Below are 144179 nucleotides of genomic sequence, written 5' to 3'. Positions count from 1 at the left end.
TTTTGACATTTTTCTGTTTTGAAAATAAGCCCCTTTGTCATTGGTAAATGAAAATGAGCAGAAAAACATGAAATTTTGTGTTTCTTCCATTTGCTATCAATAGTGCACATTCTTCCTAAAGAATGCACATTTTTGCAAAGAGCATGCACTCTTAGGCCCTCTTTTACTAAGGTGCGCTAACCGATTGTTTTGTCAATTGTATAACTTAGATAAATTATATGTATTACCACAATCTGCTGGTTTTTAAATTGTACATCGCTTAGATATTTTTTATAAGCGATACATCAAATGTAAATAAAACTTGAAACTTGAAACTTGAAACTTGATTAGCGCACGCTAATTGATTTAGCGTGCATTAAATGCTAACATGTGCATGTTAGTCTATGGATGCGTTAGCATTTAGCGCGCACTAATTCGACTAGCACGTGCTAATCGGTTAGCGCACCTTAGTAAAAGAGGGGTTTAGTGACATATCTCCTCTAATGAAAAAATGCCCAGAAAACTCTGAACAAAACAAGCATTCTGGTAAATGACACAAAATAAACATTTTCTGGCTGCACATCCTGGTACTTGTATGCATCTCTATAATCATGCAATTATAAAGTAGCCATTTTCCTTGATTTGCATGCAAAAATGCTGCTTAAAAGTACGCTCAAAAGAGCTGTTAGAATCTCTGTCTCAGACAGAATAATAAATATGGATGGATTTTTTTTTATGTTTATCAAACAGGCTCAAACAGATGGCGAAAAAACATTGGGCTACACATTTCATAAATGCTTAAAATTATTTTCCTAAGGGCAAAGGGGGGAGGGGAGTCCCCAAAAAGAGTAAGCAGTCGTGACCAAAAATATGAAACTATCTCACAGGAAGGGAGAGAAGAAATATTTTTGTTAAATAATTTGTTTTCAGAAAGATAGCCTGAAGTGTGAAAACCTACAGGGGCTGGCAGAGGTCAGGAATAAAATTTATTTCTTTACAAATAATTTGTAAATATCTAGCAGCTTTGTTGTTTAGATATGAGCTATGAAGAATGCTACAGTTGGCAGAGCAGATTACTTTAGCATTCCCTGCTCTGTGTGAGATTCACTTAGAATAAATGTACAAAACTGGGTTTTGCTTCTATGGCCTCATTTCTGGAACACACTCCTTTCAGTATTGTTACCTGAAGAATCATAAGCTGGTCGAGGCTTTTCTATCTGACCATGCCTGATCTGGCTTCTGTGTGCAATAAATGGTCAGAGAGGGAAATGGATCTGATTAATTATAGTGCATTTAGGAGGTAGAAATAAAACTACCAAATTCTATATAAATTGCCCAAATTTGGGGATAGATCCTAGATCTGCCCGCAAACTGATTAATTAATGAGTCATTAACACTAATTGGTGTTAACTGGTGGTCATTTGGGCTTACATGCAGATCTGTCCTGCACCCTATTAAATAATTGCCTAAAATGTATAATGCTGAACTCAAAAGGGGGCGTGGCCATGAGAGGGATTTGGGTGGGTCAGGGCTATTCCCAGAAATTAGGCACAGTGCAGTGTTATAGAACAGCCTCATTTACTGCCATTAGCTGAATACCAGCATTTACACCAGGTTTCAGCAGGTATAAGTGTCAGGCCTATAGTTAGGCTTCAGTTCTAGACTAAGATAGTATTCTGTAAAAAGTGTTCCGCGCAGAGCGCCCTTTCTGGAATACTAATTTAGAACCCTCAGCTACATTTCCAGTGACTACGTTTTAGCATAAGCGCTGCTAGGTGAGATTTTGTAAATGGTGCCTAAGTTTGATTGACACGTGGACGGCTCCATTTTTCTAGGAGCCGTCCAATTTAGGTGCTGTTTACAGAATCCGGGCATTAGGGCCATTTTCTATTAACGATGCCTAACTTAGGTGCCTAACTTTTTTATCAAGCCACTGCAGTAAAATCTCTGATGCTCATAGAATTCCTATGAGCGTTGGAGCTTTTACCGCAGCGGCCGGCGTTAAAAACCTCTAACGTGGTTTGATAAAAGGTAGCCTTAATTGGCAAAATACCCTTAATAGCCTCAATAATTGGGAAAAAATTATTTGGGCGATAGGCACCTATGCAATTCTATAAAAGATAGGCACCTATCACATGACGCTTAGCAGCATCTAATACCTAAGTGGGAGGAGCGTGACTTAGGCGTTGTTAAACGCGATTCTCCAAAAAACATAGGTGCCTGAAATATAGGCCTTTAAAACCCTCCCGTACATTTCCTTTGTCTAAGTTTTTACAGAGGCGCCGCTAGGCACGATTCTATAAATGGAGCCTAAGCGTGATTGACACGTGGCCGGTGCCATTTTTCTAGGTGCTATCCAATTTAGGCACCATTTACAGAATCTGAGCATTAGAGCAGATCTTTCCAGTGCCTAGCTTTGGGCACCATTTATAGAATTCCCTGCCCGCCCCCTTTGTGTCCATCTCAGACAGTGCTAATGGCTGCTAGATATTTACAAATAGTTGCCCCAGGCATCCACACCCCTGCTCCACCTCTGTCATGCTCACAACCTGCACCTATCCACATTAATCAGCTAGCACAAGTTTTCTTTTTACCGCATTGGTTGGTTTTAACACATTAACATTAACATAGGTCTGCAGTAATGGTATGGTAAAACCTGCTCTATGTTTATGTATTTTTTTTGCAAGGAAACCATGTTAAAGTATAATATTATAGAAAAGGAGCTAACTAGATTACAGCCAAATAAATAGTCTGAGCAGGGCTGTGTCACTGAAACTGGTCATGAGTTTTGAGCTCATGAATCTTCAGATCTATAAGACCTGAAATGAGCATACAAAGCTGGCAAATTCTATATAGTACGCCTAAATTTAGGTACCTAAATCAATATGCTTAGCCTATGTAGGTGCCTAACTTACTTGGTTTATAGGATTAATCAGCACCTGTAATTGGCACTTAATTGCCTTTAATTGGACTTAATTGAAAGTTAGACACCTAACTCGAAAACATTATTCTAATTAAAAGTAGATGCCTAGTCCAAAGTGCCTACCTAAAAGTAGATGTGTTTAGAGGTGGATTGTGGGCATGTTTTCAAGTTGGACGCCTCTTTTTGAATTAGGTGTTGTTAGGTGTCTAACTTAGGTGCAGGTATTTAGGCAAAGAAAACCCTGGAATAAATATGGTGCGTATAAATGTAGACCCAAAAAAGAGTGGATAAGGAACACCATCAAACAACTTCAGGGACAATCAATTTATTTAAACATTGTAAATCAATGATACACATATAGCATATATATAAAACAAAGCAGGCATAAAGGCAAATCTTTCAATCCTTTTTCATACTGGACTCCAACACGGTCCGTGTTTTGGCTAAGATAGCCTTCTTCAGGGGTGTATAAATTAAGCCCAGTAGATGGCACCAGAATGCAACTAATCAAACCAAAAGGATTACTCTCGATGTCTAGTAAGAAGCCTGCTCCTTGACACGGTATCTGAAAAATGTATCTTGCAGTTCACAGCATTTTTCTAAATTGTGTTTTTCAGATACCGTGTCAGGCAGCAGGCTTCTTACTACCGTATTTCTCAGCATAGAGGCCGCCCATCTGCATAGGCCGCACCCATGTATAGGCTACAGAAAAAGGCGGCTTATGTTTAAAAACCAAAAAATAAGCTGATCCATGGTATTAGCTGTGGCTTAACTTCCAGTACCTCCCCTGCCTTTTTAAATCATCACCCCGGTACTTTTTTTTATATCCCCTCACTGGGGTGCGGCTCGGGTTTCCAACTGCGATCTCTTCAGCATCCGGCCTGCCCCCGCACTGCCCGCTGAATGGCCGATGTCAGCTCTCACGGGACTCGCGAGACTCACAAGAACTGACAGCCACTCAGCAAGTGGTGCGGGGGCAGGCCAGGTGCCGAAGAGATTGCGGCTGCCCTAGACCGCTAAAGACCTGAGCCACGCGCCAGCGATTGAGTCCGCTAAAGGTACCGGGGGTGGGGATGATTTAAAAGTTGTGTATAGGCCACCTCATTTAACTAGGCCACCCATGTATAGGCCGTGGCCTATATATAGGGAAATATGGTAGACATCAAGAGTATTCCTTTTGGTTTGATTAGTTGCATTCTGGCAACATCTACTGGGCTTCTTTCATACACCCCTGAAGAAGGCTATCTTAGCCGAAACATGGACCGTGTTGGGGTCCAATATTAAAAAGCATTAAAAGATTTGCCTTTATGCCTGCTTTGTTTTATCAAGTATCAAGTTTATTAGGATTTTATATACCGCCTATCAAGGTTATCTAAGCGGTTTTTACAATCAGGTACTCAAGCATTTTTCCCTCTCACAATCTATCTAACATACCTGGGGCTATGGAGGATTAAGTGACTTGCCCAGGGTCACAAGGAGCAGTGCGGGGTTTGAACCCACAACCCCAGGGTGCTGAGGCTGTACATCCAACCACTGCACCACACACTCCTCCTTTTATATATATGCTATATGTGTATCATTGATTTACAATGTTTAAATAAATCGATTGTCCCTGAAGTTGTTTGATTGTGCCCCTTCCCCACTCTTTTTTGGGTATGTATTTATACACACCATATTTATGCCAGGGTTTTTCTTGCCTAAATACCTGCGCCTAAGTTGCTATGTTATTTTGTGGTACAACCTAACTTGCTATCACATTTATCTCAACTGAACATGTTGTTGCTGGGCTGAATTCTACGTTTTTAGCTAGGCCACAGGTTAAAACAAACAAAAAAAAAGTAACTCCTCAGAGTTCTTTTTATCATTTTCTCAGCAATCATTTTGAATGCCAACAACAAATATTCTATACTTATTTAGTCATCATACTTCATATTACTATTAAACATTTAGGCCCTCTTTTACAAAGGTGTGCTAAGCGTTTTAGCAAAAGCTAAATCAAGATGTATGCTAACCGCTAACGCATACATAGGATAACATGCACGTGTTAGCATTTAACGCGTGTTTAGTGCACGCTAAAAAGCATAGCGCACCTTTGTAAAAGAGGGTGTTAATTATCTTAAGCTATGTTTATGTTACGGACATTTTAGCATTACTACCTAGCAATATTTGCAAGTTAGAAATGTTTGAGCGAAAACACTGTTAAACAACCTCATTCAAACAATATCTCTCTTTATCTTATCCCCTCCTTCCCCTTATTTTCACCTTTCTCTGTTCTTTTTTTCTTCATAAAATTGTAGTTCTCCCTTCTTTCCTCCTGTTTGTTATCCTACCACATGTTGAGTTGAATGGTCTTTGTTGGTCTTGTCTGTTACTTGGTGTCAATTCCCCCTTTTTTATTCATGTGTTATTTTAATGTACAATGCTTTGAATTTTATGATTAGCATTTAATCAAATTTTAATAAACTATATGAAACTATCAGAATTTTGCAATCACTGTGAATGCTCAAAAAAAAATCAAGTTTCAAGTTCATTAAAATTTTATATACTGCTTATAATAGCTGTCTAAGCGGTGTACAAAATTGCAATATAAAAAGTTTTAAAATATTTTGAGGGATAATACTAGGACATAAGACATGACACGACAAACTGGAACAGATGGAGAGAATAATAATAATAATAATAATAACAGTTTATATACCGCAATACCGTTAAGTTCTATGCGGTTTACAATAGATTAAGCGAGGTACAAATTGATTGAATTTAAGAGGGGGGAAGAGGAGAGTTAATAGGACTGGAAATGCGTTGTTGAGGAGAAAGAAATTAATAGGACAGAGGAATCACTATGGAGGAGAAAGAAGATGAGTGGGTCAGTTGTCTAGATACTTTAGGAACAGTTGAGTTTTTAGATGTTTTCTGAATTCCTCATAAGTAGTGGGCGAAAGCAGTTGATCTAGGTCTTTACCCCACAATGCTGCTTGATGTGAAAGAAGGTGTTCATGGTGTTTTTTCAGTTTACAACCTCTAACTGGGGGTGGGGGGGGGAACGAAGTAGGAATGAGAGCTTCTCTTGTGTCTGTTGGCAGAGAAGGAGAAAAGGGCTGAGCTACAATTAAAATAAGAGAGAGGAACAAAAAAAAGAATGGTACATTGGGAGGGGGTGGCTATGCTCTTCCTTTATTGGGATCAGGAGGAATAGGGAAGTCAACGATCGTAAGCATCCTTAAATAAGAATGTTTTAAAGTTTGTTTTAAATTTGTCCAGATTTGTCTCTTCCCATAAATGTAGTGGTAGCGAGTTCCAAAGGGTAGGGGTGGAAAGACTATTCATTTCCAAGTGGTATCGTAGAAGATATGTCTTACAGAAGGGACGTGTAGGAGAAATTGGCTGCTACAGCAAAGTGTTCTTGAAGAATAATAGGGGATAAGAAATCTGTCAATGAATCCTAGGGTATGTGAGATTTTTGTTTTGAATGTGAGGAATAGGATTTTATGGGTGATTCTGTGGGAAATTGGTAGCCAGTATGATTTTTTTTTTAAGTGGTGTGACATGATCAAACTTTTTAGCCTTATGTCTATCTCCATTATTAATTGAAAGAGGGAGGATCTCAGTAGGATTGAAGAAAGGAGGCAAGGGAGGAAGAGAGAGATGTGTGTGAGGTCGATCGCTCCCTGTCGCAGGCTGTTCCAGATCAATTGCAGAGTTTCCTTGAGTTTGGTGATTGTTTGCAGCTTTGGGTGGAGTTTATGATAGGCCTCCAACATTGCTCCCCCAGATAAATGTCTCTGTCATTGATATGCAAAAAATAAAAAAATAATGGTAGCTTTTACAATGCAAACATTTCTAACTGCATGAAAACTACTGGGTGGTCATGCTAAAATGTCTGTAACTTCACCATGTTTAAAGATAGTTTCAATTCACTCAGCACATAAACGTAGATAGTAACATCAAATAAAGCTGTAAAATTTCACATTGAAATTCCAAGCAGTTGATGAGAAAACCACAAAAAAACTCTAAGGCTTTACTTTTTATTTATTTTTGTCTCGTCCTGTATATTTCAGCCATGAATTTCAGCAAGGTGAACAGTTGCCCTGTGTTTGCCCATTTGAAGTTGACGGGAATGTGTTCTTTATTGTACTGCATGCTTGTGAGTAAGAGAATAATTAACGCAGAGATGCAAAAGCCTCTCTACTTAGTTAACTAAACTAACAATGAGGTATTCAGACCACCTCTGAGAAAATACAATGAGACATAAGAGGCTGAAAGAATGCTAAACTTCTAATTTGGTAGGCATTTCCACTAACAGAACAATCATTCATGACCCTGAGAACCTGTGTGTTTATCTGTGCAGTCTATAGTTTATAACATGTGCCCTGCATGGATGCCCAGTACGAGCTGATTTTTACAAAGGTGCTTTAGGGCCTTAACGTGCGTAATAGCGCGTGCTAAAATGCCATGTGCGCTAGCCGCTACCGCTTCCTTTTAAGCAGGTGGTCATTTTTCAGCTAGCGCGCGCTAATCTCGTGCGTGCGCTAAAAATGCTAGCGCACCTTAGTAAAAGGAGCCCTTATTCTTTGCCATAAAAAAGCATTACAAATCAACTAATCTTTTGACAGAGAAATGAATGTGCTAAAATGTCTTAATTTATTAGAATGAATAATAGCGTGAACATGTTGTCACTAGAGGGCAATCATCTTCTACAGGAGAAGTAGGGTGTTTGCTGGGAAATTAAGGTCTGAGAGTATGAAGAGATAGGATATAATTCTGGATCAATGGGTTGTGTCTCAGTTGTGCTGATTTTCAATAGAAGCTGCTATATCAACATCTCTATTTTCAGCCTAGACATCAACAATGCACTTTCTGGCTCTTTACTGACAGTGGACTAAAAATTTCTTACTGCAAACGGTGTGTTGACTTTAGTGGAATTACTAGTCCACTTTTGCAACTCTTTCTCTCTCTCTCTCTCTAGAGGGCTTAAGATGCGGGTTTTTTTGTTAGCTTTTCTAAAAGTCAGCATTTTTGCATTTCCTCATTGGTAATAAACAAAGAACAGAGATATTGAAATGTAATTTAACCTTGCATATTTGTCCTTAAGTTCAAAAATATCTCTCGCTTCAAAATTGTTATTGCTAAAATATATAGCTATTTTTCTTTTCCAGTGCAAAATAAGCCCCCTCCCCCCTCCCCAGAAGCTGTATGTAGGCAGAGTTTGGGTATATACATGTGTGTATGGGTGTGTGTGTGTGTGTGAGTGTGTACATGTGTATGTGTGCATTTGTATGTGTGGGGGTATGTGAGCCAAACATCAGAACTGAATTATATACTGTATATGGGGAAGATAGAGGGCCTATCGTACTATCGGCTGCGCTGCGGTAATGGCCCCAAAGCCCATAGAGATTTAAAGGGCTTTGGGGCCGTTGCCGCGCGGCTTCGTAAAACAGGGGGAGAGTCTTGAATAAAAATTAATTTTTCGGAAACAAATCTACAAGCTCTCCGCTTAGCTTTCTGAAATATCAAAAACAGAAAGCCTCGGTGTTAATCAGATATTTTTTTTTTCTATAGATGGATAGAAGCTGCTACAGATGTTTCAGGCTGTTTAATGATCACGTCCTTATGGAAGCTGACTTTTCCATGCTGCAAAAATATACAGAAGAATGTGGCTCATACACAATAGATGGAGGAATCATGGTTAAAGTGTCATGTTACCATGAGTAAAAGCAGGAAATCATGGATTCAGTTGTAGACAAAGGTCTGTCAATATGGTGAATCACACTGGTCATTAATATCTGTGAAAGTGTGAGAGGTGATTATAAGAACAGTCCGCAAGATGTTAGAAGCCATCTATAGTGGTAGAATGAAGGAAGGAATTGCAAAATCTAACTACACAATTTTTAATTATGTTAGATATTAAACATCCCTTTTTATTTGCTTGGATTTAGTTCATGCCTTTTGTGTAGTAGTTCAAGGTAAGTTACATTCACTGCATTTCCCTATCCCCAAAGGGTTTACAGTCCTATAGATTTCCAAAATGCCCCAACAGGAGCTCCTGTTTTGCAAGCAAGCTTCCTCAGGGGAATTTTCATCACTTTCTTCACTGAGGTGTTCCATGATACATTTCAAATATGTGCGTGCTACCCATGTACTATAAAAAAAATGCTTATTTTTGCCTGATGGGGCAGAGAGAGGGCATTGGCACAAATTCCCAAAATTCTGCATATGGCGCCTTAAGGGCTCATTTTACAAAGGTGCACTAGCGTTTTTAGTGCACGCACCAGATTAGCACATGCTAGCTGAAAAACTACTGCCTGCTCAAGAAGAGGTGATAGCGGCTAGCACGTGTGGCATTTTAGCACACATTATTTCGCATATTAAGGCTCTAACGCACCTTCATAAAAGGAGCCCTAAGTGGTGCACGCAAATTGGTACACACAGCCGATTTGCGCACAGAACTTAATTGTTTAACCAGCCTAATTTGCCCTAATAATTTGCAACTAAGACCTCATGTTAAGTGTTCTGTGATTTTTGTTTTGCGATTGTATTGTCTTTTTAAATTAATATGAATATATTTTTTATAAACTGCTTAGCTGTTAAGCACATGTTAATTTTTTTTAAATAAATAACTTTGGTACACACATCAACCACTGTTCTTTGCATACTCATTCATCCCATTTCATCATAAATAATCCTTCATTTAGACCTTTATCAAATGACAAAATATTTGGCCGCAACTGTATTAATTATACTTGAATTCTTAAATATTACTCTTTAAATTATATTAAACAGCTCTTTAATTGCAAAACATCAACTGTTTTAACCCAACTGCTTAACTCCCTGAAGCAATTCAATGGCAAAACTCGATCCCCTCATTTGCATTATATTCTTCCCATTATTCCTCGTGGCTTAACTAGTGGCAGTGCAACCCATGGGCAACTATTTCAATTAATCAGGTATCTCCCAATTCATGAAATACCAGTCACCTCTAGTGGTATATTTTTCCCTACAAGGCTATACTACCCACAAACTAAACTGCCTACCCACTACCCACAAACTAAACTGCCTGCCCCCCCTTCATTATCCACTACCCATAAACTAAACTGCCTACCCCCCATTATCCCCCAGTGCAGAAATCCCCAACCAAAAACAACATGTCCCTGTTGCCCCACAGAAACTGCCAAATAAAAGCACACCAATGAAAAAACACATAGTGCATGGACTGAAGGCAGGGCTGGGGCAGAATGGGGCTGGGTTATGTGTCCAGGTTTCTTTGTTTTTAAATATAGTAACCTTAGGAAAAATGAAAAAATGGGGCCATTTTACCACCACATTAAAAGTGTCCTCGGGAGAAGTGTTTTCTTTTAGTGTATTTGACTGGGGACTCTCTGAACCTGCGATTCCAGTTTACCTGATTGCCTTTGCTGATTCCATCAGGCAAAGGAGAAGTCATTCATATTTTCCAGCACAGGAGGCCTTTCTGCTCCCTATATGAAAACTACGCTTCTGTGGCGCATGGCCAAAGGCATGTGGCTGCAGGGTATGGCCAGAGGGGTGTGCCCTAGGGGTACACCCTGCCCCTTGGGAGCCCCTTGGAGCTCTGTGGAGTGATGAGGAAAGGAAGACTAAGGTATTTTAAAAATTTTTATTTGAAATGGGGAAACACAAGGCAAAAATTAAAGTTTCAGCTCCAGTTTCAGTTGGCTCTATGGATCGCCATATTACAACAGCTGGTAGTCAAGATCAGGGTTCTTTACCATCAGAGGTTTCATTATCTCCCCCAGGAAATATCCTTAATCCTCCTCCAGGACCTTGTGCTAAAGAGATTTTGATGCAAAGTCCCACTTCGGAAGGGAAACTACAGTCCCACTTCAAAAATTCAAAAGGTTACTGAAACTGAAGAAAAGCAAGATGTTACTCTTAAAGATTTATGGGATATTAATTGATGGATGGAAGGAATGTTAAGATCTGTTATATCTCAGAATAAGGTCTTTTCACAGGAAGTAGTAGAAACATTTGTAAATGTGGATTCCAACATTTCTTTATTAGACAATCGTTGTAGCCTGGTGCAATCTCAGGTCCAAGCTCTACAAGCTGTTTCAGTATCAGCAATAAAATATTCCTGTAATATACACTTTAAAATGGAAATACTTGAGAATGCTGATAGAGCTAGGAACCTGAGATTTGTTAATTTTCCTATTATATATTTGCTTTCACCTGAGATCCTCTTGAGGAAGTACCTCAGAGAGATTCTAGTTATGGAAAATGATGCTACTTTCTCTTTTTCAAAATGTTATTATATTTCTTTTAAAAAGAAGATCCCAGGAGAACAAGGGGTAGATCGTTCAGAAATAGTTTTGACAGCCTTTTTAGAGGATTCTCAAGATGTCATACAGACCTGATCAACCCTATTGGTAGCTTGTCTTAATGAACGAGATAAGTCTTTGATCATGAAATTATACTTTAAAAAGAAAGACAAGAGTTTCTGTGGAGCTAAAGTGACGATAACTCCTGATATAGCCAAGGCAACTCAATTGAGGCGGAGAGCTTTTTTAGCCTTGAAGCCCAGAGTATTGGCCCTGAACGCTACATTTTTTCTTAAATTTCCTTGTAAATGCATATTAAGCTTTCAAAATAATGATTATATTTTTGGGGATCCACTTCTGTTAGAACAGTTTCTGAAAGATAATGAGAATATACAGTCTTGAATGGAATACAACACTGTTTAATGTTAGGATTTATTTATATTCTTATATTTCCTATAGTTTCTCTTTAATGGTGTTTGTGGACTGTATATGACAATTTGAAAAGCCAATAATTAAAAAAAAAAAGTGGCCTTGGCTTGCGAGAAAGACCTGCTCTGGGGAAAGCACTTTTTTTGTACTGGTCAGTAAAAGGGCCCGTGTATTGTTTAACCATTGTGAATAATACCCAGTGAAAGCATAAAATTAATGCATTTTTGCAACTATTTTAAAATTTTTAATCACGTGTGTTACCATGCAAATGTCTTCCTGTTAAAAAAAAAATAAATATATATATATGTTTTCCTACTTAATACACGCTGGGTTTTACTAAACGGTGCTAGAGGGTTTTAGCGCGGGCCAATGAGGTAAATACCCCGATGCTCATAGAATTCCTATGAACGTCGGAGCATTTACTTCACCGACCCACACTATTAACCTCTAGCATTGTTTAGTAAAAAAAAGCCCACTGTAAATTGTCTTAGAACCCAGTAATGATTTAGGGCTCCTTTTATCAAGGTGTGGTAGGCGGTTAAAGCACGGAATACCGCGCGTTCAACCGCCTGCCGTGCTAGTCACTAACGCCTCCATTGACGAGGCGTTAGTTTTTAGGCTTGCCACGGGGGTTAGCGCGTGATGAAATGTCCGACGCGCTAACCCCCGTAGCACGCCCTGATAAAAGGAGCCCTTAATTTTTTAAGGGGGGGGGGGGAGAAAGACAAAATGTATTCTTGGTTTTAAAATGTGTTAGATATCCAAGCGGTCCTTTTACTTTTAAATCGGTAAGCAAAAGGACCCCCAAGTGTTTTCCAAAACCATCTGTATCTGAAAGGACAGACTACTCTGTCTACATATATAGAGATCTCTAAGATGCACTTTTTTATCTCAGCGCCCCTGCATCATGTAAGAAATACTCTCTGCAACTCAAAAATCACTGAAGATCTAAAGTATACACTTCAGAACATGATGGCTGCTCCCTGCCCTTTAATTTAATGCCATTCGTAGTTTAATTTTCCTAGGAAATAATTATTCATTTCAACCATGCAGAAGGATCTGCTTCTTATTTCACTACTCCAAAGACTAAATAGGAGGTATTGAAGAGCTGTGTAATAGGGAGCGTTTAAAGGTACTGTGAAATGAAGCAAACCCTTGCATTGCAGCTTGTCTTAGTGGCAGTGTTTATCTGTATATTGCTATTTATACATATGTTTTAAGATAGCACATCTCCATATGACAAACTCTACAATTTTTGGGTCAGATCAATGGTCCATCTAGTCCAGTATGCCAACCCTGGTATATCCCATCATATGTTGGGGTGTCTATAGGTATCAGGTTGTATCCCTGGAGCATCAGAATGAAACAAGAACTGGTGGCAGCCATTCAGCGAGTGGCTGAGTGCCAGGCAGGAGCGCAACAAGCCTACTCCTGCCCAGGACACCGCTGAACCGCAAGTAATCACAGCAGCCATTCAGAAGGGCTCAGCATAGGGCAAGAGTGTAGAAAGCTCGCTCCTGCCCGATACACTGCTGGACTACCAGGGATTCAAAAAGGTAGGCGGGGAGGCAAGAAGGAGATAAAAAAATTGTCAGTCAGCCGAGACAGGAGGGATCCCTCCTGTCCTGGACCACCAGGTCATATGGCAGGCTGGAAAAGGCCTGCAACAAATGTGGGAGGGGCAGGTGGGTGCTGACCCAAATATAAGACAAGAACCCCATTTTGGGGCCATTTTTTATTATATATGGCACATGTCTGCCACATAATGCAGTAGCTCAGGTTATACAATATCTTCAATCACCAATTCTCCACCCCTCTCCCCCCACCCAGAATCCAGAATCAGACCAAGGTAAGTACGGTACTCCCCTGAAATTTGTGGGGGTTCCATTCCAGGAACCCCCACGAATTTCGGAAAAACTGTGAATTTATTCAAAAAATAAAAGAACAAATGCTAGGAAGTTCTTCTTTACCCAACGTGTGGTGGACACCTGGAAAGCGCTTCCAGAGGAAGTAATAGGGCAGAGTACGGTACTGGGGTTTAAGAAAGGATTGGACAATTTCCTGCTGGAAAAGGGGATAGAGGGGTATAGATAGAGGATTACTGCACAGGTCCCTGGACTTGTTGGGCCGCCGCTTGAGCGGGCTGCTGGGCACGATGGACCTCAGGTCTGACCCAGCGGAGGCATTGTTTATGTTCTTATGTTCTTAATACAGTTAAAAGGCAGGAGAGGCAGGAGAGGGCAGCTGGGGCACCAGCAGGTACAAAAATCGCTCGAGGCAGGAGAAGGCAGCTGGGACACCGTGGCAGGAGAGGGCAGCTGGGGCGCCGGCGGGTGCAAAATCACTCGCGATATGCTCCTACCGTCTCTTCCTGTTACTAAAGTCAGGCGACACCAATCAGGAGCTGCTTTGGCACACAGCTCCTGATTGGTGTAGCCTGAATTTACTACAGGAAGAGGCGGTCAGAGAATACCGCAAATCAGTGAGTCCGTGATTCGCGAACCGTGAATTCGCGGGGGAACACTATAACACATCCAACAAAATCTACAAAATAGTTCCCCAGCAAGCTCTAAATTCCCTCCTCACCCACCATCTCAGTCCATTAATTAACCACTGATTTTCTTTACAACTAGTGACCAGCCCTATTGACGTTTTTCATAGTTTCCTTTCCTCTTATCAGTCACACATTCCAGATTAATTAAATGCCATAAACGAGAAATCCAGTTGGCTTTAGATGGGACCAGTGTGTTTTTCCAGTGGGAGGCTATAAGATATTTAGCTGCTGACAGACCTAGATGAAGCAGGCAGCTCTGCCATCTCATAGGCCTTTCGTTCGATAGGCCCCATAAAGAACTTGGGGGTTTAAAATTACTAGATGTTTCTGTGTGATTGTGATGAAGAAACTGGTGAATCCTAATATAAAGGGCTCCTAAAATATAGAAAGCAAAGTTTTAAAAAGTACCATGGAGATAAGATTGCATTTACTTTTGAAATTGTATATGAATATGCGTCTTCCTAAACAAATGCTTAGCATTCGAACTACTCTTATAAATAACTTTTATACTAAGTACCAAGGTATATATTTTATGTTCTTCCCTATCTTTTGAATCCTATGACGTGGATTGGTACAAAAGCTTTTGAACAATCCCCCCCCCCCCCATCTTTTACGATCGCATAGCGCGGATTTTAGCGCCGGCAGCGGCGGTAACTGCTCCAAAGCTCATAGGAATTCTTTGAGCGCCAGAGCAGTTACCGCTGCTGCCGGTGATAAAACCCACGCTATGCGTTCGTAAAAGAAGGTGAATGTTAACTGAGATAATTTGGCAACTAATGTGTGGGTAATAGGCCTAATTCTCTAAAAGGCGCTTAAAACGTGTGCATGAAAATTTGGGTATGCAGCCAGCTTCTGCATGTCATTTAATTAAATAACAAGCCAATTGGGGCTGATAATTGGGTACTAATAATCAAATATCAGCACTAAAAGTAACAAATAGACTTCCAAGGTCTATGGCCCAGAAATAAAAAGGAAAAAGACACTTTAATTATGAAATTATAATGCATGTAATTATAGGGCAGACTGGATGGACGGTTAAGGTCTTTATCTGCTCTAATTTACGATGTTGCTATATAATTGGCATTAATTAACATTTGCATATATTTTTAGGTGCTGGGATCTGCATATACATTTTACACATTATTCCAAAAAGGAGGCATGGCCATAGGAGGGCCATGGGAGGATCAGGGGTGCTCTTTAAATTTATGTGTGCTGATATAGAAGAAGGGAGGTCTGAGCCTAATTTAGGCATGATGAATTACACCAGGGTTTAGTTAGTGAAAATCCCTGTGTCTAAAGTTAGGTGTGAATCCTGGCACTAAGCGAGAAATTCTATAAACGACACCTTAACTTAGGTGGGCGCCCTACCGGTGCCTAAGTTAAAAAAGGAAATTACTCTAGTGGCTATACTTGTAACCGGAACTAATCCATAGACTTTATATCACAAACATCCGGTTAAACTATAATATTCACCCATTCATAAATGAATATTCATAAGGAAATATTTTGATACTCGATCCTCAGAGGGTTGATCTCCCGTTGGTTCAGGTGAACAGAGCTCACCGAACCCAATCTTCATAGGATCTCATAGGATCAAAATATAACGTTTTCTTATATATATTTTTTCTTTAATTCTTTTTATATAAATAGTGAGTATAAAACTTTCACTTAACTTGTAAGGTTTATTTTTAAGAGAGGAGCGCCTCCACCAACATGTCCATGTTTCACACACTTTCCTCAGGGTCGAGGCTCCCTTACTTATATCTGTAAGACATTAAACGTACTTAAATACCAAGCATTCACCCAATCTATGATTTCAAATAATCTTAATTAATCTCGTATGGCTAACCAAGCCCCACCACTTATGTTATAATAATAATAAGTTTCAGCTTACTGTTTTGTTCAATAGAACTCGCTCCGTTCGATGTACTATCATTCTGATTTTAGAGCGTCTGTCGTCATATCCGGTTACTGATAGGGCGAGTTTCTTAAACTACAATAGTTTTCATCCTCTTTCCCTGAGGTCGAATCTTCCCACCAGCCAGTTTTTGCGAATTCGGTGGTTGTGCTCCTCTCTTGAGGATTATAAAACACAAGCAAAACATCTATGGCTACGTTTTTCTCAAAGGGATTATCCTACCTCCATTATAAAGAAAGCCTACACAAGGGCAAAATATGCTAATCATGATTTATTATTATCAGCTAGGAGACAAACCATCAATAATGATTTAATTTATGTGCAGAAATATACTACTTTATCTATAAAAATAAAGCACATTTTACTGAAGCATTGGCATGTCATTAGGCTATTAAAGGACATGCCGGAAGCCCCTGTGTTTGCTTTCCAGCGACATCGGAACATTGAGGAAATAATTCGGACCCCTTTTATTCCTTACCAACTGGGTTACCATGGGGGGTGTGGTAACTGTCAGTGGTGTTCTCTAACCATTGTAGGAAATAAATGGACACATCCCATTACGGGAATGGTTATACCATCTAAAGAAGTAACTAACTGCAACACCACCAATGTTATCTATATCATTCAGTGCCCCTGTGACAAGATTTACGTAGGCAGGATGCAGCGTTCAATTAAGACACGTATGAATGAACACAAATCTAGAGTTCATACGGTAACAGATTCGGCACCCATAGTAAATCATTGGGTCCAAAAGAAACACTCTTGGCTTGATATAAAGTGGCGTATTATAGATTCTGTAAAAATAGGGAAGGAGGGCGGGAATTATAAAAAAGCTCTTAATACAAAAGAGCAAAAATGGATTTACTTGCTAGATGCTTTATCTCCCAATGGATTAAACGAGGAGATCGATTGGATGTTCTTAGTGTGACTTTATTTACAATCCCTCGTGGTTTTTTCTGATGCAGTGCTTGGGGGGTGGTCCTCCCAAAGGGTTTTAAAAAACCGGATATGACGACAGACGCTCTAAAATCAGAATGATAGTACATCGAACGGAGCGAGTTCTATTGAACAAAACAGTAAGCTGAAACTTATTATTATTATAACATAAGTGGTGGGGCTTGGTTAGCCATACGAGATTAATTAAGATTATTTGAAATCATAGATTGGGTGAATGCTTGGTATTTAAGTACGTTTAATGTCTTACAGATATAAGTAAGGGAGCCTCGACCCTGAGGAAAGTGTGTGAAACATGGACATGTTGGTGGAGGCGCTCCTCTCTTAAAAATAAACCTTACAAGTTAAGTGAAAGTTTTATACTCACTATTTATATAAAAAGAATTAAAGAAAAAATATATATAAGAAAACGTTATATTTTGATCCTATGAGATCCTATGAAGATTGGGTTCGGTGAGCTCTGTTCACCTGAACCAACGGGAGATCAACCCTCTGAGGATCGAGTATCAAAGTATTTCCTTATGAATATTCATTTATGAATGGGTGAATATTATAGTTTAACCGGATGTTTGTGCTATAAGTTAAAAAAGGAACATCATATTATACGCAACTTAAATAAAAATTCAGAGTGCTTACTGGCACCTAAACCAATAGCGCTAGAATCATGCTCCAGAGACCTACCAGCGCCTAATGCCACTATGGGTGTGGCTAATGCCAGAAGTGACATTAGGTACCATAAAGCACCTCCATAGGCGTGATTCACGTCAAAGGTAGGGGCCAGAAACGTAGGCCTTGAAAACCCTCGCCTATATCTCCAGCGACAATCTTTGCCGGAGGTGTGATTTTCTAAACGATGCTGTCACATGATTGACATGCGATCGGCGGCCACTTTTAAAGGGGATGGGGGGCACCAACAACGGTGCCATTTAGAGAATAGCACTTAGAATGTTTTGTGGTCAGCGCTGATTTTTCAGTGCTATTTTCAGAATTGTCCAATATTTTATTAACTTGCCTTTATTTCTTGGTGACAATAGCGTAACTGGTAGATGAAAAAGCTCATACCATCCCTTGCAATATCATGTCGTGCACATCACAACCCCAGTGATAGTCTGGCAGCTGACACACACATCTGTCAGGACCTTGTGACAGCCCTCCTGACTCCTCGCTCCCCTCTACTCTCTCCACTCCATCAGACACAGAGGGTTCATAGACAAAATCGCGCGAGACAACGGCGCGCAGACAACTGAGCGCAGACAACTGAGCGCAAGGTTGACGGCGCGCCGAAGAAAAGCACTATTTTAAAGGGTTCCGACGGGGGGTGTTGGTGGGGAACACCCCTATTTTACTTAACAGACATCGCGCTGGCGTTGTGGGGGGTTTGGGGGGTTGTAACCTCCCTCATTATACTTGAAACCAAACTTTTTGCCTGTTTTTTAGGGAAAAAGTTCAGTTTTAAGTATAATGTGGGGGGTTACAACCCCCTAAACCCCCCACAACGCCAGCGCAATGTCTGTTAAGTAAAGTGGGGGGGTTCCCCCCCACACCCCCGTCGGAGCCCTTTAAAATAGTGCTTTTCTTCGGCGCGCCGTCAACCTTGCGCTCAGTTGTCTCGCGCGATTTAGTCCCATCACCGACACAGAGCATCAAGACATGGGATACCCATTTAAACAAACAACACTCTTTTATCATTAAAAAAAAAAAATCTGTAAACTTAAAACAATGTAAATGATCTTTTGTACAACAAAGGGGGGGGATGGGTGTCAAAAAGGGCTATTTACATTGGAAAGGAGGGAATGGGATGGATCAGTGTAGTCAAAGGGGGAAAGAAAGAACAAGCTCCGATCCCGTATAGGGAGGAGCGAGGCCAAATCGGCCTGAAGCCGGAGCGAATAGCTAGGAGGGGGGGGGGGGAGGGAGGAGGATAGGAAACGCCAATCAGCGAGGGAGGGGGGAGGGGAGGGTTAGGAGATGAGGGGGAAGCGGAAGGGAGGTCGCCCCTTTTCCCGACGGCGGTCCAGGGAGATCGACGCGACTTCGGTTTGTCTCCCCATGTGCTTCGCCGGCTCGCTCTGCGCGCGCTCGCTCCTGCTGGGTCGCGCGCGGCGCGGGTCGCGTCTCACCCACCCCGACTCTCCCTTGTTGAGCCGCGGTCTGCCAGAGCCCGCCGAGACGCTCCCTTGGTTCCTGCGAGGTAGGAGCGTCTCGGGAGGGCCGCCGCGCAGGCTGGCGTCCTTCCCCTCCCTGGGCGGCCCGGCGGTGTGGGAGGGGGGATTGGGGTTTTCCGACCTCTGGCGGCCGCGTCGCTGTCTCCCAGCCGCCCTTCTCCTGCCCTGGGCCGGGCGCGATGCACTGGACCACACGGCATGCGCGCCCCGGCCTCCACCCGGGGCCCCATCTCGCCTCCCGCCTGCCCTGCTCCTGCCTCGGCCGGCCGCGCGGGCGCCGAGCCAGGTGGCGGTCGACCGCCCAGGGCGCCAGGGGGGCTGCGGCTGCTGGCTCTTTTGTGGGGACGGCCCCGGCTGCCGCGTGGGGGGGGGGGGGGGAAGTGTGTTTGGCCTCCGGGCGGGAGACCACCAGGCCATCGTCGATTGCGGCGGTGGGGTGGCCCGGTGTGCGTTTTTCCCACGTCGGGGTTAGCTGGTCGGGAAGTGGGCGGCGTACCGCTAAACAAAAAAAAAAAAAAAATTTTTAGGGCTCTAGTGGTTTACAATTCTTAAAACAGATCATTATGGCATGTCACAAACTTTAAAATATCTCATTGTGCAACAACTATTGATATAATTCTACCATCATATAATAATCACCTTATTGCAACTCTCATTATCAAATCTACTCATTAACTATATAAAATAACTCATTAACTCATTAAATAGCTGTTGTTCCTAGCATTCTGCCTCTCCATACTATCCATGTTATAATGTTCATTCTACATTACAATATAAAAGTTTTCTGTATAAATATGGTGATAAGCATTCTATCATATAAACATAGAGACATAGAAAGATGACGGCAGAGGGGGTCTATGTAGCCCATCAGGTCTGCCCACTTTACTGTCCCACCCCATTAAGCCAGAGTGCTGCTCGACCCACGATCTCCCACGTGGCCAGGAGGGCTCTGTTTGTGGTTTGCCTGATGCAGTGCTGTTGAATTTTCAGAGTCACAACTATTATAACAAATTATTTTGACATCTTAATGATAAAGAGCAGACTTTGGGTTGTAATTTTAATTTTATATGATATAAAAAAAAAAAAAAATTTCTAGCCAATGGTACATCTATATCTCAGTTTCAATTGCAAAGGACAAGCAGGTTCTGTTAAACCACTATGAGGGGCTGCTGAAAAGTTATCAGGCCAAACAAAAAAGTTGGGGCAGTCTCCTTTGTGGGTTCACCTTGGGGATTAGCACCCATGAGAAGGATCTGGGTATCATTGTAGACTATACGATGAAACCTTCCACCCAATGTGCGGTGGGGACCAAAAAGCAAACAAGATGCTAGGAATTATTATAATAGGGATGGTTAAGAAGACTAGGAATATTATAATGCCCCTGTATCGTTCCACGGTGCAGCCTCATCTGGAGTATTGCGTTCAGTTCTGTTCTCCTATCTCTAGTGGCATTAAAAGATTCAAAGAAGAGCGACCAAGATGGTAAAGGGTATGGAAATGTACTTATCCCAAGCTTGCTGGAATTTGGATACATTTTCACCTCTACCGAAGTCAATTCCAAGCATTCACTAAGCTTTTCTGTGAAGGAGTATTTTCTGAGGTTACGTCTGAGTCTGTTCCCTTTCAACTTCATCCTAAGCCTCCTCATTCCAGAGATTCCTATCATATGAAAGATACTTTTCTCGAGCGCATTTATGCCATGTAGGTATCTTGGTGGGTTTTCCTTCTTCCTTTTCTTCTATTGCACTCTTTCCATGTTTCCAGTGTTGGGCCCCGTTGTTGGTCAGCAGGATCTGCCCTCGGGGTGGAGCTTTCTTCCTTGTCGGTGATTCCTTTCTCGCCAGATCGGAGATGGCACCAGGAGGGAGCGGGAGGCTCCTCTCCTGTGGGAAAAGACTGGAGAGAGTGGGGCTCTTCAGCTTTAGGATAGACAGCTTGGGGGAGATGTGATTGAAGTCTACAAAACCCTGAGTGGAGTAGAAGCGGATCAAATTTTCAAAATTACAGACTGAGGGATGAAATTACAGGTAAATACTTTAAAACTTATAGGAAGAAATATTTTCAAATCAGAATAAGAGTTGGGCTCTGGAGCGCAGTGCCAAGGTTGTGGCGGGAGCGCATACTGTTGCTGGTTTGGAAAATGTTTGGACGGGTTTCCACGGATAGGTCCATAGTCTGATATTGAGAAAGACATGGGGAAAGCCACAGCCTGTTAAAAGTACATAGTCTTTAAATTCACTGCTTTTCGGGGTTATCTCTAGCCTAGCCATCCGTCCAATCATCATGTTAGAATGATACTATAATTCTTATCCTGGGGATTTGACTGCGGAGGACCTTTAAATCTATTAACATAGCAATTTGGACAGTTGGTATTATGGGATAGTCTCTTATTAAGTGTCCAAAACAATCAAAAAAAAAAAAAAAATTTTCTGGACTCATGTTACCCTTGTTTCCTCACACAACTGCCTTGATTATTCTCTCACATAGGTATCTTTCTTTTATTAATTTAGCACTGAAGTTAAGAACATAGGATTGGTGGCTGCGGGGTCGGACCGGCGGTCCAGCGGGCCCAGCAGTCCACTTGTGTGGCGGCCTCAGCGGAACTTGTCTGGATTTTCCTGAATACATGGAGGGTGTTTTCCCTTATGATCGATCCCGGAGTATGTTTCGATCATGTCCCCTCTCATTCTCCTCTGTTTGCGAAAGAAGAGGATGATTTTCGTTAATCTTTCACAGTACGGCACCTCCTCCTACCACGTAACCATCTTTGTCGCATTTCTGGACACACCATGCCTGTAGTACTGATTCCTTCGAGATCTAGCATTCTGTTGCCCCGGACAGCTTCATTTGCTTCCCTTCGGCCTTCCAGCCCCAAGTCCCTCGGCGAGTCTGCTCCCCTGTAAGAAGCCTCATCAAGTCCACCAAGTTTATAGTGAAGTAATAAAAGATGTCATACGGCACTCCATGATGTGTCCCCTGTATCTCAATAAACGAATGGCGAGGGAGACCCGTCAGGACCATCTAGGCTGCCCATCTGCCGTAACCATTATCTATTTATCCGGAGACCGAGAGATTCAACTCATGCTGGTTGAGTCACAAAGATAGACCCCTTTCCTTAGCCACCAACTTCTTCTATGTGAGGTTATGGGAGACACACAATGATATCTGCTTTCATAAATGTTAGCGCATAATTGCTCCATCATTAATATGTTACCCAACGAATTACTATGTCCTCTTCCAGTGGCCTTAGGATGGGCCTAACAGCGGATCTTTTCCGAGCAGCTCCTCATCTTAAGTACACCAGGATTACGCATCTAGGTACCATCCTTAACTGGGCCTAACAGCGGATCGTTTCTGAGTAGGGGCGCCCATGAGTGGGGCGCCAGGAGCAGCTCCTCATCTTAAGTGCACCATGAGTACGCATCTAAGGAGCAGCTCCTCATCTTACGTGCACCATGAGTACGCATCTAAGTACCATCCTTAACATGGTCAGTTCACCACTTAAAACTTTCATCCTCAATCGAGGGGACCATATCCAGGTAGTATCAATCCCTCTTCAATAAGACTCTTGGTCTCCATGGTATCATTTTCTTCCTCCATTCATCTACGAATTTCTACTTAGCCAGAGGGGAACTACGACATAGACCTTACAGCTTTGAGCCCTCATATTTGGCTTCCTGGATTTGCTCCATGACCATGGCGGCCCCTTATACGGGGTGCTACAGGCAAGGGTTGTGTTGCCCTCACTTCATGCGTACCTCATGCATGTATTAACTGTTTGGTGCCTCACTCAATACCACTGTGCTTACGACCTTATTACCTGCAGAACGGGAAGTAAGACGTTGGCCTTGAGCCCTCATTTGCCTTCCTTGAGGTCTCCTTTACCATACCGCGCCCTTATACGGGGTGATGCTACTGACAACAGTGTGTGTACCTCCTCTAACGTAAGGAGTCCCCTACTCAGAAGGAAATAACGTAAGGAGTCCCCTACTCAGAGGAGAGTCAACATCTGCGAGGTAAGAACGAACGCTCAGTTTTATGAAGGTTATGAAGGGTGTTAGGGGGCGTATGATCGGGCGGTACATAGGGCTCACATAGAGTTTATTGCTGTTTGTAAATCAGGGTCTACATTCGGGTTATGGATGTTACAATGCGCGGTTTACATCGTGGATGGTTTATATTAGGTTACATAACCTCAAGAGTGGCACTACCTTACATTTATTGTGGGGCTTACATCTTTTACCTTATAGTTTAGCCGAAGAACCTTCCCTATTAGGTGACATTACCTCAACAGTGCTTTCCCTAGATTGGTAGCAAAATTTACAATTCGAAAATCAGGGATACATTCGGTTTATGGAGGTTACTATTCGTTTTACATCAGGTTGAGGGATGGATGTTGGATATACATTCGGTTTAGGGATGTTACTATTCGGTTTACATCAGGTTGAGGGATGGCTGTTGCCTCACATGTTGGCGCACATTACCTCAAGGACCTTCATACTTATGTTTTACATTACAAGGTTTAACGTACGGCTTACAGCACCTCAAGAGATAATTAGGGTTTACATGAAGGCTTCCCTGATTGTTTGCGAAAGCATTACTGGTCTCACATTCTGAGATTAGGGTGGTGACGGGATACTTAGGGTCACAGTTACAGGGTATAGGTACCTTGGGTACGGTTTTAACAGCTGAAGTTCCTCAGTACATTGATTCTGTGGGCGCTAGAGACCACGAACAGTGTACAGTTAGTCCAGAAAACGCGAACCGATGGTATCCTCAGCCAGCAATGCGGACCGATGGTTTATTCTCAGCCAGCAGGATATAGAACTCGGAATATACTCAACAAGTTAAATGTAGACGAATGTTATCCTCAGCCTGCAGCTTATTGTGGTCCCATAAGTATGAAAGGTGTGAGATCTCGCACAGCCGTGGAGATAACTATTATACCCCGGTAAGTATGAAAGGTGTGAGATCTCGCACAGCCGTGGAGATAACTATTATACCCCGGTAAGTATGAAAGGTGTGAGATCTCGCACAGCCGTGGAGATAACTATTATACCCCGGTAAGTAGAAAAGGTGTGAGATCTCGCACAGCCGTGGAGATAACTATTATACCCCGGTAAGTAGGAAAGGTGTGAGATCTCGCACAGCCGTGGAGATAACTAACTCGCAAGAAACTCAATAGGTGGATGTATATATAATAATAAAACACAAGTCTATTTGCTAGAGGACAGCGGTCTACATCGGTCTGGATATATGGCATATGTTAACGTGTGCGGGGCCGCAGCCATGACACTTGGGGGGAACCCGCGATAAGCGAGGTTTCGCTATCACGGGTAGTGGCAGGTAAGCACAGCATATGGGTAGAAGGCTGACATCTTTACAGTGGTTAAGACATGGGGCACGTCGCCTTGCTTGGACGGCAGGGGGCCAGGCCATGATCTTCACAACAACGTACAGCTGACGAGGGGACACCTCCTTGAACGGGAAGGGTCCGGTGAGCTGGGGAAGCTTGTACGGCGCCCCACATTGTGCGGGATAGAGAGCCAGATGCTGTGCGCCTGACCATCAGTTCCTTATATGTTGCCTGGTGATGTACATTGTGTGTTATGCCATTTTCTGAAGTGCGGTTACTGTGTACAGTTCATCACCTTTCATGCTTGATTATGATGTTCAGTTGATAACAGTTTGATGTAATTGTGCTGTTATGGCTGCGGCCGAATAAATTCCACTTGAGTTGACAAGCGCCTGAGTGTCATCATTGTACCACGCTAGACCATGAAGGGTATGAGCAACAGTGCTGAGTGCACGATTTGAGAGAGACAGGATGGGCAGGTGAGGGTACAACTAAAAAGGGCCATTTACATGAGGCCCAGGAAGAGGGACTGGGGAAGAATAAGTGTAGTCAGGAGAGAAGGGAAAGAGGGTGGGGATGGGGGGGGGGACCCCAAGAGCTCCTAGAGCTGCCTCAGGAGGAGAGGCAAACAAAGGGCGTTGGGAGGGGGTCTGGTTCTAGACTAAGAGGAAGGCTATGGGCAGCTAACAGATGCCCAACATCATCCTGTAGTCTTTCCAGATGCCATTCTACTGCCTCAAGTCTGCAGTCAATGGCTTCCAGCAAAGCCCCCATCCTGTCCAATGTGCCCTGATTTTCAGGGGCAGGAGCAGGATGTAATAGTGAATATGTTGTTACTAGGGAACAATTTTATGACAAGGAAACTATTCAAATTTCAAAAAAGTACCTATTTTCATCGGCATGTATGTTGATTTATGAAACAGGGTGCCAAAACTAGTAGCAGTAGGACATAATTGATCTCACAGAAATGTTGTACCTACTCTGAAGCAGATGGAACTGTGTGCGTGTAATGTGTATTAATGCTACCTCCAGGGAATACCTTCATGCAAAGTCAAATTATTTTATTACAAGTCAGGTTATTTTAACCAAGGATCTCATTGCATAAAATGGGACTCTGTGCTAAAATAACCTTATTTGTGGTAAAGTAACTCTACTTAACAGTAACCCACATTCATACTACTAATACTTATCATTTATATAGTGCTGAAAGGCGTATGCAATGCTGCAGATTTTGACATTTATAGATGGTCCCTGCTTAGAAGAGCTTACAATCTAACTTGGATAGACAGACATGACTTAGAGGGTAGGGGGATGCAGAACCTAAGATGAGCGGAGTTAGGAGTCAAAAGCACTCTCAAAGAGGTGGCCTTTTATCTGGTCCCTGAACACTGTCAGTGACGAAACCCGCCGTAGGGATTCAGGCAGATTGTTTCAAGCATACGGCGCAGGAAGGCAGAAGGGACGGAGTCTGGAGTTGGCAGTTGAAGAGAAGGGCACAAACAGGAAGGACTTATCAGCTGAGCAGAGCTCATATGGGGGTGGGGGGGTCATAAGGGGAGATAAGTGAAGAGAGATAGTGAGGGGCAGCTGAGCGAGTGCATTTGTAGGTCAGTAAGATGAGTCTGAATTGTATTAATAACTTCCCCTCTTCATGCATTTGTCAGTACAATACTGTTATGTACATATATATCAATACAATTTTATTACAGCTAGTTTCCAAATGCAAAAGATAATTTAGATATGGAAAATGGTATTATAAAATTACCCCCATTAAGCACAATGATTATTAGATGTATTGATATTTAAAAGCAGCACAGCAATTTTCACAATGCTTATTAGGGATGTGGAGAAAGCCTGGATTTGCCATCATTCTGAGCAACAACAAAACAAGGTTTATACTGTATAATTTCTCTATGAGGCTAGACTATATTCTTTTCTCATTATATCTTTTTTTTCCCATTATTTTTCCTTTCAAAGAAAACAGTTTCTCTGCTGTAAAAATATTCAGTGTCTGAAACAAAATTAAACTGAATTTTCCCAAGCATGTGATTATCAAACCTCTGGTACCCCAGATATGTGCATTAACTAACTAGATTCTCTTTATCTACACGCAAACAAAAGCTTCTTTCCCCCTCCCCCCAAAATTGATTCTCCATCTTGTCTTCTCATTTTCTCCACAGTACACAGCAGGAAGCTACGTCTACATTCAGAAAACAGGATCTTGCTGTAGGCATGGGTATAAAACAGAAAGACACTGATTAAAGAAAACAAAACAGACTGCTGTTACTATTTGATCTGAAAATTATTGATCTTGTCGGTTACAGAAATGAAGTGCTCATGTATATCCTTAATCATTGTTAATGCTACCACTATAAGACTTTTGTTGCTCATTTATACCAGTTTTCAATTTAATGCAGTGTATGGCTAATCTGACTGCATAGATACTTATGATAGTAGGAAGTCAAACAATGTGAAAAATGATGCTTCTCCCACTCATATAAACTCTTCCTCCAAGTCCACCACCCTTCTTTTAAATTTCTTTCCTAATCTGATATTCAGCATTACTTAACCAGCCAAAAGTGGTGCTAACCAGTTAAATCACATTGGCTAAATGAGAATATTCAGCATGAGCCACTAGGAATATTTCGGGGCTCAAGGGTCTCTCGTATGAGGAGAGACTGAACAAACTGCAGCTCTACATTCTGGAGGAACGCAGGGAGAGGGGAGACATGATTGAAACGTTTAAATACATCACGGGTCGTGTCGAGGTAGAAGATAACAACTTTCTACTCAGGGGACCCTCGGCCACAAGAGGGCATCCGCTCAAACTCAGAGGAGGGAAATTTAGGGGTGACATTAGGAAGTATTTCTTCACGGAAAGAGTGGTAGGGCACTGGAATAAGCTTCCGGAGCAGGTGGTCAAGGCCAACAGCGTGCTTGACTTTAAGAATAAATGGGACATCTACGTGGGATCCCTACAGAGGCCTAGTAAGACACTCAGACTTGATAGGGCGGGTCAGTAGAGTGGGCAGACTTGGTGGGCTATAGCCCTTTTCTGCCGTCACCTTTCTATGTTTCTATGTTTCTATGAGCTAATAAGTTATCTCTGCTGAATATTCCCAGTTAGTGGCTAAAGATTAACTGTCTATAATGTGTGAAACTGGTCATTTTCAGCACTGACTGACCAAGTTTAAAAGCCAAATCAGGTCACACAAATAGCAGTCCTGTCTTTGAAAGCTATAAATTTAACTGGCCAACACTGAATATTCAAATTCAAATTTATTTATAACTCGCAATACCTTGATAGTTCAGAATGGTTTTCAACAAGAGATTCTGCCAGACGCAGATGAATTCATGGGAGCCAGTCAAGAAGCCGCTCAGCGCCGAGCAGGAGCGCAAAAACATGCTCCTGCTTGTTACCGCTCAGCGGCAGAAGAAACCCGATCCCGCGGGTAAAGAGCCTGACAGGGGTTGGGAGGGAAGGGATCTGGGTGCAGAGCCTGATAGGGGGGAGGGAAGCTAGGTGCAGTGCCTGACAGAGGGGAGAGGGAAGGGGACTGGGTGCAGAGCCTGACAGAAGGGGGAGGGAAGGGAGCTGGGTGCAGAGCCTGACAGGGAGAGGCTGGGTGCAGGGGATAGGGAGTTAGGAGTTGGAAAGGCAGGGAGGATAGAGGCTCAGGGGGTTGGGAAGACAGCTGCTTCACATACTGGGAGAGGGTTGGGAAGGACAAATTCAGGGGTTGGGGGGGGTTAGGAAAGGAGGAAAAGAGAGATGCTGCACAGGTGGAGTAGTGGGAAAGGAGTGAAAGAAATGCTGCCAGTGGGGGAAAAGGAATGGAGAATTGTTGGACATAGGTGTGAGACGTGAGAAGGAAAGAGAGATGATGTATATGGGGAAAAGAAGAAAGAGGGAGAATTGTTGGACATTATAGTAGTGGAAAGGAGGGAGGGAGAAATGTTACATTGGGAGGAAGGAGAGATGACCCAAAGAAGGGAGAGATGTCAGACTATTGGAATGGGAAGGAGAGAGAGGGGTTAGACTTCGGGAAGAGGGAGAGAAGGAAAGGTGAAAGATGCCAGACCATAGGAGGGGAGAAGGGGGAAGACAGAGATGTCTGACCATGGGAGAGGGATGAGATGGTGCATAGGGAGGGAGGGGAAGGGAGACAGAGGGAGGAGATGGTGCACAGCAATGAGTGCAGCAGGGAAGAGATAAGAAGAAATGCTTCTTATGGATAGATGGAAGTAAGGGAGAAGAAAGAGGGAGGAGATGGTACACATGGATAGATGGGAAGGGGAGGCATGGAAAGTAGATTTTGAGAAGAAAGCAGAAAAATGGAATAAAGTTGAATGTTAAAAGTTAATGCTAAAGATGGATGTATGGCAGAAAATGAAGGAGAGGAAAACAGCAAATGGATAAGGTGGCCCTGGATACACAGTTAAGAGCACAGACAGAAGGAAGTGCAGCCAGAGACTGGGAAAGATAGTTTGAAAACCAAAATCACCAGACAACAAAGGTAGGGGAAATGATTCTATTTTTATGTTTCTATGTCTCTCACCCCAATAGACATTATGGCTGCAGGAAGCACTTATATGGCAGTATAGTAGGATTTTGGTGGGGTTTTGGAGGACTCACCCCCCCAAAAAAAATATGATAAAACAATACCTACCTAGTAGAACTCCATACAGGTATCCTAAGTAGCCTGTTGGGTGGGGCTAGTGAACCACAGAGAGGAGGAGCCAAACCCATAAGCCACTCTAAACACAGCATTTATGGTGGAAAGTATGAACCTACCAAAACCCATCAAAACCCTACTATAAGAACATAGGAATTGCTGTATTGGGACAGACCAAAGGCCCATCAAGCCCAAAATCCTGTTCCCAACAGTGACCAACCCAGATCCCAAGTTCCTAGCTAGATCCCAAGTGTAAAACAGATTTTATACTGCTTATCCTAGGAACAAGTAGTGGATTTCCCCAGGCCGTCACAATAGGAAATTATCCAAACCTTTCTTAAACTCTGCTAAGCCAACTGATTTCACCAGATTCGACAGCAACAAATTCTAGAGTTTAATTTTACATTGTGTGAAGAAATATTTTAGCAGGTCTGTTTTAAATCAACTACTTAGTAGCTTCATTGCATACTCCCTAGTCCTAGTATTTTTGGAAAGAGTATTCAAGCAATTCACATCTACTCTTTTCACTCCATGCCATATTTTATAGACCTCTGTCATATCATCTCTGCAAAAAACAAAAGGAATTGACCCCAAAATATCCACAAAGAAGAAAATCCAGAGAAAACAAAAAAAAACTCTGTGGAGTGACGATGTTCCTAAATGGACTTTATTTGAAAGTATCAAAGTTCCAAAGGTACACTGAATTCATCCATATAAAATAATTCCATCCACATAAAAGTAAATCATCCACATAAGAGCCTTAAAGGACCTAGTCCGCTAGGGATACAGTACCCAATATGATCCACGTTTTGACAAAAAGTCTTCTTCAGGGGTCCCTGGGGGTCCTATAAAGGTGAGTACGTGGGAAACAATTGTGTGGTGAGCCGGAAGTAAGACACTGCTTGCACCACACAATTGTATAAGGAGAGTTTTGGTGAGATAAATGTCTGGCACCCTTTATATGAATTTCACAGCAGTGCATTCTAAGTTTCTATTGGGATGTCTAAGTGGATGGCCCCTCCCACATTCAGATGGCCTAGATTTAGAAGTTTTCATCTTGAATGTTTCTGTGGTCTCACACTTTCTACCATAAATGTAGTGATTAGAGTGTCTTATGGGCCTGGTTACCACAGCAACCCACACTATCAGGCTTTCTAAAAGAGGGGGGAGTATCTGACAGCAAAAAATTAACAATTATAGTACAAATATACTAAATATTTTATAATTTTTAACTTTACTTTTGAAGACAGCTGGTTTTGCATCAACGTCCTTAATTGCATTACAAATAGAAAGACTGTTTAAATGTTCTCTCTTAATAATCTAATAAAAGCAGTAATAACAACAAAGGCATAGAAAATAATGACTTTTAGAACTCCTATTCCCTTGTTGTAAATATAAAGAGAGATTTCCTTACAGATCTGACCAGTCTTCCATTTTCCTTGTATTATTTTATGAGTTCATGCAATTATGTCTTATTATGTTACCAACCTACCTTAATTATTAGCACATGCTCCAAAGTATCATATGCTAAATATATAGAGAAACTTGTCAGGAAAAAAAACCTCATAGTCATTTTACTTTATTATTATTTTTTAAATATCTCTGCTCTCAAATGATAACAAATGAAGCAAATTACAAATTCCATCTTTAACAAATGCAATTCCAAAGTAAGAGGTCATCCAAATATCTAAACACATTAAGACCCATTTTAGATGGAATGTAGAAACTGTAACTGATGCATCCAGATTGCGGCAAGTATAATTTTGGTTGTGATTTTAGAAAGTGATTTACCTGATGTAGAGTATTTTCTAAAATACATGCAAGAATGCACATATATGTTGTAGCTATGTATGGTGGGAGCATCCGTTTTACAATTGGCAACATGGAAAACTGACTTTCATTATTAGGTAAAAATATATAAATATTTACTCATATAGGCATCAGAAAAAAAAAAAATATATATATATATATATGTCCATCAGTTATCACAGATCCTATAATACGTTATAGAATATAAATGATGTCAGAACCTTCTTCCTCTTAACAGGAGAGTGGATCCCATCCGCATTTAAAGTGGCTATAGTCAACTTAGTCATGTAGGAAAGAGACTTCCAGACTTCACAGTAAGGAACCAAACTATAGAGTGGATAGAAAGCCCCCCAGCTAGGCCTCCCACCCAGATGAACTGGGACACCAGCACCCCAAAAAATCCCCAGGGGCTCAGGAACAAAACAAAATCCTCCCAAGGATGAAGCACCACCACACATCCATTCCTCCCCCCCCCCCCCCCACCCACACGCACTCCCATGGTTGTATGTTCCTTTGCAATTGTTAATAAAGATAATTGAAAAAGAAAAAAGAATATAAATGATGTTTGATCAAACACAGGATAAAACTAAAATATTTAAAAAATAATCAATAAAAATGGGGGGTAGAGAAATGAGAAAGAAAAACTACAATTCAGCACAACCATAACCATGTGATGTGCATCAAATTTTGAGAGCATTTGTGACCACTATGGCACCATTTAATCATAGATTGTATGTTTCAGTTGTAGCAAATATTGTTTCCTTATATTGATGAAATGTTAAAGAAATTCTATGGTACTTTGCCACTGCTCTTCAGTCGGAATAGTAGTTAATTTTTAATGCATAGGAATACATGTTAGTTGACATGTGGGGACGGTATGAATGCCTAAGTTAACTGCTGCATTAACACATAAAGAACAGCAACTACCTCTGCTGTAGCTGGAAGGTTGAGATTCCACCATTCTTTACCCATTCCCTGTCCTGTTCCAAACTGACTATTAAACTTAATTCAGATATTACCACATTTTAACTGCTAAGGCCATTATATAATATGATTCTTACAATGACCACGATAACAGTTAGCAGATCCTATTAAACAGAACCCTTAAATTTTTGCCTTAGGGGCATTAAATTTGTTTTACAAATGTTCCAAATGAGGAAATGCATTTTGAATGCCACAGTATAAATCCTTAGAATTAAAAAGGAAAATATGGTCTCTGCTACAATTTTGACCTTTTATGCTGAAGCCTAAGATGACCAAAAATTACTGGTAAGATGATTCTGTTTAGCGTTGCAGCAATGTTGGGGATATAATACTTTTCGAGTTAATAAAGGACTGAGTGCGCAAAATCCTTTTACACTTCTCGCTCTGTATTCGCGGTTTCAGTAATCGCGGTCTCAATTATTCACGTTTTTTAGCTTGCTGGCTCCTCCCCCAAATTACATCAACTTGCATAGAGAAATCACTGATTCCCAGCACTTTCTTCACTGTGTTTTGCCTCTCCTTCAGGAACGGGCCAGGTCTTCCACCATGTCATTCGCGGTTTCACCATATTCACGATGGTTTTTAATAGAAAACAGTGAATAACATATGAAAAAGTTATTTGCAGTTTTTCTGTATCCACGGGTCTATTAATCCCCTATCACCACGAATACGGAGGGAGAAGTGTATATTTTTGTCTTTGTCTTTGATGCCATACTCCCAAGTTCTGTCATAGCTCTTGAAACTGAAGGTTCCAGCATCTTCATCTTATTTAATCTGATGAACCCATAATGAATAGCTTAGTTGTGAAAACAAAAGGTCAAAAATTAAGGATCTTAAAGTACTTACAAAACATCCAAAATACAGCCATCAAACATCGTAAATGTTTCTAAAGAGAACTTTATGTGATCAGTTGGAAAGATATGAGGTAAACCATTCAAGTGTTTGGTTGTATATGCCTAGTTGATATAGTCTGTCTAAGAGAGCTTGGTGGTCTACAACAGTATATCAAAAGTGGATGACAAGTTGAGGGATAGTAAAAGAAATGATTTATTTTTATTTAAGTGATGGTGTAAGAGAGCTGTTATGCCTAATAGAGCAGTCTCTGTACTATGAGGTTTATGAAATCCTGTTCGATTAGGGTGTAGGGCATTAGTCTTGGAGAAGAAATCTTGTAGCTATACATGGATGACTGATTCTGCTACTTTTGAGATATAAGAAAGATTTGCAATTGGGCAGTAATTACTACAAGTTGCTAATAGTTTAGAGACGTCTAATTTTTGGTCTTAGAATCGTATGTTTCTAGGTGTTGGGGACTAAACCTGAGGAAAGACTTTTGGGAATCATTGACTAGATAAATGTGATAAACATTTAAGGAAACTAGTGGGGATCGGATTGTAAGGTGCTGTAGTAGTTTTCATGTTCTTGAGGGTGGTGAGGTGAGTTGTACTGGGTGTCAAGTTTCAAGTTTATTAAAATTTTGATGTATCGCAGTATCATAAATTCAAAGCGATTTACAATTAAAAACAGGGTCTTAATTATTAAATACAACAAACACATGGACATTACAGACTTATGCATAAGGTAAGTGGGGGGAACTACAATAAGCATTGTAAAGAAGACATAAAAGATAGCTAACTGGTACTAGGGTCTGACTCGTTTGCTCTGATTCTGTTGTAGATGTGGTCTCTGGAAAGGTGCAAGTTAGGTTCAAGATCTTGGATACAAAATGATTGTCTAGCTCTGAACAAGTAGGATCTGACTGTAACAAGCGTGGTGTAGTTAGTGATTTCATGATTTGGCAGAGGACAGCACTATTTGGGGCTTTAGTTATCTTTGGGGAATAATAAGTCTGTTCAGCTGTGCAAAACGCTATCTTACATGTGTGGGCAGTATCTTTATAATTAGTGAGGGAACTTTTGTATCACCAAAGGCATTCCACTTGTCTCATTTGATATTTAAGGGCTTCTTTTACTAAGCTGCGTTATGGCATTAACACGCGGAATAGTGTGCGCTACATTGGCGCACGTGCTAGACGCTAACGCCAGCATTGAGCTGGCGTTAGTTCTAGCCGCGTAGCGTGCGGTGCAGTGCGTGGTAATACCCTGCATGCGCTAAAACTGCTAGCGCAGCTTAGTAAAAGGAGCCCTAAGTAGCAGGGTCTGGCTTTGAATATCCAGCTCGTTTAAGTCGGATAATACATTGCCTCTTAAGTCACTGTTCAGCATTTAAGTGGCCATGGGTTGCAGCATAAAAATAGAACATATTTTTCTGCGGTTTGATTTATGTGGTAAACCTGGTGATTTAACTGTTTGGCAGCCGACTAAATCACTGTCAAAGTGCTATACATTCAAATATAGTAGGAGCCCTTGATATGATTGTTCCATAAACTTGACCTTTCTGCTTTTCTTGAGCCTTCCTCTGACAACACTACTGCTAAGGCCACCATCCTGATTACATATTTGTATGAGATAAATAGGAATCCGGTTCTTGAATAATTTAAATATTAGGGAATATGATCGGAGAATATCCATTTTTCATGATATTTCATGAGCTAATAAGTTCCACCAATAAGTATTTTATTCCCTTGAAGGCTCAGACATTTGAACTAGGGGCATCCTTTGTTTTGTTTTTATTTATTTTTTTAAAATGTATTTTGTTATTTTTTGTTATTTTTATATTGTTTGTTTTGCTATTTTATTTATTTTGTTATTATTATTATTATGTTTCTCTCAAGCATTTAGGCCCCCCCCCCCTTTTATCAAGCTGCATAAGGGGTAAAAGCTCCGATGCTTACCACAGTGGTCTGTGATTTTTTTTAAAAACAAACCCTTATGCAACTTGATAAAAGGGAGCATTAGTTCCTTATCAAGAAATATATTTATCTTTTATGACCCTACTAGTCTTTAAGCCCGTTACATTAACGGGTGCTAGAATATATGTGTCTGTCTGTCTTTCTTTGTCTCTCTCATTGGCCGCTGTCTTTCTTTTTGTCTGTCTCTCTCTCTCTCTGGCCGTCTTTCTTTCTGTCTGTCTTTCTTTCTTTCTGTGTCTCTCCTTGACCACTGTCTGTATGTCTTTCTGTCTCTCTCTCTCCTTGGCCACTGTCTGCCAGTCTTTCTGTCTCTCCCTCTCTCCTTGGCCGCTGTCTGTCTTTCTGTGTGTCTGTCTGTCTTTCTGTCTCTCTCTCTCTCTCTCTTTGGTCGCTGTCTGTCTGTCTCTCTCCTTGGCCGCTGTCTGTGTGTCTGTCTGTCTTTCTGTCTCTTTCTTTCCCTCTCTCTCTCCTTGGCCGCTCTCTGTGTATGTTTCTGTCTCTTTCTCTCTCTTTCTCCTTGGCCGCTGTTTATGTGCCTTTCTGTCTCTTTCTCTCTCTCTCATTGGCCGCTGTGTGTCTGTCTTTCTGTCTCTTTTTTTCTCTCTCTCTCCTTGGCCGCTGTCTGTGTCTCTTTCTGTCTCTTTCTCCTTGGCCACTGTTTATGTGCCTTTCTGTCTCTTTCTGTCTCTCTCTTTCCTTGGCCGCTGCCTGTGTGTCTTTCTGTCTCTCTCTCTCTTTGGCCGCTACCTGTCTTTCTATTTCTTTCTCTCTCTCTCTCCTTGGCCGCTGTCTTGTCTGTCTCTTTCCTTCCCTCTCTCCCATTCCCTGCCTGCGCCCCACTCCCCTTCCTTTGACCGCCCCCCCAGCCCATCCCACCCCCTCTGTGGCAGCGCCACCAGCCTCCAACAAATCCTAATCCTCGACCCGGAAATTCACTCAGAGGGGAGAGTGGAGGCAGAGGAGAAGGCTGTGCGACCACAGAGCAGCAGTAGGGTCTTCCCGCCCCTAGCTCCATAGCTCGGTCACCGCCACCACCTCCTTCTCTCCCTGATGTCGGCTCCCAATGTGCGAACGCGCCACACACGTGCCACACTCTGCAACATTTATTTGCCGACCACAGAGCGACGGACGCACGGAGCCACAAAAATTGAAATGCGCATGTGCGCTAAGGGTATTATTATCTTAGATTCAGTAGGCAAATTTTATTTATGACTAATTGCCTTTAAATCAGTAATTAATCTGATCTTCTGTAGGGATTGTTGGGGGGGGGGTGTTATGTGCAGTTTTAAGAATAGTATGATATCTGGATGTTTGAATATAAAGAGCCTGATTCTATAAAGGGTGCCTAGCTTGGTGTATGCCAAGGAAAATGGCACCTATCGCAAGTCAATCAAAGTTAGGAGTCATTTGTAGAATCGCACCTAGCTGCGTCTAAATCAAATTAGGCACTGCTATATTAAGCCAAGGTTTTCCAGGTCTAAATAAATGGTGTCTAACTCAATCCATGCTCAAATTCTGTCCCTAACCATGCCTTCTTTTGTGTTGGCACCTCAGTGTAGACGCCTACATTGAAGTTACTCCCTCCCCTTTTTACAAAGCCGTGCTAGTGGCTGCTGCTGTGGTAATTGCTCTAACGTTCATATGGAATTAATGGACATTGGAGTGTTTGCCACGCAGAAGCCGCTAGCGTGGCTTTGTATAAGAGGGGGTAAATTAGGTGCCTAGGTCAACTAGGTGCCTAAAGGTAGGCGCTTTTTATAGATTCAAGCCCAAAATGTTCAATTTCTTTTTAAGATCTGATTTTAAAATTAAATTTTCTGGGTGAAAAAAATGAAAAACTACTTGAAATCCGAATGGAATAGACCTTTAAGCCAATGGAAAGGCAGCAGAAAGAATGGAAGAGAATTTACAAATCCAGAGCCTAATTTGTGGGGGAACAACCTGGAACACAGTTCCACCACTTTTTTTCAAACTCCAGAGGAACAAGGGCATTCTGCTCTAGCCCCCTCCTTTCCAAAATACCTGCAGGGATGAGGAGCCTTCCTCAGCTCCACAATCCCACCTCCTTTTTATCTGCAAATTAAGGGCTCCTTTCATCAAACTGTGGTAGAGCTTTTTACTGTGGGCCAGCGAGGTAAATTTCTCTGCCACTCATACAAACTGAATGAGTGTCAGAGCATTTACCTCACCGTCCTGCAGTAAAAAACTCTACCACGGTTTGATAAAAGGATGCCCTAAGCCCTATAGAGTCTACACTGAGTGGTGGTAGCAGTTGAGAAGAAGGTTAAAATGAAGGAAACACCCACTGATGCTCTGAGTTTGGAAATAAGTTTTTGGAAAGAAAAAATGTCAGTTTCAAGTAGGAATGTGCACTTGTTAGCGTGTTTTCAGAATGTTAGTGTTCCTTAAAAAATATAGTATGGCAGTAAAATAATTTAATGGATTTTAACCTATGAATTAATATGCATTGTCACTTAGGGGGTGTTTTACTAATGCGCGCTAGCGGATTTAGCACGCACCAAATCGGCTTGTGCGCCTAAGTAAAAGACCCCCTTAATGTGCCAGAAAAATCTAAAACATGCAATAAAACATTTTTATTAAAACTAATGTTGAAATGAGCAGAAAATAAAAATGACAATCAGGATATAAGACCAACCAATTCAAAATACTTTGCCATCTGGTCATCCCCAGTGCCAGAGCATTTGAATTCAGAGCTCCCACATTCTCAGTAAGATAGAAATGTGCTTTATCATAATGCATAATAATTGGGTGATTTTACTAAGACGCGCTAACCGATTTAATGGGCGTTAAATGGTAAGGCGCCCATAGAATATAATGGGCGCCTTAGCATTTAACGCACACTGCATCAATTGGTGTGCCTTAGTAAAAGGACCCCAATATGTTTTAATATGTATTTAATAAAGTGATAAAATATATAATATGGAATTATGGAAGCTTAACAATATTGTGGTCCTTTTATTAAGCTGTGGCAAAAAGTGGCCTTTAGCGCCCCCTGGTTCTTTTCCTTGCACTAAGACCATATTATTATAGCAGTAAGATAGCCAATTTTCTTTTTTTTTTTTTAGATATAATATTTCTTTATTGAGCAAACCAGTACACACATAACATTAAAAAATCTTAATGCCCTAATGGGTCATTGTGATATATATTAATAAAAACTCTCTTCAGTTTTTAATATTGAGTCTACTTCAGTCCCTTGGTTGAACTACTTTGGAACTCCATTTTTTTGCGCTTTGTTTTGGCTACTTGTTGTGGAAACCCTGTTCATTTGCCTGTCTAATGCCCTAATATTGCCATTAGTGCACATTACTTCAACTAAAAAAAAAAAAAAAAAAAAAAAAAAATCACTGTGGGAGTAAAAAACTAAATTCAACTTCTATCTTTTTCAAAAAATGAATAGGCACTGGCTAAAATGAAAACCTTAAGTACTAGAAAAAACTTCAGTAACTTTGGCAGTTGACACTGCTCAAAATAGCTGCATCCGGGAGAAATTCCCATACCGCTAATGCACCGGTTATATCACAAGTGTTTTCTCATAGTAATATAACACCAAAAACGTGCTGGTCTAAAAGTGTCTCAAATGTATGCAATATCTCAGTGCCCAGCCAGAAAAATATTCAGTTTTGTGCCCATTTGAAACATAACTGATAAAGACTCTAATTTTAATATGAAAGTATTAGATGCTTAACTTATCTCTTTCCCTTTTAACAAAACCATAAGCCCTCTTTTACTAAGGTGCGTTAACGGATTAGCGCGCGCTAAACGCTAACGTATTCATGTTAGTCTATGGACGCGTTAGTGTTTAGCGCGCGCTAATCGGTTAGCACACCTTAGTAAAAGAGGGGGATAGTGTGGTTTTTAAAACCAGCCGTGGCGGTGACAACGTCGACGCTCATAGGAATTCTATGAGCGTCGGAGCTGTTACTGCCACAGCTGGTGCTAAAAACCACACTATGGTTTTGTAAAAAGGAGAGGGGGGGGTAAGTTAAGCAACTAGTAATTTCTAAACTGATCTGGCAGCTGGCTTCTAATAAGCCATTAGTACACGGTTTAGAAATGACAGTGCAAGCTTTTACCACCAGTTGCGTAGTAAGGGGGAGAGGGGGGGGGGCAGACCACACCGGTCGCCGTCTTGAAGGGGGCAATGGCACTTCTCCACCCCGCCCCACCACACCACACCATGCTGGCGCCATCCCTTCCCCCACCCTGCACCTCTGTAGATCTTCACCAGCACGCGAGCAACTTCTGCCTGTTGCTCATTCCGGCCTGGTTCCCCTCTGAATCACTTCTGGGTCATGGGACCAGGAAGTGCTGTCAGAGGGAAACCCGACGCTGGCGCAAGCGGCATGCTGAAGAAGCTACTCACGCTGGAGGAGATTTACAGAGATTGGGGGGGGGGAGGGAGACTGCGAATGTGGAGTGGAGGGTGGGAAGGAGCGGGGGGTGTGGTAAGGGATCACAGAATAACCAATTAGTGTGCACACATTTTGAAGTTACAAAAAAACACTTAAGCACATCCCATGGTACTCCATTTTTAGCTGTGTTAGGGATGCATTAGCGCCTAACAAGCTTACTGGGCAACTAAAATTATGTGCAGATCACTACAGCTTTAAGAAGATGTTGAAAACCAAACTGTTTGCAGATGCATACTTTTGATTTGCCTTTCCTAATGTCTGGGCGTTTTAGTAACACCTTATCAAATACGTTATTAAAGAATTTGTAGGTCTTATTTTTATGTGTTTTGATATTATTTTGAAGAGTGTTTTGTATTGTTCTTTGTTCATTGTTTTTGCATTATGTATACGGAAACCGCTGTGACTCCAGGCAGTATATAATGTTTTTAAATAAATAAATAAACTTAGGAAAAAGAGCATAAGAATAGACTTGCTGGGTCAGACTAATTATCTATCTAGCCCAGTATCCCGTCTTCACAGTGGCCAATCCAGGTCTCATGTACCTGGCAAACCCCCCAAAAGTAGCAACAATCCATGCTACCGATCCAGGGCAAGCAGTGGCTTCTCCTAGTTCAGTCTCAATTACAGACTATGGACTTTTCCTCCAGAAACTTGTCCAAACCTTTCTTAAAACCAGCTATATGTACTGCTCTTACCACAACCTCTGGCAATGTGCTCCAGAGCTTAACTATTCTCTGAGAACCCATTGCACCTGGCAAAATACTCCCCTAAATCTTAAAACAGTAAAAAAAAAAAAAAAAAAGGGTTGCAATCTCTCACTCCAGCTCTGTTCATTTGCAATACATTTATATATATTAAAAAAAAGAAACTCTGAGATGGAGGAAATACTCATAATTTGCATATTGTAATCCTTTAGGGCTTTTGTCCAACAAATGTTATATTATAAACGACATGGCCTGTACTGTTCAGTCAAGGAAATTCATAATGCTATTACAAAACAGCTGGTTTAACTACAGGATAGGACTACAAAATTGGCCTCGGGTATGCCATGAATGAGAAAGGAGCAACAAAACAAGAAGTGCTGAGGGAAAGCTCCGTGGCAGCTGCACTGGTGGGATGGAGCCTCCGGACATATTGTTGAAAGAGTAAATAAAAAGGAGCCTGGCAACAGAAAAAGCAAAAATTCTGTCTGCAGCACAGAACTGTAAGAAGTTTAACATTATAGAAGGAAATGCTCTCCCTACATAGGCGTTGGAATGGGGGAGGGGGGCCCAGGGGCCGTGGCCTCCCCCAAAATTGGTAGTGGTGCTAGACTCCGGACTTCCCTACATCTACCTTCTCACCACCGGTATTTGGTTTTTTTTTTTTTAATCTTCAAGCAGCGTCGACAACATGAGCGTGTTGCCGTCGGCCTGCCCCGGAAGTCTTCATTCAGCAGCGGTTTCCTGTTTCCACATAGTCGGGCTGCTGCTGAATGAAGGATTCCAGAGCAGGGCAACTGCAGCACGGTGATCTTGTCGACGCTGCCCGAAGATTTTTAAGAAACCACCGGCGGTGAGAAGGTAGGTGTTGGGAAGTCGGGAATTTGCCTGGTGCTTAGACTTTAGTTTGCAGGGAAAGGAAGGAGCGGAGGGGCGGCCTGGCCTGAGGGTGAGGGACTCAGAGAACAGCGCCCTGCGGAGCTTCGTCTTGAAGGAGCTGCCCTGTCCTTTGGCCTCCGGTGTCTCCTTGTACCTGCCTCCATATTCGTGTACAGCCCCGATAAAAATAATACAGTTAGCATAGCTGCCCAGTATCTAAAGACTTTGCGCCATCCTTGTTTGCTGAGGTTCTTGGAATTCATCTGGTCACAGAGAGGGTACAACCCCTGGAGATGGCTATGGAGAATCTTTTCTCTAAGATCTGTGCTGGAATCTGTGACATTCTGCAGGCGCCGGTATTTCTGCATGATAGAGGAAACTCAGCTCACAACAATATTAGATTATCATCTGTCTTTGTGACTCAGGTATTCTACTCACTGAATTGGCCAGAGCTCTGAGAGGCTGCAAGGGCAGCCTTATAGTGCTAGGTGGAGGGAGAGTCCCAGTACTCTGTACTCTGTACACGATTGACTTTTCTGCTGCTTTGATATATATATGGGACCATGTCCATTTCCATACATGTGATTGCTTGGCTAATGTGCACTGTTCAGGAAGAAATGTGTTTGTTTCTATTTCTCTGGGGGGTTGTACTACATGCAGAGTTTTGCATCTTAGGGTTTTGTTTGTATATGTTAGTACTTTTAGTTTGTGGTCTTGTATTTGCATAGGGGTTATCTGTGCTCTGCATATGTGACCAAGGCCAGGTGTTCTGGTAGGAATGAATGCTGAGAAACATACAGACGACACCAAACTATTTAGTGGAGTTGGGACCAAAGAGGACTGTGAGGATTTACAAAGGGACCTGAACAAACTAGAAGAGTGGGCGACGAAATGAAGTTTAATGCAGAGAAATGTAAAGTATTGCATGTAGTAAACGGAATCCTGAAATACAGCTATACGATGGGAGGGCTGGTAATGGGTGAAAGTACCCTAGAGAAGGACTTGGGGGTGATGGTGGACAGGACAATGAAGCTGTCGTCACAGTGCGCGGCGGCCTAGGAAGGCGAATAGAATGCTTGGTATTATCAAGAAAGGTATTACAACCAGAACAAAAGAAGTTATCCTGCCGTTGTATAGGGCCATAGTGTGCCCGCATCTGGAGTACTTTGTCCAATATTGGTCACCGTTCCTTAAGAAGGATATGGCGATACTCGAGAGGGTTCAGAAAAGAGTGACGCGATTGATATAAGGCATGGAAAACCTTTCATATGCTGAAAGATTAGAGAAACTGGGGCTCTTTTCCCTGGAAAAGAGGAGGCTTAGAGGGGACATGATAGAGACTTACAAGATCATGAAGGCCATAGAAAAAGTAGAGGGACAGATTCTTCAAACTTTCAAAAACTACAAGAACGAGAGGGCATTCGGAAAAATTGAGAGGGGACAGATTCAGAACCAATGCTAGGAAGTTCTTCTTCACCCAAAGGGTGGTGGACACCTGGAATGCACTTCCAGAGGGTGTGATAGGACAGAGTACGGTTTTGGGGTTCAAGAAGGGATTGGATGATTTCCTGAAGGAAAAGAAGATAGAAGTGTATAGATAGAGGATTACTATACAGATCCTGGACCTGATGGGCCGCCGTGTGAGCGGACTGCTGGGCACGATGGACCTATGGTCTGATCCAGCAGAGGCACTGCTTATGTTCTTATGCTTTGCATAGTTTAATTTTGTGGTTAACCATTATGTATTGTTAATAAGATTATATTGTGTGTATATATGAAAAATGAATGGGAAAAAATGGTATTACAATTAGTACTATTATGGGGGTGAGGTCTGTAGCGGAGCTTGTGGGACCCCCCAAACAAAAAGCGTTCCGTTGCTTATGCTGCCTATGCTCTCTCATGAACACCTGCTTGCATCAGACAGAAAGCTTAAGTCATGTGACTTGATCATTGAACATGGAATTATAAACTCCACCCACACTTTGGCCAAGCTCTGTACCATTTATATGCCTATATTTATTTTATTTTATTTTTAAATTTCTAGACCACTTAAACCTAAGCAGTTTCCATACAAAACATCCATAATATTTCATCGAACAATACATTGCACATATTATTTCGTATACATTTATAATCTAAAAAAAAAATAATCAACATAAAATCAAACTAAAAACCCTTCATGCCACACATAAGCATAACATAAAAGTGCAAAAGTACCAAACCACCAAAGTTCGCTTCACTATGTACCAACGCTGAGTCATTCTTCAATAGTATTTCATTAAAAAGTGTCAAAAAATAATTGTGTTTTCAGCATTTTAGAAAAGATTGCAGGCGATCCATACAAATCCTCAGGATTCCGGGCCAAGGTGCATCCTCACCTGGAGTACTGCATCCAGCACTGGTCGCTGTATATGAAGAAGGACATGGTACTACTCAAAAGGGTCCAGAGAAGAGTGACTAAAATGGTTAAGGGGCTGGAGGAGTTGCCATACAGTGAGAGATTGGAGAAACTGGGTCTCTTCTCCCTTGAAAAGAGGAGACATGATCGAAACATTCAAAATACTGAAGGGAATAGACTTACCGTATTTTCACGCATATAACGCGCACGTTATACGCGTTTTTACCTACCGCGCATACCCCTCGCGCGTTATACGCGTGAGCGCGGTATACAAAATTTTTTTTACATAGTTTCCACCCCGGCCGACGCACGATTCACCCCCCCAGCAGGACCGCTCGCACCCCCACCCCGAACGACCGCTCGCACGTGCTCCCACCCGCACCCGCATCCACGATCGGAGCAAGAGGGAGCCCAAGCCCTCTTGCCCGGCTGACTCCCCAACTCCCCGACAATATCGGGCCAGGAGGGAGTCCAAACCCTCCTGGCCACGGCGACCCCCTACCCCCACCCCGCACTACATTACGGGCAGGAGGGATCCCAGGCCCTCCTGCCCTCGACGCAAACCCCCCTCCCTCCAACGACCGCCCCCCCCAAGAACCTCCGACCGCCCCCCCAGCCGACCCGCGACCCCCCTGGCCGTCTCCCACGACACCCCCACCTCCCTTCCCCGTACCTTTGGTAGTTGGCCGGACAGACGGGAGCCAAACCCGCCTGTCCGGCAGGCAGCCAACGATGGAATGAGGCCGGATTGGCCCATCCGTCCCAAAGCTCCGCCTACTGGTGGGGCCTAAGGCGCGTGGGCCAATCAGAATAGGCCCTGGAGCCTTAGGTCCCACCTGGGGGCGCGGCCTGAGGCACATGGGCCCAACCCGACCATGTGCCTCAGGCCGCGCACGGAGAGGCGGGGCAGTGCACGGAAAGTCAGGGAGGGTGAACGGATAGTCGGGACAGCGCACGGAGAGTCGGGGAGGGCGAAAGGAGAGTCGGGGTGGCCAGAGGAGAGTCGGGGCGGGCGAAAGGACAGTCGGGCTGCATGCGCGGTATACCCGTGAGCGCGGTATACAAAAGTTTTTATACATAAAATCGTGGTTTCTGCGCGCTATACCCGTGTGCGCGTTTTACACGGGTGCGCGTTATCTGCGTGAAAATACTGTAGTAGATAAAAACAGACTGTTCACACTCTCCGTTCTCTCCGGTCCACTAATCAAAAGCTCATAGTAGTCCCCTCTCTGAAAGTTATCGGAACTCGACAGCATGATATGTTTTCAGTGATGGCTCCGCACCTTTGGAACACTTTGCCTCAGCATGTAAGAGAGGAAAATGATCTTAGCCATTTTAAAAGTAACTTAAAGAGTTTCCTTTTTAAAGATGCTTTTAATCTTTAAATTATGTTCAAATTTTATACTAGTTCCCGTCCAGATTTTTACTTTTCCCTCCCTAATATTTTTTCCATCTATGGCTCTTTTCTGTACTTTAAAGCATTGAATGATAGTTCTATCCCTCCTTACCTTGTGTATTGATGAGTCTGCAAGTCTGTTGGTCTAACCCATCATTTTTAAATTTTAAATGGTATTTCTAAATATATGTTTATATTTTTTTTTTATTAATGTTGTAAATCGCTTAGTAAATCTAAATAAGCGATTCAACAAATTAAAATAAAACTTGAAACTTGTCCCTTTATATTTAGAGGGTTTTCTGCTTCATGAACAATTTCAGAGCTTTCAGTATGACCATGTATGGAAATACACTGCAGGGATGATGAATTACTTGCAGAGGTATTTCTCTCCCCCCACCCCCACCCAGGACCTTTTCTCCTGGAGACTGATTACGCATGCTTTACCCCAAATTCTGTAAATGGCTGTAAAAACTGCATGCACAAATTTGGCTGCATAACCAATTTGCATGTGAAATTTAATTGAATAATGAGCCAATTAGCACTAGTAATTGGGCCCTAACAATCATATATCAATGCAAATTGAAAATCAATTTAAATTTATAGATGCATATTTACATATTTGGATCTGCATGTACATTTTTATGTGCGGGTCTAAAAAAAAAAAAAAAAACCAGGTTGACAATGAAAGAGTTATGGGTGGACCAGGGGTGTTCCTGTAATTTATGTGTTCTGTTATAAAATAAGGGGGTGATATGTGCCTAATTTAGGTGTGACAATTTACACAAGGGCTCAGCTGGTATCAATGCTCTTACCTCAATGTAGTCATGGATCCTGCTATTCTATAATTGGCACCTAACTTTGATTGCTATTTATAGAATAGAACTAAGCATTAATTTTTTATGAATGCCAAATTTTTGGCCGAATTTATAGAATTCAGTCCTTTACGTTTAGTTTCCCTTCTCATCTGGCTAGGGGCTCTCAGAGATTATTGTTTTTTTAAGTATTATAAACCGCATAGAACTTTACGGCCTTGTGGTATATAAACTGATTATTATTATTAATAATGTAAATGGAATATCACATCCCATCGAGTACAAGAACTCACTGGAATATTTTCTAAAGTTTTCTTACTCCTGCTAATCTGCCTTATCTATCTATATCAGGGCTGCCCAAGTCCGGTCCTCGAGATCTACTAGCAGGCCAGGTTTTCAGGATATCCACAATGCATATGACTTGGGCAACCCTGATCTATGTGCTTCATCTTTGCATATACTAGTCTAGACCAGTGGTTCCCAACCCTGTCCTGGAGGACCACCAGCCAGTCAGGTTTTCAGGATAGTCCTAATGAATATGTATGGGGCAGATTTGCATGCCTGTCAGCTCCATTATATGCAAATCTCTCTTATGCATATTCATTAGGGCTATCCCGAAAACCTGACTGGTTGGTGGTTCTGAACATACCAGGAGATAAGTATGGCCAAATTCTATTGAAAAGGCTTAATCTGAAAAAAAATCTTCTTTATCAAATCCTGGACATGATTTTTGAAAGTCAAATTCAAATCCACCACAACGCTGTATTTGGGTGCCCCAGAGCCGTACACACCCAGGAATATCCTGCACCTGTGGCCTCTGAACTAACATCATTTTTGGTTTTTTTGCACATTTAGGGCTCCTTTTACTAAACTGCGATAGCGGTTTTAGCGTGCACTTAGTGTGCACAGAATTGCTGTGCGTGCTAGATGCTAACACCAGCAATGAGCTGGTGTTAGTTCTAGCCACGTAGCGCGGGTTTAGCGTGCGCTAAAATTCTGCGCGCGATAAAAACGCTATGCAGCTTTGTAAAAGGAGCCTTTAGTTTCAATCTACTACTCTCCATCCATTCCTTCACACTCGTCATCGCTACATGCAGATGTTCCTCCATTTGACTACCTCCAATGACCTGTACAATCCCCCCCTCTCATGCTCACCTTAACCACCTCATTGCTTGTAATTATGATCAATTGTAAGTTCTTGTTAAATTTTTGTTTATCTGTTGTGAAAACTTCCCTCCTCATGCTCACCTGAATATCTACATTACTTGTAATTCTAGTTTATTGTAATTTCTTATTAAACTTTGTTTAATTGATGTGAACCGCCTAGAACTCCCTGGGTATGGCGGTATACAAGAATAAAATTATTATTATTATTATTATTTCTTTCCAATTCCCATTTACAGGTAATAGGAGTAGAATATCATCGGCATCTGATCTGAGAAAGTTACCATTCTTAATATACAAATCTCAGATTACACCACTTTTTCTTGCATGATACAGTGGTTGACTCCACAATATTGGCTCAAATATAAGGAGATTAAACCCTCTTTTACTTCAAGATAAAATTTTTTACATTTTTATATTAGCCAGAACCAACGACTTTTTCGTGGGAAATGAAACATTGGATCTATCCTATGCTACAATTTGGGAAGCATATGAGACTTGGTTCTATGAGAAATATATCAGCTATACATCCCATAAGTGTAAGCTGCAGTAGCAGGAAGTGCAAATACTAGAAATTCACTTTTTGGAAGCCCAACTACAAGATTGTTTTCATGGTCAGATTTTGACTTCAGCACAACATCTAAAGCAGGGGTGTCAAAGTCCCTCCTGGAGGGCCGTAATCCAGTCGGGTTTTCAGGATTTCCCCAATGAATATGCACGAGATCTATTTGCATGCACTGTTTTCATTATATGCTAATAGATCTCATACATATCATTGGGGAAATCCTGAAAACTCGACTGGATTCCGGCCTTTGACATCCCTGATCTAAAGTTTCACTATAACTCTCTTTTCAGCCAGCAGAGTGTTTAATACTACGGTAAAGCTAATAAAGCTGAACATCTTTTGGCTGCTTACTTGAAAGGTCATCGCGTCAAACATAGCACAGTAGCCATCAGATTGGTGAATGAGACTATATTTACAAGATTCTAAGCATTTTTTGCAGGAGTTCCACTTCTTGTATAATTGTATCTATACTTCTGAATGTAATGCTCAAGAGGGAGATATCATTGCTTTCCTCTCCTCATTGCACCTACCCTCTCTCCTCACCAGATCTTGCAATTACAGAAACATATTTGAATCACTGAAATTCGCACAGCAATTGCATTTTTGGCTGATGGCAAGGCCTCTGGGCCAGAGTTTTTTTAAATCATTTCATCTGAACCTTGCTCCTAAAATTACACATTTTGTACTAGACTCTACAGTACATTCAAATCCTGCTTCTTTAGGGCATTTTTTGGAAGCTTCAGCAGTTATTCTACCTTAATCAAAGAGAAGCACTCAATTAGCGTCAAAATTATTGACCTATCTCCCTGTTACATTTGGACTATACTGTACAATGTATGCCAAAGTGATTACACTATGCTTGGAAGCATTGATGTCCGCTCTAATTCACAGAGATCAGGTGGGAATTTGTAATGGCTGTTTTGGGGCTAATAATATTAGACTATTTTGTCATTTGTGCCACTAAACCTGATCAACCCCTTAATCTGTTGTGTCTGTTTCACTGGATGAAGAAAAGGCTTTCTACCAGGTCAAGTGGTGCTACCTCTTCTGTGTTATATCCTTTTTTGGATTTGAACTTTATCAATATGAGGCCCAGGGATGTGGCCTAAGATTCCAGTCGGAATCTTAAGCCACTCCCAGCACATCCCAGAATGCACTGGGAGTCAGGCCTAAGATTCCGGTTGGCCCAGGCACCTAAAACCCTCCATGATGCACCGGGAAGGGGAAGGCTCACCATTTTGGTGAAGGTGGACCTACTGGTTGGAGGCTAGAAGGGTCCCTCTGGCTGGCCAACTACAAAAGGTAGGGAGGAGTTTCAGGTAGGCTGGGGGAGTTGGGTGGGCTAGGCTGGGCTGGGGGTGGGGGTCAGGCAGCCTACCTTGACAGGGGGGAGTTTGTGGTATCTGGCAGGAGCGATTGGGCATCCCTCCTGCCAACGATGCTTGCAGGAGTGTTTGGGGTATCCAGCAGGAGGGACTTGGTATCCTTCCTGCCAGTGATGCTTGTGGGAGGGATTGTGGGTGTCCAGCAGGAGGGACTGGGCATCGCTCCTGCCCACGATGCTTGCGGGGGGGAGGGGGTTTGCCTGGGCCGCTGAACTGATCGTGGTAGCTGTGATCAGCTCAGTGGCCCGATCCAGAATTTATACCTGCTTTGACTTGGTCTAAGTCAAAACATATAAGTTCTGTCCAGGCAACCTGTTAAACTTTTCAATTATAGCTGCTGCATGACTAAGTCTAGGTGGCCCACATCTCGCCCACCTTCATGTCCTAACCACTCCTCCAAAAACACCCTTTTTTGCTCACAGAGGCAGTCAAAAGGCCTAAGCTGGTTTTAGATAGGTCTAAAACCCTGCTCGATTATTGGTAGTTGGATGAACTATCTTTATGATCGTACAAGTGCCAATTTAAGTGACTTTTTAGACATATTTTCTTTTTTATTATGAGCACCATAGTGCCTAATTTATGCATATATAATATCTGAGCTAGATTTCTTAAAGAGAAAAAAAAACCTTTCCTACAGGTAAAACAAGATTTACCAAGGGAAAAAAAAGTTTATAAAGTTGTCCCAAAAATTATAAAATGATAAGATTATTTGTATTCACAAAATGTAAGACTAATTTGATGGAGTCTCCTATCAATTAAATAAATTTCAGCAGCTCCCTTGAAGCAAGTTGATTTGTGTGTCCATTGATGTTTTATAATTTATTAGGATTTATGTACTGTCTTTTTGAAGGGATTCACATTAAGGCAGTGTACAGCAGGAATAAGTCAAACATAAGCAATAGACCAGGGATCTCAAAGTCCCTCTTTGAGGGCCACAATCCAGTCGGGTTTTCAGGATATCCCCAATGAATATGCATGAGATCTATGTGCATGCACTGCTTTCAATTCATATTCATTGGGGAAATCCTGAAAACCTGATTGGGTTGCGGCCCTCAAGGAGGGACTTTGAGACCCCTGCAATAGACTATTACAGCAGTAAAAATATTCAAATTAATATACAAACATTATAATGTCAACACAGTATGCAATAAAACAATTTAATAGACAGTCTAGAGCAACATGGACAACTCCGGTCCTCCAGTCTAGACCACACATGAGCAACTCTGGCATCCAATTGGGTTTTCAGAATTTCCCCAATGAATATGCATGAGATCTATTTGCATGCACTGCTTTCAATACATATTCATTGGGGAAATTCTGAAAACCCAATTGGATGCCAGAGTTGCTCATGTGTGGTCTAGAGTATATGCAAAGATGGAGCATATAGATACATAAGGCAGATTAGCAGGAGTAAGTGGACTAATTTAAAGGAGTTGCACATCATTTCTCAGAGATATTCAGAGTTTGTCATCAGATGAAAAATTGTTAGAACAGAGAATGATTCCAAGTTTGTCAGAGCTTTCTTTATAATTAGTCAGCACTGCGATAACAAAAGTAAAGATGAAGATGCAAGTGATGAGTCAGCACTAATTCTAATGCAGATGATAAAGCGCTCTTTGCTATAGAGAAGTGTTTCAGAGATTCCGTTTATCAATACCACGTTGGTGATAAACACATGGTAAGTCCTTGGAGTCCTGGCTTCAAAAATCAGAAAGCAGAGGTTATCCCCTGATCTACTGGCACATGGGTGCGGTGACCCGTTCTTGAGCCCCAGGTGAGACCGAAAGTGAGGCATATGAAACTTGCAGTTGATGAACTTGTGGCGTTGACCTTTCTTTCTCAGTTTTTCCTTTTCATATTTGTGCTCACATGGTTTCTAAGTCCTAGACAGTCAACTAACAAAGGGGTGCCAACCAATTTAACGCATCCTAAAGATTAGTACGCGCTAAATGCTATGGGCATCGTAGCATTTAGCACGCACTAATCTTTAGCGCACCTTAATAAAAGGATCCCAAAGTTGTCTCCTTCTAACCCTGTCTAAGGCTGTGTTCTCTGATTTACAGATTTATGTTTGTGCTTGAGATTATCTTGAATATGAGGTATGCTTTCCTCTGTAATTTGGGTCCATTTTTGGATAGGCCATGTAAAACAAATTTGGCACTCATCATTCCTTATGATATGGCCTGCCACCCCACTAACTCTGTATTGGACATATATTTTTAATTCTCATTTTTTGAAAGCATCTCCCACCTCTACTAAGTATGGCACAGACGTGTCCCTGCCAGCCTTAATTTAAACATCCAAATGGAAAATTAGAAGGGATTAAAAGTTTCCTTCGATAGCTGTAAGATTGACAAGTCAATTTCAGCTTGTCTTTCCCAGACAGCATCATGGAATGGCCTAAGGAAAAATAATATTAGAAATCCAATGAAAATGAAAGTTAAAAAGGTCCCCAAAGAAAATGAAGATATAAGTATGTTAACTTCATATATAACTTTCATAAGTTACTTGGGTTTTTTTTTTCTTTTTTTTTTTAACTTTAAACACATGAAAATGTTTTAGTTGCAGGCTGCTTGACAGAACATCAGTGAGAGGAAAATTACACTGACTATATTGCCTTCAAAAAATGATGTTCAAAGTACATAGAATATAAGTGATTTTCCATTTAAGAGTTAGGATTATGTTTATTACTCACATATGGTAATTTGTCTTCTGTGTTTATTCGTTGAACAATGTTTAGTGGACAGGGCTGCAATAAATTCCACTCTTGATTAATTCATTAGAATCACACAGCCAGACTCCTTAGCGACATTATATCATCTGTTAATCTACTACTGCTATTACTATTAGTTATCAATTTTCTAGTTCTAAACATACTCAGTGCATTACAAACGCACAGCCCCTGTTCTCTATAGCCTAAAATCTAGGAAAAATAAATTAAAAGTATTTAATTTCTTAAGAAAAGGCTTAAATCCAACAACATTATGCTCAAAGGTAGAGGGTTCATATTCCATCCTGTTTTAGAACTCCTACTTTTACTTATATACTTCAGTGGCGATGTGTTTTTAGACTGGATTTGAATAAGATTGAAGAGAGAGCGGGTCTTTTCCAGATAAGCCCCGCCACTAATGCAAAAAGTGCACGGGTGAAAACTTAAGTCCCGCCACCACTAATACAAAAAGTGCACGGGCGAAAACTTAAGCCACACCACCTTATAAATTATTAAACTATTGAAGCCCTCCGAGGAAATTATTCACATGATTTGAATAATGACTCGTGGGGGTATTCAAGGGGGGGCAGAGCTCCCCCATCACTTTCCCCAAGTATTCACTTAGCATGGTGTTAGATAAAACTGTGGCGGGGGTTAACTTTTTGGCAGGGCTTATCTGGAAAAGATCCGAGAGAGCATCAGATCAGGAAGTCTATACAAAGCACAAGGTACAGTAAGATGGAAAGTGAAGTGTAAGGATTTGGTGGCAGAGGAGAAGGCTATACAGTTAAGTGACTGGCTTGATATGCAGAGTTCATGGACCTGGTGTTCTACCAGTGTTTGAGAAGTCAGTGGAGCTCATTTTCCAAAAAGGAAAACATCCCCAAAAAGTGGCATCAAGGGGCAGATGGACATTTTTATTGCCAATCCCTTCCAATTCGCTATTTTTTGAAATCATGCTCTAGATCAGGGGTAGGCAATTCCAGTCCTCGAGACCACGCCTCTAACATTCCCTCATGAGATTTAGACGAACTACTGATCAACAGCATAGATATTCATCTAGAACAGGGGTAAGCAATTCCGGTCCTCAAGAGCCACAGGCAGGTCAGGTTTTCAGGATATCCACAATGAATATGTTTGAGATGGATTTGCATGCACTGCCTCCTTGAGATGCAAATCTATCTCATGCATATTTATTGTGGATATCCTGAAAACCTGACCTGCCTGTGGCTCTTGAGGACCGGAATTGCTTACCCCTGTTCTAGATGGATATCTATGCTGTTGATCAGTAGTTCGTCTAAATCTCATGAGGGAATGTTAGAGGCTTGGTGTGGGTAGGACTAGGGCAGGCTTATAACTTGGATGTTTTTCTGCCATAATCAAACATTCAAGAATGCGTCCAGGGCACAATTTGGAAGTCTAGGGCTAGACCTGTTTTAAAAATGAATAAATACCAAAGAAGTGCCCAAACTGACCAGATGAGCACTAGAGGGATGTAAACATGACCTCCCCCACACACTTCCCCAATGGTCACTGATCCCTTCTCACCCCTCAAATATGTGAATGAAACTGTGCATATCTGCCTGTAAGATAGCTTCAGATGTTATGACCAGTCCTAGTAGAGCAGCAAGCAGGTCTCTGGAGTTGCCTATTGGCTGGTATAATCAACACTAGAGATGGGTGCTCAGGCCTATACGCTAACTACCACACATGGTAGATTATGTGAGCCTTCCAAAATATACCCAAATCCCACTGTACCTACATATACGTAGGTGATACCTATAGGCATAAGGGCTACTGGTGTGGTGTACAGTTGGGTCCAATAGATTTTGGGTAGGTTTTGGAGGGTTCACCATACACTATAAGGGGATTATGGTGAGATATGTACCTGGGCCTTTTTATGTGAAATTCACTGCAGTGCTCCCTAAGGTGTACCACTGCTCTGCTGGGATATCTGTGTGGTCAGACTACTACAAATTCTGGCTCCTTCTATATCCCAATGGTTTGTTGTGTGCACTTTTCTTTTAGTCTTTTTTTTTTTTTTTTTCAAAAAATGGTTCAAAAAGATAGATGCACCTTTGAAAATAGCCATATTTGAAAAAAAAAAAATGTTTTACAATTTTGAAAATGGGCAAGTTTGGTACTGTTTTTTGTACATCTTCCACAAAACATCTAAAACATCAGATTTAGACATCACATCGAAGATGGCTCTCCACATGTGTTAACCTCTGTGGTGCCTTTGTGAAATCTAGCAATTATACTTATATGCAACAACCTACATAACTAGCTACTGGTGATTGTATATTTAAAGCGCTGAGTAATGCTGTTTTTATGAACTTTTTTTTAATGTGGCATTTTCCATTCTACATGCACGCAAATACACACATATCTGATGGTACCCTTATATGCATTTACAAAAGGCTCCATGTTCAGACCAGGCCATGTGCTCAACTGAGCATGTGCGGGTTTCCATACAGGCACAACTGAGTCCCAGAGCTCTAGACTAGGCTCAAAATGAAGCCAGGGCCTTGATTTCAAGGCTGTTTGACTGGCCTACTGCTGGATCTAATGCCTGGAACTCGGCTACAGAAGAGACTACCCGGATCGGATCAGAGGGCAGAATAAATGTTGGCCATATCTGTATAGCACAGATAACAGTTTTAAAGATATGTCTCCTTGTTAAAGGTCAAGATATACAGTAACTCCTTCATTAGATAACCTGAAAGCTTAGTTTTATCAGGTACATTTATCAAAACGGGGCCAGGTTTGCATTTGACACTTGAACTTATCAATATTTTTCAATCTACTGAAGAAGATTACATTTAGATTACATTTGCTTATCAGTAACATGGGAAGTAGAATCTGGCAATGAAATCCATTGATAGTAGAATCCTTCCTTTGAGATAGTCCAAAGCTTTAATAAGAGATCAAGATTTGCTAAGACCAAATGTCATTTCTATCTTGGTATTGCAGATCACATGATTTGGAAAATAAAGATGGAATAAACACTATTATATTTCTGAATAACAAGACGTGTGAACTGGGTTTACAATGTTTAATTAAAGGCACCATGGCTTCCATGGCTGCACAAAGCCAATATTGAGGATTGACCACTAAGTCTCCCTTTTTATGCCCTCCCATCTCATGTGCTCTGTCATCATATTGTAATAAAGGATGCCCCTAGGATGAGCTATGCCTGCTAATGATCTGTCCAGTAAGATCAGAAAAAAAGAGCAATACAAAAACCTGTTTTGCCTTTTTAATAAAAGTTAAATGGCAGGTGTCTTAGGGCTCCTTTTACTCCTTAATGCGTGGAATAAATTGCCGCGCATGCTAGACCTTAATGCCAGCATTGAGCTGGCGTTATTCTAGAAGCGTAATGCGCTGTAATTTTGTGCATGCGCTAAAAACGCTAGTGCACCTTAGTAAAAGGAGCACTTAGTGTCAGCTTTGAATGTATTTCATTTCAAAGATTTGGTAAAAAAAAAAAAAAAAGTCTATAGTATTCTAGGCTATTTGCTTCATTTTGTCCTGAAGTTATATTTTGTTAGAGATGACTATTAGGGGCATAATCAAAACTCAAAAACATTTTTATAAAAACAACCTAACCCTCTCTTCTACGAAACTGCGATAGCAGTTTCTAGTGCAGAGAGCTGCGCTGAATGGCCCGCGCTGCTCCCGATGCTCATTGAGTTCCTATGAGTGTCGGGGGCCATTCAGCGCGGCTCCCCATGCTAGAAAATGCTATTGCAGTTTCGTAGAAGAGGGGGTAAGTGAGCACTTGGGACATTCTGTTCACCAAAACGTCCACGTGCCCATTATCAAGATTAAAAAGTTGGACGTCTTGCAGGTGTTTCACCCTCCAGAGTGTCTAAATCTAAAAGGGGCATGTAAGAGGCATGTTCTGGGTAGAATTTGGGAGGGCTTTGAGAGCGGTTTAAACATGGACATTTTGCAGCAATAATCAAACCTTTTGTAAGATGTCATAAATGGAACTTTGACTTTTGGGGCTAGACTTGTTTTAGAAGCATTTTTGTGCCAAAAAGGTACTCAAAATGACTAGATGACCACTAGATAGATTAAGTAATGACCCCCTAAAATCTTGCAGTGGTCACCGACCCCCTCCAGCCCCCCAAATGTCTACATAAAACAGTACATATCTATCTGTAGAACAGCAGTATCTGGTATGGGAAAGCATCACACAGGTATCTTAAGTAGCTTAGTAGGTGGGCTAGTGAACCACAGAGAGGAGGAGCCATGCCCATAAGCCACTATACTGCATTTATGGTCAAAGTATGAGCCAACCAAAACCCTACTATACTGCCATATAAGTGCCACCTGTAGGCATAAAGGCTATTAGAGTGGTAGATAGGTGAGTATAGTAGGTTTGGGAAGACTTTTGGAGGGCTCACCATAAATTATAAGGGGCAAATGGCACCCTATATGTGAAGTTCACAGCAGTGCTTTCTAAGGTGCCCCACTGCTCTGTTGGCATGTCTGTGTAGCCTGTCCATTACAATGCTGGCTCCTCCCATGTCTAAATGATGTCTATTTGGACGTTTTTAACTTAGGCCCTCTTTTACAAAGGTGCGCTAAGTGTTTTAGCGCGTGCATAGCGCACACTAAATCAATGCGTGAGCTAAATGCTAACGCATCTATAGGATAACATGCACACATGAGCGTTTAGCGCATGATTAGCGCACGCTAATATTTACTGTGCGCTAAAAAGCATAGCACACCTTAGTAAAAGAGGGGGGTTAGACATTTTTGGGCTTGAAAATGGTGAATAAAGTTACGTCCTAGCGGTCTAGATGTTTTGGAGGCCAAGATGTCTAAGTAGGCAATTTTTGAAAAAAACAAAACAAAACATATTTGAACATCCTGTTTGAAAATGGATGTTTCTCCATATTCAAATGTGGACGTCTTATGGGAAGCGTCCAAATTCGGAGTTACCCCCTCTTTTACTAAGGTGTGCTATGCTTTTTAGCGCGTGGTAAATGTTAGCATATTCTAATCACTAACATGTGCATGTTATCCTATGGATGCGTTAGCGATTAGCGTATGCGTTGATTTAGCGTGCGCTAAATGCACACTAAAATGCTTAGCACCCCTTAGTAAAAGAGGGCCTTAGACGTCCTCTGAAAATGTACTAAATAAAGTCGGGCCTCCTAATTGGTAAGGCCCGACTTTAGTATAGGAAGAGGCGGTCAGAGCATGCAGAGAGTGATTTCCTTCACTCGCTGGCGCTCCGGCTGCCCTCTCCTGCCTCTCCAACTGCCCTCTCCTGTCTCCCCTGCCCGATCATTCCCCCATTGCTCCCAGCGTTGCTGTATTCCTGTTTTGATGGTGTGTTCGCAGATTCCCCGCACTGGCAAGAGATACCTTTTCATTCTGAGCGCAGCACCTTGGTATCCTTACTCGCTCACTGTGGTTACAGAAGTACACGTAACATCCAGCCAGGCGGAGAGAGAAGAGGTGGTTGGAACATACAGCGAGTGATTTCCTTCATTCACCGGCGCTCCGGCTGCCCTCTCCTGCCTCCCCTGCCTGGTCATTTGTGGTCAGAAAATACCGCGAATGACCGGGATCGCGAACCGCTGACCGTGAATTCGCAGGGGAGCACTGTATACAGATTAGGAGATACATTATGAAGCCTGTACTGCGAAGTTCCATGCGTTTTTTCAAGTATGTCATACAATTTTACGCAGCAAGGTGAGAATTGTGAGTAAATGCCGGATCTGTGGCATATTCATCATGCAATAACCCTCCGCAGTTGATTCTCGGTCATGGGGCCAAAACTGTGGAATGCTCTTCCTGGGCACTTGTGCTACTATCATTCCCTACGACTTGAAGAACATATGAAAAGGCCTCAATATTAGCTGTTCCCATGTAGAACAAAATAAACTATCTTTTTCTAAACAGTGGATTTAGTTGCAGTAGTTTCAAGTTTTATTACCATTTGATGAATCGCCTATGCAAACTTTCTAAGCGATGAACAGCATTATAAAAACAACAGTTTAGCGGACAAACAGCTTTTTAAACAAAAGTAAAAAAAACTAACATAATTATAACCCTTAACAAATTTCATCTTACAAATGGATTAGGGACAGACATGATGTAAGAGGGAGGAGGGGAAAAGTTACAATTCTCTCAGGTATGAAAAAAACATAAAAAAGGATAGAACGAGAGGAAGGGAAACATACTGAATTCTAGAGTAAAAGAGTAAGAGACAGGCGTATCAATGGCTTATGGACTTTTAGGAAATTATCCAAACCTTTTTTAAACTTTGCTAAGCTAACTGCTTTATCATATTTTCTGGCAATAAATTACAGAATTTACAGGCGTATCATAATTGTGGGTGATCAGATCATAGGACCTCTTATAATTTCCATATTATTTCAGGTCTACATCCTGAATCCCAAATTTTAATCACCTGCGCCTGTCCCATCCTACCTGCCTCAGCTATTTTGTGTAAAAAAAAACTACAGAACTACATTTACAGGGGAGTGCTTCATGAGCTATATCTTTGAAATATATTGTATAATAACAGCTAATACTGAGGATAGACACACTTAAGTCAGCCTGTGGTAGGCCTTTTCATATATTCTTCAATTCCTTTAGAAACACCCATTTTAGGCCCAATTTGCTCTACGCCACATGTCAAGTTTCAAGTTTATTAAAATATTTTTTAGACCGCTTATTCTGGTTTCTAAGCGGTTAACAATATAAAATTACATAAAAACAAATAATAAATTACATAGAAACTTATAAAAACGGGATAATGGATAAAAGTCAGATACATACAGACTAGTAGGGATGAGCTACAATTAATATAGAAAAGGCGAGACATAAAAGGATAAAGCAATCGGTTGGGTAAAAAGTAGGATGGTTATACAATAAGGAAATCCTCTTCATCTTGGTTTACTATCATTCCCTACAGCAGTTTAAAAATAAATTAATAATAATAATACTAAAAACTGTAAAAGCTTTCTTAATGGTGTAATGAGGAATTTAAGATTATTTGTGCAGCACTCTTTGCCATATCCGCAGGTTGTGTTTTATTTTTTTTTCTATCGTTTTTATTATTGTGCATATTTAATTTTGTGAGCGAAGCCCTCTCAGCCATATGGAGGGAGGCGGGTGAGTAGATGGTCCTGTGACAGGCAGGTGGTGTCTGACCGACCTGTGAGTTTCCGTAATACTGTGGTCATTGAGTTGCCACTACAAGGGATTTTATACCTCAGTAATCTCTTTTGTCAGTTAGGCGCTGAAGAAGCGGTCAGATGCGGTGCAGTCAGTCGGCCTTGTTGGAGAGGGGGTGAGGTGTGTACCTGTTCAGTGTGCCTTCTCTCCCATCCATATATTAAGCCTTCTGAGAGAGGAACAATGGTTATTAATAAGAATTAATACATAAAATAAATACCCTCCCCCCTTTTACAAAATCACGAAAGCAGTTTTTAGTGCAGGCCGATGCGCTGAATGCTATGCGCTGCTCATGACGTTCATAGGAATTCGAGTGTCGGGAGACGTACAGAGCATTCAGCATGCTGGCCTGTGCTAAAAACTGCTTTCGCGGTTTTGTAAAAGATGGGTGGGGTGGGGTAAGTTACTAAATAATACATTTAAAAAAGGTTCTTTTCACTCAACAGATAGTCTGGGTCAATAATCAAAGCAATTTAGCTAGCCAGAAATAGCTACTGGCCAGTTAAATCATCGGTTTGGGTCTAATCACTAATTTTCAGTGACAACTTAACTGGTTACTACAACTGAAAATAGCTGGTTAACATTAAACTGAACTCTTGCTGAATATTGACGCATAGCTGATTTAGTGCCATTTAGAAGCCATTCTTGGGCAGTTAAATTGTTTTAAAGATCAGGAAGATTGAGTGCATGCTCTTAGAAAAGTCTGCACACTATTTGGAAGGAAGGCACACACTTTTGGAAAGAATGTTCACGCTTTTGATCAGTATTCATGCATATGCTGCAGTTTGCACATGTGCAGTGGGCACAATAGGGGGAAAGAACGCATACTCTTTCCAAAAAGACTATAGTTCATATATTGTAGGCCGTGTATTGTACCATCATTACAGAAGTTAATGTTCATATTTCCATCAAAGCTGTTCTTGGTAACCGCTGTGAATTGACTTTATATCTTTAGTTAGTGGTATAGAAGTTTTAAATAAACAGTGCACACCCGCTTTGCAAATTATGTGCACTTTTTTTTGAAAGTGTGCAATATTATCAGCAATTAGATCTTTTCTGCTCATTTTAATTCATTAATGTCATGCATCAGCATGGGATATGATACTGACATTTCTCACATCACAGAAAATGACAGTCATCCCTACTATATCCTACTCGCTGCTTCCTCCGGGTTGAAAAGCCCACCTCACCTCAAAAACTACAAGGAGGGCACTGACACAGCAGTAATTCTGCAGTACTGACAGTGACCTCCTCTACACTATACTTCTGTAGCAGTCCACTCCCTCTGAAGCAATTTCCTGTTTCGGCTTGTGTGGACCACAGCAAAGGAACTGTGAAGAGGAGGCCCTGGGCAGTGCTAGAGAATTGCTGCTGCACCAATGACCTTGTAGTTTTTGTGGTAAAGGGGGACTTCAGAACTGGGTGGGGAAGGATGGAGTAAGAAGGGAGAGATGCTGAATGGGAGGGACAGAGGAGAGGAGAAGGAGATGGTGGCACATGGATGGAAGGGAAGTAGAAGAGGAGGGAAGAGATGCTATGCATGGATGGAAGGAAGTAGAAGAAAATAGATGGTGCACATGGATGAAGGGAAGTGGGAGAGAAGAGAGGGAAGAGATGGTATACATGGATGGAGGAGAGGGGAAGAGATGGAAAGGTAGATAGATTTGAAAAGGAGTCAGAAAAGTGGAAGAAAACTGAATATGAAAATCAATGCCAAAGATGGATGTAGTGCAAAAAGTGAAAAAGGAGAGGAAAGAAACAGCAAATGCTAATAAGGAGGCCTTGGAAACAGAGTTAAGAGCACAGAGGGAATAAAATGATTAGAAAAATAAATGAGCCAGATAACAAATCCCCCCTTTTACAAAACCGCTTTTACAAAACTGTGCTGCTCCCAATGCTCATAGGAACTCTATGAGTGTTGGGAGCAGCGCAGAGCATTCAGCGCACCAGCCTGCACTAAAAACCACTATTGCGAGTTTGTTAAAGGGGGGAAAAGGTAGAAAAATATTTTTATTTTCAATTTAGTGATTTAAATATGTCAGTTTTGAACATTTACATCTGTTGTTTTTATATTTTGGACTGTTCAGGGAAAAATGCATTTCTTTCCATTTTTCTTGTGGTGTACTGTGTGCAGAGTCTAGCATATAAGGGCTTTGTTTGTATACAATAGTACTTTTAGTTTGTGGTTTCAAAATGATTTTTTTTTTCTGTTTTTTTGCATGGCTGACTAAGGCCAGGTGTTCTGATGGGGCTGGAAGTCCAGAAACTTTGGTTGGTGTCATTGGCTCTCCTACAGCTTTTTTGGACTCGAAACAGTCTCAACTTAAAAATTAGCGTGTGCTTGTGTAGAGGGGGGAGTCTAATTTAATGATACTGCAAAAAAAACCTGTCACATTGATGTTGTTTTGGATTAGAAATGATATGTTGCTTATACTTCCCATGTTTTATTCCCAAACAAATGCACACCCCTAGTGCTAACAGTTAGTACGTGCTAATTTCCATATTTAGTGCTTGCAGTACTTTAGTTTAAGGACCTCTATATTTCCCTATCATGTAGGAATAGAATTGTTTTGTCGGTGCCTGATTGTAGTGATATCCCTATGAGTATTCAAATCTGCAATGCAATGAAAGGCTCTCTGCAGACAATCAAACAACTTTTTATGGTTGTCTATATCTGGGCATTCAATCGGCATAACCATTCGTTTTGAGCACCGACAATATTTTCAGCAGTCGGCAACGCCTGTACAAAATTAAGCTGGTTAACAGGGGATTGATTTCAAAATGGAAATTTTGTCAAGCTAACTGAGTTATGCAGACAAACCCTTTGAATACTGACCTAATGTGAAATATTATCTGGGCCATGTTCAAACTCTGAGGTCAACATTTCTTTTTAAATGCCAACTGCATACTGAATAACAATGCTGACTATCACAAATATTGGGATACTGGGTGAAAATCCAAATAACGGAGCTTTCTTTTCCCTGTCCTCTTATCTGGCTAGCTGTCTGAATACCGGGCCTGATTATCATTGGTCTCTGAATAAATCCATGCTCCGCCTCTGGACTGCCCAGTACTATACACATAGGACAGGAGCAGACTGTAGTGAATGTCAACACTCCCGGTAAACTGTTTTGGTTGCATGTGCTTTAACCCTGGAATTGGTGGATGTTGCTTTCCTATTATATTAATCAGTGGTCTCCAACTCAAACCCTTTGCAGGGCCATATTTTGGATTTGTAGGTCCTTGGAGGGCTTCAGAAAAAAAAATAAAAATTAATGTCTTATTAAAGAAATGACAATTTTGCATGAGGTAAAACTCTTTATAGTTTATAAATCTTTCCTTATGGCTAAGTCTTAATAATATTATTGTAATTTATAGCTAGAGAGACATATGATCAAGGAACTGTTTTATTTTACTTTTGTGATTATGATAAACAAACTGACGGCCTCAAAATAGTATCTGGTGGGAGCTGGGTCGCGAGTTTGAGACCACTGATATTAATGGAGCTCTTGTTTCCTCTTTGTATTCATTTTGCCCCACCCCTCATCTTCCCCTTGTACTATGCCGCGGTAGAGGTTTCTACCATGGCCCAGAGCGCTAAAAGCTCCGACCCTGCTCCAACGCTCATAGAATTCCTATGAGCATCAGAGCAACATCAGAACATTTAGCGCTCTGTGCCACAGTAGAAACATCTACCATGGCGTAGGATTGTGAACAGCTTTGACCTACACTGTTAGCTAAATGGGGGTTTAGCAAGTCATGATAAATAAATAAATAAATGTCCATAAAATGGCACTGATAATCTGTAGAGGGCCCTAGTCAACACTAAAGGGCAAATTCTATAAGAAGCGCCCAAATGTTAGGCGCCGATGTAGGCACTGTTCAGCGTGATTCAAGTAAAATTGGGTGTTGTTTAGTGAATCACACTGAGCGGCACCTATTTTGGAGGCGACCATTAAATAGGCTAGCTCTAGGCGCCCATGCGAGCACTTAAGCACGCTTAAGAGCAGTGATTCTTCAACAATGCGCCTAATATGTAGCCACGCCCACGCCTAACATGCATAGTGCCTATTTTTTTGAAGGCCACCTAAATTTTTAGAGGCGCCTTGTTACAGAATCGTGCTTTCTTGATAGGCGCCTATGTTTCAATCAGTGCTGATTAAAAAGCTTAATTGAGCTTGTTATTCAATTTAGATAGGCGCCTTTCTAGATGGGCGCCTCCGAAGTAGGTGCCTAACATTAGGCACCGGTTACAAAATTTGGGCCTAAATATCCAGCACTTTGAATATCAGGCCTAAGGCCTGACTTCTCTGTACGGCGCTGATATCTGTGGCTGCCTAAAACGTGGCTGCTGATCGCATGCCAATCACTTGACAGCGCTGTATAGAGAATAGCGCCTCTGGGGAAAGATAGGCGCCAGAAATGTAGGCCAGGGTTTTCCGGGCCTACATTTCCGGTGCCTGTCTTTGTCATGAATCACTAACATGGACCCCTGCATCATGTACCTATAGTTCAAATTCCTCTTTCCCACATGCCTCACTTTGCACTTGCTCACATTAAACGTCATCTACCATTTTGACGCCCAGTCTCCCAAGGCCCTCTAGCAATTTTTTACAATCCTCTTGTGATTTAAAAGCTTTGAACAACTTTGTGTTATCAGCAAATTTAATTATTTCGCTAGTTATTCCAATCTCTAGATCACTGATAAATATGTTTAAAAAGCAGCAGTCACAGCACAGACCCTTGGGGAAGCCACTATTTACCCAGTGAGAATATTGACCATTTAAACTTACTCTCTGTTTCCCACAAATTTCTAATTTCCTCAGAAGTCTTTCATGAGATCCTGTTGTAAGCACATCATATGTCTTATTGTATTAATAATTGGGAGGAGGATGGGAGAAAATGATTGTTTTATGTATTATTTGTGTAGTTAATAGTGCGTTTTATGCAGTATTTTATGTTCAATTAAATTGTATTGCACTGTCAAAGTTTGAAAATCAATAAAGATTAAAAAAAAATTATTCCATGAGATACTTTGTCACATGCCTTTTGAAAATTCAAATACACAATATTGACCAGCTCACTTTTAATCGCATGTGTTTACCCCTTTGAAGAAATGTAGTAGATTGGCAAGGCGAGATTTCCCTTGATTAAATCCATGTTGGCTTTGTCTCATTTATCCATGCTTATTTGTATGTTCTAAACAGAAGACAGAAGAAACCTTACCTCAATATATAACAAAGAAGGCAAGCAATATATCTAAATCAGCCAACAATTACATGTATTTACATTTTAAAAAGTCCCAATGTAGTTACTTGACTGGGAATAAATCTTAAACGTCAAAAGACGTTTAAGATTTATTCCCAGTCAAGTAACTACATTGGGACTTTTTTATGCAAATAAATGTAATTGTTGGTTGATTGAGACATCTTGCTTTCCTTCTTTGTTTGGTATGTCATTTTGTGTTTTGAAATAGTTTCTACCATTTTACCTGGCACCACCGTCAGGACAATTATACGTGTATTACTAATTCAGATTTTTATTTGTATTTTTATTGTAATGAGCGAATAAAATCATCTTTCAGGACATCCACATCACAGCCTGAAGATTGTGCATTAGACACATCCATTTGCTATGAACTACATGTCATTGTGAGTAGTGTACATTATTTCCTTTTTGTTTCTTAACCTTTTGGAAATGAGGTTTAGTATGGAACATGTACATTTTTTTGCATGTGCTTTGCTTAAGTAATACATTATTAAACATAAAAAATAGAAGCCCCATTTACCTATATGAGGACACCTCAAGCATGCCTAAGTGATGCCTACTTAACTGAAGCCTATCTAGCGCCCAACTTATGCTCAAAAGTAGACCTGCTTTTGCAAGCAGTCCTCTTACTAGAAAATAGAGGATATAGTATGCAATATATATATATTTCATATACTTTGAGGAACATGGAGGCAAAAAGAGGAATTGGACAAGTGTTGACGGTACATGTTTGATATTTATCCTATATTTATCCTATAGAAATGACTGCTTGTGAATCAAGAGGATATAAGCTTGATTTTGGAATTGACATGCAGTTTAATATCTGAGTGTGTGTGGTGAAATGGTTAACGCTACAGCCTTAGCACCCTGATGTTGTTGGTTCAAATCCCACTCTGCTCCCTGTAACAGCAGCAAACAAACAAAAAAGGATTACAAGATAAATAAAATATAATAGTGGTGCCAGCATTTCAGTGCATACAATTTTAATGAAAAAAAGCATAAAATCACCAATCTAATGATGTCATAATAATGAAACGTGCTAACTTTATAGACGTTGTGTAGATACCTAAAAGGCAATTCTGTAAAGGACGACTATTTAGATGCATTTAGACTCGCTGAGCGGCACTGAGTGCGATTCTCTATAGTGCTTCTATGCATTATAGAATTGCGCTCAGCATTTTCCTGCTGTACGTCTAAATCACGTCTAAATTTTAGACGTCCTTTACAGAATCTGGCCCCTACTGCCTAAAAATCGGTGGTGGTAAGGGGTCACACACTAATGGCTGTTTGCTAATGGGTAACTATTATCAGAAAAAATTTTTTAAAAACCTGGCTTTTACCTGCAGTGCTAAAAGTGACCTCAGCATACAGGAAAGACCTGTGTTGGGGCTATTTCAGGCCACTTTTTAGCACTTTGTGGTAAAAGGATCTCTTGAGTTTTGTACATTAGCAATTAGCTTAATACCTGATGAGTTTAGGCCTTGTAACTCATGCACATTACAAGCAGGCTTTGCAGATCCATAGTAAATCCCATTTATATAAAGAGATTTAGTAGACAGTGCATTAAATTTGATTTTAATGCCCATAGCAAAATTGGCATACTAATCTGCATTAATTGCAGATTTTATTACAATTTAATAACTACATTGCACGGGATCTGTATTAACTCAATCACTGGTCACTCTGAGTCCATTGCACTTTAATCGACATTTTTTTTTTCCAGATTCCAAATGTTGATGAGAATTAAGCGATTCAACAAGCCAATTAATAATAAACTTGAAACTTGAAACTTGAAACTTGAATTGTAAAGGGTATTAAAATTATGCAAAATCAAAGCTATGCTAGAAATAAGCACTTCGTTTATATGCCATCTGAACAGTCTTTGCTTTTCTAATTCTTAAACCGTCTTGTTCTCAGCTAAGAAAAACAAATTAAAACCAATCAGAAAACAGATTTCTTCCATCATGGAGAACGTTTCTTGTTTTAACAAGTTCTCCCCTTTTACAACCGATTCTTTATGTGTTTTCAGTTAATTAAGTGGATGTGCAGGGCACATACTTGTATTGGCAGTCTATTTATCTATGGTTTTACTGAGGTTATATATTTGATACTGAACCTATATACCTTGTAAAAAAAAAGTGTCAGGGGAGTTTGACATGTCCCAAAAGAGGAAGAACATTAATGCAACACATGTTGTAAACCTTTAAGCAGTAATTTGAATTGGAGTTGTTTGAGGTACTGCAATATATATTGGACTAATTCAGTACAACACAGGACTTCTCGTTTCTAGATTTATGAGTCTTTGAATGGGACACAGTGCAGCAAATTGCAGTCCAGATAAAATAATGGATAAAGTTTGTCATCAAAGTGTATTATTGCTTAGAGTCTATAAACATCCATCTAGCCCAGTATCCTGTTTCTACAATGACCAAATCAGGTCACAAGTACCTAGCAGTTACCAGTACTCAAATAGTAGCAATGTTCCATGTTTCTGATCCCAAGCAAAGCAGTGGCTTCCCCCTTGTCTTGTCACAATTGCAAACCATGGACTTTTCCTCCAGAAACATGTCCAAAACTTTTGTAAACCCAACTACACTATTTGTGAACAGCAACCGGAAGCTCTTGTTTTTTCTATTTATTTTTGGGAGGGGCATGGCATGGGTGTGGAATGGGTGCACAGTGATCATGGAAGCACTAGCCAGCTAGTGTATTCACATTATTGTGTGTTAACTGGTTAATACTGAAGCATCTTCTAAATAGGCCATATCAGCACCTACCACATTAATATTTTTGCAAATCCTGCATGCTAATTGAAAAATTGGGTCCCCTTTTACATCTATCTATCTATATGAGGTGCTGTCAGGGATATCTCCCAGGATCTACAGGTTAAACTTTGGAGGTGCAACCTTCACGGAGCTACTCCCTCTAGCTCTGAAAATGTTGGTGAATCTGTTTGTCTGTTGCAGCAAATCCTGCAGAAACTACAGGATACATGTTAAGAATGTAAGAACCTAAGCCTTATCATACTAGGATAGACCAAAGGTCCCTCAAGTCCTGTATTCTGTTTTGAATAGTGGTCAATCTAGGTCACAAGAACCTGACAGCATACCAAAAAGTAAAACACATTTTATGTCAGTTATCCTAGAATAAAGCAGTGGATTTTCCAAGTCCACTTTAATAATGGCTTATGGACTTTTAGGAAATTATCCAAACCTTTTTTAAACTTTGCTAAGCTAACTGCTTTATCATATTTTCTGGCAATAAATTCCAGAATTTAATTACAAGCTGAGTAAAGAAATCTTTTTTTTTTTAATATAGAAACACAGGGACATAAAAATATGAAAGCAGATAAGGACCACATGGCCTATCTACTCTGTCCATCCATGCCACCTATCATCCCTTCCTTTCTCTTGGATCTCAAGTTTTTTTTTAAATTCAGACACAGTCTTCTTCTCCTTCCTCCCTACTGGAAGGCCATTCCATGAATTCACCACTCTTTCCATGAAAAAGTATTTTCTTAAATTACTCCTTAATCTGTTTCCTTTCACCTTCATCCTATGCCCCTTTCTTTCCAGAAGCTTCCTTTCAATTGAAAAAGACTCAACTTTTGTATATTTATATTTCCCCTCTGCTATCTTTTTTCCAAAGTATACATATTGAGATATTTAAATCTGTCCCTAAAAGCTGTATGACAAAGGTCACTGACCATTTTAGTAACTTGTCTTCTGAACTGACTGCATCCTGTTTATATCTGTTTTGAAGGTGACGTCTTCAGAAATGTATACAGTATTCTAAATGAGTTTTCATTAGAGACTTATAGAAGGGCATCATCAGCTCTTTTTTTCTAATGGCCATTCCTCTTCCTTTGTACCCAAGCATTGTTCTGATCATACCCAAACCCCACTCCTCTGTACAAAAGTACTTCACTCCTTAAACTGTTTTTGCAGCTCAAAGGCATGATCCTGCATATTTTAGCATTAAATCTTACCTGCTAAATTCTGATTTTTTTTTTTAATTATTATTTCACTAGGCCCCCTCCTAATGTTATTCACACTATCAGGGGTTTCTAAACTATTGGAGATTTTGATATCTTCTGCAAAGAAGCAAATCATAGCAGACAACCCTTCTGATATCGCTAATAAAAATGTTAAAAAGAATCATACACAGAGCTAAACTTTGCAGAACACTGCTGGTAACATCCCTTTCTTCTGAGTGAACCCCCATTTCCTACTACCTTCTGTTGCCTTTCACTTAACTAGTTCCTAACCTGGTCTTTTGCTTTCGGTTACAGTCCAATTTATGTGTAGGCCTGGTCATGGCCATCCCATGGGGCTCTGGCCAGCTCGTTGGGTCGGCGACCCACAACTAAAAGATGGATCATTATTGTAATTAAATTGTGTGTACAAATTGAGCACATTGAATCAGAAGCCAAGAATAGGCATCAACGACAAGACGAGAACACATATCGAGGAGTCATGAGGACAAGAGGCCAGGAGATCAGCCAGGGGTATATAGTTCAAAGAGTCACTTTATTGATGAATATGTCACAATAGCTCAAAGACTCAGATCCTCGTTGTGTGTCAAATTGAGTGCATGCCAAATATAGAATTATGGGGCCTCCTACACAGTGCATATTTTACAGGTAGGAGTAAGGAAACAACAAGGCAGCCAGTCTGCTAGATCTAATGTGGAACAGAAGATAAGAAGCAGACCATATAGAGAAAAGTGGGATTGAATGCTCCCAGGAGATAGTGCCTGACGTGTTTCACCAACAAGGCTGTGCCAGGGGCATACAACCAACTGGTGACACACAACAGCTTCTACCAGTGTTGAAAAAAATAAAGATCCAGGGTTCATTACAACTGATATTTTACAGGTAGGCATACACATAGGTGAAATGTGACTCACACCTATATATGTAATTTTTATGATCAGCGGCAGTTAAACAATCCATATTTTTTGTGTTCCACAAAGCTATTTGGACTCCTTATAAATTCTAAAAAATTAAAAGTGATAAATCAAATAAATGTTGGTCATGCTTAAAAGATGTTGTTACCTTACTCCACCCACTATTCTACTGTGACAATATACGAGATTATTGGCTAAAAGTATGGGATACTATCTAGTTAAGATCAACCGCCGAAGTCCCCCTCATGTCCCCGATACTCCCCGATACTATCTGCAAGTTGCTGAAAATTAATGAATCATTTACATTAGAAGTTATGGTGCTGGGGCATCTTGGACTTAGACAACCAATATCTGAATATTTATCAAAATTATTAAGGATATTGCTTAATTTAGCCATTAAAATTATCTTAAAACACTGGAAGGATGTATCGAGGGTTGAATATATAACCTGGTGGAACACTGTATGCATAACTGCTAAGTTTGAGTGTGTTGTTGCTGAAAGATTGAAGGCCTCTTCTATCAAACTGCGCTAGCAGTTTTTAGCGCAGAGAGCTACACTGAATGGCCCGCGCCGCTCCCAACGCTCATAGGACTTTTTCGCTGAATCGAGCAACATTAGTGTCGGGCATGGAGTCGGGGAGTGTCGGGGACATGAGGGAGACTTCGGCGGTTGATCTTAACTAGGGCTTATTTTGGGGGTAGGGCTTATATTAGGAGCATCTTTAAAAATCATGCTAGGACTTATTTTCGGGATAGGTCTTATTTTCAGGGAAACAGGGTAATATTCCTTTATAGAAGTGTGTGGAACCCTTCTCTCACGCGGAGTTTCTGCAGACTAGTATAATTAGATTGTTTAGTTTTTTTCCACGTATCCTTACCTAAGGACTAACAGGGACACCTGAGGAAGACATTCTTGTCGAAACAAGGACTGTGTTGGGTCCAAAGCTCTCAGCAGACTGGGTCCTAGAGGGTTTTTTTTAATGTGGATTGTCCAATTGAATCATTAATAAAGTCCATATCAGGAACATCACTTCTCCACAGTGTTTTTTGTTTCTCTTGGATTTTTGCTCTGTGGACTCACCAGGGTCAATTGTTTTGTTTTAGAGCTACAACCTCAGCACCCTGAGGTTATGGGTTCAAATCTCATGCTGCTCTCTGGGACCCTGGGCAAACCACTTAATCCTCCATTGCCCCAGGTACATTAGATAGAGTGTGAGTCTATTGAGACAGACAGGAAAAAAATGCTTGAATACCTGAATACAAATCACTTAGACCATAAGTGCTATATAAATGCTAAAAATAAATAAATATAGGTTAGTTCAGTTTACTGACATGTTTTTCAGATAGATGAATAAGTGCATTAAATTACAATGTTAGAACATTTTAGGCCAATATTTGGACATAGGATTATAATGGCATCAGCCTGTCAAATACAAAGCAGAAGCTTCTTGGATTTATTGTCTTAAGGAATCAATAGTGTATTTTAACCTTAAATACGCAGGTCTCTTTTCTGAAAATCTATTGTAGATGGCTTTTGGTTCCATCTTCAAATGACAAAAGAACTCATGGCCATTTATTTGGTTTGTTGAAAGGTTAGGGCACATTTTCTAAGGCAGAGTTGAGAAGTAATCCAATTAGATAATAGATATTCCTTCTGACAGCTCCAGGAGATGACTTACAATAACTGTTGCTCGTGAAATATATTGGATATCAAGACACCAATAGCAAACACTAACAAAATAGTCCCAAAAGAAAGTTATACACTTTGCTTAGTTCCTCACAGTGTCTTTCAAACCAATTAGACAGTTTATAATAGACTGGAAATCAAATGGAGTTAGAAAGCATTAAAAAGAAATCAAATTCATTATTCTGCTTAATTGTCTTTCACCTTAGAATAAAGAGATCTGAAGTCTTGAGGTATTTCTAGGCTTCATCAAGTGATGCAGATTTAATCCCTCTGAACAGTTGTGAGTATGACAGTTGGAGTGATTTGATACTCAGACCATGAATGTCTAATGCCCACATTAATATTTTTCCTTGTGAGATCTTGAAAACAAATAAAACAAAAGACAGAAAAACAGAATCTCTTTTCCTTCATCACAGTATAATATTAAACAATAATTAAGAAATTTATCAAAGTCATTCCCTTCCAGAAATGATGTTTTCTAACAAAGTAAACTAATAGTATAGTAACATATTAATAGCCCCTTTTACTAAACCGCGATAGAGGTTATTAGCGCAGGGAGCCGCGCTGAATGCTCTGCACTGCTCCCGATGCTCATAGGAACTCCATGAGCGTCGGGAACAGCACAGAGCATTCAGCATGGCTCCTGCACTAATAACCGCTATCACGGGTTTAGTAAAAGGTGGGGGGGGGGGGGGGAGAATGACAGCAGCTAAGGATTGGTGAATATGTAGAAAGGCATTTTTGATAGGACATCTGAGAAAAATGTCCCAAAAATCGGGTGGAGATAATGTCCATTTTTGTACCTGCAAGATGTATATCTTTTTTTTTTTTTTTTAATGGCCCAGCTAGACGTTCTGTCCAACTACACATATATTTGTTTTGCATTTATAAAAAAAAATAAATAAAAAAAAAGTGCCACATTAAAAATGTCTAACACAAGTTTTTTGCATGTAGGAGGGACCAACATTTTTAGAGTTCAATAATTTTATTGATTTTAATACAATTAACAATAACAAAACAGAGACGGGAAACATAGAATAATAACAATAAATGTATACAGAGATACACCTGTGTCTCTTCGTATAAATAATTGGAGAATCAGGAATCTCCATACAAAATCATATTATGCATCCAAAAGTAATATAAACTGTAGTACTAAAAGAACATCAGGCAAAAGTATTAGTACATCTCTTGCACAATACAGTATGGTATGGTAAAGGTATGGTTCGGTGCAAGATAAAGAAAAAAGATACTATAAGTCCAAAATAGGATCCCAAATATCATGGAATCTACTCAATGACCCGAATTTCTCAGCATATATGCGTTCATATTTCACAATAATAGTTACATGAGACCACCATGATATGTATGAAGAAGAGGACAAATCTTTCCAATTAGATAATATCTCCTTTATAGCAATTAGAAGTAATGCTCTAAGCAATAGGCGATTAGAGTCAGAAATAGATAAGGGACCAACATTTTTAATTGGCTGGCCACATAGACATGCCTGCAAAGCAATGGGGCATCTTAGAAGGCACTGCAGAGAACTTCACATTAAGGGTTCCAGGTACACATCTCACCATAACCCCCATACATTATATGGTGAGCTCTCTAAAACTCCCCAAAAACCTAATGTACCCACCTGTCTACCACCTGAATAGACCTTGTGCCTGCAGATGTCACTTTTGATGGGTTCACACTTCCACCACAAGTGCACGACTTAGGGCAGCATATGGATCTGCGTCCATTATCTGCAGTCCATTGCACTGTCTACAAGACTACTCCAGTGACCTGTTTGCAAATCTACTAGGACTGGCCATAGTATCTACAGCTGTCATAGATACAGATATGTATTGTTTCATGCAGATATTTGAGGGTGGGAGGGGTCAGTGGCCATTGGCTGTGGGTGTGGCGGGTGTCATATTTTCATCCTTCCAGTGGTCATCTGGTCAGTTTGGGTACCTTTTTGGCCCTTATTAATTAAAAAAAAAAAAAAAAAAACTGGTTTAGCCCCGAATGTCCAAATTGTGCTCTGGACATTTTGTAAAATGTTTGATTATCCCTGTAAAATATCCAAGTGCTAAGCCAACCCAAAATATGCCTCTAATACGTACCCTTAAGATTTAGATGCCCTAAAGACAAAATGACCAGAAAGATGTCAAAAAAGGCAGTTCAGAAAATGCCCACTTGGACGTTTTGACAAGTAAGATGTACAAGTATTGGTTTATGCCATATTTTGGATTTATATGTTTTTGAAAATTAACCCCTTTATGCTGTCTTTCAATTCAATAATTGAGTGAGTTATTTATGTTTTGCTTTGAATGGAAATGCTCTATACTTTAACTCCATCCTCTTGTCATATACTCCACCCTTTTATAAAAACGTGATAATGCTTTTTAGCACAGGCTAGCGCGCTAAATGCTCTGCACTGCTCCCGACATTCATAGGCATCTGAGCCAACCCCAGAATGCACCGGGAAGGGGAGGGCCCACAATTTTGCATTGGCGAGCCTGCCGGCTGAAGGATGTATGCCTCCCTCTGGCCGGACCTTCATTTTTAAAGGTACAGGAGGAGTGAGGAGGTGTTAGGTGGAATGCCGAGTGGTATCTCCAGGTGAGTGGTACCTGGAAGGGGGGGGGGGTCACGGGGTAGCCGGGGATGCTTCGGGGATGGGACAATACTTCAGTGGGTTGGCAGCAGGAGGAACTGGATTCTTCTCCTGCTGAGGGATACTTTGGGGGAGGGTGGCAGCAGGAGGAATTGGCCACTCCTCCTGCCACAGACAGTTGGGGGGGGGGGTAGAGGGTTGGGTGTTCCGGCAGGAAGGAATGGGCACCCTCCTACTGGCCAACTTGCAGGGGGGGGGGGGAGGGGATTCCCTGCCACTTACGTTCAGCTGATTTTGACATGGAAATTCCCTTGCCACAATCAGCTCAGTGTCAATGTGATTTTCTTTTCTTTTTTTGAGTCAAGATATCTTTATTTATACAATGACATCTCACTATGATTCAAATAGTTTGCAATTCTAATTCAGATGAATCTTTGTTCAGGATTTTTTTTTTTTAATTAATAAAAAGAATGGAGAGGGTAAGTAAATAAGAACATAAGAATTGCCGCTGCTGGGTCAGACCGGTGGTCCATTGTGCCCAGCAGTCCACTCATGCGGCGGCCCTTAAGTCAAAGACCAGTGCCCTGAGTCTAGCTTTACCTGCGTACGTTCTGGTTCAGCAGGAACTTGTCTAACTTTGTCTTGAATCTCTGGAGGGTGTTTCACTCTCTGGGTGAAGAAGAACTTCCTTACGTTTGTACGGAATCTATCCCCTTTTAACTTTAGAGAGTGCCCTCTCATTCTCTCTACCTTGGAGAGGGTGAACAACCTCTCTTTATCTACTAAGTCTATTCCCTTCATTATCTTGAATGTTTCAATCATGTCCCCTCTCAGTCTTCTCTTTTCAAGGGGGAAGAGGCCTAGTTTCTCTAATCTCTCACTGTACGGCAACTCCTCCAGTCCCTTAACCATTTTAGTCACTCTTCTCTGGACCCTCTCGAGTAGTACCATGTCCTTCTTCATGTACAGCAACCAGTGCTGGACGCAGTATTCCAGGTGGGGGCATATCATGACCCAGAACAGCGGCATGATAACCTTCTCCAATCTATTCGTGATCCCCTTCTTAATCATTCCTAGCATTCTGTTCACCCTTTTCGCTGCCTCCGCACATTGCACAGATGGCTTCATTGACTTGTTGACCATTATTCCCAAGTCTCTTTCCTGGGGGTCTCTCCAAGTACTGCACCAGACATCCTGTATTTGTGTATAAGATTTTTCTTACCAACATGCATCACTTTACACTTATCCACGTCAAACCTCATTTGCCATATTGCGGCCCATTTATTGAGCATGTTTTGTGCCACATTGCAGGTCTTCGCAATCCTTCTGCATCCTCACTACTCTGAATAACTTTGTATTGTCTGCAAATTTAATCATCTCGCTCGTCGTACCAATTTCCAGGTCATTTATAAATATGTTGAAGAGCATTGGTCCAAGCACCGAACCCTGCGGCACTCCACTCGTGACGCTTTTCCAGTCCAAGTATTGTCCATTTACCCCCCACTCTCTGTTTCCTATCCGCCAATCAGTTTTTAATCCACGTGAATATTTCACCCTCGATTCCATGGCTCGCAATTTTTTGAAGTAGTCGTTCATGTTAGACCTTGTCATACACCTTCTGAAATCCAGATATACAATGTTGACCGGGTCACCCTTGTCTATCTGCCTATTTACTCCCTTGAAGAAGTGCATCAAGTTCATTAAGCGAGATCTTCTTTTGCTGAAGCTGTGCTGGCTGGTCCTCATCAGATTGTGTCCTTCTAAGTGATCAATGATGCGGTCCTTTATCAGCGCCTCTACCATCTTTCTTGGTACTGAGGTCAAATTCACAGATCTGTAGTTTCCCAGTTCTCCCCTTGAACCTTTCTTGAAGATCGGCGTAACATTTGCCACTTCTTGGAGGCTCTATTTTATATCTATATAATCTGCAAGCATCCTTTGAAGATGGAGATCTTTCGGAAGATTATTATTCCCATCCTGTACTTGGAGCTTTGTAAGACTTTCTAGGAGTTTCCTGTGTCCTGGCATAAGATCTTTCATAGATAAGAAAAAGAAATCCCTATAGGGTATATACCACAGAAAAATGCTATAATATCAGATCAATGTACTCAAATTACAAAGTTAGAAATATTGTACATATTTATTAATTTAAAATTTGCAAAAATATCACAAAATTTTCAAAGAGTTTAAATATCTATATCGCCAGTATCCTGTTATCCCCAATATTTATTTTTTGCCTAGAAAGTCTTACAAAGCTCCAAGTACAGGATGGGAATAAAATAAATACAAGTTTGAATCAATAGAATACCTCTTCTGCTACACAGTTCAAAAAGGAAAAATTCCGTTCGTCATCACTCAGCTTATGCTTATGACCCATCCTGCTGAAAAACTGAAAGTGAAAGTGCTACAAGGAATGCTTCAAGATGGACGCCAACTCGATGCACTAACAAATCATAGGCCCGATATCAAAGCTAACAATACCTATAACCAATACTATCCCAAAATTATTTTACTCACAAAAAAGCCCTCCAATCAGTATTCTGATTGAAACCAGTTGGTTCTAGACTACCAAGCCTAGGAATCCAGTGCTGTTCTATTCTTAGTAAATTTTTACCCTGATCCCCTAACCTAATGTTTTCACATACAAAATCAATCACAAAACAGTGTATTTCTTCAATCATGTGCATTCAAATGTCCCAATGTATCACTAAAGGAGAATTATAGTTCTTCCTAGCAATATGGAAAAGTCTCATAGTCTTTCTCACATTGCCTGCTCGCTGGTCCCACCAGAATGGAAGGTGTTTATCTCCCAAATGCATTTTTTATGTTCTTAGCTCCCTAAGTCCCTGAAGCAGATTTGTGAAATACTGGCCAACATCATACTTGGATAATTGGTGCTTTCATATATTTGAAATAATATTATGGACACTATACAAAAATATTTTTTTCTGGAAGTTTTTATGTCTATGATTGTTCTGAACCCAAACAGGTTATATTTTTATATATGCTTGGGTGTTCTGAGGCTTTTCTACCTATAGTTAAATTGTTTTCTAGTTGTGAAGTTCTTCCATTGTTTTTGAAAAATTACTAGTGTCATTAAAGTCTAATGAAGGCAAGTTCTCTTTTAAGAAATCCTACAATGTCATCCATTCTAGTTAAAAAAGAAAGTATATTCTCACACACCTAGCTGAAAATCAGCTGAATATCCCTACTTCTTATGTAGTAATAGGCAGATAACTATAACCTAGTGGAATTCATATTTGTGATCTCTTGTAGATTTTCTGGAAGCCATTTTACATGATGTACTGATTCTTCATTATCTTCAGAAGTGAACATTTTTCTTTTCTGGGTAGAGAAAGCAATTTTTGTGACAGAATGCAAATAGATCCACTCTACCACTGTGCTATAGAGTTATAGTTTGCTTAGTCCCAAGAACCTAGAAATGTGAAGCCTGGATTAAGTCAAGATTGATAATTTCTTGATGTCTCTGTGTGGTGTTCATGTGTAAAATATGTGACTCATATGCTACCTTACCTGAAGGTAGACATTAACCCTTTATGAATTCTACTTGGAACTTTCTGCTGTTCTGTCATATTGGCACGTTCTGTTTCTTTGTTAAATTCATATCCATAAAGCAGATACAAGAATTGGAGTCTGTCTCCGCCATCATTTTATATTTTCAGTCATGTCACGTAAGCCAAAATAGAATCAATACCCTTGTGCAGTAACTGTATCTAATATATAAGGAAGGATTACTTGTTTTTCAATAGATGGTATTTTCAATTTTCTGGTCTCTTGGAGCATTTGATTCATTGGTGCCCTGCTTGCCCACAGTATGGGTAGAGGTCTTTCCTATACATTTTTTCTCCCTTTTGAGAGACATTGCCTCCCTGATCAGTTATCATTGGCTATGGAGGAGGGGATCTGAAAAGTAGCATAAGGAAATTCATTTTAGATCCCTAAGAAATTATCTCATGATAATTTTTTGCAAGGTACTGGCCAGATCCAATATAGAGGGTGATCAAAGACTGATCTGGGGGGAAGGGAAGGCCTTAGATTTTCAAGTTCATATTTAATATACCAGTTAAGCTTTCCACCTAAAGTGGAGAGCATAGTATAGGTATTTTGCAATCCATACCTGCCTCCTACATCTTTCCAACAGAGGTTCATGAGGCCATGTGCTGCTAGATAGCATGTGGCCTTAATATCCGAGACACTGTATTACTGCATTGTTCAAAGTTAATATGGAGGGGGATATCTGGTTCCAGTAGCAGGGTTTCCTAGATCAAGTGTCCTTAGCTAACAAGCTATGATAAGGCCCATCTTCATAAAATATCTCTCTTAGGTACAAGGGATTTATGAGAGAGACTTTATGTGTTATAGTTATACCGGGCAATAAACTATTTAGGAGGAACAAACTGTGAAGAAGGGGAGAAGGAGTGGCATTACATGTTAAAATTATTAGTATTATTTTTTAAAATTTCTATTGCACTTAAAGCCTAAGCAGCTTACAGTAAAACAGACATAATCTGCTACATACAGAATCGTAACAGGAAAAACATTACCTCCTCCCCTCTTCCTTATAAGCATCGTATTACATCAATTACACTTAAAAAAATACCATTCTAATTAAAAACTTGTCAAATAAATGTTTTCAATTGTTTCTTGAAAGACCTCAGGTCCTTACGCAATTTCAGCCTGGCAAACCATTCCACAAATGTGGACCTGCTACTGAAATAGTTGTTGCCTGCATTCTCTTGTAATGTGTTTCCCTAAATACCTCAACTGACAATCTCATTGCTGACTCTGACCTCAATGATCGTGAAGGTATATATCGTCTCAAAGCAGCAAAATTGCATGACTTATGGTGTAAGGAAGATATACTGTGGGTTAATCTGGAAAGAGGACATTAAAAATCTATGTACATTTGTGTCATACTGAGGCCTCCTTCATAGGCAGAAGAAGTAGACAGAGATTTAATTGAAGACATTCACAATATAGTTATGAAATGAAAAATACTAGAGAACATCCTTGTTACAGGATCATCTAGAAGTAGGAAGATCCTGGATTATCTATAAGGAAGACCATATTCAGGGCAGGATTAACCAATAGGCCAAGTAGGCACATGCCTAGGGCCCGAAATGGTCAGGGGGGAACGATGAAGGAGGGCATCAACATTGTTTTTTCTAAATGGCAATGGGCCCCTCCAGCATCGATCGGCAACACGCCCCCCCTCCCCCCGATCAGCAATGCGGGCCACACCCCAATCGGCAACGGAACTCTCCCCCATCGACGGAAAGTAAGACAAGCAAGCAACGTGGGTAAGAAAGGCAACGGGAACTGTAATTGTGCAAGCGGTGCTGCTTGCCCAAAGCTTCCCTCTGACGCAGCTTCCTGTTTCTGCCTGGGCGCATGGTGGGATGGGGCAGGGCAGGGGGCCCAGTGTACTTATAGGCCTAGGGGCCCTCGATGAATTAATCCTGCCCTGACCATATTAGGAATTTTTAATAGAACCTACTGAAGATGGAGCCCTACTGGACCTGGTGTACTCTATAAAAGTCTCTGGTAAAATCTCATTTAGATTACTTGTTTCAGGTTTCTGGGTCTCACTGCAACTTGTCAGGTAGAACCAATACTTCAGCCACCATTTTGTGGTTTTCTTCAGGGTATGCTGTAAGAACTGCAGTTTGTCTTTATATAGTTAGTTCTCAAACCCAATTGGTTGGAGTTTGAGGTGAATGAGGCAGGAAAGTCTGGTCACCAATTTGAATTTTGGTGGGAAAGTCAGCTAGTCACAAATTTGAACAGGGTGAACATCTTTAAACTCACCAGAGACTTTTCCTTTCTGTGGGAAAAAGAGACCAACTGATTTTTCCCACCAAATTTCAAATATGTGACCAACTGACTTTCTTCACCTCAAACTCCAACCAATTGGGTTTGAGAACTAACTTTATAAAGACAAACTGCAGATCTTACAGTTTTTAGATTATTATGTAAACAGCTTAGGATGGTTACGCAGTATATCAAGCTTAAATAAACTTGACACTTGATAAAAGATATAGCAGAATTAGAAAAGGAGAAGGGCAATAAAAATTATAAAAGGGATGGGATGACTTCTCTATGAGGAACGGCTAAAGTGGTTAGGGCTCTTCAGCTTGGAGAAGAGACAGCTCAGGGGAGATATGATAGAGGTCTATAAAATACTGAGTGGAGTGGAAAGGGTAAATGTGAATTGGTTGCTTACTCTTTCCAAAAAATACTAGGACTAGGGCATTCAATGAAGTTACTATGTAGTGGATTTAAAAAAATCAGAAAAAAATATTTCTTCACTTATTCTATAATTAAACTTTAGAATTCATTGCTGGAGAATGTGGTTAAAATCAGTTAGCTTAGCAGAGTATAAAAAATGTTTGGATAATTTCCTAAAACAAAAGTCCATAAGCCATTATTGAAATGGCTTGGGAAAATTCACTGTTCATTCCTAGTGTTAAACCTCCCTCCCCCCAAGAATGTCTCTGCTACAAATCAGGAGGAAATATATTCTTCAGAGAGTTACTGAATATGTGTGTGTACACGGATAGGAGAACATTGTGGGATGGGTTGTAGAGTAGTATAAAATGTTTGGGAGGGAGGGGGAGTAGTATAAAATGTTTGTGCAGAGGGAGAGAAGAGCTTTTGGTTATCTTGATTTCTCCCACCAGAGATCTAGTACTGAGGGAGACTCCTGGAAGTACTGACAGCTTATAGAGGGAAAGTCCTTGTGGGTTTGCCAGAGGATCAGACAGTAGAGTGTGAGGAATGAGGGTGAGACCTAGAGAGACTCATCCAAAAAATAATTGGGACTTTGCTCTTTAAGAATGTGATCAGGAGAGGGCAGGACAAGGATTGTGTGGCGACCTACCTCAAAGAGATAACGGTGAACTTGAGAAACCCTGCTCATTGCAGAGCCTATGTGGATTTTTCAGCTTGGTGGGAAAGACTGAGTGGTCCTGGGCTGAGGAAACAGGGTAAGACCCAAAGCAGCTTACCACATGTACAAAAGAAGTTGAATGAAGAAATTGGGGAACATAATGAAAGTGTTCTTTAATTGACTTTACCATAAACAGCTTTGAAACAAAGTCGATATTCCAGAAAGTGAATTAACTCTGCAATCAAGTTCAAGTAAATTCCAGTTAACAAGTCTCGGTTTGATTCTTTTGGTAAGCACTGAGTATGCTGATTGAACCTGGGAAAGTGATCATTCGGCCTACCGGATTAAGTCCAGCCCCGGCCTATGCCCCAACTCAGAGACATAAAGACTGTTTCAAATTCTTTTTGTAAGTCCTGATCGCAGGTACCCAACACAAAGAGCTCCGAGACTCTGTGAGTGGGCCTAGGGCTACACTAGAATAAGCAATATAAAATCTATTTTACTCCATGGGATCTTACCAGGTACTTGTGACCTGGTTTGCCTACTTTTGGAAACAGGATACTGGGGCTTGATGGGCCTTCGGTCTGTCCCAGTATGGCAATTATATTCTTATTAAAAGTCAATTACAAAACATAATTAATTTAAGTTCCACATGAAAATCAGTGCAGCGCCTAGACAGAGACACCTACATGAAAAAATAAGTGTGATTAGGTGCCAAAACCCTGGCCTAATATGCCAGTGCCTAATTCAATTTAGGTGCTGGTAGGCTCAATTCTATAAACTGTGCCTACATTTGATTGACAAGTCATGAACACCATGGCCCACTTTTACAAAGGCGCGCTAAGCTTCATCCAAGGCTAGACAAATGCTGGGTTGCATCTGAAGAAGTTTTGTCAGCCGAAAGCCCAAAGTTGTAATGCCGTTGTACAGGTCCAGGTCCATGGTGAGACCTCATCTGGAATATTGTGTTCAATTTTGGAGGCCACATTATCAAAAGGATGTGCTGAGAATGGAGTCGGTTCAGCGAATGGCTACTAGGATGGTCTCAGGACTCAAGGATCTCCCATATGAAGACCGTCTAGGTAAGTTGCAGCTATACTCTCTCGAGGAACGCAGAGAGAGGGGAGATATGATAGAGACGTTCAAATATGTTACTGGCTGTATTGAGGTGGAAGAAGATATCTTTTTCCTTACAGGTCCTAAGGCAACAAGAGGGCATCCGTTAAAAATCAAGGGTGGGAGATTTCACGGTGACATTAGGAAGTATTTCTTCACCGAAAGGGTGGTTGATCGTTGGAATGATCTTCCACTTCAGGTAGATGAGGCCAGCAACGTGCTCGATTTTAAGAAAAAATGGGATAAACATGTGAGTTCACTTCGAGGAAGTGCTTAGGGGGGAGGGTTCTTCGAGTGGGCAGACATGTTGGGCCGATGGCCCTTTTCTTCCGTCATATTCTATGTTTCTATGTAAGTATTTTAGCGTGGATTTAGCACGTGCTAAATCAACATGTGTGCTAACCGCTAATGCATCCATAGGATAACATGCACTCATTAGCGTTTAGCATGTGTTTAGCATGCACTAATATTTAATGCCTGCTAAAAAGCTTAGCTCACCTTTGTAAAAGAGGGGGCAAGTCTTTAGATGCCTTTTATAGAATCAGGCCCTTTGTTTCCAGTAATATGTGTTTGCCTTTGCCTTTTTCTGTTGGATGTATTCCTTAGATGTATTCCTTAGATGTAGAGTACTAAATGCAATTATTGGAGGTTCAATGGCATTAAAATTTACTGTAAACCATCCTGGTTCTCATCTTGTTCTTGTCTATTTTCATGCCTTGGAAGTCCCTATCTAGAGATTATGTAACAGAATGGAACAATGAAAGTAAAGGTACTGTCAGATTGACTCAGTCACCTAAATATAAAATTTGAAAGAAAGACCCAGCTAAATTTAAATGCTAATGGTAGCATAAGTATAGCTGCCAATCTACCCAGTTCCAGAGAGGGCAGAATATTTTGGCCAGTCTTGCTTGAAAACTTGTATCCTAAAGCAGTGTAGGTTTTATAGTCCTTGATTTTACTCTTTAAAATCATTGCTGCAGATCTCATTGTTTATCAAAATGAGGTTGCTATACCAAGAATACCATAACATAAAATTAATTAAATATTTAATTTATTGATTTCTTTAATTCAATTCATATCCTAAAAACTAACAAAATTTATTTCATCTACATTTAAAATGTACAATAATGAAGTGCTACTAATAAAAAAAAATAATTAATATAAGAAACAACTGGCCTGATCAAGCCTACAGATTACTACTCAAGGAGATATCGGGACTTTAATTGACTCATCATAAAGTTAAGTAAGCTTCATTGGGCCTGAATGGCTTCAAAACTTAACATTATTAAGAATCTTGAAGATTGATTGATGGACTGTACTTTAATACAAAGTGCAAAGTGCTACTAATAACAAAATCATAGGCTGGGAAAAGCTACAGGTACTATCTAAGGCAGTGGTTCCCAAACTTGTCCTGGGAAGTGACAGGTATGCAAATCTCTCTCATGCATATTCATTAGGGATATCTTGAAAACCTGACTGGCTGGGGGTCCCCCAGGACAAGTTTGGGAACCACTGCTTTAGATAGTACCTGTAGCTTTTCCCAGCCTATGATTTTGTTATTAGTAGCACTTTGCACTTTGTATTACATGTTATTGTAGATTTTAAATGTAGATGATATAAATTTTGTTAGTTTTTAGGATATGAATTGAATTAAAGAAATCAATAAATTAAATATTTAATTAATTTTATGTTATGGTATTCTTGGTATAGGATTTTAATGAATTGAATATCAGTAATTAACTATATTTACCCTATCAAAATGAGGTTGTCAGAAATCCAGGATTGGCCTACAATGCCTTTATTGAACTGGGTAAATCAGAAACTTAAGTGGGAAAGATACCCATCTACCCAGAATTCAAAGTTGAATATCAACTCTATCTAGCTATGTCCAAAGTGGGCAGATCAGGGTCATTACAATGGGTGGGGTTGAGGAGGAGCTGGCAGTTATGCAGATGCCAGAAATATTCAGAGCCAGCACCCACATAGTTAACTGGCTGTGTGGCACTGAATATAAACTGGCACCTGCACAGCATTCAATATGTTGTAGCCTCTCTGAACCCCCCTCTCCCCAAAATAACAGCTTCCTCCTTCTGATCCTCTTTCCCCATCATGGGGAGTGTTGTTGTCACCAGGGGTTCAGGGTTTGATTAGGATGTTTGGGGGAAGGGGTTTGCCATGAGCAGGATTTATCTTTTTGTTGCAAAAGCAGCTAAAACCACCATTTAACAAAATTGCCTTGAAATACATATATAAAATTTTAAAAAAGACACAAATTATTATAAAAGCAAAATGAAAGGAAAATGAAAAAGAAAAAGAAAAACTTGCGAATACTACAATATTTATTTGCCCTGAATACTTTTAATATCTAGGACTTCTATTTTTAGGTATTTATAAAATATAAAAATAGATCCCCCCCCCAACTGATTGGGGTCATTTGATTTGTGTGTGTATGAGGAAAAAGTGAGAAAATACCAGGGGAAGTAATATTCATTGAATAAATACCAAAACCACATATGCTACCTTTATTGCAACTGGGATGCTTTAATAGCATTTATCAGTCAAAACCTAAAATCAGAAAATATCCCAAATATATTCCCCAGTAACAATTTTTTTTTATAGTATAGCAGTAGTGCAATAGAAGTTGGTAGGATAAAGTTATATTCCTAATGTGGGGAAATTAAAATAGTTAAGCATCTTGAAATGTTTCCACAGGTTGTTCAGGCCCACAGAGTATAGAAGAAATATCTGCCTATTATTATACTTTCAGCTTGGTGGGTATTTGGCAGCATAATATACCATTCCTCTTCCAGAGCACAAGCTGATTGATGGTCTTAAGAGAAAAGCAGATATTTGAAGAAATCTTTTGCATGTCAGCGCTGGAAATTAACACTCCTCCCACTCTTAATAATTAGGATTATGTGCCAAGCTGTTCAATAACATTTTTATCCCCCCTAAACACTCCTGGAAGAAAGTGATTTGCAAATCAATCATAGGGAGGCCAAGTTCCTGAAGAATCTATCCACATAAGTAAAGAATTGTCTGTCTAGATTCACTGGACTCAAAATTGTTTCCTGCTGAGTAGATAATAAAGTGCTTGTACCAATGTGTCTTCATTACCTCTAAGATTCTCTCAGCATAATTTGAGGACCTGTCCCTCTCTCAGTAGAATTCATCAAGAATTTAAATGGTGTGCCTCATTCAGTTTTCTGGCCCCTTTCCGGTAGAATGTACTCTTCCTTGACCTAAGGTCAAATTAAGTGTGGTATTAAAAAACCTGGAGGCCAAATTACAGCAGTAGATCATACTTTATTTATCTAGCGTAATTGTATTCTAATTCCCTAGGTGGGTTGCAATTTCATATACATAATAAAGGAAAGCAAGGAAAACATTATAAAATTGGGAAAACAAATAACATAAGAACTAACAAAATGCAATAAACTGAAATATCTAATCTAGATGAAACAAGAATCAGCAAGAGTCAACATCTATCATAAGATCTCAATCTGATGTGGCATGAGCTAACATCATAATGCCATTTACTACGAGTATTAAACTAAAATGATGAAGGCTTAAAAAAATGGAGATAACTGTATGGTAGAATTTGTAAAAAGAAGGCTGTTTGACATCATAAGGGCCCTAGTAGCTGCATAGCCCTCACTCTTGGAGAAGAAAGTACTAGTCAGCTGTGACCAGGCCATCTTTGAAGGGGTCAGTGAGAGTGATATGACATACAGGATACTAAATGAGTTATGGATTATGCTACATTCTACAGATACAGTGGTACCTTGGTTTACAAGCATAATTCGTTCCAGAAGCATGCTTGTAATCCAAACCACTTGTATATCAAAGCAACTTTCCCCATAGGGAATAATGGAAACTCAAATGATTTGTTTCAAAACCCACCTTCATGATGAAAAAGCACTAGCAGCCCACGCTGTCTCTGTGTCCTCATCTTTCATCGGCAAGCCCGAACATCCTCGCGGGTTGGAACACCCTGTCAGGCCCGCTCCTGGGGCCCACAAGACGGCAAGAACAGCAGGAAGCCAAGTGTAGGACTGTAAAGGCAGCCGACATGGACGCCGAAGCAGCAGGAGAGAAAGTGGCTCATGGGCCCAACCTCCTTCTCCTATGGCACGCACAGGATTGTCTTGGCAAGCCTCCTTCTTGCCCACTGGCACAGCTCACTCCCCCTGCACGCGCATCACCCTCCCGCTTAACTTTGAGTGCCACTTTCAACCTGCACCACCAACCTTGACTGCACATGCATACGCAGAGCCAACATCCGGACAGACGCCGACTCTCGCTCTCTACCAATCGGAGGCTGCCGAAAAGAAGGGCGCGAGAATTTGGAGGTGGGTTTTGAGGGGAGGGTGATGGGAAAGTTTCCTTTTGCGGATTATCATCTGTCAGGGTTTCCTTGGTTATGAGTTGGCCATGTTGGGAAAATTCAGCGCATGCATATTTCAGAGAAGCTGTTCAGGTAGCATTTGTAATGGTGGTTTGGAGGACTCGTGTATCGAGCCAACGCTCGTCTTGCGAGTCACAGTTTGCTCGAGTGTTTTGCTCGTCTTGCAAAACACTCGCAAACCGCGTTACTCGCAAACCGAGGTTTGACTGTACTATGTAATATAGCATTTCTATTCTACCAACTCCCAGTAAAGGTTCAAAGCAGGTAACAATCAGATTTATAAATGTAAAAGAAAAGAAAGAAAATTAAGGGGTCCTTTTATTAAGGTGAGCTAACGGATTTAGCGCGCGCTAAACGCTAAGATACCCGTAGGATATAATGGATGCCTTAGCATTTAGCACATGTTACATTGGTTAGCGCACTTTAATAAAAGGACCCCTAAGTTAGTGATCATGATAGCAGATATTTCTTGAACAAATAGGTCTTCAAATGTATGCAGAAATGGCAATAAAACCCCAGAAATCTTAGACTAATTGGCAAACAAAGAGCCTAATAGCCTAATAGCATACTGAGTTTTCAGTATGCTATTAGTTCTCCAGTGTTTTCATATGGCATACACTTGAAAATGAGGGAAAATAAAGTAATCATGATTCACCGGGTCTAGAAGATATTGAACCACTGTGAAATGAAGACTAATTGATAAGATAATCTGAGCTTGTACCATCAAAGATTTTATATTTCAGTTAAGCCAATTTAAAAGTGATTTACACCCAAAGAGGCAGCCAATGAAGGTGATTTAAAGAAGGAATACTCCTATCAAATTTCTTTAAATGTAAATTCATGTTGGCTGCCATATTCTGAAGTGTCTGAAACCTAGAATGAAATTTAGCAAATTTATGAGTGTTGACTGTTGTGGTAATCTAATGAGACAGAATGAAAACCTGAACCAACAGAGAAAAATGTTCTGCTGAAAATAGAGGACGGATGTGGTATAACTGATGTAATTAAAAATTTAAAAAAAACAACTTATCTAACAATATGATTTACTTCTGGTTCCTAGGAAAGTGTTGTATCTAAATAGATGCCTAAAACCTTGAAAGTAGATTCTACCTTGAGTGCTAATCCATTTGATGATGAAACATTTGTTATATGGTAGTTTTCATCCTAGACCAGTGGTCTTCGCTAATTTTTAAGCGAGGGCCTACTTGAGGCCATGAAGCCAATAGCGCTTCTCAATATTCATTCCTACAAGAATACCTGGCCTTAATTGTGACCAGTCAGGCTCCGTGCCTGCCTTGGTCCCTCTGGTTTCCCTAGTATCCACCGGGGGGAGCCAGAGAGAAGCCCAGGTGAGAGCAGGCTCAGTTAAAGCAGGGTGTGGCTCCTCCCATTAAAAGCCAGCAGTTTGTACTTGGCAAAGGAGGTGAGAGGGAAGACACAGGTCTCTTCCCAAGTAGAGCATGGCTGGCTCAAGCTAGGGTAATGCCGTAGACCTGGGTGTGGAAGAGGCTGGATCTATACCACCATCTGCAGCACAGGCCAGCATGTCTTATAGAGCTGCAAGGAAAGGCAATTAGGCTTGGCATTCATTTGCAAAAACTGAGCTGAAGAACTGTGATGGTTTTTTTGTTTACTATTTTGGCTGAAGTTGGTTTTTTTGTCAGCCTGGTTCATTGACTGCTGAAACTGTGGGGTTTTGTTATTTTACTATTTTGTTCTCTGCACATTTTTGTTAAGAAGCTGAGAGTGCCTTTTTGTGGGAGAAGTTTGCAACCAACGGGAGGGGGAGAAGTTTGCAACCAACGGGAGGGAATTTGGAAAGCTGTTTTTGTGCTTTTTGAAAACAAACTTTAGGCACTCCCCTTTACCCAGCCGTGCTATATGATAAGCTGGAGGCTTTGCTATGTGAGACTGTTTGAATATTGTAGTGTCATAGCAGTGAACTGAACTTTCCTGAAACCAGGCTTTGAAAAGCTTTATGGTAAAGAATTTCTGTGGAGAGTAAAACCACAGAGAAGATTGTTTGCAAAGTGAGAGGAAATCCTGGACTTACCCAGAGTTTTCCTTGGGAGTTTTGTTTTGCAAACTGCATTGAATTTGGATTTGGCCATTTTGTTTTCTTTTTGTTTGAACATTCTGACATTAAACTTACCTGTGAAAACTAAACCCTGGAACTTTGTAGATGGATTTTTCTTTTCTTTGAATATAATTTGCAGTCCCTGCAGGGTGATTCCTTACTAGGTCATACGCCGGTGCAATTTTAGCTGTAGCCACTAGGGGCACTAAAGAGTCCTGTCTGGAGGCCCTGGTGCCAGCTACATAATACAGGACCACAAACTAACCCCCCCCCCCTTTTAACTAAGTTGTGGTAGAAGTTGCTGCCATGGCCCAGAGCACTAAATGCTCTGATGCTCCAGTGCTAAATGCTCTGGGGCTAATTATCGAAAGAGAAAAATGTCCAAAAACCGGCCTAAGTCGGCACTTGGATGAACATTGCCCAAATATGTCCAAGTGCCAATAATAAAAACGGGTTTTGGACGTATTTCTAAACGACCTAGGCCTTCATAGTGCCGCTGAACGACCAAAACTAAACTTGGCGTTTTGGGAGGAGTGTCGAGGGCGGGAGTTAGTCGGGACGTGGGCCGGTTTAGATTTAGTCGTACAGCATGTATAACCGAAAGTTATACAGCCCAGGATCGACGGAACTTGGACGTTGTGACTTAGACCATTTAAAACATGGTCTAAGTCACAAAAACCCACCTAAAGTTACCAGATAAGCACTGAAAACACATAACACAGACTCCCACACACTAACCCAGTGATCACCGACCCCCCAACCCCATAAAAATATTAATCACATCTTTAAAATTCAGCCTCCTGACCATTATCACCTGGCTGCCTGGCATAGGAAAGCCTAGTCGTCTAGCACAGAGGCAGCTTAAGTCATCTTGGGGGTGGGTTAGGGACCCATAGAGACCCATGCCCTTAATCACTGCATTGATACTTAAACATGTGCACTCCCCTATACACTCCCCAAACCCTTTTGTACTGGCATATAAGTGGCTCCTGCAGCCATAAAGGCTATTGGGGTGGTAGATAAGTGGATCTAGGGGATTTTGGAGGTGGTTTGGGGGGCTCACCGTAACCTATAAGGGAGCTGTAGGGAGGAGAAAACATGGCACCCTTTTTGTGAAGTTTACAGCAGTGCCCTGTAAGGTACCCCACTATTTAGGTGGCAGTCTGGATGGACTTTTCAGACCCTTCCCACATCCAACAGAGCTTGTTCTAGGTGTTTTGGATTTGGACGAAAAGTTGGATGAAAATGTGGTATAAAGATGGACGATTTAGCGGATTGGATGATCAGATCGGCAGGATGCATAATTAGACGATTTTCGAAACCAAAAAAAAATTTTGGACGTATTTTTCGAAAATGTGTCCCAGGCTGTTTTTTACTTTGGACGACTTGTGGCTTAGACGCAATGGACTTAGACGTCCCTTTTGATTATGCTCCTCCACATGAGTGTCGGAAAAGCTTCGGAGCTTTTAGTGCCCCGGTCCATGGTAGAAACCTCTACCGTGGCTCAATAAAAGGGGTGAGGGTAAAAGTCCTAATATACACAACTGAAACCCATGATGCCAGACTCTGCATGCAGTACACTACCAGAGAAATAGAGAGAATGCATTTCTTCGTGAACAGTATAAAATATAGACATAAGATGTAAATTCTCATAACTGACGTATTTCAATCACTGAACTGAAAATAAAATAAGGCTGGCAGTGGGTCTGATAAAACGGGGCTACTCCTTGAAACAGCCCTAGCGAAACATGGATCTATGTGGGAGCCCCGTTCAGCTATGAAATAAAAGCAAATTAATTAATTTATTGAAATGATTTATAAAAACACCTATGAAAAATTAAATTAAAACAAAAAATTGAAAAAAAAAAGTAATGATATACATAATGGATCTGGTGGATAGAATGTGGCCTGTGAGGAGGCTATCTACGTTGAAGCCTGCACTAAAATAGCTTTGAGCTTGTGTAGATCTAGCCGCTGAGATCTATTCCTTCCTATCATAGAATGAACTAAAGCTAATGATGTCTTTTGAAGTTATTTATGAATTTTGTCTGAAGTTTTTTGAGATCATTAAAGCTAGTGTATATGAACTAAAGCGCAAATTTTGATATGTTTGGAAGAGTGAGGATTATTTATATGGATACAGTTAAGTCATGGAACGGTTAATCAGCTAGCAGGGTTGGAGGGCAGAGGAGCAGGGTTAAGGATTGAGGGCTATTATCTTCCTTGGACCATAAACTCAGTGGGGGAATAGTTCTTAAAGGGTAAAGAGATTCAAAAGAATAAAAATTTTGTAGATAAAGACCTAAAAGTAAATCCCGCTATCCATACTTGTCCAGCCATTTAGAACTAGCTAGACCCAACTTCTTCACATCCAAGGCTTTAAGTTGCTCCAGGGAAAATAATACATATTTCATGCCTAAATACTTGATCACACATTTGCAAGGATACGCAAGTAAAACTTCATTTTCCACCTAATATAGGAAAGGTCACTTAGGCTCCCTCAAAATGGGCTATATACATTGGTGAACAATTCAAAAAATATATGAGAGGAGAAGCAAGTGTTTTTAATAGCATTTGCATGCAACCACAAAGTGAACATTAATATAATTTATAAATTGTTTCGTATAACAAGGAAAAAGACCTCAAGATATATGTAATAGTGCCATAGTGTCAATTCAACACATTAGGGTACAAAATCTTATCATAGGACAAAAAAAAACACCTTATATAAAATGTATATGTGCATATTTATACTTTTGTCATAATTTGTTGCACTTTGATTATAAGCAGCTTCTGTGAATAAAGAAAAAAAAAAAAGCACTTATCTTTTCCTGACGGTGGCCAAAACCATTTCACTATAAAGCTTTGTCAAGGGAGCGCTTTTACAATTAAGGCTGTTGCTTTTAGAGAAAAAGGTGAAGTGAAATAGGCTAATAGAGCCAAAAAAAAAAAAAACACCCTTTAAAGAATGGAAAAAGGATTCAAATGAAGAAAATAAGAAGAGACATAAACACGGGCAAGTTAGATGCAAAGCATTGATAAAGAAAGCTAAAAAAAATATGAAGAGAAACTTACAAAAGAGGCAAAAACTCATTACAATTTTATTAGGTACATCAGAAGCAGAAAACCTGTGAGGGAATCCGTGGGACCGTTGGATGATCAAGAAGAAAAGGGGCGCTCAGGGAGGATAAGGCCATAGTAGAGAGACTAATAACATAGTAGATGACGGCAGATAAAGACCCGAATGGTCCATCCAGTCTGCCCAACTTGAATCAATTTAAATTTTTTAAATTTTTTCTTCTTAGCTATTTCTGGGCAAGAATCCAAAGCTTTACCCGGTACTGTGCTTGGGTTCCAACTGCCGAAATCTCCGTTAAAACCTACACCAGCCCATCTACACCCTCCTAGCCATTGAAGCCCTCCCCAGCCCATCCTCCACCAAACGGCCATATACAGACACAGACCGTGCAAGTCTGCCCAGTACTGGCCTTAGTTCAATTTTTAATATTATTTTCTGATTCTAGATCCTCTGTGTTCATCCCACTCTTCTTTGCTTCGGTTTTTACAGAAGAAGATGTAAGAGATCTGCCTGAACCAGAAATGGTTTTCAAGGGTGATGATGTGGAGGCATTAAAAGAAATCTCGGTGAATCTGAAAGATGTACTAAGCCAAATCAACAAGTTAAAAAAGTGATAAATCACCTGGACTGGATGGTATACATCCCAGGGTACTAAAATAACTCAAATATGAAATTGCTGACCTGCTGTTAGTGATCTGTAACCTGTCACTAAAATCATCTGATGTACCTGAAGATTGGAGGGTGGACAATGTTATGTCGATTTTTAAAAAAGGATACAAGGGTAGATCTGGGAAATTACAGACTGGTAAAGCTGACTTCAGTACCGGGCAAAATGGTGGAAACAATTATAAAATATAAAATGGTGGAACATGTCAACAAAAATAATCTAATGAGACAGAATCAGCATGAATTCGGCCGAGGGAGATCTTGCCTCACCAATTTGCTTGACTTCTTTAAAGCTGTAAATAAACATGTACATAAAGGTGAGCCAGTTGATGTAGTGTATCTAGATTTTCAGAAAGCTTTTGACAAAGTTCCTCATGAGAGGCTCCTGAGAAATTAAGAGTCATGGGATAGGCGGCAAAGTTCAGTTGTGGATTAGGAATTGGTTATCGGATGAAAAACAGAGGGTAGGGTTAAATGGTCATTTTTCTCAAAGGAAGAGAGTAAACAGTGGAGTGCCACAGAGATCTGTACTGGGACAGGCGCTATTTAACTTATTTATAAATGATCTGGAAATTGGAATGATGAGTGAGGTGATTAAACTTGCAGATGACACTAAACTGTTCAAAGTTGTTAAAATGCATGCAGATTGCGAAAAATTGCAGGTAGATTTTAGGAAATTGGAAGACTGGGCATACAAGTGTCAGATTAAATTTAATGTGGACAAATGCAAAGTGATGCACATTGGGAAGAATAACCTAAATCACAGTTACCAGATGTTAGGGTCCACCTTGGGGGTTAGCGCCCATGGAAAGGATCTGGGTGTCATTGTAGACAAAATTATGAAACCTTCTGCCTGCTTGTTGAGGGAAAATTAAAAATCACCATGAAAGTAAGGGGAAGGGAGGGAGGGAGTTGCCCAGATGACGGCGATCATTAGAAAGAGGGAGGGGGCTGCTGGACTGCGTGATCAGTGACTGCACGCATTCCCTCCCTTAACTGCAGAGACAAGGCCATTCACCGCTCCACGGGGCAGTGAATGGCCTTGTCCCCATACCCGCGGCACCCACCTTTTTTCTCCCACCGTTTTAGCGGGTTACCCGCGGCTAGCTGAAGTTAACAGCCACTGTATCATTCTCTAGTAGATATCTCAAAAGGGTGTGTGACCATGGGCTCATCAGGGGTATTCCAGAAAGTTGCACTCAGAATTACAGAATACCGCCTAATCACACCTAACTTGTGCACTGACATTTACAACAGGTTTCAACGGGCACAAATTATTGCATGAGATTTGCACTAAATTCTATTCTATACTAGGTGCATGCCCTTTATAGAATAAACAGTGTATCAAAAACTGTGTGCCAAGGCGCACTAGTGTGCCTCCTGAAATTTCAGGGATGCTGTAAGAGGCACATTCTGTAGGCAATCAGCCAGTGCCAGCGCCTCTCCTTCTCTCCAAGTGTCTTCCCTTCTGGCACTCCCCACTGGTGAAGGTCAATGTGATGATGTCACACATGCACGTGATGTCATCGCATCAACATCCATGCACTTCCAGATGCCACTACGTTTAGTGTGCCGTGGCTCGACAAAGTTTGCGAGACACTGTAGAATAAGGCTTAGCATTAAATTTCTTCAACAACCAAGTTTTGGCACCATTTATTGAATTCCCTCTACAGTGTCGCCATGTATCAATATTGACCTCCTTGTTTTGTGACTATCTTTACCATTGTTGCATTCCTTCTCTATATGACAATCACTGGTAAACAACAACTGAAATAATGGACCACCATATATTATATTAGGTGGCTAACCCCTTCAATTATTATCTTCATAGCGTAATATGGAAACTAAGCAGAACAGTACTTTTTCTCATTGAGCTAGTGTTGAGAAGTGTTGACTGCTTGATTTTATTACTGCTAGCTATGGCTACATAGTCAACAGTACGTTATTTCTGTGTTTAGCACGGCTGTCTCAATTTTCTGTTCAACTGAATTAACACCATTTTCTTTTAATTAAGCCTGAGTCTGTCATTGTGGCTTTGCTCATAGTTAACAAATCTAAACCAACTTTTCTAACAGATGCATTAGCATTTCTCAGATTCTAACCAGCTTAAAAAAAAAATGTGAAATGAAGAAAGTAAAGCCCTAGTTTGATTTCTGTTTGTGAAATGAAAATAAAGTGTTATCTATAGCATAATTATACACCATGTAATATAGTTCCACAAGCAATGTTGTGTACAATACTGAATGATACATCCATAAACTTAGAACACTGGACAGTTCTGGTCTTGAATTGTTACAGAATGATTATGTTTTTGCAATCTTCAAATTAGAAGACATACAATGCTGTTGTTTTCTTTCTTTTTTAAATTAAGTTGTATATTCTTGGTTAACCCCACAATCAAGGCAAGTCCCAAGCACCGAAGGACTAGAAATGTTATTGTTAATATATGTTTGAGGATAGCATAGGTTTAACTGTACAGAATTAGGCAAGTATGAAGTATTGTACCTAAGGATATTTTGGAGGAGCTGGAGATGGAGTGGGGGGAAGGGGTGGGCAGGGCAAGCAGACTTCAGAAATTATAAACATATGCATTCTAAATTCCAAAATAGAGGTTCAGATGGATGTTATGTGCCTTAGTAAAAATATTTAGCTGAGAGATTAAGAAGTTTTTAAGTCTTGCTTTCACTGTCACCAAGAGAATATGATATCCACATTATACTAGGGATTTGTACCCTACAGGACAACTGGATACGCTGGGGAGGGGGAGGCCTGCCATTTTGAAGAGGCAGGCCTGCTGGCTGGAGGGAGTAGGCATCCCTCCAGCTGGCCTTTGCAAACAAGGTAAGGAGTAGGGAGTTGTCAGAGGCACAGGGAGGTCATCGGGTACACGACTGTGGTGGAGGGAGGGATTGGGCATCCCTCCTGCTCCAGGGGTATGTGTATTGGGTAGGTTGCTTGATGGAAGTGGCAGGATGGAGTGGGCATCCCTCCCCCCTCCCCCCCGTTGCCAGGGGTGTGTCTGTCGGGTGGTTTGCTTGACAGTGGCAGTGGGAGTGGGCATCCCTCTTACCAATCTTCGATTTGGGGTATTTATTTTTTAAATTTGTGGGTGTATTGTGTACAGGAGCTGATCGCTATCACCAGCGATTGACACATGCAAATTTAGCGACCCTCTGCAAACCTCATTTGAATGTGCGTTTTTTAAAGAATGACTTGCCTTTTTGAAATCATTACAATAGTGGCCATGACAATGGCCCATCAGATTTTACCGTGAACATTAGAGAATCTTCCCCTTAGTGTTTACAAACAGGGAAAGTGTTTCTGATGTTATAGTGGGTGATCATTTGGAATCCAGTGATCACCACATGGTGTGATTCAATATTAAGACAGGTGTAGGGAGGGTTCATTTGAAAGTAAAGGTTCTAGTCTGAAAAAAATAAATGAGGGGGATTGCATTAAGAAATTGTCTGGATGGGAACATCTGGAAGAAGTAGGAAAGCAGTGGGTAAAACTGAAAGGAGCTATTTTAAAAGCCACAACCATTTTGTAAGGAAAGTAATAACAATAATAAAAAAAGGACACTGGTTCTCAAAAGTAGGCAAGGAAAAAAAGTTTAGCTTTCATAAACTACAAAAGATTGCAGAAAGAGGAAGACAGGAAAAAATATCTGGAAAAGTTAAGAGAGACTGGTCAAGTATAGGGTTGACAAATGACTCCAGAAAAAGGAGGACGGATTGAGACATCCAGGTTTTACTTCCATTGCTTTCAGTAGAAGTAAAAACCAAATGTCTCAATCCATCCTCCTTTTTCTGGAGCCATATGGTAACCCTAGCAAGCAGTCAGAAAATTAAAATTGCAAATGGAATCATAAAAAAATAGCAGACATTGTAAAATGCGGGGAGGACAAGACATATTTTAGATACCTCATATATTAGTAATAGAAGGAAGTACAAAAGTGGTATTGTGAGACTCAAAGGTGAAGGGGAGAAATCTGTAGAAGCTGATAAAGATAAGGCTGAATTGCTTAACAAATATTTATGTTCTGTGTTCACAGCTGAAGCGCTAGGAGTGGGACTGCAGAAAACAAAAGCAAATAAGGTTAGAGGTGTGGCAGTCCCTGATTGATTTTTAGAAGATTGTGTTCGTGAGGAGCTAGATAACCTAAAGGTGGACAAAGTGATGGGGCCGGATGGTGTACATCTGAGAGTACTGAAGGAAGTTCTAGAGAACTGGAGTTCCCTACCCCTGCTCTAGAGTGATACCAAAGAACTGAAAAAGGGAGGATGTGGTCCCTCTCCACAAAAATGGAAGTAAGGAAGAAGTAAGGAACTACAAGCCCTTAAGTCTGACTTCTGTGGCAAGTAAATTAATGGAAAGATAAGAACCTAAGATTTGCCGCTGCTGGGTCAGACCAGAGGTCCATCGTTCCCAGGAGTCCGATCACATGGCGGCCCATTGGTTAAAGACCAGTGCCCTATTTGAGTCTATGTTCTGTTCCAGTAGGAACTTATCCAACCTTGTCTTGAATCCTCAAAGTTTCTGGAATCCAGTGGATTACAGGACTTGAGGCAAAATGGATTCACTAGAGGCAGGTCTTGTCAGACAAATCTGATCAATTTCTATGAATGGGTGAACAGAGAATTGAATAGAGGGAGAGAGTTAGATGTGGTGTATTTAGATTTTAACAAAGCCTTTGACAGTGTTTCACACAGGCATCTAATGAATAAACTGAGTGCCCTTGGTATGGGTCAGGAACTGGTTGAGTGGAAGGTGACAGTGGGTAGTGGTCAATGGATATCACTCTGAGGAAGGAATGTTACCAGTGGTATGCTTCAAGGTTCGGTTCTTGGGCCTGTTCTTTTTTACATTTTCGTGGCTGATATTGCTGAAGGATTATCTGGTAAGATATTCCTCTTTGTGGATGATACCAAAATCTGCAATACAGTAGATACCCCGATGGTGTGAATAACATGAGGTAGGACCTAGTGAAGCTTGAGGAATGGATTGAAATTTGGCAATGTAGATTTAATGCTAAGAAATACAAGATCATGCATTTGGGCTACAAAAACCCAAGGGAACAGTACAATTTAGGGGTTGGAGAACTTTAGTGCATGGAAGAAGAGCAGGATTTGGTTGTGATAGTATGTGATGATCTAAAGGTGGCAAAACAGGTAAATAAGGTACATTTGGAGAAGTATGGCCAGTAGAAAAAAGGAGATATTGATGCCCCTGTATAAGGCTCTGAGGAGACGTCATTTAAAATATTGTGTACATTTCTAGAGACCGCACCTTTAAAAAGATATGAATAGGATGGAGTCAGTCCAGAGAAAGTCTACTACAATGGTTGATGGTCTTTGTTAGAAGGTGTACAGGATCAGACTTAAAAATCTCAATATACATACTTTGGAGGAAAGGCAGGAGAGGAGAGATATGATAGAGATTTTTAAATGCCTGTGTTCCATAAATACGCATGAGGCAAGTTTCTTTCAATAGAAACTCCAGCGTGAGAGGGCATAGGGTGAAGTTAAGAGATGATAGGCTGTGGAGTAATCTAAGGAAATACTTCTTTTGTAGAAAGAGTGGTAGATACATGGAGGTGGTGGAGACAAAGACTGTGTCTGAATTCAAGAAAGCGTGGGAGAGAAGGTAGAGGAGATAGTGAGAGAGGAGGTAAATAGTGGATGTTGCAGATGGGCAGACTGAATGGGCCATTTGGCTTTTATCTGTCATCATGTGTCTATGTTTCTATGTGTCTATGTAACATTAGGGCTTAAGATGGTGGTAGTGATAGTGCAGAACCTTTAGGAGAAAACAAAAACCCTGGTGTATTATAGGTTATGGTGAACTTGTATATTTATGTGGACCCCCGAATATTAAATAATAATAATAATAAAAAGAGATAATCTAGTTCTACTTTTAAGCCACCAACTTATTCTTGAAGCTACATTCTGAATATACTGTAATCCTGCATTAATCACACCAGCAACCTTATATACAAATCATTATAACAACCTTATGTTAATAATAGTATAAGTGATTATATCACTTTTCTAAAAGCCCCATTTTCCAAGACTGATTGTAAACAATACACCTTCTGAAGTTTTGTAAAGGTTAATCAGATGGTTTGATTGATACACCATCCCAGAGTTCTCAGAGTATTTAAGCATACCCCCCAGATCTCAAACTGCATCTGATGCAACACAAAGATCATCTTCTACCGCATCTACATCCCCGAGTCCAGTACCTCTATTTCTCCCCATGCACAGCTGTTTATACACCCACCAAGTCCTCCAGATGCTACAGTGGCAGAGAGAGCACTAAAGGATGCCATTCTGACCTATGGGGCCTTTCCTTTGCTATATTTCACTGCTCCGATGCAACTTCCTGTAGGAGGGAAAGAGTACTCACTCTTTGAGCAGACCACACATTCTTCTGAAATAGCGTGTACTATTTTCTAATAGTGTACATTTCTTCATGAATAATGCATGCTATTCCCCAGTAGCGTACACTCTTTTGGAAGCATGTGTGCTCATAACAATATTGCTTCTGAAAAACAAAATTGAAAGATTCCCTAATCCAAAAATAACATTGAGGGACATTTTCGATATGACGTCCAAATCCGAATTTGGACGTTTTACGGAAGGCATACAAAACTCCAGTAGCGAACCTGTCCATTTTCCAAACTGCAAGATGTCTTTCCTGGGGTATACTGGGCCATCCTGTGATCATTTTTACATGTGCATGCGCTGTAACACATGCTAAAAAAAAGAAAATTTTATTTTTAGTGTTGAGAGTGGGTGTGAGGCTAGAGAGTTAGCATGTCCTTTGCGAATCAGGACCAGGAAGTGATATCCGAAGGGGCCCAAGCCGGCACGAGCAGCAGTTGGAAGATGCTGCTCATTCCAGTGAACATTTCGAGAGGTACTTGGGGAGGAGGTGCATGCTCAAAATGACACGGAAGAGTGAGGGGCGCATGGCGTGGTAGGAAAGAGTGTGTGTGTGGGGGGGGGGCGCATGGTGTGGCGATGCCAGGCACCATCACCCCGGGCACCCACTTCCTTGCTACGCCACTGCCCATATGACCCACTTATCAAACCTTATCACCAGACCTCAGGTTGCTTTAGTTTTAACCGTGAAGTATCCCAGTAAAGTATCCCAGTATTTTTACTGCAAAAAAAAAAATAAAATCAAGAGATGCACAACTAGAACAGTGATTTCACTGAGTGAAACCTTGAAGCATCTTCATGACTCTTAAGTTTGACTTGGACTTAGGATGACAGCTAGAACAGGGTGGGCAACTCCGGTCCTCGAGGTCCGGAATCCAGTTGGGTTTTCAGGATTTCTCCAGTGAGATCTATTTGCATGCAGTGCTTTCAATGCATATTCATTGGGGAAATCCTGAAAACCCGACTGGATTCCAGCCCTCGAGGACCGGAGTTGCCCACCCCTGAGCTAGAAGAAAGGCATAAAAGGAATTATTAATCATGTAGATTGCTACTAAATCAGTGCTCTACTGTGAGAAATTATGGAAAATTACCAGTGACTAAATATTTCAGCACAAGTAATTTGTTACACCCTGCGGTTTACAAAAAAAATATTGCCCACAAATAATGCATTCCATTAGGCCTCCTCTTTAAGATTAAAGCCACCCTGAATACGCAATAGCATTGATGAGCAGGATATACTGCAAGGTGAATATTATCCTTGAGCAAATTATGACCACATTTATTTCAGTTGTGTGCATTTGAAACTAATTTTCTGGTAATATCAAAAGTATTCATGGAATTAATTTCCCGTCAGTTCAGCAGTATTCCAGTGAATATTTTATGATTTTTTGCATTAGCCATATTTGTCTAGAATTGTGACACGATCGAGCCATTCTCTGAGGGGAACACATTAATAATTAAACTCTGTCCAAACGCGGAGTGCTAAAGATGACAGAGTAATTGTACATTTTCAGAGGCCATTTCACATGGCAGAAAATGAGACTGCCCTGCCACCATTTACATGTCAATTTGGAGTTTCTTTCTTAAATTAAAACAATACAGTACTGCAGGATTTCGGGGGGGGGGGGGAGGGGGGTGGAAGGTTTGATGTCAATTTTTGATATTGTTCATCTGCTTTTCTTTCTTCCTGAATGTGAACAAAAGGCAAGTGGCTTCTCTCATTTGCTGCTTCAAAGGCTGAATAAAGTGTCAGCTTGACGTTTTTCTTTTCATTTGATGATATAACACTATCACTGGTTGCAGAACTTGGGCTGTTTAAATGATAAATGCAACATGCATAGATTAGCTTCAGAGAAAATAGCGGTGCCTGGCATTGGAAGCGTTGATTGCTTTCAGTTCCTCGGCCTGAGCTTTTCTACCCCTGGATAACTTCACCAACATTTCAAGGTTTTAATTAGCTTCCCAGTCAAATTATTTCAGATGCAAAATGTGTCAGAGGGAAGCCCAATCTCTGATGTAAAACGTGTCAGAGGGAAGGCTTCTAGGTCAGCTGCTGGCAGTGCGCAGGAAGGAATGCTGCTTGCGGCCTGAAGAGAAAGGCCTGTAAGGTTGGGGGTGGGTAGGAACGGAAGGAAAGAGATGCTGCATGGGCTAGGGGGGTATGGGAAGGGAGGGAAAGAGATGCTACATGGGCTGTTAGTATATTTATTATGTATGTATGTTTACTTGTGCTTCGCTTTGTATAAGGTGAATAATAAATAAACAGAATACATTGTGATAGCCACATTTTCTTTGTGCTAACTCAGGAGTCTCAAAGTCCCTCCTTGAGGGCCGCAATCCAGTCGGGTTTTCAGGATTTCCCCAATGAATATGCATGAGATCTATGTGCATGCACTGCTTTCAATGCATATTCATTGGGGAAATCCTGAAAACCCGACTGGATTGCAGCCCTCAAGGAGGGACTTTGAGATCCCTGTGCTAACTGTATGGCAGAAGTGCAAAGGTTTTGCAGTTAAAGCTAATTTTGGCAATTAAACTGCAGTAACTTTGTTCAATTTAGCAAATGAGACCCTAAATAATAAAAAAAAAAAGCTGGACTCTACCTAGCAATTGGCCTGTTTTCAAAGACCTGCTTTCTAGTCTAATTCCATGAATCATATCACATACAAAATGATGAATGTTAACTAGCCTCCCCTCCCCCTTTACTAAGCCACGGTTGAGGTTTCTACCACGGCCCAGAGTGCTAAATGCTCTGACGTTGCTCTGATGCTCATAGAATTCCTATGAGTGTTGGAGCAGTGTCAGAGCACTTAGCACTGTAGGCCACGGCAGAAACCTCAACCGTGGCTTCGTAAAAGAGGGCCTAGGAAAACAAAGGCAAGTTTCTTTGAAACAAATATTGAAAGAATATTTGCTCAAACTGTAATAAATACAAGAAAATGTCACTTTCAACAGAATGCTCATAATTTTGGCATTTAGAGAATCCAAACCAATGTCTGTTTGATATTTTCTGAGATGCTTATACTTTTTCCCTTCTCTCTCCATTTCTGTCATTCTTCGCCTTAGACATTTGAACAAAGAATATTTTGGCCGTCAGGGATGAAAACTGATTTTGCATTCGAAGCTGAAGTATTGATGAGTTTTCATTGAGGTGGGGCGGTATGAGCTTCAACATGTCCCTAGGTCTGGGACTCTGGCTCACTGTTGCTATCGAGATCTGTGGCAGCGAGCGTTGCGGGTCTGTTCTAGCTTGGAGCCAGCAGGCATGGATTCCTTATCTTGATTTTTCTTCTAGCGGAGGCTGCTGCTCTCTCTCTCTGTTTTCCCAGGGTAGCTGCACCTGTGTGTGTGCGTGCGGGGGTGAGCCTATGGGTGTTTGGTTGTCTGGAGGTTCGAGTGCGGAGTGCTTGTTGTGGTTTGCGGTGAGGGCATGGGGTTTGTATGTGTTTGTTTGGAGGGGTTTGTTATCTCAAAATGTCAATTGCGATGGGCATCCACCCATGGGGTTTTTTTGTGATGAGCACCATTTGCTGTACTAGTCTCCTGTGTTGTTTTCTGGCTGCTCTGTTTTTATGATTCTTCTGCTCCTGGTTGTATGTTCTTTTACAGTTGTTAATAAAGATAATTTATTAAAAAAAAAAAAAAGTTAGATTTTTTTTTTCTGCTAGCATCTAATGTGATCAAGTGGCTAGAAGTAGAACTGAGTACTACATTAAAAACCAACACAAACAGCTTGCAGCTCAGATCTACTCCTTTTCACTGAGATTCTCCATGTGACCTTGGTCATCTGCATCCTAGGAATGCACTATATGTTGCCATAGCAACCTGTGATCAACATCATTAAAGTCTATGGCACTGCAGCATAGAAGACTCTGGAAAAAATGACTGGCATTTTATGTTTCCCAAATTATAACATGGTAGTAGTAATTAGAGAATAGTCCCTCTTTCCTTCCTTCTGAAGGTGTCATATGATGTCCATGAATCTGAAAGGTTTGCTCTGCTTAATTCTGATGCAATTCTATTCTGTTCATTTTTTTATTCACCTAAACCCTAATATTAGGTTCAAAGTGACATACAAATAAAACAGTTAAGACTGTACACCAGAAGCTACAGAATTAAAACAAAATCAGATCAAACAGTATCTAATTATCATTGGCATAATACTTTGCAATATAAAGTTTTCATGGCTCAGCAAAAACTCAAGAAGAAAATTATCTCAGATATAAAATCCAGACCTTACTTACTCGGAAAGAAGAACAAAAACTTCATTTAAATTGAATTCCAGTGTTAGGTGCATCAACTCATGTTCGAGTCCTAGCGATATGATGAACATCATCAAGTTTTCATGGCAGAATACAGAAGTAGATTGCCGGGCCTTTCTACTGCACATTATTAATTTGATGTTGTCACCATTGTCGCATCAAACACGATCCTCTACCTCCAACACTGCCTCTCTGCTGTTGCCAAGATGGGTGATACATCGTTAATCTGACATCTCCACTGAAACCTGTCCACCTTGGGATGCTGGTAGTGAAACTACTGATGGCATAGCTTCCAGCTTCTCAGATGTGCACAAGCCCCAGTGGCATGACAAGCCCATATATCATGACTGGGGTAAATTCCTCTACTAGACAGAAATTCCAGTAAATAACGATGCTGCCAACTCTGTGAAAATTAAGATACAAGTAAAGAAACCCCCCTTCCTCAATATTCAGCAGTACTTAGCCAGCTGAATCCACCATTATCGAGTGGAAGATAGCCAGTTATCTGCTGCCAGTTATCTCCAGATCACTAGCTAGCCTGGTTACCGGCTATGTTGCGCAACATAGCCGATCAGACCCAATATTCAGCCACTGACCAGCTAAGGTACGTGGCCAGATAGACCTATCTAAAAAGCAGGTCTATCTCTAGTCATTAGGCCTTAGCCGGTCAGTTGCAGAATATCATCTAGCTAAGTCCATGGTGCCAAACTTTAAACCAGAAATCTCATATATGGCCACAGCATTGGATTTCTGGGATCATCGTGACTCACAGGAGGTAGCTGGGTAGCCTTCCAGGGCCTGAATATTGGCACCAAACAGTGTGATAAGTACTTTTTGCTGAAACTTCAAAGAGTTTTAAAGACTATACAAGCCAATTAAAGAACACCCAAGCTTGAACTGACAGCTGGGGTGATCTCATCAATAGTGGAATAATTCTATTATATTTCTTCACACTAAAAATCAGTCAAGCAGCAGTATTTTGTAATAGCTGAAGTCGGTGCATCACCTTTGCAGAGACTCTCAAATATAAAATATTAGAGTAGTCCACGTGAGGTAAAATCAATAATTGAACTAACAGTTTGAAATGATCCTCAAAAAATAAGATCTAATAAAGCTTACATGCTGCAAGAAATATTTTCCCAAATATTTTTTTTTCCACTTTGAGAGAAGAATCCAAAATAACCCCTACAGCCCTAAGGCCCTCTTTTACTAAGGCTCGCTAATCGAATTAGCGCATGCTACACGCTAGCGCATGCATGTTAGTCTGTGGACGCGTTAGCGTTTAGCATGCTCTAATTCGATTAGCGCGCACTGATCGGTTAGCGCACCTTTGTAAAAGAGGGGGGTAAATGTTTTATCAATGAAATTCTTATTCTTGAGGGGAAAGACAATGCTGCATGTACTACATCCAGAGCCTTACTGAAACAGAGGATTTTTAGTGTTTTGTGTATTTATGAACCCAAAATGTCAATGTCTTTCCTTATTCCCTGGATAAATCTTTTGTGAGCAACACGTTTCCCAAATAAAAATTATAAGAGAAGAAAAATTACTTACTAAGTTCAAAGGCCTACTTAAAAGCTGGCTGTTTAAGGACGCCTTTAACTGACCCTTTTATAATCCCATTATCTCATTCCCTGGAACTTATCTGGACAAGGAAAACTGTTAAGTAGAAATTAAGTGGATACCGTTCCCCAACTTTTTGTTTCCTTACCCATCCTTTTTATTTATTTTTGAATTGTATTTAATCCATTTTTTTCTTTCCCCCCTCCTCTTCATCAGTGTTTTTACATCATAATTGTTTTTAATGTCCTGTTTGTTGGAAATTTTTTAGTTTTTCTATTTTTAATTTTGTAAATCGCATTGGATTTGGATACTGCGATTATATCAAATATTTTAGATAAACTTGAAACCCTGGTAAAATGAGATGGTGCTGAGGCATTACAAGGGTGTGGTAGGACTTTGTTAAGCAGTGCTGATATTCATTGATGTCTAAGCATATTGGAATAACTTGATCTAGCAGATAAGTGCGTAAGAATGAAAATATCCCCTGTGGCACTAATTTGTACTAATGGTGTCATTGCAAACTGTTAGTAAATTACACTCATACATGCCAACATGCATAAATCTTAGGGGAGCATGTTCTACTACTACTGTTTATCACTTCTATAATGATGAAGGGCATGCACAGAGCTGTTCATTTTGACATCAAATAGATGGTCCCTGCTCAGAAGAACTTACAATCTGACTTAGACAGACATGACATAGAGGGTTGGGGAAGCAGAACCCAAGGTGAGAAGAGTTAGGAGTTGAAAGCACTCTCAAAGTGGTGTGCTTTTAACTTGGACTTGAACACTGCCAGAGATGGAACTCAGGATTCGGGCAGTTTGTTCTCAGGCTCATGAGTGTCTCTTCAGAGTGTACATGTATTCCATATTTTAGAAAGTCAATACTCTCCAGATTCAATAGAGGTCGCCAGAATTTGGGCACTGATCCCAAACCGATTAGTTAATGAGCCATCAGCAATCAAAAGGGCCTTGGATAGGCACATGGGATCTCTCGGCGAAAGAGATAATGGTTACTGCAGATGGGCAGACTAGATGGGCCATGTGGCCTTTATCTGCCATCATGTTTCTAATAATTGGTGTTAATTGGTACTCATTTGGGTTTATGTGTGGATTTGCCCTGTACCCTATTCCATATAATGCACGCCTACATTTTCTAAAACACAACTTAAAAGGCTGCATGGCCATAGAAGGAGCAGGGGTGTTCCCGGAAATAAGACGTGATGTTATAAAATAGGGTCATTTATGAGCCCAACTGCCATTAGATGTGCACCAGCATTTACACCAGGTTTCAGAAGGTGCAAGAGCCACGCCCAAAATTAGGTTTGAGATCTGCGCTAAACTAGCATTCTAGAAAGAACGCTCTGCATTAGAATTGGCACCAAATACGTGTGTTCCTTCAGTAGTACCATACGTAGTTTATAAAGGGATAAACATTTATGGAGCCTTTTTTTAAATAAAATACCTGTACAATTTTAAATAGGTCAGTTTTTATGTCCTTGTCCCCATCTAGACAAAGTTAACTATCCCCCATTTTACTAAACTGCGGTAGAGGTTTCTACCATGGTTCGCAGCGCTAAATGCTCCGACGCTCAAAGAATTCCTATGAGCATCGGAACAGCATCAGAACATTTAGCGCTCTACCATAGTTTAATAAAAGAAAGTCTGTGTATTTTATTAGCATTTTTTTTTTCTGATATACTGCTTTGGAAGTTGAACTCAATGTCTGGGCTGGATTCAGCACATGTTATCCAAAGTTAGGCTAAAATTGTTTTCCCCAAATCAATATTTCAGGACTGCTAAAAAGGCTTTTGTAATAAATTAACTCTTTAAACAATAACGACAGGGAGCTCAACAAGTAGAGAACCCCCTCCCCCCCCCTTCAGTTTTCTAATAATAAGGCATAGGCATATACAAACCAATGTTTGTTTAAAAAAATTAAAAAAAAATTACCGGTCCCAAAGAAAACTCCACTCTCCCCAGCATACAATGACTTCTTAACAGTCCATATTATCTCATACAAAATGAAACAGTAACAAAGCTGTCAGTATTAAATCATTCCACATCCAAATATCAACCATTTTATCTATGTAAATGGATCTTAATGCCAGGTATACTGTTAGGGGTTTAGGGTCAAATTCTATAAGAAGCACTTTAATCAATAGACCCTCTTTTACTAAGCCACGGTAGAGGTTTCTAGACTGGGACGTTAAATGTTCCATTACTCATGGAAATTCTACGAGTGTCTGAGCAGCGTCGGAGCATTCAGTGCTCTGGGTCGCAGTAGAAACCTTAATTAGTTAAGGGTTAATTAGTAAGTTGGCTTCAATTATAAGCTTTAACAAGCTCATAATTGAAAAAAAAAATTGAGCAAAAGGCACCTCTCTTAGGCGCAATTCTACAAAACATAGGCACCTATTCCATGGTGCCTAGCAGCACCTAACACTAAAGTAGGCATGTTTACGAGTGGAGAGCGACTTAGGCAACTATAATGTAGGCCTTTTAAACTCTGGCCTACATTAAAGGCACCTAAGTTTTAAGTTAGGTGTCGCAAAGCGCTATTCTGTAACTGGCACCTAAGACCGATTGGCATGTGACAGGCAACACTCGGCATGGTAGTTAATCAACCGCTAGGTACCATTTATAGAATCATGCTTAATGGCAACTAAGCAGACTTAGGAGACATTCCTGGCATTTAAGCAGTCTGATGTTGATGTTCCACACGTGGACGACGTTTAACATTTATCGAATTGTCACCATCCTGCTTATTATAATTCATCTACTATACATCATACATAGAGTATACAGAGACAAAGAGTCAGTGCTTTCATTTTAACAGGTACTTTGTGTTCAGTGAAGAATTCTGATACTGTTTTATAGTACGGGTTGAAAAAGCACTCTCTTTCTTAATGAAATAAAATGTTATCTTGCTGATGTCATTTTGTGAGGGAAAATATGCAATTTCCAGACATGGTTGCAGTACTTGGGGATCGAGTTACTGTAAATGAAAGACTGAAAAACGCCAAGGCACTTTCAGTAATTCTGAAACCACTGGAGTATTGTTTCGTACATGTATTCCCATCCATGATTCTGTGCATAGGCTTTTCTTTCTTCTTCAGATATGCCATGTTTGCAAAGAATTAAAAGAGCAGTGATGGATTGCTTACCAGCTCTCAGGAAAATGAAACATTTTTAGAGGTTTGCTAATCTCAACAAAACAATGTAAGTCACCAAGGGGAGATCAACTGGGCTTGGTTTTACAACTTATATTACAATAGATATTAATGTTATGCCTGAAGATGTACTGTATTTGTGCATGAAAGCATCTTCTGTGCTGAAATAGGTAGCTCTGCAGGCAGCCGAAAAGAATTGGAGGCTACAGCTGAGGTTGATGGAGGGACAGCTGCAGAATCCTTGCATTTCTACATAATGATCTAATATTTCAGCTAATAACTAATTAGACGGTGTGGGCTGGATTCGTAAAATCATGCTCATAGATGGGTTTTGGAAAAGATTTGAGCCATGCCCAGGCCCTCTATGGATTCGCTCTTAGGGCCTGAATCTATCATGGACACCTAAATGCTAATTAGTGCAGCGCTAAGCGCAAATCTATAAAAGTCATATGCCCATTATAGAATCATGTTTAGCGCAGCCTAAGCGTGATTAGGCATTTTTAGGTATCCTAATTTTAGGTGCACCCAGGGTTTTTATTGCCTAAATACCTGTGCCTAGGTTAGGCACCTAACATCACCTAATTCACAAAGAGGTGCCTAACTTAAAAATATACCCATGATCCTCCCCTAACCACACCCACTTTTAGCATAGGCACTTTGGACTAGGCGCCTACTTTTTATAGAATCATGGTTTCTGAATTAGCTGCCTAACTTTCAATTAAGTCCAATATCAGCACTAATTAAGCTATTAATTTGTTAAGTTAGGCGCCAATATAGCACTTAACTTGAAGAAGCATCTGTAGAATCTAGCCTTAGTGCTAATTCCCATGTTCAAGCTTTAAGCACCAGGATTTTACTGTGTTTAGTACCTGTGACTGGTGCTCTTCCTAACTGAGCCCCGCTCCCTGTATCCCTCATTCCAGCAGTTAAAATATTGTGACAAGATTTTACTCTAAGTTTGGTTCATCACTTATCTGTGACCAGTGCACTTCCTAACTGAGTCCCTCCTTGCACCCTTCATTCCAGCATTTAAAAGGTCCATAAACCTTATATCTGATTTCAGTCTTTTCTTTCTTTGTGGAGAACATCTCTTAACTCAATAGATTAATGTACATTTCTCTGTCTGGTAATTGGGTTCATAGACAACCCCGCGAAAGACAAAGGTGCGCGCTGACAACTGAGCGCAAGACGGAGGCGCGCGCCGAAGAAAATTACAGTTTTTAGGGGCTCCGACGGGGGGTTTTGTTGGGGAGCTCCTCCAGTTTACTTAACAGAGATCGCGCCGGCGTTGTGGGGGGTTTGGGGGGTTGTAACCCTCCACATTTTACTGTAAACTTAACTTTATCCCTAAAAACAGGGAAAAAGTGAAGTTTTCAGTAAAATGTTACAACCCCCCCAAACCCTCCACAACGCAGCGCGATCTCTATTAAGTAAAGTGGGGGGGTTCCCCCCAGCCCCCCCATCGGAGCCCTAAAAACAGTCATTTTCTGCGGTGCGCGCCTCCGCGCTGCGCTCAATTGTCTGCGCGCGCCTTTGTCCTGGCGCGCTTTTGACCTGACACCGGTAATTGTTTTCTAATCTCCAATATAAAGTGACTTTCAAAGATAGTTTTTCACAGCTCAGGCTACCCATAACTCTGCTGGAGCATAGGCCCACCCACCCTGCCCCATATCCCATCCAACTCTAGGCTCACATTACATTTATACTACTAAGCATTAATCTCAATCCTCCAGTTGTTCCTGACTGATATTTTCACTAATTGAATCTGCTACTTCTATTCCACCCATAATCCCACCTAAATTTCATAAACTCACTCTTATCCTAAATACAGAGACCAATCTTCAATTTACAACAGTAGAACTATTCTACCAACTCAAAGTAACCTTTTCAACATATCCACCTTCCCTAAAAAAGAGACCTTACATTACATCTGCAGACTCCTTCCAACACTGCCCAGGATGGCCCCTAACTAGCCCTTACCACCGTCTCTTCAAGTGTCATTCCCAACTGATGTCACTTATGGCACCCACTCAGACACAATTACAGGAATTAACCAGACATGTGGAGGGGCATAATCGAAAGGGATGTCTAAGTCCGTTTACATCCAACTCGCAAGTCGTCCAAAGTAAAAAAACAGTTTAAGACACATTTTCAAAAAATACGCCCAACTTTTTTTTCGTTTCGAAAATCGTCTAATTATATACGTCCTACCGATCTGATCGTCCAAGCTGCTAAATCATCCATCTTTATACCACATTTTCGTCCATCTTTTCGTCCAAGTTGGACGTGGGAGGGGGTCTGCAAAGTGATGGTCTGCATACCCAGACATGCCACCTAAATAATGGGGTACCTTACAGGGCACTGCTGTGAACTTCACAAAAAGGGTGCCATGTCTTCTCCTCCCTACAGCTCCCTTATACCTCCGTCCAAATGAGGCGGGCCTGCCCTCCCCTCCCCTGCCTAACCCACAGGATCCTAGGCCTGATTGGCCCAAGCACCTAAGGCCCCTCCTATAGCGGGAGTGGCTTTAGGTGCCTAGACCAATCAGGCCCTAGGATCCTGTGGGTTGGGCAGGGTAGGGGCGGGCCCGCCTCATTTGGACGGAGGCAAGCCTGCTGGCCATACGTGTGAGGAGCCGTCCGGTCCAACTTGGAAAGTAAGACTAAGGTGGGAGGGTTCGTTGGGGGGGTCAGCAGCAGGAGGGGTTGGGTACCCTCCTGCCGGCGATCTTAGGGGAGGCCATTGGGGAGGACCGGCAGGAGGGGTTGGGTACCCTTCTGCTGCGATTGTGGACCGGGAGGGCCGTTGGGGCGTTTGGGGGGGGTCTACAGGAGGGGTTGGGTGCCCTCCTGCCGTGATCGCTGGGGGGAGGGAGAGGTGGAGGGAGAGACTGTAGCCGTAGCCGCGGTCACTATGCTAGTTACGGTGAGCCCCCCAAACCACCTCCAGAATCCCCTAGACCCACTTATCTACCACCCCAATAGCCCTTATGGCTGCAGGATCCACTTATATGTCAGTAAAAAAGGGTTTTGGGGGTGTATAGGGGAGTGCATATGTTTAAGTATCAATGCAGTGATTACAGGGGCTTATGGGCATGGGTCCTCCTCTCTATGAGTCCCTAACCCACCCCAAGCTGCCTCTGTGCTGGACGATCTGGCTTTCCTATGCCAGGCGGCCAGGTAATGATGGTCTGAAGACTGAATTTTAAAGGTGTGATTAATATTTTTAGGGGGGGGGTCGGTGATCACTGGGGTAGTGTGTGGGGGTCTGTGTTATGTGTTTTCAGTGCTTATCTGGTGACTTTAGGTGGGTTTTACATGGTCTAAGTCACAATGTCCAAGTTCCGTCGATCCTGGGCTGTATAACTTTTGGTTATTCATGCTGTACGACTAAGTATAAGCCAGCCCACGTTCCGCTCAACTCCCGCCCTCGACACTCCTCCCGAAATGCCCCGTTTAGCTCTGGTCATTCAGCAGCACTATGAAAGCCTAGGTCGTTTAGAAATACATCCAAAACCCATTTTTAGTATTGGCACTTGGACGTTTTTGAGAAATGTTCGTCCAAGTGCCGACTTAGTCCAGTTTTTGGACGTATTACTCTTTCGATTATGAGTCCCATAGACTCTATGGAACTAACCTCTGAACATGAGCCAACTCAGAGATAATTACAGTATTTAACCAACTTACCTGCTATAAGACACTAATCTCTGAATGTGAGTTCATTCAAATATATCTTCAACATCCACCAAATCTTCTATATCACTATTATTAATTATTTCTATAGTGAAATAACCAAAATGAGTTGATATCTCATAACAATTTTCTGCCTATTGATCAACACCAGATGAACCAAAGCCTACTCTACCCCTCCAAACAGCAGACCATATATCCCCTCAGAACATACATTCCCATCATGGAGTCACCCCATGATAAACTGCATCGACCAAATGCAATGGATAATCCCAACGCTGGTTGGATCACATAGACACAGAAAACCATGCCACAATCACATCACTAAACCAAAATTGGGCAACCTAATATAAATCCCAACCACTTACCTAAATGAAGTTGTACTTGTCTCAATCCCATGTGGATATATTAACACAAGATTAGTGATAAACAAGACTGAAGCTATAAAAGATCCACTTTATGAATTACAACCTGGCTTTCTATTCCTAACCGAAACATGAATATCAATACAACACAACCCCAGATTACAACTCCTGTGCCCACTAAACTAAAAAAATCACCTACTTATTGAGAATTGGTGGCCTGGTGATACTACACAAATCATCTTTTCACATCAAAATCACGGATCTATAACTCACACCTCACCAGTAGAAATGAACAGCGACTCTTGCCAAAGCCCCATCTGCTACAGCCTATTCTACATCCCTCCTGGAAAGTGGCTGGAAGCTGAACCACAATTCTCAGACGTCATCTCAAGAACCATGGTACAATATGATTCCATTTTCATCATAGGAGACCTCAATCTCCACCTAGACTCAAACTCTCAAACCCTGAGATTCCATGACTTCTTAACCCCTATTTCAACAACTCACACACAAAAAAGGCCACCAGTTAGAGCTAACCACCTCTACAACTTCATCAAAAAGTACAATCTATCTAAAATTTAAATCTCTATCCAAAGTACCTTGGTCAGACACCTACTCCTAAAATTCACCATATTGTGGAAACAGATATCAACAACCACACTGCCCACCCTGAGTAGCCTCTTATGATAGCAAAAAAAAACAACAAAAACTCCTGAATCCTGAATAATTCATTATTATCCCCCTCAATCCCTGACCAAGACTTCCTTGATAATTGAAAAATGATCAATGAACAAACCCTAAACAAACTAGCTCTACTTAAATGCAGCAAAAGAATCCAAAGATTTGACTGAACGTATATGTCCTTAATAAGAGCTTGCCAATAAGCTGAGTGCTACTGGAGTAAACATCTGTCCCTGGAAAACAAGACTAAGGGCTCCTTTTACTAAGCTGCATTAGCGTTTTTAGCGCACACAGCATTGTAGCATGCACTAAACCCGTGCTACACGGCTAGAACTAACGCCAGCTCAATGCTGGCAGTAAGGTCTAACGTGGGCGGCAATTTAGCACGTGCTACTCTGCACGTTAAAGCTCTAACGCGGCTTAGTAAAAGGATCCCTAAGTGGCACTAGTGTCTTGTGTATTTTTGTATTTTTAAATTATGTACAGTATGTAATGTTTTAATCCACCTTGTATAAGGCAGAATATAAATATTAAACTATATACTAAAGGAGCCACTGGAATGCATTTTATTAAATATACTAATGTGAGTGTAGGACAAAAGAAAATTCCTTTAACTTCTTTTAAGGATAAATGTCACTTCTGTGCCCTATAGAAACTTAAATAGCTGTTAGTAGCAGAAATAGTTATATCATAAGTATTTCCTTCTTAAAGGCAAGTGTGTAAATACTATCAATTACGTCCAGTGTCCTTCAACAAAAAGTGCCCAAAAAATATAAAATCAAACAAAAAAATGTCCATTCAAAAATATTATTTACATCAAACTCTACTTAAAAATATAAATATACTATAATATGGAAATATGACCTCTAGTGGTAGTCACATGAGACTGCCACTAAGGATATCATTTTGATGACTGCGTTGAAATGGCCAGGAGTAATTGGGCATTGGTTCTGGCTGAAGAGCCCTTGACCCCAGACCACCTCTAGAGAACTCTCTGGACTCCCAGGTTCCCCAGATCACCAAGGATGATTCAGGTAGCCACTAGGGGGGCAGGCAGGCCTGGGAGGGGCCATATATAAGGAGGGTTAGATCAGGGGGAGGGGGGGGGAGAATGCAGCAGCACAGGTCAGGAGAATAGGGATATGGCTTTGCATGGTCTAATGCTCCTAGGAAATAAGAATAATGTGGCTTGTGAGATAACTCACAAGCAGTGTTATTCTTGTAAAATGAGATTCAGCAACCTGCAGTACCACACCTTGATGAATCTACTGCACCTTGATGAATTCCCCCTCTAAATTGCTATACTAATACAATATTTCTACTTACATGTTCCTCACCTTTCTAATTCATTTTCAATAAAAACTTTCAAGTTGGGCAGGATCAAAATAAGCATAGCAAACTTCATTAAGTTTATCCACACATTTACAAGGAGACTGGAAACTTGTTTCTTTGACACTCTTATCTTTCAACTTCAGAAATTCTTTGATTATGATACGTGGCCAATGCTACATTAGGAAAACTCCAAATATGCTGACCACAAAATTTGAATCCTTCTTATGAAAATACAATTTGATTGCATTAATCTTTCCTGCTCAGTTGAAAATGTAGCTAGAAGGGTTGCAATTCTAATTATATCCTGATTGGGAGCAATTCAGCATGGTCAGTTCAGCATGACCCTTTCAGAGCAATCCTTTCAGCATGGGACAGTTCATCATAGCTCTTTCAGCAGCCATTCAGATAGCGGCTCTTCACGGGACAGGAATAAAGGAAGATCACTTCTGCACCAGTTCACCGCCGGACCACCAGGAATTTTTAAAGGTACTATTTATACTAATTGGGGAGGTGGGAGGGAGATGAGAATTCTTAGTTGGCTGGGACAGGAGGCAGGAGGGATCCCTCCTGTCCTGGCCCACCACTGGCCCACCAGATCTTACAGCAGGCCCGGTGGAGGCTTGCAATGAGTCCGGGAGGGGGGTGGGTGGGCAATGACCCGAACATAAACCGAGACTCCTATGTTTGGCCAATTGTTTAGCCCAAAAATCTTGGTTTATGTTCAAGTATATGCAATATACAGGAATTCAAAGTTATTTCATGTTTGATTCCCTAACCTTCCATCACCACAGGTTAACTTACTATCACCTCTTCTCTTAATATTAAGACACCCTCTTAATGTCAACCTTATACCCCAGAAGTTTTCCCTCTGGACAACTTTCTGTGCCAATATAAAGGGAAACCTTACAATGTGCTTGATTTATCTGATGCCCCCCCTCCCCTCTTTTCAAACCTTGAACTCACCACATGATGCAGAGGCAGATGAAGAAGACCATGGGTGGGGGAAGGAAAAGAAAAGAAGCACCAGTGGGGTGAAGGGGTTTATTCCCTCCTCTCTTTCAAACCTCACAGCCTCAGCAAGGTAAGTGCTCACCATTACAATATCCACGATGAAACAGCTGTGGTTAAATGGCCATGCTGAACGGGGCTTGTGAAATGGCCGTGCTGAATCGTCCTAGACCCATCAGAATCAACAGATTCATCTATTGACCCATCATGTTGATTAGATAATAAAATTAGACAAATCTTGTCATTTTCTACTAGCAATATCTCCTTCAAGTATTTAGGCAGTAATATTTCAGGTGACAAAAGGTGGTATTTAGGAACATTAAAAAAATGTAAGGTCTTAATGTGGAATTTATTCTCAAGATATTCCAATTCTTTATGGATTATTAAACTGTATTTAATAAAAGGGGGGTGGGTTGCAAATTAAACACAGAAGTGACTGAGCAATTCTAGAATCCATAGAAACCATCTTGGCCTCAAAATGAGAACATTTATTAACCACCTGTTGTGAATGCTGACATAGCTGTGGAACAGTTGACTTAATCCATCCTTCAGTCATAGTAACCACTGTCCAAATGTCTTTTTAAAGCAATATCCTGAGGAATCTCCAAGTCCAATTCCAAAGAGGCATAACATCTGTTTCATTTTTAAAATGTGAAACAACGTAGGACATTTCCCTGAGATTTTCTTGTCATTTCAAATAAATGCACATCCCCTCAATCCAGTTAAAAATCTCCACAGTGCAGAAGCCGGTGAACAGATTTTATCAAGCAAAAAAAAAAGGCCAATTTTCATGAAAAGGATCTATTTACTTGGATGAATAGATTAGTAAAACATTTTCATTTGGAATAAGACAGTGCGAGATACTGAAGAAGCAGAAAAACTATTGGTCCAAATGAAGTAGATACATTTTACTAAAAATCTGATGAGTTAAAGTAACCTGCTTTAGAACTTTACAATAACTGGCCATTTAAAATGTTGAAAGGTCAATTCATTGTAAGGGAGTTATTTTCCCCTCTTAGGAATGAAACTATAGTGCACTTAATTTTGTACTCCTTGCTTTTGTTTCTTCCTTTTAGAAGAGTGAAGCCACAGGAGTGAGTTATAGCATTGTTTTACAAGGCTATAATTCATTTTCTTTTATAACACATGGCATCCTTTGACATAACTATAAATGCCCCAATGTTTATAGTGGATGTGTATGCAATATTGCATTACACCTCATAAGAGAGATAAACTGGCATGAACCATAAAGCCGAATAAGAACAAGATTGTCTTTATCTCTTAAACCTGTCATTTGAATTTTCCACTCTAGACAATGTAGTGTCAGCAGTTTGACTCAAGTCCCTGCTGGTTGTTAGACCCTTGTCTTCTGGAGCTTTGAATTTAGTGCCTAATGCTGAAAGCAGAGCAATTGGATGCTTATCTTGATTTATATGAATGAGTATATATTCCCGCCTAAGTATACCCAAAGGAATATTATATTTCACATCATTCTAAATGCAAATTGTGATTTCAGATTTATACCAATGTGGACAATACCTACAATCCCATTAAAAATGTTTAAACTGAAACAGAGAGAAAGAGAGAGATAAAAGCAAAGTGGCAATCACAGCGTCAGAGATGTTTGGATTACCCGATTGCTCGGTGATAGAAATTTGTGGTTGTGTTCCAGATCTCTGAATATGACAGTAGTCAACATTCTGTAGAATCTGATTTCTATTCAATTGAGTTTCAACTAACAGTAAAGTTAATAAAGGAAAAGAAATGGCAGGTCCTAAATCATGTGCACTACCAAAGGGATCCTTTTACTAAGGGTTGGTGTGCATTAACTACCATGCAGCCCTTACATATACAGTATAAGTGGCTGAGTGGTATTGAGTGTGCACTAATCATTAGCATGTGCTAAATTTGTTAGTGCACCCTAGTTAAAAAGACCTAATAATATTTGTTCTTATTGTGACGTTGTATAAATCTAAATATTATGGGCTCGTTTTCAAAAAAGATAGATGTCCAAAAGGTGGCATAAACCTGCATGAACTAGTCAAAACATCCAAGTTGACATTTTTGAAACTATCTTTTTGGACATCTTTCTGGTCATTTTGTCTCCAGTGAGTCTAAATCTTAAGGGGGTATGTTAGAGGCATGTCTTGGGTAGGGTTAGGGTGGGCTTAGCTCTTGTACATTTTATAGCAATAATTAAGCATTTTATAAAATCTTCAGGGCACAATTTGGATGTTTTGGGCTAATCCTGTGTTGTTGTTTTTTTACAACAAAAAAAGAACCAAAAAAGTACCCAATACCTTAGACCTGGACATCTTGTGATAACTGAAGCTGGATGGAACTTAGACATTCTGACCTAGACTTATTTTAGAAGTGTCTTAGGGCTCCTTTTACTAAGCTGCATTAGCGTTTTTAGCACATGCAGCATTTTAGCGTGCGCTAAACCCATGCTACGCAACTAGAACTAACACCAGATCAATGCTGGCGTTAGCGTCTAGTGCGCATGGCAATTTAGCGCGTGCTATTCCGCGCATTAATGCCCTAAGCGGCTTAGTAAAAGGAGCCCTAAGTGCCAAAAAGGTACCCAAACTGACCAGATGACCACTGGATGCATGAAGATATGACCCCCCTGTACTTTCCCAGTGTTTGCTGACCCCCCTCCCACCCCCCTAAATATCTGAATGAAACAGTACATACCTGTGTGTAGAACAACAGCACCTAGTATTGGAAAGTCTAGTAGAACTCCACACAAGTGTCTTAAGTAGCCTGATGGGTGGGCTAGTGAACCACAGAGAGGAGCACCTAGATCAGACATGGGCAAACTATAGCCTACGGGCCATATCCGGCCCGTTTAGTGTTTTAATCAGGCCTGTCGAATTACCTTCGTGGCGATGCTTACTTTTCTTTCTACAAGCAGCCGCATCCTTGAAGTCACTTTCGGCTGCAGGAAAGTCCTCCTCTGACGCAACCGGAAACAGAAAATTGAGTCAGAGGAGAGCTTTTCGGCAACCCCTAGCAATAATCTCATGGCATTACTTCTGGGGGACAGGCTGACAAATAAGGAAAATATGTTCCTATTTGGCAACTGCCTCTAGTTGTATTACTGTGAAAATACTGCAAGGGGGTTTGGTAGCTATTATGAGACAAGGATGGGCATTTTCAATAGTGTGTCCATTTTGGATGTCTTGAGAAAGACGTCCAAAATCTTATCCCTCAAATGGCCATTTTCAAAACAGCTAAACATCCAATTTTATTATTTTTTTTATTATTGCCTACTTAGATGTCTTGGCTGTCAGAACATCCATCCTTAGGATATTTAACCTTTCTGAGCATTTTCAACCACAAAACTGTCTAAGTTCAAAATGTCCAAATCCAGAACATTTGAACATGGGAGGGACCAGCATTGTAATAGACTGACCACACAGACATAGAGGGCACTGCTATGAACTTCACATAAAGGTGCCAAAAATATACCTCACCATAACCCCTTTATAATGTATGTTCAACCCTCCAAACCTCCCCCCAAACCTACTGTACCCACCTGTCTACCACCCCAATAGCCCTTATGGCTACAGGTAGAACCTACATGGCAGTATAGTAGGATATTGGTGGGTTTTGGTGGGCTCACACTTTCCACCATAAATGTAGTGGCTAGAGTAGCTTATGGGCCTGGATCCTCCTCTCTATGGTTCACTAGCCCACCCACCAAACTATTTAAGACACCTGTGTGATGCTCTACTAGGATTTCCAAATACCCAATGCTGCTGTTCTAGACACAGGTATTTACTGTTTCATTCAGATCTTTGTGGAATGGGAGGGGGTCAGTGACCACAAGGGGAATGTTTGTGTGGTCATTACTTAAACCCTCCAGTGGTCGTCTGGTCAGTTTGAGCTCCTTTTTGGTACTTAGATGCTTTTAAAATAGGTCTACTGTAGATCCAGATGTCTAAGTTTCATCATGGACGTCTTGAGAAAGGTTTGATTATTGCCGTAATTCATCCAAGTCTAAGCCTGCCCAAATCCCACCCATAACACGTTTCCAACATGCCTCCTTGAATTTTGGACACACAGTGGCTAGGAAGCCTAGCAAGATGTCCAGAAAGTCAGTTTGGAAAATCGGCACTTGGACTTTTTGGCAATTAAGAAATCCAAGTGCTGGTTTATGCCATTTTTGAATGTTTGCCTTTTTTGAAAATGATGTCCAAGAGTAAGTGGACATCCATCTTTCTCCCCCTATACTTTACATCAGACACCCCATCAAGTGGTGGGAGTTGGGTGGAAGAGGAGTCTGCTGGGGGGAAGCTCAGGGAAGACTTCTGTTGCCTGGGAATTCAGAGGGATCATATGTTATGCTGGGGTTGGAGGTCAATAAACATTATCAGAGGTTAAGGGGGAACCATCGCCTTTACTGTTGCTACTTTGTAGAGGTCCCTCCATTTCTGGTGCATTCAATTTTTAGCTTGTCTGTGGTTGATGGTGATGCATCTGAATATGGGTAGCACCCTGGATTCCAGCTGTGAAAGTAAAATATAAGTCAAGGAATTTTCCCAAGATGTATTTATTCCTTCACTCCATTTGATTATATGCAGTAATTAAACTATTTAAAGACACTTTTAATAAAGCTTAGCGTGGGTTAAGTGCCATGTAGTCCATTGGTATAAAATGGGATCTGCAACATTTAATTCACTCTAATATCCATTAACATGTGCTAAAGTTTTGTAAAAAGACCTCTTAGTTCACTATTCTATGAAACACCAAGCTAAAATTTATAAAAAAGAATCAATTTTCTCTGAATCTCAGTTTAATGTTCTCTGGTTTTCCAGCCATAACAGAATGAGAATCAAGAATCCTGAAATATCTGACCATCAAAACAATTCAGGAATTTTGCAATATTAAGATCAAAATTGCCATTCTATTAAGCTTTCAAAAATGTTCTAAAACATTTAGGCAGAAGACATTCGGATTGTAATTACTCTAAATGTCTTTATCACAAAACAACATAATATGTTCTGACAGGAATCAACATGCAATACCTGAAGGCTAAAACATTCTAAATTAAATGTTATTACCTAATTAGTTAAATCAGGTGTAAAAAATCTAATATTCTTAAAGAAAATAGTTTGCCTAGGGTTATTTGAAAATAACAGTTATTAAGCACAAATTGATTGAACACAAGTGGATATTATCTTTAGTACATATAGCTAAATGAATCATTTAGAAAAAAGTACTACAATTGGATTTTTTTTTTTTTTTGTAAATATATCATGGCAGATAAAGTTGATAGTAGAAGTTGGCGAATCAACCATATGTGAATTCAAACATCAAGTGTGGCAAAGGTTGATTTGTTCAACTTTTGATTCCATGTTATGAGCACATTCAAATTTAAATCAGAGTCATATCCAGATCTGTAAGTTCAGAAGACCTCTGTTTTAGGCAGAAGTCTGATAACATTGGGTGAGCAGACCATGAGCCTGAGATATGGAGAGAAAGGTGGGGGGAATTAGTTGGGGAGGAAAGTCAAAAGGACTTTGGAATTTAGGATTAGGGGAAAGAAATGGGGGCAGTGGAGGCTGCGGATTTGAATGGGTAAGTGAGGAATAAAGGGGTTAAAGGAGAATGGGAACCAGGAGCGATGAGGGGATTGGAGGGTGAGCTGTGGAGAAAGAAGGGGAGAGCAAGGATTGGTGGAGTTGGAATGAAGGGGAAGAGTAGGGGAGGAGGAAAGTGTTGGGGGGGGATTAGGCGGGAAGTTTTGGGGGTTTATGAGAGCGGCGGAAAGCTGTGGGTAAAAGGCGGGACGCTCGGCCTGCCCCCTTTTAGAGGGAGTTGGGGAGGGTTAGGTAGGGTTATCACTGGTTGCAGTGGGTGGAGGAGAAAAGGTTAGAGGGGAAGAAGGTCAGTTACATTATTCACCAAAATATTGGGGTTCACTGATGTTGTTAAGTTGGATCTCATGTGCGATACTGCCATGAGACAGGGCATGACAACATCTATTCGCGTCAGGGCTTTGGACCGATAATCTATAAAGTAAAAAAGATGAAAAACAATGGCAGGTAATGTATCATACAGCAGAAAAACATTCCAATGATGCTGTAGCTTACCGTGGTGTACTATCTTACACGCTCACTATGGCAGAGATGGCCCCAGCTGAAACTGCCCTCCGCTAAATAGCATCTGACGTCACTCACGATTTTTACATTCAACACGTTTATCACGTTTACAGCTGACTTGAGAGTCAAGAGCCTCACTCTCATGCCAAACACCAAATTCAATTGTACAACTCATAGTCAATGATTGTGATACAAGTTCTCAAAATAGATGTTGTCAAAATGTTCTAAAAACAATTTGTGAAAGGTATTTGGTTTGGAATTTGATGATTTCTTTCTCACTCCTGTATATTATTTTTTGGTGATACAAGTCACTTAATCCCCCCATTGCGCCAGGTACATTAGATAGATTGTGAGCCTGTCGGGACAGACAAGGAAAACCGCTTGAGTACCTGAATAAATTCATGTAAACCATTCTGAGCTCCTGTGGGAGAACGGTATAGAAAATTGAATAAATAAATCTGTTTATGTTATTGTTGTTATGTTGATTATAATAAAGCTGCAATGTTTTTTCCATTAATTTGGAGTGTGTAATTATTTTGGGGAGTGAGTAAAGTTTTGAGAGGCGAATGGATTTGCAAGTACCAATGTTAATGACCAGTAGATTTTCCGGTATTGAGATGTCAGCTTTTTCGGTTGGTTTTTTTTAAAGCAATGTTGAAAACATCCATGACGTTTGCTGTCATGTCAACAGAAAAACATTTTGTTTAGGATTTGCATTTTAATTCATGCTGAAATAATTTAAACATATGCTGAAATGAATCCAAGTACATTAAATGGGTAGTTACAGGAACAACACAGGAATTTTTCCACTTGGAAGGGAATTCATCAAGGGGCGCTGGCCAATTTAGGTTTGTTTTTTTTAACAAAGCGGTGTTAGCAGCTGCCGTGTGGCAATCATTCCGATGTCCATTAAGTCTCTATAGATGTTGGAGTGATTACCGCAGCAGCAGCCACCAACACATCTTTGTAAAAGGGGGGTAATGCGCGCTAACCGATTTAGCATATGCTAACCGCATTAGTGTGTGCTAAAGATAAGTGCAGGCTTGATTCACTAAAGTCAGCGATCGTCGCTAACAGGTTTAGTAACGATCGCTGCTAACTGACACGATTCTCTAAACGGCCCACTGTGTGTTTTACCCCTTGATCGCCCATTTTCTGATCCGATCCGGCCATGCAAATTAGTAAAATCCCATGCAAAATAGCCAAGTGATTGATTCACTTAAATCACTCGGCTATTTAGCATTAGGTTTTACTGATGCTAAAACCCGATTATTTTGGCCAATCAGGGACTTCCTTGGGCGTCTGAGCCAATCAGGGCCTTAGGCCCCTCCCCATGCATCACATGATATACCGGGAAGGGGCCTAAGACCCAGTGCCATCGGATGAAAGGAGGAGCAAGAGGTGTTTTGAGTACCTCCTGCTCCCAACATTAAGGTAGGAGTTATGGGGCACGGGGGCGGGGCAGGGAGCCTCTGGTTTCAGGAGGGAATGGGCATCCCTCCTGCCATTTTTTCAGGGGAGAGGGTAGGTTCTTCATGGCAGGAGGGAGTGGGCATCCCTCCTGTCATTTGTGGGTTACCATGTTTGTCGAGGGGGCATGTTTGTTGGGGATTGTTGGGGGAGGGACGGCGGTGAGGGCTTTAAAAATTTTTTTTATGCGACAGATATTTTGTATGTGTAATATATGCAGAAGCCCTGACAGTAGTGACAGGAATCTGCTTCCCGTGTCAGTACTGTTAGGGCTCTGAGCATGTCTCAATCATTTACTGAGCGACTGTGTGGGTGGGTTAGCTTGCAAATGATTTGCACCTCCGTGCAAATCATTTGCATGCAAACTTAATAGTGAATCAATCACTGTTGGAAAATCAGCCAGAGAATCGGCCAACAGCAATTGAGTCACTATTGTTAGACATCCATTATGTTCCTATGGGTGCCAAATCATTCAGCATGCACTAATCGTTAGTGTGTGCTAATGTGGTTAGCATATGCTAAAACAGAACCCCTTGATGAATCTCCCCTTAATGTTTTTATTAAAAAAATAAAATCCTCTCCTGTGTGTACTCTCATTCCTTCCTTCCTTCTGGCACAATCTTTCTCCATTTTTTTCTCCCTTCCTCAGCACTTTCTCTTCCCCTCTCCCCACTAAACCAAGTTCAGCATTTCTCACTCTCTCTATTCTCCCTATCAGGTCTAGCATCTCTGCTTCCATCTCTTCTTTACCTGTCCCTCCCTCCACAGGTCCTGAGTCTCTTTCTGACCTTCAGCATCTCTCCCCTTCCTCTTCTCCCACCAGATCCAGTCTCTCTCTCTCTCTCTTCATCCTGTCCCTAGAACCAGCATCTTCCCCTCTCCTTTCTTCTACCTCAGTATCTTTGCTTTTCCCTTCTCCTCTATTTGCACCTCAGTCCAGCTTCTTTCCATGTCATGCCTCTCTTCCTGCCGGGGCAGTGACAGGTCATTAAAAAATGGTAGTGATCATCCAGATCCTTGGCCCTCTCATGCTACTGAAAACCCTGCTGTCCTATCTCCTCTGAGATGAACCCTGATGTGGAACACCAAAGCCTTCAAAGGCACAGAAGGAGCAGAAAGGCTTCCTAGTGGTCACTACTACTTTTAAATTAGCAGTTGATCACCCGGCAGTAAGGTAGGTGTGTAAGTGCTGAATATTTGGCAGGCTGGGGAGGAAGGAACATGAAATGGGCCTGCCGCAGCATTTAGACAATGCTGACTTAAAGCATTTGGATGGGGCATTGTCCCCCTCTTGCCATTCCCCTTTCACTATGTTCTATATCCAAAAAGATCGGTGTCAGGATTTCCATTTGTTACCTGGGACATCTAGGTTTCGGAAAAGTGTTCCTATCGAGCTGGGCTCCACTAAATGTATTAATGGAGGTCACCCTCTAATCCCCCATTGGTTGAAGTCCCCCACAATAAAACACCCTTTCCACCCGCAGATATGAAAAATGGCAAGTGATACCGGACTCTGAGATGTTCAGGAAAAAAAAGGCTTATGTTTCCAAAATGGTTAATAAATATTTTATGTTCTGGCATATAAGTGTTTATGTTATTATTTTATAAAATAAACCTTTATATGCCAGTACATGAATGTTTATGTGCCTGATTTGACCCGTTGATATTTTAGATGCTTATTTTTCTAAAATGGATGCTCCTTGCTCCATGTAACTACAGCACAAATGTCTATTTTTTTCTCTCTCTCTGATTGATTGAACAGGTATTTCCTGTACATTATGGAGTTCCTTTCTTTTTTTATATATTTGATTTTGTTAGCCACTGAGAACTGTTGTAAGCTTCGGCGTGATATCACATTTTAATAAACATAAATATTTATCTCTTCATCAGCAGACCTGTTCTAAAATATACTTCCCCCTCCGTATTCGCTGGGGTTAGGGGCAGAGCCGGCCCGCGAATATGGAAAACCCACAAATAATATTCGGGTTGGTTCTGCCCTTATCCCTTGGCTATTTATAGCCTTGTAAGCCCCCCCTTAAGCCTTACCTGGTGGTCTAGCGTGTTTTCAGGCAGGAGCGATCTTCCCACACTCCTGCCCCATGCAGATCGCTCACAGGAAATTGCTGCCTTGAGCTTCAGTAATCTCTCGAGCCATTTCCTGTGAGCGATCTGCACAGGGCAGGAGCATGGGAAGATCGCTCCTGCCTGAAAACACGCTAGACCACCAGGTAAGGCTGGGGGGGGAGGGGGAGGGAGGGTTGGAGCTTACAGGGCTAAAAATAGCCCCAAAAATGAAAAAAAAATTTCTGGTTAAAAATCGCAAATAACTGAATCCGTAGATATGGAATTCACAAATACAGAGGGGGAAGTGTACTAGCAGAACTTGAAACATCCCGACCCGGATGTCTCAGTTCCAATTTTATGACAAAATAGAGGTACAAAACAGATTTCGAAACCCTGAAGAGAAGAATCTTAATTTAATATACCCCCCCAAGTAAATGCACTCTTTTCCCTTCTGACTGCAGCCCTGCACTAACCTCCTATAGTGTATGTGGAACTTCTGGAAGATTCATTGAGGTTTCCTTGCCACACACATGCACCAGTAGATCTGGCGATCTGCTGCTGGCCTAAGCATGTGCTAAATAGTGCAGCTGCACTGATTCAAGCAAAGGAAGTGGCAGCACTCATGCTCATCTTGATTTCAAAGGGACCTGGATTCTTGGAATGGATAGCAGGTGAGAGAGTGAGGCTGGTGCTGTGTTCAGTTCTGCAAGAATCCCATAGGGATTACTTCCATCCTAGGAGGATTCCCATGAGAGTCCCGCAGACCCGGGGAGGAGCCCCACGGGAGACTCATGGGTACTGTGGAATTCCTGCAAGCTACATTCCCATGCAACTCTCTACTCTACAACTATTTGCCAAATTTGGCAAATAACTGCTAATTTTTTTTCTGAGTCTTAGATGGGGGTTGAAAACATAATAACGGGGGAAAATCAAGCAAACATACAGTTCAACAATCTGTATGTGTACAGTACACAACCCAAAACGTTTCTGTTAGATTTCTGTTTGTGATCTGTGCTTGTAAATCTTTCTTCTGTGTTTTCAATCCTCTTTTTCTTGATACTACTGAGTCATCTGGTCCAGCTCATTCAGAGTAAAATGGATTCATAAGAGAATGAATCTATGCAAAACAAATAATCAGAAACATGTTTGAAATAAAAATTTCCACCACTCTAAAATTACTTAATACTTTAAAATGATGTTCTTTCATAAATTGCACTACTTAAAATCCTGCTGTATTCTATAGTATATATAACAATGTGTGAAAGATTTGGTTATAGCTATCCCTTATTCTTGTGGTTTGCATGCTCTCCATAATCCTTTTCCAATTCAAACTCAATTCTTTTCTAATATAAGTTTAAGTGACATTTTCCGATAGAATTCTGATTGATGGGATCATCAGTCATGCTGAGACTTTTGTTGTGCAGATAAAACCTACCCATTAGGCAGAAACTATTGTACAACGCCAGCTTAATGATACATTGCTACTCCAAGTTTTTTTCCTCTCTAGAGATGCATGCAACCATTGGCCTCGGGCTTAGAGTATATACGGATTAAAGATCAGCTGTAACATTCATCGCATTTTTATTTTCACTTGTGTAAATGGATTGAAGTGTAGCTCCGTGAATGACAATAAAAATCCAGTGCCAGATTCAAACCTTTCTTCCAAATACATAATACTCCATTAACCTATGATAGTTTTTATTTAGTCTAAAACCACCTATATATGGACATTATTAATGTAGCAAGAATCTGATGTGGGTTGTATATTATCAAAATGTATTTTCCAATCTTAACCAGTTATAAGTATTCTATGCTCAGTTCAAGTAATGTGACCTCTTTGCCTCTCACAAAGAGACAATTTCTTTGTTCCTGTTAGAAAAGGTAGTTTCTTGCCCCTGCACCATCCTCATCTGCACAAGACTAAAGCACTTTAAAATCTTAAGTGTTTGAGGCTTGTGCAGTTAAGGCAGATCTTACTGGAATGGGGCATGGACAAGGAGAAAACCTGCGGGGTCAAGATGAGGAAATTGAGTTCCTTCAGGGACAGGGACAAATTTGTCCTCGTGTCATTCTCTAATTGTGATTTCGGAATAGCAGAATTAGGATGCCCTACATTGAAGTTTATCCAAGTAGCAAGGAGGCATTTGTGGTTGTGGCATTCCTGTTTTGGGTGGGATTAGGGAGAGCCCACAATTAAGATGTCCAGCATCGATACTTGAACAGGAAGAAATATCCAAGTCTAAAAAGAAGGCTGTTTTTAATTAGACCTATTTCAATCCCGAACAGGATATAAAAAGGTGCTCTGACAAGCTAACCACTGGAAGGATTAAGGCATGAATCTCCTAGTAGTTGCTGTCCCACTTCCTCTCCCCTGAAAATGAAACCAGAAAGGAAAACAAGGTTTTATGACAGCATCAGGCATTAAAGGCATTCTGAACATAGCAGAAAGCAGGTCTAAAGAGTAGGCTAGAGATCCATGCAGTGGACTGTAAATCAAGGGATCCAGGTTCAATTCCTATTAAGCTCTTTTTTTAATGTAAGTCCTCCAGAAATGGACATATACCTACTCTACCTAAATATTTATGACACTTGCAATCCTAAAGGCTATTGAGGTAGTATACAGTCAAGTACACATATTTCCCTGTTCTTGGAGGGTTCAGCATTTAAAATAAATGAGTTGCAATGTGATATGAGCCTGAATGCCATGGTTTACTGTCCACTGAGGAGACTACTTCTGCTCTGCAAGAACATCTGTGTGGCCATTTCTATAAAAATGCTGTCAGGCAAACCTCCTTGTTCTCAGATTTTTGATGTTCATAATTTGGGTGTTTGTAAAATGGATGTTCATTTGGGACGTTCTCATGTATTTCCAAATGGAAATCCTCAGTATAGTTCCTGTATAAAAATGGCTGTAAGATGGACAGTGTTTTTGGACATTATGAACAGGATATCCCAATTCTAACTTAGATGTCATTTTGATAATACCACTCCTTAATGCTTTTTGAAACATATGGATGACTCAAAAGACTGAAAATGACATCCATGTGCTTGAAAGTCTTAGTGCTGATTTTGCAAAGGCAGAAAAAGGAATCTGACATTGCAGTATGTCCAAATAGCAAGGGCATGGATGTGTTGTGGGTGTGTTTTTGGGTGGGATTACGTAGTGATTGAAATCTGGGCATCCAATAGTGATTACTGAAGGGGAAGAAACATCCATGTCTAAAAAGAAGGATGTTCTAAGTTAGACTTGTTTCAGGCACGTCCAGGTTACAGAGCAGCTGCTACTGGAAGGATTAAGGCATGATATCTCCTTAATCCCCCCATAGCTGTTGTCTCTCCCCCCTCTCCTGAAAGTGAAACTGAAAGGGAATACCAGGCTCTATGACATCTTCCAATATCACAGGCATTCTTGACAAAATAGGAAGCAAGTCTGAGGAGTAGCCTAACTTAATTGATTAATAGGCTTACTCAGAGCCGATATTTTATACTTTCTTATTTATATTATGTCTTTATATAAGGTGGATCACAGATTACATGTTGAGTGGTTCTGCAATGGTTTGCCTCCTATTTAGGAGGCAGATCATTCAGAGCAAGAAGTGGAGTAGATGTTTCCAGGGTTGTACCTCCAGGGTTCAACTCTTTCTCCCATACTATTTAATATATACTGTTTGTGTCCACACTGGGAACACTATTTCAGCAGTTAGGAGTACAGTACAGATTGTATGCAGACAATATATTTTTCTTCTTCCCAGTCTGTGATGACGTTCTTAAGGTGGAGCAGTGTCTGCAGGGTCATATGATTATGGAATGGATGGATAATCATGATCTCAAATTGAATGTGAACAAAATAGAGGTGATGATTATAAGAAATCCACGAGATAGTTTTGACGTAGAGAATGTGACTACAATAGGAGAGCGTCTGTCAGTTATAAAGGAGATGAATATGTTGGGGGAGTGTTTGGACAGTGCATTGAACATGGAAAAACAAATATTGAAGACAATTTAGGTAGGATACATGCTTTTGCAAATATTGTACAGGTTAAAACCAAAGCTTCAAAGTTGTGATTTTTGTGCTGTGGTACAAGCGTTAATTTTGAGTAGGGTAGACTACTGCATGCATTGTACTTGGGGGCTGCAAAAGTAAAGATGAGGGCATTGCAGCAGCTTATTAATTCTGAAGCAAGGTTAATTACTGGTACGCCCAGAATGTACACATAACACCAGTTCGAAAGCAGCTACACTGGCTGCCAATCCATCAAAGAGCTTCTTGAAATGTATCAACCCAGAAGGTGTTTGAGGTTGGAAAATAGTATGAAATTGTGTTTGCGTTTTCAGTAGTTTCTTAAAACCTAGTCTAACTGCACATACGTGCAGAGCTCCTGGCAAAGCTTCCAAAGCTTCGCACCCACTACTGACAACATAGCATCACCAATCTTGGATTGGGACTAAGTAATGATCCTACCCACACACTTTCCCAGTTTTCACACACCCTCTCTCACACCACAAAATTCTGAATGAAAAAGTACATACCTGTCTCTAGAACAGCATCGCCAGGTATGGGAAAGCCTCGTACTAGAATACCATGCAGGTGGCTTAAGTAGCCTATTGAGTAGGCTAGTAAACCAAAGAGAGGAGAACCCAGACTCATAAGCTATTCGAACCACTACATTTATGGTGGAAAGTATGAGCCCACCAAAACTCTATTCTACTGCCATATAGGTGCCACTTGTAGCCATAAGGGCTATTGGGGTGATAGACAGGTGAGTATGGTAGGTAGTAGGGGAGTTTGGGGGAGACTCACCCTAAATTATAAGGGGGTTATATTGAAATGTACATGTGATACTCATTATATGAAGTTCAGAGCAGTATCCTCTAAATTGTCCCACTGTTATGTTGGCATGTGGGGCATGCCCCTCCTATGTCCAAATGCAGACCATGTGGATGTTTCCAACTTGGACATTTTTTGGACTGAAAATTGGGTATAACTTTGGACTTTTGGCAGTCCGGACATCCCAGCGGCCTGTATATACAAGCAGATGATTTTCAAAAAATATATATATTTGGATGTCTGGCAGTTCACTATTCAAAAATGGCTGCTTGGATGTTTCTGATTTTGGACGTTTTATAAGAAATGTTCAAAGTCAGACTTAGACATCCTTTTGAAAATGGCCCTACACATAAGTTTTGACAAAGTACCTTAGATTTAGCATTAATAGAAATATTGAACAGTGATGGTTAATAGACATCCCTAAAACAAGTTGAGGCACTCTCCTTTTTCCTACAAAAAGTCTCCAGATAATAAGGTACCGAGTTATTACTTGAAAAACAAAAGTATGATTTCAGACCTAAATTAGAGATTCTTCCATCATAGATTTCTTACCCACATCATCTCTGAATTGAAATAAATATGTACAACAATGGTGTTCTTCAATAATAATTCTCTAGTTCAAGTGAGATTAAGGTTGACAAAACCAGAGATAAATGGACAGTCAATGATCCTTAAAATGATTTTTATGTCTAGTTTTAAAACTATATATATTTTTTGGCATAATGCTTCATTGTTCAGTTACTCTTTTCACAGGAGAATAAGAAGCCTTTCTATAAAAATGTGACTAGCCAAACACAGGTGTGTTAAGTATACCATTGTGCTCTAAAATTAATGTGACTGCATTAGCTTTCTTACAGGTGATAACAAACTTGCATTAGGCTTACCACTCTCATAATGGCTGCTAATGCTTGCAGCATTTTAAAACATTAGTCTTTTGATCACTGTAGCTAAGCTAATGACATGCTGATGAGGGTAGAGAAATGGCTGATGGGAAAGATAAATGCCTGGAGCACGGTGCTTGTAAATAGAATCACAGCTGTAATGTTGAATTTTTACCTATGACAAAATATTTGAGGAACACATCAAAGAAATACCTTAAACTATCATATAACACTGAAGGCTTTGTTTTGTTTATTTGGGGAGCTTTTTACCTAGGTTATGAGACATCCGTATTAGTAAGAGCATTATTTAACATATGAACTACAGTTTTAAACTATTAGATACTTTCAAGAATCCAAATTTGGATATCCAGCCCACAGGTGATTTAACCAAACCCATACAAAAAGAGTTGGACCTATAAGAGGGTAATTGCAACACTGATAAGTTTTCAAACAGCTTCTCTTTTCCATTCTCAATTTTAAAATGTAATTTTATATTAATATCAAAAGCCTCTAAATAGTACAAATTTGTGTGAAACTGGTTCAATAGCTCAGCATTCTTTAAAAAAAAAACTCCCAAAAACTTCAACTTTTAAATTCCATTTCTCAGGAAATTTCATTTTATGAACTTTGTAAATTGTTTTCAGGCTATATCAAGGGCTTAAAGTATTTCATTGGCAAGTGACCTACAAAAACATAATTAGGGTGGGGGTTGCTAGTTAGCACTGCAGTTAATGGCAGCTTGAGCATTTTGCTCCGGTGGAGAACTGCTTTATTTCTTAAGAAGCCAGCAAATAAAGTTGTATCCTTAATCAATAAGCATTTTAATTACTGATGAGGGCAACCCAGAGGCCTCTGAGAGCCACTATTGGCCCCCGAGCCTTGAATTGAAGAACGCCAGCTCAATGGAGGCGTTAACATCTAGCGAGCACGTGCTAAAACCGCTAGCTCAGCTTAGTAAAAGGAGCCCTTAGTATTTGGTCCTGTATTTGCATGGGATTATCTGTCTTCTTGTAGGAATGAATATTTGTGTAGTTTAATTTTGTGGTCAACCATTATGTGTTGTTAATACGATTATATTGTGTGTGTGTATATATGAAAAATGAATGGAAAAAATGGTGTTACAATTAGTACAATTATGGGGGCGTGGTCTGGGGTGAAGATAACGCTGCATCGATCGCAGCATTGACTGGCGGCTGAAGAGCACTGTTTGGCGCCCGATGCATGTGCTGGCTATGTGGACCGGCAGGAAATTTCTGCAGACTGGCGGTTGAAGAACACTGCCCTAGAGTGCTCCTCTGCTTATCTGTCTGTGGCCAATTTGCTAAGAATGCTGGCTGCTTGCACATCCCAATGCCTTGTATGGGTGTGATTTTCGTTTGGACGCTTTTCTTTTTTCAAAAATGATCAAAAAGGATAGACACACTAAAGATGAACACAACTAGAAACGGTCATTTTTGAAAATAAAAGATAGATGTTTTGTTGCTTCAAAAATGGTCATTTTCTCTACTTGACTTTTGGACAATTTTCCCAAAGCATCCAAACTCAGACTTAGACGTTCTATCGAAAATGCCCCTCTATATTTTTTATTTATCTCCACATTCTCCTTATTCCAGAATTGACTTCTTTCTCATAAGCCAGCCTCTAGTTAAAAACATTGACTCTTCAGAAATTCACAGCAGTGCGATATCTGATCATGCTGCTATATTGAACTTGAAGGAAATGGAGAAGGAAATGAATATGGTACATAGAGATTAATGTTACATTTTAAAAAATACAGATTTTCATTCTTGTGTGTTAGTGGCAATAAAAAATTTTTTCCTCTTAATAATACTGAGGAAAGTTCATAATTGGAAAAAATATAATAATTGGGAAATAGGCACCTATTCTCTTAGGTGTGATTCTACAAATGATAGGTGCATATTGCATGGTTTCTAGTGGCAACTAACACCAAAGTAGTCATGTTTAAGGGTGGAGAAAGACTTACCTTTAGGCATGATTTTCTAAAGGACTTAGGTGCCTATAATGTAAGCCTTTAAAACCCTAGTCTACATTGCAGGCGCTTAAGTTTTAAGTTAGGTGACACTAAGACCCTGTTTTACCAAGGTGTGTTAACCGATTAGCATGCACTAAATGCTAACGCGTGCATGTTAGTCTATGGATACGTTAGTGTTTAGCATGCTCTAATTCGATTAGTGCACGCTAATCAGTTAGCGCACTTTAGTAAAACAGGGGGTAAGTTTCAAGTTTAGAGGTGGAGAAAGACTTAGGCATCACTAGGCATGATTCTCTAAAGGACTTAGGTGCCTATAATGTAGGTCTTTAAAACACCGGCCTACATTACAGGTATCCAAGTTTTAAGTTAGGTGCCACTAAGCCTGATTATGTAATGGACGCCTAAGTGTGATTGACTTGCAATTGGAGCCTAACTTTGGTCGCCTATCTTTTTTAGGCATCAGTTATAGATTCCGGCCCTTTATGCCTCCATGGACATCCAAACCCTCCCTTGTGACAGTTTTAGGATGTTTTTCTTTTTTGGAAAATGAGTTCCATATAATCATCCATCAACTCATTAAACAATGAGAAGAAATACACCTTCTACTGACTTAAATATTTATGTCACATTTATGTAAAAAAAATAGACTTCGTGCCACAGAATAGTTTAAAAAGATCACTGCAGACTCTATTTCTTTCCATATGTGTCAGTGCTCATTATTTTGTCCTGCATATGGGTTCTTGTTTGAACCAATAACTGGTGTTTAATCAATAACTTGCTAAAGTGTAAATTATAATTGTTGAAGGTATAATTTGGTCAATGTTCAGCCAATAGCCAGTGTTTTCTAAAAAAATGGGACAATGGATGATTAACTTATACAGGGTCACAAGAAGCCACAATGTGAATTGAACCCAATTCCCCTAGTTCCCAGGGCACTGCACTAACCATTAGCCTAATTCTTCACCCATAGAGACAGGCCCAGCTGTACCTGCCCTTTGTCCCATTTAGAGCATTTAGGCCTTGATTCTATAAATGGTGCCTACAGATAGGCGCCTTGATTGGTACGTTTAGCGATGTAGATGCTTAAATTATTTTTTTAACAAGTTTAATTGGTGCTGTTAATTGAATAGCGCCATTAAAAAAACTAATAAAAATAAAAAAACATAAAATTATAAAAACTATAACTATAAAAGCATAATGTCAAAGCATTCTGAAAGAATATTTAGTGAACCTGAATACTGCTGCTCAATATTCATGGCCAGGGCCATTTAAGGAAAATGTCTAGATAATGGCAGCAGTTACTCAGATATTTCCTTTTGAATGTGTCCCTCTTACAGTCCTCAGTATCCTATAGTGGTAGTGGTAGTACTCACTTTCAAAAATGTTATGTTCAAATATATATGACAAAGTTTTAATTTTGAAAATGAAGTACATGATAGTTAAGGTATATTTTTAAAGTGTCCACATTAAGCAAGGTCCATTGCTACTTTTTACCCTGAAGCTCGGCAATAATATTCAAATTAAAAAACAAAAAAACAAACAAACATGCACACGCTTTGCCTGTGAAATTTGCCACTACAAGTATTAAAAGTACACAAAGGGTATTTCTTTTCCACAATAATAACACACGTAAATTTGAAATTCAATCTGCATGCATCTCTGTCAACCTAAACACACCCCATGGACATGGTAACACCTTCTCTATATGTTGCAAAAATAAATTTGTGTATTTTATTGATGAAAGACAATTTTCAGACATATTTAAATAGCTTTGAGAATTGTCCTTGTCATCATTTTCTCTACTTCTTAATGCTCATTTCACTTAACTCAGTGGGACTCAAAGTGGAAATCCATTAACTAGTCTGACAATTATTTCATAATAATAGCTTGGTCTCTCCTCAACAGAAAGGATCAAATCCACTGTGGAGTGTCTGTGCTCATCTCCATGGGCCTCCACCATTCTTTCCAGCAGCCCTAAATAATCAGTAGTATGTAGGACAATTTGGCATTTAGCATGAGAAATATGAACAGTTGGCCAAGATCCTATTATGCGCCTCGTAATACAATTACAAATCTTAAGTGATATATAAAGAAGGTATAGGTGGGAACAGGTCTGATTAGTTGATTTGATTACATTTAATTGCACTCATTTTTTGACATAGTTTTAAGCAAGTTACAACAAAATAAAAATAAAAGATAGCTGCGTAGACTGGATGGGACAGTTGGCCGTTAATAGCTGTTATTTATTATATCTTTCTCTTAATTGTTTAAAAAGTTATCTGCTAGGGATTTCATTTTCAGTTTGGCCATATTCACAAGTTTTGGTAGGTTGGTTTCACACATTTTAAGGCTTTGTTTGGTTTAGCTCCCAAATATATAATTGAGCTTTTCGCTTTTGCAACCAACAGACATAAGAGAAACTCACATCTGAATTTTGTTTTTCCGCCTGTTAGAGGATGTAAACTTAAAAAAAACATCATCAAAATTTTTTTCATATCAAGCAGCGTTATGGGGTAAGGATTTAAAGCAATTGCTTTTGATCACTGACACTTATGGGGAATTTAGGAGATATCTAAAAACATCTGTTTTCGAAGCATTTAGGCAGCTAATTCGTAAAAATTTTATTATGCACTATTTTGATCATTTTAATGTCTCTAATTATTGGATTTTAACTTTTTAGTTCTATTCAACTTCTTTTATTGTTTTTTTTTTTTTTAACTATTGTAAACCACATAGACTTTACGGTCTTGCAGTATATAAACTGATTATTATTATTTCTTCCAATAAAAATTAAAGGCTTGATTATTCAGTGGTTTAAGGGTAGCGGCAGTGTGTATCCGTTTTCTCAATCACACAAGATTAACACGCTGATTGACATCTAGCAGATATCAGTTTTGGAATCAATTTGAGGGCTTCCTCTGATGAAGCCATTCTGAAATGATACAGACAAGCTAGGGTTCCATTGGAAGCAAGACATTACATTACATTACATTACATTACATTAGGGATTTCTATTCCGCCATTACCTTGCAGTTCAAGGCGGATTACAAAAGAATGATCCAAGATGTATTACAACAAGAACTTACAAAAAAAAAAAAAAATTGGTCACCTTTTTAATTTAAAAAAAAAAATGTTTTGGTTGAAGCGATTTTTTTGGGGGGTCAGCATATTAGTGGAAAGGCTAACACACCACTGCCAGCTATTGTTTGCATTGCACGTGTTTAAGGATGCTTGATTTAAAAAGAGTAATAAGTAAATGAGCATAAAAAGATATACAAATACAAATGAACGGGGTTTTCTTGACCAACGATGATGTTTACAGCACCATGAAAGTGTTTTCATTGAATACCTTAACACTTGGGCACTTGAAGTCTTTCCCCGTATTGTTTTTAAAGTAAACACAGAAATACACTTTAAGCAGATATAACTATATCCATTATCATATTATCTTTGGATTTATTTTGGATTATAGCAGGGTTTTCATCTGTGTTTTGGGTTTAATTATGTTTGCAATTTCCTTCTGGCTGTCTCTGTCATTTCCTGTGCACTTTCTTCCTTAGTGCTTGACGTCATTACATAAAAGCAAGCAGATTTTTTTTATCTACAGCTAATACAAGCGCTGATACAAGAATGCCAGCTCTGTTCTACAGCGATAAGTTGTTCTCTCCCCCGCCACCTCAATCACACTTTCAGTCTTTAATGGCCAGAGTCTTGGAATCTCACATCTGTTCCTCAAACATTATAGCCCTTATTTTAGAAGCTTCCTAGTATCTAAATAGCAGCATTTAAACATCTGGAAAGGCCCAGATGTTTAGATGCCATTTTAGACACTGGACCTTTCAGACATCAGGATGCTAAGAGTATCCAGTTGGCAAGGGGGCATGAGGAGAAAAGGGAGAGGAAGTAGTCTGGGCTGGGCAACAGATCGGATGGGCATTCCCTATTTCACATAGGAAATCTACATCTTTATAGGAAAAACTAGATGTTCGAATTTAAACCTGCTCCTAGGCAGAACTAAGTGACTGTATTGGGGGCATCAATAAATTCTGAGGTCTGGGGGTCCCACAATCCCAGTGCCAATCTCCCTTCATTGCACATTGCCATTTAGACCACACACACATACACAATGCTCAACCTCTTTGAACACAGCCCACCCCATTGCAAAAGACCAGCCCCCTATAGACAGTAGATGACCCCCTGCCAGAAGAGAGACCTCTGATCCCCCCAACTCCAGGGAAGGACCCCCATATGTATTCAGGATCCTGATACATGGTAGCCTCCCTGGGATCCCTCAAAAGAACTCTACTGGGCACACGACCTCTCCTCTTGATCCAGTCCCTGGCCTTACTAGGGGCCCCTGGTGGCTAGTGGGACACGAACAATGCCCATTCAATCCCGTATTGTGACTTCAAGCTAACCAAAAAGGCCACAAGATCTCTAGTGATAATACCGTGATATTACCACTAGGAACAAGACATCCATATATGAGCATTCTTACATGTCCAGATGCCACCTGGATGTGGATATGGGTGCTCCTTCTGGACATGTCGCTGTAGGGACATCCATGTAGACATGGCTTAAGCATCCTTTCTAAAATGTTGTTCCACCTCTGTCATCCTTACAAGTTTCAAGGTTTGCTAAGTTCTGAAAATGATTGAAATGGTAGCAAACATGAATTCTTAAAATGCAAAGAAGATTTCAACACACATACCTTATAAGGATCATGAAGTATTTATATGAATCACATGTTTAATAAATATAACCACATTATGCATAATCACTTTATGCTAATTTGGGGGATGAATTTCAAATTATTATAGTGAGGCTCATTTGATTATTCATATTCCCCATATGCTGCCTAAAAATAATGTCTTAGTTATGCAAATATAAAATATCTAGAATACATGTGTCTTGTAAAAACAGTTCTGTAATACTGTAATATGATTCAGACGTTCAAGTATTTGAAAGGTATTAACGTAGAACAAAATATTTTCCAGAGAAAGGAAAATAGTAAAACCAGAGGACACAATTTGAGGCTGAGGGGTGGGAGAATCAAGAGCAATGTAAGGAAATTCTTCTTTATGGAGAGGGTGTTGGATGCCTGGAATGCGCTCCCTGGACCCACAGGGAAAAAAAAAAAGTGCATTTCCTCATTTCATCTAACAGAACTCTCCCTGGCCTTTCTAGAAGTCCCTGTTGAGATGAACGTAATGCTGGTCCCGTCATATACTTCCTAATACAAAACACAATCTCCCCGGTATTCAGATAGCAGTGGACAGCAATTTGACTTCCCACCGTTGGTATGAAACCCATAAATTCAATGTTGGGTAGTTTCTGGTGACTGGCATTGAATATCTGGGTTTTCCAAAGCCAACTAGGACAGTTAAAGTGATTTTCAGACTCAATGGCCAAGGCTTAGTAGGAAAAGATAGGCCTGCTTTTTAAGCAACCTTATTTGTCCACTAAGCCTGGCTGTTTAAGGTCCAAACATCAGGAATTAAGAGGTCACATCCCTGGAATGCCCTGAACATCGCCAGCATATTTTTCAATCCTAACCTGGTATTTTCAGCTGTGATAACATGAGTTAACTGATCGGCAGCCATTTCTGGCCAGTTAACTTGTACTGAATATCAGTTGGTATATCTTCTAAAGCAGTGATTCTCAAACCTATTCTTGTGGGAGGGGAGGGACTAGCTAGTTTTGTTTTCAGGATCTTCCTAATGAATATGTATGAGAGAGATTTACATGTTTGTCACTTCCATTGTATGCAAATATCTCTCATGCATATTCAGTAGGGAGATCCTGAAAACATGACTGGCTGGTGGTCTTCCAGGACAAGTTTGAGAACCACTATTTTAAAACCAATTCATATGGAATCTTAAAAACTAGATTCAAAATGTTAAATTCAATTCTCCTCTTATAGGTGACCAGTGGAGTTCCCTTAATATATATTTATTTATTCAGTTATCTATACAGTTCTCCCAAGGGAGCTCAGAACGGTTTATATGAATTTATTCAGGTACTCAAGCATTTTCCCTAGTGGATATTCTCATATAATTTTGTACCAATAATCCTCTTGCAGACATATTTTGAATCAAATGTATTGATGTATTTTTTTTATAGTTATGGCTAAATGCACAACATGAGACTGCAAATTAATTTGTAAGCATTTAAATTTGTATTTATTATTTTTGTCAGACACTGAAAGTTAAAAGAAGGCTTTTCTACATATGCAATTTGCTGATTGTACCCCAGGCTGTCAATCCTCATACACCATATATCACATTTGCTGGCAAATGTGATATATGGTGTATGAGGATTGACAGCCTGGGGTACAATCCTCATACACCATATATCATACAGCAAGCTTGAAGTAGGTGTCGATGTAGCCTCCACCCATAGACCTGTGATAAAAGTACCATGTATCAGCTCAGTAAGTAGGATCATATTTTCAAAGTATATGTAATACACAATCTTTCTTTTTGAACATTGGTAAAAAAATATCTGCAGCTAAAAAGTTCCACCCTCCCCTGTCTTTCCAGACTTAGTCACAATATTCAAAATTCAGTGGCAGAAAAAAAAAAAAATTAGCACTACGTGCAAATCTATAAAGGGTGCATGCTAATCATTGTTGTCATTCATTTTGAGAAGTTTACTAACTCATATTGGATTTGCTGTAAGTCTCCTTTGTTGTGAGCTTATCCCATTCAAGTTTTATAATAAGGTTTATGTTGACTCCTGAAAAACAAGGAAATAAATCAGTGCTACGTCCTTCAAACTGGCCGCGTTGCTCACTCAAAGGCAGCAAAAAGTTGATTTTACATCTTTTCCCTGCAATTATTACTCCTGAAGCAGCTTTTGCTCATAGTCAGCCTTGGGTCGGAGCATTATTAGAGAAAATGTGTTCCAGTTCCATTCACTTACCTTAGTGAGGGAATGAGGATAATATGCCAATATATTTACATGAGCTTCCAGACAAGAGAACGTGCATTGAAAAATAATTTATCTACTTACTTCTGAAAGTCAGCAAAATAGCTGGGATATTTACCTAATTACCAGTACAAAATATTGGCCATGCACAGAGAAGTTCTAGTGGACACCCAGGGTCCGGTTTTAAACAATGCTGTCAGCGTTGGAAATCAAGGTTGAAAATGGAGTTTAAATGTCAGGGGCTATGGCTCAAAAGATGGCAGAATTCTTGGCAATAAACAAGTTAAGAGCCAGAAAACATATTTTTGGGTGGACTGACTATCTGCTTAGATTTTTTCTTTAAGCCAGGTGAGAGTAGTTTTATCCTCTACATTTTATTAGCCTCATAGTGTTAGAGTCTACAACAACCACCCAAAATTAGGCGTCGGTAACCGCCCTACTGCTGCCTAACTTAATTGGTTTAACTGGGTTTAAGTGATGCAATAATTGGTCGTGCTATTAAAACAATTAAAACGTTGTAAAAAAATAGCTGTCACTGCGCAACGTCCGGGACCGGCGCCGAAGTCCCTGGTGGCTAGTAGCGCATAGTGACGCCGAAGCCCAGAAGTGGCCGGGGTTAGAGGCAGCACTGGGACTTCAGAGTCACTATGCACTGCAGGCCGTGATTCAAGAAGGACCCTGGGCACCGGACATGTAGGCCTACATTTCCAACGCCTAGGGTCCTAGGGAGCCACGATTCTGGAAGCGAGGATTGACATGCAGCAGGCACCTGTTTTCAGGTGACACTTACAGAACCAGGGCCCTGTAGTTCCCATTGCAAATGCATGCTCAGATGTGTCATTTCATGCAAATATGCAAGAGTCAGTAGATTTATTAAAATGTGTTTCATAGAGCAGTTTAAGAATATTATCTATTCCTTGTCTGTCTTCAGTTGCACTGATGGAGCAATAATGATGATCACATAACATCGCTCACCACCGCATTTCCTTAGAGGTGCCACTCAGTATTCCTGCTGATACCATCTCCAATGGAAATAATATTAATAACTCCACAGCCATTTTCTAATATAAAAATCAAGTCTCTGTGGTATGTTTTGGTGATTGATGTGCAGAATACAGTTTTGAATACGGAGACTCAATATTCCAGTAACAAAAGAGCAGCAAAGAAGACTCAGCACTGGCGGTCAGAACATAAGATTTGCCGCTGCTGGGTCAGACCAGTGGTCCATCGTGCCCAGCAGTCTGCTCACGTGGCAGCCCCTAGGTCAAAGACCAGTGCCCTATTTGAGTCTAGATACTCTCACTCCTCCCATTTCAATTCCTATGGGCTTCGGTGCATTTACCGTGGGAACATTGCTGTCTTAGCTTTGTATAAGCGGCCCTTAGATTGCAAGCCCTCCAGGAATAGGAAAATGCATACAGTACCTGAAGGTAACTCTCTCTGTGCTACAACTGAGACTGGTGTGAGCCAAAACCAAAATCCAGGGTGTCAGGTCAAAAGCGCGCAGGGACAAAGGCGCGCCCAGACAATTGAGCGCAGCGTGCGCCGCCGCGCCGCTCTAAATTACTGTTTTTAGTGCTCCGACGGGGGGGACGTGGGGGGGAACCCCCCCACTTTACTTAATAGACATCGCGCCGCGTTGTGGGGGCATTGTGGGGGGTTATAACCCCCCACATTTTACTGAAAACTTTACTTTTTCCCCCATAACGCCGGCGCGATGTCTATTAAGTAAACTGGGGGGGTTCCCCAACAAAACCCCCCGTCGGAGCACCTAAAAACTGTAATTTAGAGCGGCACGGCGGCGCGCGCTATGCTCAATTGTCGGCGCGCGCTTTTGTCTTTCGCGCCGTTGTCTATGAACCAAATCCAGTTAACAGGCATATAGTGAAATAATACAAAACCCGGCAAAATCTATAATCTATCACTCAGAATCTATAAAGCAATTCTATCATACCACAATGCTTCCATTCCTCAGATAAGCTGCTTTTATCTGTACCCTTCTCCTTCACAGCCAATTCCAGAAGCAACATTTCCTCTTCCACCCACTCCCCCAACAACTGAGAATTGTTCTACCTTGCCATTATCCTTTCTTCCAGACCTCCTTTTATTATCCTATAAATATATACTACCTCTAATTACAGTGTGTTCCTTCAATAAGTGCATGCTACTCGTAACTCCAATTAAACAGGAGAATTTAGGCTGCAGCTTTACTAGAATCGTAAAGTTAAGTAAGCAAAGTAGGGATGTGAATTAATTAGCATGTACTTAAGTTATTAGCACACCTTAAAAAAAATCTACATACACTAACATTAACCTAATGTGTTGAACTTATGATAAATCAATGAATGCAATCAAAAGATTCTGTGTGTGTGTGTGTGTGTGTGGGGGGGGGGTTTGCTACAAAGAAATGTGTAACAAACTGTAAAAATGTCTACAAATCAGGAAAAATGTCCAAAATATTCATAGATTCCCCCCAAATAATTTTACATAAATATCCCTAAAGCAAAGAAATATACAGTTAGAACCACTGCCTCTGCACCCTGAGGTTATGCATTTGATCCCAGCATCGCTCCTTGTGACCCTTGGCAAGTCACTTGCTCCAGGTACCATAGATTTTGAATCTGCTGGGAGGAAAAGTGGAGAAAAGGTGGAATATCAAATAACCATAGGGGTTAATATTCAATGCAATTTAACTGGCCAAAGATGGCTCTTGGCAGGTTAAAACGCCTGTTCAGGACTAACCACTCATTTTCAGAAGCCCTTAACTAGTTAGTGCTACTGAAAATAACCATACAGCTGAAATCTAAACTGATTATTTTAGGGGCATTTTGTGGGTAGTGTCAACATTTGGCCAGTTAAGTGCTGATATTTCAGAATTTAACTGGCCAAGTTAACTACATAAATGTGACACACATAAAAGTCAGTCCTGCTTCTATGTGGTAACCCATATGCGTGGTCTCAAAGCATTTAGACTTACAAAGTTACATTGTAACCTAAGGAACTTTATAAGTCTAAGTGCTTGGAAAATTAATCCCTATAGCTGTTAAGTGCTGAATATCATACTTAGCCAGCTGTGTGTTAGTCAGCTCTATATACCTGGAAATTCAATGATTGTGCCTGGACATGGCCTGGTATTGAATTTTTGGGTTTAGCAAAATGCTGATCTCTGCCAGCTGAATATCAGCCCATAGTTATATAACTTATTGATTTGCAAATTATAGTTATATACAAGGGGCCGCTGAAAAGTTCTCTGCCCAACCAACAAAACTGAGGCAGTCTTCATCAAGGGCTATACACTTAGGTCCTCTTTTACAAAGGTGTGCTAAGCGTTTTAGCGCATGATTAGCGTGCGCTAAATCAACGCATGTGCTAAATGCTAACGCATCTATAGGATAACATGCATGCGTTAGCGTTTAGCATGTGTCTAATATTTAGCATGCGCTAAAAAGCATAGCGCACTTTTGTAAAAGAGGGAGTTAGGCCCTCTTTTACTAAGGTGTGCTAACCAATTAGCGCGTGCTAAATGCTAACGCATGCATGATAGTCTATGGACGCATTAGCATTTAGCGCACCTTAGCAAAAGAGGGGGTTAGTATAGTGATTTTCTGTTTGTTTGGTTTTTTGTTCCATCGGAAAAATACGGAGCAAAAAAAAAGTGGAAAATTGCTGGACTAAGTCTTTAGCCCTTCATGGAGACTACCCCAACTTTGTTGGTTGAGCTGAGAACTTGACAGCAGCCCCTTGTATATAACTATGATTTACCAATTAATAAGTTATACTATCAATCACATATCAAGTGTTGATCATGTCTCATAATTGCTGTCAAATTATTTCATTTGTGCTCTGTCTGAACTTTTTATCCTTCTTGCAGTAATAGACTAAGTTGGACATTTGACTGGCCGATATCGACCACATCATTATTTTAATCCAGCATACTGGGCCCAGTATAAATTACTATAGCAATACCATCTACCAAATGTTGCTACTCCTCAAAGGTTAATAGACTATGGGATTCATAATAAAAAAAAAAAAACAGCCTATGTCAGCACTTGGACATCCTAATAGCAGGGATGAACAAGTGCCGATAATCAGAACCATCTTTCTGGATGTGCAGCATTGAGTTCCTATGAGCATCAGGAGCAGCGCAGAGCAGCTCCCTGAGCTAATAACCACTATTGCAGTTTAGTAAAAGGGAGGGGGGGAATTACTAAAATGTAGGGTAACACGTACAAAACTCATTAACAGATGTAATACAATTGGTTAAGAGGGAGAAATGCAATAATTGATAGGATAGGAAGACATAAGTGGTAAATACAGTCAGGAGAGAATAATTTATTTTCTGCAGTGAGGAATTGTAGAGAGTTTATAGATCAAATGCATCTTTAAATAAAAAGTTTGATTTAAATCTATCCAAAAAAAGGAGGGAATTATCAGAAGGCTGGATAACTTATTTGGTTAACTTTAGTCCACCACGTTGAGTAACCTGACTTTTAACCATAAATCTTGAGTAAAATTAATCATACAAGTGATGCAGTTAAATTTGACCTGATACATCCCAATGAATGTTGACCTCTAAGAGTGTCGGTAAAAGGCATTTGATAAGATTCGGTCCTAATACCACCTGTCAACAGAAAGCAGAAATGCCTAATGAATTCTGAGATCCCCTTGTGCAATTAATTTGAGCGCTTGTCTTCTAAATCTGATCAGACTTATTTACCTCTTTTGGATTTCAATGAAATTCTATCTACATGTTTCATTGCTTAGTTAATCATTTGAAAATAATAACCGCCAGCTGCATTGTAGAAACAGATAGCTCACAAACATCTGAAACACTCAGACAGTGTGGGAGTTGCAATCAAACCATGCTCAAGAGCCAAGACACCCAGAGGAGAGAGAGAAATCAAGAGGAAAAAATGTAAGCAAATTATTTGCACATTAGTTAAATATGTACTTTAAAAAAAACAAAACAATTGTTAACTCATAGGGCTCCTTTTACGAAGGCGCGTTAGCGTTTTAACAAACGTAATAGCGTGCGCTAGCGTAATAGCATGCGCTAGCCGCTACCGCCTCCTCTTGAGCAGGCGGTAGTTTTCCGGCTAGTGCGGGGGTTAGCACGTGATGAAAAGTACGCGCGTTAAAGACGCTACCGCGGCTTCGTAAAAGGAGCCCATAGTCTGGTTAAATAGGGTATTTTCCTATTCTGTATCTTTGGGGAGAGGGGGGAAGTATTAGCGAATAAGACCCTTAATGGCATTCCCAAAGCCCATAGGATAGGTCATATTCATCAACTCATCTTCATTCCATTAATGATCAGTGCTTATTCCTCCCCAGACCCAAATCTACCCAATTAGAATCTACTAGGTGCCATACCTTTTTTTTTTTTTTTTTTTTTTTAATGGTACTGTTCTTTTTGGAATTCTCTCCTTTCTGTATTTGTGTCAAATCTTCATTGAAAATATTCAAACCAGCAATAAAAACTTGGCTTTTTAATCAAGATTACAACTTTATATAGGGCAGATGCTGTTAGCTGTTACTAGCTGGAGGAGAGGGTTGTGTAGTGGTTAGAGCTAGAGCCTCAGTACCCTGAGGTTGTGGGTTCAAACCCTGTGCTGCTTCTTATGACCCTGGGCAAGTCACTTAGGCCTAGATGCTCTAAAGATGATCGGAAAGACCATATAGGTCTCTCTGATCCAGTTTTTTGGCCGATTCAGAAAGTGCTATTGATGCACTAATAGGTTTGCATGCAAATGATTCATGTGGAGGTTCAGCATAATCTCTGTTTCTTCCTTCTGATTGATAGCTGTGAGAGCTACTCTCACACATTCGCAGAGCGGATAGGGAAAGCCTGAACAGCTGAGAGGCAGGGGAAGCCCCAAAAGCAGTCTCCTTCCACTCAGCTGTTTGGGGCAGAAAACCTTTTTGTTTTTCTTTAATGGGCACAATTGTTGTGCATGTTACACATGAACAATATCTGCCCCATTAAAAAAAGAAAAAAAGCAGTTCTTAAGTGGCCAAGTGCTGTGTGGAGTGGGGGTGGAGAAGAGGGCGGGGGAGGGGGGAGGCTCTAAGCCTCACTATGCCACTGCTTCCACGTGCTTGTGTGTTTGAGAATCGTATATAAATTTTAAAAGGCATCTAAAAGCCCATGAAATATTA

Source organism: Geotrypetes seraphini, chromosome 12 (genome assembly GCF_902459505.1).
Source record: "Geotrypetes seraphini chromosome 12, aGeoSer1.1, whole genome shotgun sequence".
Taxonomy (NCBI): Eukaryota; Metazoa; Chordata; class Amphibia; order Gymnophiona; family Dermophiidae; genus Geotrypetes; species Geotrypetes seraphini.
Note: the sequence above shows the minus strand (reverse complement) of the source record.